Below are 135,613 nucleotides of genomic sequence, written 5' to 3'. Positions count from 1 at the left end.
TAGGCTGTGTGCTCACCAAGTGTTTCATCCTGAAATGATACTAAAATATTTCCTTTCAAATCAAAAGTGATCTTAAGAGCTGGTTTGCCACCTTCGGGAGAAACACAGACCATCAGCAAGGTTTGAAAATAAACAAATAAATCCTGTTATGTTGGGTAAGGTTGAGTGAAATAGGGGTGTCAACGGATAACACAAACATGCGTGCCCACACACACACACACACACACACACACACACACACACACACACACACACCACACACACACACACAAAACCCCGGCCTTGGCTTTGTTCTAAAGCTCTTTTTAGAGTTACACAGGCTCCATTTACTCCTGATTGCCTGTGACTGGTGACCTTTGAACCCAATCCACACAGGTACAGCGGGAGGACCCATCAATGCCTGGCAAGTGTTTTTTTCTTTCTTTTTTTTTTTTTTTTTAATACCTCCAGTCTGCTGGATAAATGATGCCCTTGCGGGACACGCAAGTGCAAAGTGAAACACAAACACAAGTACAAGCGCGCTCAAGAAACGACAAAAAGGACCAAATTCAATCATTTTTACAGCCCCATTTGACACGAATTGATTACACTTGTGAAATGATCTCGCTGCCTCGGTGTTTTCTACCAACTAACCACTGTAACCTGTACGCTTCCCTACACCACCCACGTTTTTTCTGATTGTATAATTTAGCAGGTCCATGGCACTTATTTTTGTACCTCCATAATTTCTAACATCTGTATCTATCATCTCTCTTTTTAATCATACAATAAGTCTTCCTCTGTCAGGAGGCTAAATGAGGTGTAACACATCCACTTCTACACTAATCGTAATTATATCAACAGCTTTTTGGTCCAAACAGTTTTTATGCCAAACTCGTGTACTGGAGCTAATTAGAATGTGTAAATGTACCTGTACACACATCCGTGCATATTCAGATATTTATTCAACATGAAGTAATCATGCTTAGAGTGTTAAAATTGGAATACGCTGTTCTTCCTCTAAACTTCTTCCTTCTATCCACCTCATGTCTTGTCGCAGATCCATCGGTTTAGTCGGGCCTCCGAGCACCTGGGACAGCACCGCCGGACTCCCTCACAAGCTCCCATCTCACATAAGTGTATTCAGCTCATCCTCTCCGGCCAGAGAGGTCACAGCCTTATCGTGTCCTGTGCTGTTGCTGTCAGCTCAGCAGCCACAAACCATAACTTAGAAGTGCTAGTCAAGGCGCAGAGCGGTCAGCGCACGAGAGAACGAGAGATTGGAGGGAAAGAGAAAGGGGAAGACAAAAAAAAGAGGATGTGTCCAGAGGAAGGAGGGGAAAGGTCAGCTACTGGGGTAAAAGGTAAAAATTGTGTGTGGAAAAAGAAGATGGCGGCGTGGGCTGAAAAGAACAAAGAAAGACCTTAATTCAGTCAAGAATCCACCATAATTTTTAACAACAAAACATCAGCATATTCTCCAGTTTCAGTAGATACAGCGCTACGTGGTTTTAAAATGTTTCATTTTTTTATATAAATAAAATATGAAGATGCAAAACAATACTGAGAGAAGTGGAACTATGAATTAAAATAAAGTGAAATGGTCAACAATCCTGAAAAACATAGTAAATATATAATACAATAAAGGAGACAGAAACAAAAAAAACGAAAACGAAGGTGTCAGCGCTGCTGCAACAGCCTGTGGACCTTGGGCCTCGTTTGAATTTCAGGGATTCCAATTCCTTGTTTCAATTCTCTTTACATACGATTCTTGATTACGATTCTTTCAAAAATTGTATATAGTTTATAACCACTTATCTTTCGCAGCTGCAGGACTCGGCATTGAAATTGGGAACCAAATTTCTTAGGGTACACCCTGAACTGTTTGCCAGCCAATCGCAGGGCACATGGAGACAGACAACAGTCACGCTCACAAACACAACTTGGGGCAATTTAGAGTGTCCAATTAATGTTGTGTGTCTTTGGGGTGTAGGAGAAAACCAGAGTGCCTGGAGAAAACCCACGCCATGCAAACTCCAAACAGGAGGATTTGATCCCCAGTCCTCAGAACTGTGAGGCCAACACTCTACAGGTGCCCCACCGTGCTGGTTGTTGTGCAATAACAATGTTTGAATCCTGTGCTTTGTGTGAAGCTGCTGTGCTGCTATGTTGCTAAGATAAGGTAACCTCCATTAGCAAGCGCTAACTTTTCCCCTAAAACTGGCAAAGTTTGTTCCAACATTAAAAATTTTTTTCATGAAGTACAAATAAAGCCCAAAACTTTCAGGATATAATAAATACATGATTTTGTATTCAATCAAAACTAACATAATAACGCTGACGGATTACTTCCAATTTTTTTTACCATATTATGCAGTTTCGTTTTTAGTGTGCAACTTGTAGTTTCTTGCAGTTGACACTAGATGTTACTAAAGTAACTATAATATGTAAAGTGAATAGAAACAAAGTATGTCCTTTTTGACCAGAAAATCACTAAACATGTGATAACAGATTAGATTTGCTGTTCTTCTGAAAGGAAACGAGCTTGTGTCAAGATGAAAAGGGGGGCCAAGATGAAGGCCTGCGAGGGGGTTGGCAATGTAACGCCGCCTCCTCCTGCCACGGGAAGTGTTTTACATTGCAACCATCACACGCTTCCACCAGAGTTCGGTTAATTAAGCACATCAGTTTCTTAATGTGACCACTTTTAATTAAAATGGAATTTAATCGGGAGTGGTAACAGGAGGCTCGTAGTGGTGACAGTCGAGGGAGGGAAGTGTGGAGGTCACGCCACGGCAGGCGTGCGTGTGTGTGTGTGTGTGTGTGTGTGTGTGTGCGTGCGCCTCAAGCTGCAGCAGACCGGTTTCCCTCACTTCAGATTTGTGGGTGCGTCTAATTAATATGGATGAAGCATTAAGCCTTTTGGACTCTGGCGCCTCTCATTTCATGACTATTAATGATTTTAATGAACTGGGCTAATAAGGCCGTTTTTCTTCGTCGAGTTCGAGAAGGGCTGTCCAACACACGCCAGGGTCACGAGGACAGGCTCTCCCCACCTTCACATGGGAAATTAAAACTGCACTCACAAAGCCATTAACGTCAGTGTGTCCCTGCGCTCATCGGCTGGGAGCGCCGTGTGATCGTGTTTATAATGGCGGTTATTTGAGGCCACTGGTCACGTGTGCTTTTGCATGGACTGAAGTAAACTTTTGAACACAAGTCTAAGGCCCCATCCAATACGACGTTTAGCAAAGCATGCTGCGGTTATTGATTTGTGTCAATAGGATAGGAGAGAGCAACATTTCCCAATGCTTCATTTTGAAGGGGAGACATCATGGAAAATTTACTTTTTTGTATACAAATATTTTGGTTTATGCGTCGGCTGGCCCATCAAGTGTGACATTAAACAACTGTGTAAATCTCTTGTTGTGTGCCTGTTTCTGAAAATGTTTCAGTGAGCAAAGTGTTCTGCAGTTCCCCGTCAAATGTTATGTAACAGTGTGGCAAATTTAGATAGCGGCAGGCCCTCACACGGAGTTTCTCCTCCGATGACATGAGGGGATAGGGTGGGCGAACATCCAGAGCCTCTTTCAAACGACAGCCAACCTGTGCCGGTTCACTGCATAAACAGTCAGTGCAGTGTTTGGACTGTTTCAAAAGGCTTTTATTGTCTTTATTTCTACATGTTTTTTTTTTTTTTCTGAGCTCTGCTCCCGGGAATAGAACTAAACAGCCAACTGTAGCACACGCTTGCTAGTGAAAAGGCAGCCAGTGCACTGAGTGACCTGGAAGAGGACACGGTCAAACATCTGCTGAAATGTGCGTAGTGATGCAGGAGTTCAAATTAAAATGCTGTGGAGGTTTGAAATCTGTCCAAAGGACAGTAAGATGTTTTTATCTTTATTGTTTCCAATACGGTTTTCTACTTAATTTAAATCAGGGGTGTCAAACTCATTTTTGGTGTGGGCCACAATGTAGTCATGGTTTCCCTTGAAGGGTTGTTATGGCTCTGGAATGTATAATCGCTTCATGTTATTACACAACAAATTGATGGATAACCTTCCATCCATCCGTTTACTTTTGCCGTTTATCCTCACGAGGGTCGCGGGGAGTTTCTGCAGCCTATCCCAGCTGTCAACGGGCAGAAGACGGGGGACACCCTGAACTGGTTGCCAGCCAATCGCAGGGCACATAGAGACATCAGTCGCAGTCACAATCACACCTAGGGGCAATTTACAGTATCCAATGAATGTTGCGTGTTTTTGAGATGTGGGAGGAAACTGGAGTGCCTGGAGAAAACGCACAAAGGCACGGGGAGATCATGCAAACTCCACACAGGTGGGGCCGGGATAGTACCCAGGTCCTCAGCACTGTGTGGCCAATGCTTTACCAGCTGAGCCACCATGCCGCCAGATGGATAACTAGTTTTGAAATAAAAAAAAAAAACAACAGTAAAAAAACACTTGTTTGAACTAACAATCTTTTATTGAAAAGGAGGCATTAGTACCAAAAAATGCTTGCAATACCTCAAAATTGTTAAAACCAAAGACAATTTAAACTCATGTTAATATAGTTTAGTGGTCGTTATATTCACAATTAAAGGTCAAGTGTCATCCCTATAAACATTCTAAAATAGATATTGTAATGAAAAATACATATAACATTATTAACTTCAATGTCAATGCAAAAAAATTAATGTGAGCGGAGAGCGCGTCATCCATGCGCAAAGTTGCAGAAGTGTCATTCTAGGACATTCAAGTGGTTGCCATATTGGTTGCATCCTCTGTCCGTGACGTCACCTGGACATTCGCCAGTGAAAGCACGCAGTCGACCTTAACTATGGGAAACGAACACTCCGCTTCTGACACAGAAGCTCTTTTCGAAAAGGAGAACACCATACAACCGAGTGAAGTTACCGGGGCAATATTACACTATTGTTTCACGGCCAAACTGCCTCCTGTCCCATGCACTTCCGCTATCGTGGCTCATCGCAGCCGGCCGGTGTGGCTTCTCACAGAGCCGAGCCGTGCTGCTTTAGGGGGTTGTTCATAGCCCTCGCAGTACGCAATGAACAACACCTTCGAGCCGGGGCACTTTAATGCGTTGTCATCGCACGCGGCTGAGTGAGGCAGAGCTGAGCTGTACTGCTTTAGGGGGTTATTCGTAGCCCCCGCAATACGTGATGAACAACACCGTCGAGTCAGGGTGCTTTACGCGGCTGAGTGAGGCAGAGCCGAGCCTTACTGCTTTAGGGGGTTGTTCGTAGCCGCCGCAGTACGAGATGAACAACACCGTCGAGCCGGGGCACTTTACTGAGTTGTCGTTGCACGCGGCTGAGTGCTGCATTCTGGCAGTGTTCTTCAGAGCCGTTGCCGTTCGCGAGCCCCAAGCGCAGCCTTCGCTGGCAAAGCGACTCAGCAGCCCGACGCCATCCGACATGCCCATTGACACATTTTGTATGCGAAGCTTTTGTTACGTTATGAGAGACCGATTACGTGGTCCGCCCCAAACTATTATTTTTTTAGTAGCTGTATACACACCTACCTGTCATTTGGAACCCAGGAAGCTCTCGTCCTCTGCACCCGTGCAATCAATTTTTTACGACGAACCGGGTCTCTTGCAAACTTATGAAGGGTAAATCCATCCTCCCGAGTGTTCATGTCCAGCAATGCCACGAGCCGGCTAACACAAAGAAACAACGAGCTACCTTCCCGGAGGTAAAACTAATGGAAACAAACGAGTCCACTTGAGGGCGGGTCTGTCTTACGTAGCTTCCTGCTTCTTCTCGAAAACAAATCCCTCAAGAGGATTGTCATGGCGGGAGTTACTAAAAGCTGTATACGTCAAAAACATGTTTTGTGGTGAAAAAACACATGGGTCCATGTCGGCTGCCGTTTTTTCATTAATAACATACTAAAAATCATGCATTTCATGACAGTGGCACTTTAAATAACTGAGCTGAGAGGCCACTTTGAAGGAACATTTCCAAAAAAAAAAAAAAAATTGGCCACCCTGACATGATAAGAATACCTTCCAAAGTGCAAAACTTATTAAAGTTCAGTGAAATTCCAATTGCATTTGTACTTGTGAATGTTTTGAAGTGAGCACAAGGGAAAGAACTTCCTATCTAAAATCTGAAGCTTCTGATAACAAATGAGGATGTCTCCAAGAAGTGCTAATAAGAAAACCAAGCAGGAATATTTTGGGAATGTTTTTGTTTTATGTGGCTTCATAGTGTGATGGTATCCTCTTCACTACTGTGTTTGTACGCTTAATTGTTGACTTTTACACCCATTTATCAAAGCCACATTCCCACTAAACAGCACAGTTCAGTTTGGTTCACCACAGTGGCACTCTTACTTATTATTACTCTTATTGTTGTGAATAGTAACACGGAGAGGAATATTCTCTGTTGACCAATAAACAAGCAGTTTCTTTAGCTTTACAAGTACTGAGACCGGTAGCGCAACCAGAGGGTGCTAAAAAAGTGGAATGGCAGTGGTCAGAGGATTGAAATAAATAAAAAAAAAAAGAAAACCTTAAAGTACAGGGCAGTTCTTTTTTCTTTTTCTTTTTTTAATCTACACTTCAAGTTTAGTGTTAGTGTTTTTTGGGGGGCGGTGAGTGAGCTTAAAAAGGCATTCTTCAAAAATATATTGATTATCATAGCGCGAGAGAAAAACATTTCGTATGTTGCTTGTTTTAGCCATGTGATCAACAAACAAATGGCTACAGAATAAAAACGGATTAGTTTCAAGAAAGTTGGGCATTGTTAAATGAGCAAGGGAGGTAAAAAAAAAAAAGTGTGGTTCCCTTTTCTGTGACTGAAGAGATATTGCCCTGGCTTGTAGGAAAGTGTTAACTTTAGGGCATGAAATCAACAATCACGATCAAGAGTAGGACTGCCACAAATACTGGGCCAGGACCTAAGAAAGTGGATCTAAAAATTAAGAATGTACTTCAGCTAATAATGGCGCTCTTCTTTTGTAATGTCAAACAAACTGACACGTGAGACTGTTGATGCTTTAACAGCTTTGCTTTGCTGAGCGTCATAGCACAAAAGTTTGTGTCAGCTTTGTTGCCATTTCGCACTGCAGGCAGCAGTAGTGAGGGGGTGTGGGGTGCATATGCCCACAGGGGCTCACGGATGCTCTGCTTCAGACATTGATCATGGCTACCGTGCAGCAACAAATAAGGCTGTTGAACCCTCGTCCACCAATCAGATCTAACCTGAAGTGAGTGCAGAGCATGCTAATCCTTGACTTCACTCTCACATCATCCCTCTCTCTGTTTTTCTGACTGTCTGGGTCACATCATAGCAGAGTTGCTGGCCTTGTGTGAGATTTACAGCACCGTGTCGCCATCTGTTATGTAGCAAGTGTATGACGTTCAGGCTCCTTCACCTTCTTCAGCGCATTGCTTTGTATTGTAAATGTGCCATTTGCATTCATGAAGGTATTTACATGCATTGGCTAGCTACCGACTATGTATGCTCTCCGCGTCACATTATAAAGTGCTGCACACTGCTTCGACTTTCTTTACGGCACAACTCTCCCCGAAATGCTCTTCCTTTTCTATATTCACGTTAAGTATTATTACGTCTTGTTGGCATGACACAGGAGCATTTCAAGGGGACGGAATAGAAGCTGCAGAAACAAGTTATTGTGACGTTTAGCAAATTCAGGTGACCCGGCTGCAACTGTAACTGGACAATCGTGGACAAATTACAGTTGGCGATTGACCCTGGCTCACCTACCGGCTCACTGCAACAACAAAAAAATGCAACCGCTGGTGTTGTTTTTGGGAAACAATGTTTTGAAACGCCACCAGTTATTTATAACAAGGCATGATTGCCTTGGAAAAAGCGGCTTGCCCTGGTCGCTGTTGCTAAAGGGTTCTTCTCTGCCAATGGAAAATACAAAGACAGGAAACGGGAGACAAGATGGGAAAGACGGAATAAAGCTCCACACACATTTTCAGGACATTTAAGTGCCATTTAGCAATTTTTGAAATGAATCAGAAATCAAACTTTAATTCCAATGAAGATGAGGCATTGCATAAAATGTTAACAAAACACAATAGTTTTCAAGTCATTTTCAACTTACGCGCATGGAATACCCATCAAAGACAATTTTTAATGTTTCTCTTGATGATTGTGTATTTTTTTTTTTTTTACAAAGATCTCTCATTTTGAATTTGATGCCTGCAACACAAAAAAACTAGGACAGGGCAACAAAAGACCAGGAATGTTGAGGAATGCTCAAAATACACTTGACGGTGGAACATTCCACAGGTGAACTGGTGAATTTGAAAGAGGTGAGTGTCATGATTAGATAAAAGGAGCATCCCTGAACGAAGGGCGGGGTTTATATGGATTAGGCTAATAACGTGTAAAAAGCGCTACTACTTGACTTTCAGAACGAATAAATTTCGTAAGTAGAGGTACCACTGTCTTCTTTATTTTCAACAAATGTATCTTTGTTCATCCTTCTATGGCAGTGGCATATAAAGACAGACAGAACATATAAAGGCTCTTTTATTAGACAGCAGAAAGTGTATAAGTGACTTGAGTATCCACTGTTTGTGGCATTGTTGTATGTTGATGTGCCGTGAGATCTTTCACCAGGTGTCAAAGTGACATTCACGCATCCTTTGCAAACGTTTTTGAAGTTCATTTGGTGGATCACTTTTATCTCCGGAAAAGGATTTTACATGACGCCAACATCTTTCCAACGATGACACTCAACAAACCTAAATATACTGTACATGATGTGAAAACTCAAGACCGATAATGTTTCTTTATTCAGCTATGTTGCTGGCTGCCATCAAATAGCGAAAGGCAAAATATTTAACGGTTTAAAAGATCTGTGTTGAAATTCACAGTCACTGATTTTGCACAGAGAAAACACATTTTGTGAGTGCATACATTGAGATGAGCGCAATATTAATATTTCAGTATAAATTACAGTAGTTACAGCAATTTGGTGGTGTTCCCTGAGATTTTCCTAATTGAAAACATGTGCCTTGAGTCAATAAAGATTGTGAAATAATATGTCATGGATGAATTAGAATAACTGTCTCATTCCAGTAACGGCTATTAGGCTAATTCAGGGGCTGGCAAGGGGCTGACAGACAGCAACGAGAAAAAATTCAGACACTTTTAAAACAACAGTATAAGAATTATGAAAAGACTTAATTTGATTTAATAATTATTATTTAATATGAAATATATATAAAACAATTAATAACAAATTGATAAACCTTTTGTCACTACTGGTTTGATCGGGTGTGCCTTGCTCACCTCACCTCATTGATTGTTGCATTTTGTATTTGTCCTTTTATTTTTTTTCCCCGTCCAATATCATGGCATTTTTTTTTACGAATGATCGGGACTAAGTAGCCTTATCTGAGCACGGCCTGTGCCTTATGTACAGCATGTCAGAGATGATTGTTTTCACATGGCAGGCAGATAGGCAGACGCTGCCCTGTGCCGACTCCTTGTCAATTCCCCGAGTGCCAGCATGCGTGTTCACTTTGTGTTATCAGCGGGGAGATTGATTTCTGTGTCCATCTTGTTTGCCCTTCCCTTTGTGCTCCAAAGCTCAATTTAGCGGGGCCTATGATGTATTGACGCGCACACTGCAAATTACCCCGCTAAAAGATGCACGCGCACAAAGCATCACGCCGAAATGGATAGCTTCTGTCCTCCCATTTCTGTGACGGCACACCGTTGCCGTTCAAGGCACGTCCTCGTCGTCAGGCGGCATGTGATGTGGTGCAGGGACGAGGCTAATGTTTGACAGTCAAACAGCAGCGGCCACGCGAAAATTGGATGTCAACGGTGAGTAATATGAAGAAACTATTTGCCTTGTGGTAAAGCTTTTTGTTTTCAGCTCTATTCATCTTGAAATGAGTCACAATAGACTAATGTCATCACTCTTTACAGCAGATCGCTGCCTTTCCTCACACATACACACTTTCTTCACAAGCTGATTCCTTTACTTTATTACCTCGGCGGGCTGTTTGTACATCGGAATCTAATTAACACTCTTACTTAATTTAAAAAGAAGCAATCAGTCTTTTACGAGTATAGAAAAATAATGTGTGTCACTGTGGAATCCAATAAAGTCCAAATAAAATACTTCTTCAGCGATGTAAAGAAAAAGTGCCACCATGGGGCAGTTCTGCTCCTGTTAGACCTGCAGACACCCGAGTTAACCACATATTACCCGGCGGTCAAAAGGACAAATTAGTTACTGTAATAAACGTGGCTGTAACAGCTAGCAGTCCTTTATTGGCTTGACTCCGCCACCCATCAAAAAGAAGAGCACAATATGAGTAGACAAAGGGCTCGAGGAGACCAGACATGTCTCCAGCATACAGAGGAGCTTGCCGCTAAATGCCAGCAGGCTGGACACGTTTAATGTTTCAGACCTGTTATTAAACTCATTCACTCACTGTGAAGTACAGAGCGGCGAGTTCAGCGGTGTCAGGTGCTTCCGATGCGCTAAAGTGTTGAGTTTTTGAAGCTGACTGCAAAACATTTGACCTCCCCGCTCCTCTAAAGCGGAGAAGACATTTCAATTGCCCTACAAAAAAAAAAGATGCAGCGACAAATAAATATTTAACACAACACCATTTTTAATTTCCCATAGATGCCATTGAAATCTTCACTAGATGTTGGGAACAACCCACGTAATTCACACATTCAAAGACAATAGAACAAAAAACATTGTAAATCAAATTGTGTTGAATAACAAAAAAGTATTAAACACAGGACAAATGGGAGGTGCAAAAGGGCATGGAAAAAGACAACTTATCAAACCTGAACGTTCCAGTGAGCACAGTTGTGGCAATAATAAAAATAATAAGCAATAAATTATAAATGGAAAGCCAATCATACCACCATAAATTTGCCTCAACTAGGTGTCTCTTGCAGCATTTCTGACAGTGGAGTACAAGGAATAATCAGACGTTATCCCAGAGCCAAGGGCCACCTCTGGAGATCATTAGAAAGACCCGGAATTAGCAGGTACTGCTCTCACAAGTTAAACAGTGAGGAATCCACTCCACCACCGTGGCTTCTATGCGCGCTCATTCCGCAAGACCTCATTGCTGGGGGGAAAAAAAAATACATGTCAAAGCTCATAATGCATAACAATAATACACATCAGGCTTGGAGAACACATATTACCTTAAAAAAAAACATACCAACAGTGAAGTTCTGAGATGGGAATGTTCAATATTCAATGCTTTTTCCCCGTCATTTCACATTATTACACACTCCCTAATTTCTCATCTTAATTGTTCTACTTTATTCATATGTATGGTTCACCTGGGTTGTTCTCAACATTTGGTGAAATTTTCACGTCAATAGCACCTTTGTATATATATATATATATATTTAATGAAAAAAATATAGTGACAAATACTTATTTCTGCCACTGTATTTCATTGGCTGATTTGGAATGGACTCTGATCTCAGTCAACTGGAATACTTGTGAACATAGCAAACGTCTTGTGGAAGGAGGATGTCAACATGTACCGCTTAATAGACTTTCGCTTGTCGACGGAAATACTCGATACTCTTTTGGGTGTGCTACGTTGCATTGGTCATATTGAGTCCACCTCACAGTGGAGACTTTTTTTTTCCACCTGACATCACACGTATTGCATGTGGCAAAAGCTCCTTTGGTGTTATTTAACCAAGGCAGAGGGCTAGAGAAAACAGCAAATAGCTTGAATGATGATTTTAGCCTTCTTCCCTACTGCTGTATGTTAAATGTATGAGCCTGCATTCCTGGACACCGCAGAGCATGAAAAATTAAATTGAAAAGAGAAATAGACTCCTGGAAGAGATCTGGGAAACTAAAAACTAACTTTTGGATTACAAATATTAACTATATCCAACGACAGCCTTTGATTCTGAACATTCTGTATGGCTCTGAAGCAGAAAGCCTGTACAGCCACTTTGCCTGTCTGTATTTATTTGACAATCACACATTCAATAGTCTGATGGCAAATATCTTATGGGGTCAGTTAAAATCATTTTGTATTGTTAATGTATTGTGTTTCCAGCAAGTTTTCAACCATAAATTGGCTAAATACCAGATTTCAATGAGTGCTCGGGACATTCCCGATACTGAGACAACCTGTGATGTAGTTACTCTGTGCACGGCCAGGATGGCGTAATATATGAATAATCACGCCATATTTAAGCCGATGGCTGCTTAACAACTGCACTCGTCAGACATTGAAAGTGGTCACTACTGGCTGCTGAAAAGGAGACACAATATCATATACAGTATTGGACTTTGTGTCGATCTTATCAGCTTGATTGGTATGGGCCGATTTTTAGCATTTGACGCAGATCGGCTGATCGCCTTTAATATCGATATTTGACGATCCAATCAAAGACATCACTGATTGGTCCCACTAAAGACATTTACAAGACATCATGTATAGCATATTTTAATCTAAAAGCCATTTGTGTGTGTGTGTGTATAATGGGAGTTTCTTTCTCTCTCTCGCTCTCAACCCCTGCATTCTCTCCTTCTGCGTCTCTCGTCCGCAAGTGGATACGTGGCCAAAGCTATTGTTGCTTTCTCTCTTTTAATTTAAAAAGAACCCGCAGTAAACAGTACACAGTATTGTGTAGAAACACAGTAACATTTGCACCTCACTACATGAATTTCTTCTTGAAACGTGTTATTTGTGCCAATCGATCTGCTCTCTAGTGAATCCTTCACATCAATCAACAACTGGCGCGTTCTGCAGAACTCTGCAAGTTCTCCAGGGATGTCAACAACTTCAAATTGCTTTAAACACCAGGCTTACGTGAATGCATTTTATTTTTGTGTGATGTCAATTTATAGCCTGTGCAGCTGTGGTGTTTTCCATCGTACGCTTACAGGTTGTAGTTGTTTCAAATACATAACATATTCATTTTGGTTCATGCAGTGGTTAGTTTTCAAGGAAACTCCAAACGCTTGTGAGAGTGTACAGTTTAAAACCTCTTTTTTTGTGGGGGAAATATTTACTAATTATATCGGCAGAACTCCTGCTTGTTGTCAAGTGAGGGGAGCGTCGTGCTGCCATTCAGCACACTTTTGTCAGTTTGGACCCAGTCAAACCAAAAACCCCAGTCGGGTCACTTGTTTCTCGAGACAAACACCACTGTACTTTCTGTGTTTGACCAAAACACGTTGGCTTGAAAGTTATGTTTATTTACAGCCATATATATGCAGCTCCACTGGTTATGTATTGTTTTTTTTTAATTGGTTGGAAAGCAGATGAAGCTCTTGCTATTGCCAGTGCTACTTGTACAGCCAACTGCCCCACAATTAAAAGAAACGTGAAATAGTAATATATGCAGCTATAAACAGAACAATGACATGCAAAAAAACAGCACTGTCATGGTTTGTATGAAACGGTTTTTGGACTGGACCCAAAAGCAGACAGAGGAGGAGGAAGGAGTCAGTAATGGTTCAGGAATTCCAAGCCGTGATGGTGGTCCATAAAAGGAGGGAGCGTTCAGAGGGCTGGTTGCGAGCAGGTGAGTTAACTTGGCAAGAGGGTGGACTGAGCGCTGTGGTGAAGGAAACACAGGAGGGCACTGAGGGAGGAGAAACTACTGGGGCTAAGTACAAGCACGCGTGTCAGCAAATCAATCTGTCGAGGAACAATACATAGACAGAAATTGCACAAGGTTTGAAGAAAGAAGTTAAAAACTAAATACACATTTAGGAGACAAATAACCTACACTCCAAAGAGACACTAATAACTAATTTTAACATAATTTATCTTTGCAAGGCATGCAGCGCCACAACACAAGGATGAGCCGCTGGTTGCACTACTCAGGTTTCTCTATTTACATACTGACAATTTATCCCAATGTAATTCAGTGACATGAGGTGAAATTCATGATTGGTGAGGCACCGACTACAGTGGAACCAGATAGACAGTAAAGACATAAAGCCAAAAAAGAAGATAAGCCCATGTTCCAATTTTGACCTTAATTGGAACAATTCAAATACTTCAATCAATTGCACACCTTTCAACAATATGATAGCGAGAAAAACAAAATATTCAATATCAAGTCTGGTGCTGTATAAGCAAATAAGTCAAATGACGTGTGGAGCTTGATGAAGCTCAACTCAACACTACCACATATACCAAACACCACTGTGCACTTTTAGTATCTTTTCTTGTCAATAAGGAAAACCAAATGTTACACATTTTCATTCTATATATTACGCAGTCTTTTAGATGTCACCAAGTGCAGTGCGTGTGTTATAAAACTTATATTATTGGTGATGCATTGAGGGAACAGCAATGTCTCTTGTGAAGCCACGGGCCAATCCAAGCCTTTCTGAATGGATGTGTGTGTTGTCTCTTGAAGCAACATGGAGGCGATAACTTCCACTTGAACAGTTTAATGATGAAACCATTGCCATTATTGGATTGAAAAAGAAAATCAAAGTAAAGCATGAAGCATCGAACTAAAATGGATCAAGTGAACATGTGTGTGTGTGTGTGTGTGTGTGTATATATATATATATATATATATATATATATATAATATATATATATATATATATATATTTTTCACATGCAGTGGAAAGGAAAAACCACCAGGGGACAGTGAGGCTCCGCTTCACTTGCCTACCTTGACCGCATGTCACTGATGTAACCTCAACGGAAGGAACAATATTGACTTATGCCTTGATGTCCATAAATTTAAGAAGGGCCATACAATTAAAGATTAAAAGCAAATTAAAGGGATGGTGCAAGAGGAACGACATGGCATCTTCCAAGTGTGTACACAGTGCTAGTTTAAACGAGGAGCTGATTGTCTATCCTCTCAGGTGTACGCTTCCTTGGTCCCTCCCCCTAGCTCAACGTGCCCCGGAGTGGGAACAAGAAGAATTGAAACCCTCTGTGTTTACTTTTTTACATACCCACTTGATTATCCTACTCACTTATCAGTTCAGTGGTACTCAGGTCCCCTTGAGTTATTACAGCTGTCATCATAATTTGACGTAAAATTCATATGCTCTTGGACGGATGAAAATGTCTTATTATTGATCAAACAATTTACATGATGCACCGCACTGCATGATGGATCTTGTTCCAGTGCTTTCTTTGCGTGTATGCATGATGATGATACTCTTGCGGATGGCAACAGCTTGACTCCTCACTTTCTGGAGAAAAGTGAAGCTAAAATTGGTGTTAGAAAGACAGCCGAGAGGCAATATTCTGTTGTTGCAAATGTGAGCCCAGCCCGTGAGCCACTATCGATCTGAGCCACATTAGTTCTGCACTAGAGGACGAAATACGAATGAAAGTGTTCTGCCATAGTCGTAAAACCAACTACAGATGAACATTTGACCGATGACCTCGGGCAAAAAGACTGCACAGAGAAGAGCATGGTTTTTTTTTTTAAAGACCAGATTTACATTGACATTTTGTTGTTGTTCTGCTGGATACTTTGATGGATGCCATTGTCCAAAATGGCAAAGGTTTCATGGGTGAGACCATCTGGCCATAAACCCTCACAACTCATTTTCTAAACATCTTTTTAGTTTGTATAATTGCAAAAGAGCGAGAGGAAGACCAAAGAAAAGGTTGATGGATGTTGTGAGGGAGGACATGGGGACAGTGGGTGTTAAAGAAGAAGATGCACGTCTTAGAAGATAGTCTTAGATGGAAAAACATGCAAGCCGAAAGGAAAAGAAGAAGAATTACAAATGTCAACACTATCTGTTCTTCTTCTGCAGTGATGCTACCAAGTGAGCTGGAGCCTGTACCAGCTGACTTTGAGTGATATACTATGGATTGATCATCATTCAAAAATGTATGTTTTTATTAAACTAGAACTTAAGTAGCAAACTAATTTTTTGTCACGGCCCTGTCACAGTCCTAAAAAATATACTGTATAATCACCTCGCCATGTTATGACATCTTCTCAACACATTTGCTTCCACATTTAAATGTTATGACGCATATTTTACCAAAAAATAAATCAAAAGTTATAGAAAATAGTGGCAACCAAATATTAAGTTTTACAACCACTAAATTGTTCAATTTATGCTAGAAACATAAAATAGACATACAATTTGCTCAAGGGGCTGCAAAATATGGTGGCAGGCTGGATCTGAAGCCTTGATTTAAAAGTCATGATATAAAGTCGGAGCAGTTGTAAAGCGTTGGCCTCACAGTTCTGAGGACACGGGTTCAATCCCGGCCCCGCCTGTGTGGAGTTTGTATGTTCTCCCCGTGCCTGCGTAGGTTTTCTCCGGGCACTCCGGTTTCCTCCCACATCCCAAAAACATGCAACATTAATTGGACACTCTAAATTGCCCCTAGGTGTGATTGTGAGTGTGACTGTTGTCCGTCTCCAAGTGCCCTGTAATTGGACGGCAACCAGTTCAAGGTGTCTCCAGCCTCCTGCCCTATGACAGCTGGGATAGGCTGCAGCACTCTCACAACCCTTGTGAGGATAAGGGGCTAAGAAAATGGATGGATGGATGGATGGATGGATAGTCTACTGGATATCCAACCTATTCTGCAAGAGGCCTAAAATTAATAGCAGCTCTTTGCTTAATACCATTCGATCTTGCAGGTTTACCGAATGTAGTTTCCAGTTAATTTGTAACATCTTTGAGATAGTCTTCTCATGTTCTTCCTTGGTGACAAGTCTTTGTCTCTATCGTGGCCAATATCTGTAAACCATATCATCAGTTTTGGACTTTGGACTATAAGGAGAGACGTTTCAGGTTGGCTGTTTGAACTGAGTTATTCAGGCTGGCTCGAGATGCCTCTCCGAGCCAGTGCCTGTCCCTGGAGACAGACCTGACAGAGAAAAGCCATAAGACAAGCTTCAAAGGACACACACAGATTGCCTGCCTCGTCTTCCTCATTCTCGCTCCTCCTCCCCCTTCCTCCATCCAGCACCACCACCACCACAAGCGCCAGACTATTCAGCTTCATTCATACATGAGATGGATGCGCAGCGTTGGTGAGGAGAGAAAGCGTATACATTTGCAAAACATTCCCTGGAGGAACTGTGAGATTGCCTTCATTTGGATGGACTGTAATTGGCCAGGGGGGCTCTCCTCTCCAGACAACGCCGGCACCGTGCACACATCTCTCTGATATTCCTCACCAGCTTCAGCCTGGGGGCCTCCACCCTCACTGTGTGCCATCTGTGCCCACAACAAGCACAGGCTGCACTTTTTTCTCTTTGAGTAAGCGCTTGCCCCAGCGCGTTTTGAGCAGCGTTGATACAGCGAGCCTGCCTGTGCAAGGTAGACACCCCTTAGATTTCCTGTCTAAAACTACACATGCCATCAACTTTTGGGAAATGGGCGCCATACAGTACATTTTTTATGCATGGTGCGATGTTATGCTTTTAATGACCTTCAAAGATCAGAGCAGCCAGACTTTGCTCACCCCTTATCTGGAGTCTTCTTTTCCATTATAAAACTAGAACAGGGGTCACCAATATGGCGGCTAAGTGTGTATCAAACCGGTAGGCAGGAGATCTTTGCGTTCGTCAGTGCCCAAGAAGTAGCTTTTGGGTAACTGGTGACCCTTCACCCACAATGTTGAATATCCCTGTATCGACAAGGCTCACGATGCCTACATAATTTCAGATATGGATATGGTCTGAAGATTTTGGCTTATAAACGCCTGATAAGTCAAATTTGTTCACATATTGTGTTCAACTTTTTTATTTTCAATGACGGACCCAATTTGTGTTTTTCTACTGAAGCAACACTGCTTGCTGTTCTTATCCATCCATTTAACATGTGTTTGGATTCAGGTTGTCTATGAGAAAGCAGCAACACCATGAACAGGTGCCTGAGCCACCTCCAATTTATTCTGAAGACTGAAAAACACAAACCGAATGGAAAAAGTGGTTATTAGTCGGGCATTCATCAGTTCTGATGCGTTTCCCCTTCCCCATGGTGAGTGGAATGACCATCTTGTGTATTCTTTGTATTCTGTCACGGGGAAGCGCGCAAGTGCCAAACTGATGTATTGACTCACTATCTCTATGTTCTTTGGTCCGTAGGACAGCCATGTGTAACCAGCACGTTCTCTCATCATGTTCATTGAGAGACGTACGAATGTGCAGCCAAATAAACGGGCCCATATTTACACACACCAACTTTACTTCCTCTTGTCTGCCTACTTGTCTCTCTAGTTCTCAACTCTCTTTCCAAGGAAGACTTAATGAATATTTCCCTTTGAGAGGGAGAGTGTAAAACAAACACAAGCCCGCGTCTCTTTTTCCCTCAGCCTGGTTCCTTGGAGGGAAGATGCAAGACACATGAAAGAGCTGAGAGACCAGAGAGCAAATACAGTATTTTGGCATCTGCGCCGCATGCTTTCCCTCCACAAAATCATCGCCAGTCCTCTGATCATCTCGCCCAATACAACAAGCAGCGATGCCATCAAGCAAGGATAATGTTTAAAAGGCGCATATAGTACAGATGCACTGGACAGCTCACAGCTTAGAGCCCTGAGTCCAGAGTCAAGAAAGGCTCAATTACTTTAAGACGTGATATAATCAATGTGAAACAGAAAATGAAATGGAACGAGAAAAAAAAAAGACACACCATGTCATTACATCAATTTCCTAATCACCAGCATTAGCATGCGCATGCCCCGGACACCATTTGTCTCGCTCCGCTATACCGTTCACCATATTAAATTGTGGCAGACAACCTTGCGCAGTCGCTAAGTGATTAGTGTGTAGCAGTGAGCAAAATCAGTGGAAATATGTGTCAAATCCAGCCAATTATGGAGAAAACCGCATCTTGGATTGGGATGTGAGCAGTAGTGCCCTTGCATCAATAAAGAGGGCACTGAACTCAAACAATAGGAATGGTAATCCATATCTTTGGAGAAAACCATTGCGGTCAATAAAAATCAATCAATCAATCAATCAATCAATCAATCTTTTTTATTCATTTGATGGTATGTGTATAATTTACCATCCATCCATTTTCAACAACACTTATCCTGGTTAGGCCTCACAGCTCTGAGGTCCCGGGTTCGATCCCGGCCCCGCCTGTGTAGAGTTTGTATGTTCTCCCTGTGCCTGCGTGGGTTTTCTCTGGGCACTCGGGTTTCCTCCCAATTCCCCAAAATATGGAACATTAATTGGACACTCTAAATTGCCCCGAGATGTGATTGAGCTGTTTGTCTTGATGTGCCCTGCGATTGGCTGGCAACCAGTTCAGGGTGTACCCTGCCTCCTGCTCGTTGACAGCTGGGATAGGCTCCAGCACTACCCGCGACCCTCGTGACGATAAGCACCTAAGAAAAGGGATGGATGGAAGTTATGAATGAAATAGAGTATTGAAAGTGCCACAGACATGTCTATATACATTTTAAAATAGATATTGTTATGAAAACTACATATATAATATTCATTTCAAAGTCTATACGAAAAAAAATGGGCAGAGAGTTGTCATTCATGCGCAAAGTTGTGGTAGTCCCATGCGACATCCCAGTGGTGGCCATATTGCCTGCAACGTCATTTACAGATGTCACACTCTGTCATGAGCAAGGCTGGACCACAGCCAAGCGGTTTCATCTCTGACACCTGTTGCCGGTCACAGCTGTGTCACATGAGGCCCTGTGATTAGACAATGTATTTAAGTTGGAGCTTTGCCACTGGTTTTTGCCAGTTCGTTGAGTATGCTTTACTGCATCCAGGGTTACTCTGCTACATTATAGTCCAGTCACGCTTTTGTTATGCTCTTTAGTTGTCTCATAGTTATCGGTCATTGTTTCTTGTTTTTTGGATCCTGCCTTCTTGGACTGTGTTTTCGTGCACAACTTATAATAAAACCCATTGAACAGCATGTCCTCATCTTGGAGTCCTGCATTTGGGTCCACCAGTGCACCATTGGTTCGTGACAGAACGAACTGGCCAGAACAGGACCCAGCAGGGAAGGTGTGGTGTTGCCGGGCACATCAAAGGGGACGTCGCCTGCCTGAGGATCAATGATGAGTCTCGAGGAGTTTGTTTCGCGGTCCTACGCTTCCCGCTTCTGTATGCCTTCGCCCAGTGAGTCCAAGTCCTCTTCCTCTAATCCTTTTTTTGGAACCCGTTTGGCCATCTATCCGGGCCCTCTGCGTGGCAGCCAGAGGAGACGCCCAAGCAGGGTGCCGCATGGTGTCTTCCGCGGCGCAGCGACCAAGACAACCAAGCCACAGCGGCATCCTGCTCCAGCGACGGTCGAGCCTCTGCCGACCTCCGTCGGTGCTTCGCCAACAATCAAGCCAAAGCGGCATCCCGCTTCTGCGTCAGTGACGGCCAGGATGCAGCCATCATCCATTCACATGTCTCCAGTGACGGCTGAGCCTCAGCTGACCTCTGACGGCGCTTCGCCGACAAACAAGCCACAGCAGCATCCTGCTTCTGCTCCAGCGACGGCCTTGTCTCCGGCGACTTCCCTGATGCTACGCCATCTCAGTTGTGGGTGTCAGTGGGCTCCAAGTCGTCCATCCTTGAAATTGTGGATCTAATGGACGGGATTCCAATTCAGCAATTGGACATTCTCGTCCCGGGATGGCCACATGGCTGTTTCGCGCCTGTGCCGCAGTGACGAGCGACCGGCTGCCGAGCCACGCCCACGTCGCGGTAGCCACCGATCCGCTACCGGGCCAAGCCCACGTGGCATTGGTGACAGACTTCCTGGTGAACCACGCCCATGTTGCTGTTGCCGCCAACGCTACCGAGCCAAGCCCATGTAGCGGTGGCGACTGACTTCCTGGCGAACCATGGTCATGCCGCGGTAGCAACTGACTCGCTACCGAGCCAAGCCCACGTCGCGGTAGCAACCGACACGCTACCGAGCCAAGCCCACGTCGCGGTAGCAACTGACTCGCTACCGAGCCAAGCGCAGGTTACGGTGGTGACAGACCCGCTACCGAGCCAACCCCACGTTGCGGTTGCGACAGATTTCCTGGCAAACCACGCCAACGCTGCGGTAGCCACCGATTCGCTACCGAGCCAAGCCCATGTTGGGGTGGCAACTGACCCACTGCCACGCTGCACCCACGTCGCGGTGGCAACAGACTTCCAAGTGAACCATGTTCCTTTGAACCACGTTCCTGTCCAGGCAGCGGCGAAGGCTTGTCGGCCGCTCCATGTTCCTGTCCAGGCGACGGCGAAGGCTTACTTCTTTGCGACTGCCTGCACGGTTTTGACTGCCAACAGCGCAACAAGACTTAACCATATTGACCCCAAAAAAGCTAAACCTAACGTATTCCAATTAAATTCAATGTTATTATGTTTCACAATGTCCATTTGTAAGGATGTCAAAGGATGTAAACTTTCACATGAAATAGGGGTCTTTGCGCGGTGTAGTTTTTATTCTACGTCATTGCTCAAGAGGATTTTCATGGCGAGAGATCCAGTAATCCATATACGAATACATCACGATGTGTGGGGAAAACATCGATTGGTCCATTCCGGCTGCCTTTTTTTCATTAAAAACATACTAAAAATCACGCTTTACGTGTCCGTGGCACATTAAGTTGAATGTTGCTCAAGATACCGAATTTGAAATAAATACTTCACACTCATTGAACTCACCTTTCCAAGAATTATGACATGTGAAGTAATTTGACGAGATTGTGTCATTTAAATGTTTGGTTCTTGAAAAACAAAATTGTGTCTCAATCACTAGAGACGTAAAATGCATTTCAACTGCGATATTACAATCCTTTTAGGGAACATATATATGGCTATATAATGACATGAGGAAACAATAAAATAAACATAAAATACGTCACACACACAGGAAATGCTGAAGGATGCAGCAGAACTTTTTTTTTTCCTCCATTCTGTGTCACACAGCAGTTGTTCACGTACATCCTGCTGAAAGTACCTAACCGCAAAAAATCCTTTTCCATGTTGAAAGAAGCCTCACAGAGTCGAGTTTTTCCTGGAAAAGGGCACCTGGAAAATGAATTTTTAATCGTGTCCGACGTCATATGCTCCTCAGTAAATCCATCTCATTATTATAATAAATATTAATGATGATAATTTGTAATCGTAGGTCAGAGCTTTTTGTTAGCGTTTAGGCAAGCAGAGAAAGCTGAGACGGCCTTTGGTGTTCACTGCTGGTCAGTACAAAGCAGAAACTTCAACCACAGCAAGAAGCTGAGTGAGAAAGATATCTCCCACTCAATCAAAGTGAGACTAAATTGTTTGGATTGTAATGATCTTATTGGATTCTGCTTGTGTTGTTAATGAAGTGCTAAGGATCAGGTAAGGGTTGATGTTGACACGTGTTTGCTGATTTCAGATCCGGTAAGTCAATGAGCTACAGCAAACACAAGGTTTCCAAATGAAGAGTTTGTTTTCAAAACGAGACAGAGGCATTTTTTTCAGATTTACCAAACTCGCACCAAAATTATCCAGCTCCGAATGGATAATTTTGGCGCGAGTTTGGTAAATCTGAAAAAAAAATGCCTATGTCTCGTTTTGAAAACATACTCTTCAAATGTTTCCACTTTTGATTGCAAAACGGACCATGCTGCATTTTTTTAACCCCGAACAGGTAAATAAAAGGCCTCTTTTGTGTTTTTTTTAACCCCCCCACCAAAATGATTCCCCATCCACAAGGACACAAGACGTTGACTGGAAGATCAATTTGTTTGGTTCTTTGGCAGTATAACAATGAAGATGCATTGCAAAGGTGATCTTTTGTCTTATCTGAGGTGACTGGAATGTTGCAGACCATAAAGCTGAGAGAACGGACGGCTCTCTACAACAGAAGATGTTGATTTCTGTTGATTCCTCCGATAAACTCAGACTGCCGTGACCCCCGAATGCCTCGGGAGACAGGCTGGTCGCCTCTGGGATTTGCTCATGATTCTGTTTCAGCCCTAAGCTGTCGTCCCCGTCCCTGAAATCCCTCCCACGTCATCCTTCAATCTTCATCCTCCTGCTCTGCCAGCATATCGATTTTCTATTTTCCCTTTTCTCCCCTCCCTTTTCTCCTTTGGCCTGCAGCTCGCTCCATCATCTCAAGCACAAGCACACTTCCTTCCTACAGTGTGACAGAATTCTTTCATCCCGTGGTTTTGCTCCTCTCACTCTCTCACTTTAATCCTTCCGCTCTCTGGTCAGAGTTTCTCCTCTTTGACAAGGTCGAGGCCCGAGCCATGCTTGGAGCTGCTTAAGGTTGGTTAATGGAGATGTAATGTAATAGAGTGGTGCGGTCATAGAATCTTTAAGGGCTGGGTCTGATCTTGTTAGAATGGGTTGGGCAAGACTGGCCATCTCGAGGCATCCAACGGCAAGGATGCCTGGCTTTGTTCAATACTGCAATGCTGAATTTCATCCAATTACCCACATTTGAGGATGGGAGGCCTTCCAATCGGATACACAAAGGGCCGTATGGACAGGAATGCAATCTACCAATGTTCACAAATATATGCATAAACGATACATTTAAATAACGGAACACACTTGGTAACATTTACACTGCATGACGCTATCCATTTGAAAGTTTCCATGTTGCGGTGTCTCACTGGGATTGACTGTAGTCTACTTCTTGACAACCTTGCTGTGAACACAGGTCACAAGTGAGCTCGACATCAGATGTACAGTAGGAAAAATCTGGATATGTGACACAAGACAGCTGTAAATATATGGCTTTCTGTAATTTCTCGAGTATAATGCGTCCTGAAGTATAATGCACACCCCGAAAGTTGACCTAAAAAAAAATCAGGAAAACCCTTCTACCAATGTACAATGCGCACCACCAATTTGCTGCTACCATATGCTTAAAATATTGGGAATTATCTGTATTTATATTTTGTTAGCTTTGCACTTGTATTGTTTTTCAAAAAACTGTCCCTACAACAATCATTAATAATAATCATTGTGTACGTGCTGATGTAGCCGTAATATAATCTTGGTACACGCCACAGAACACGGTTGTCCCAGTCCCTGTAATTGTCAGAATAGAATACCTCAACCGCCTAAAATAAATGCTCAATGATGACATAACATTTTATCAATACTGTTGATAACACACATTACTGCCTTAAATAAATATTTAACACTGTTTGACTTAAACATTTTTTGCATTCAATATTTGTGCATAAAACGTTTGTGCATAGTGCAGTTATCCGCTACATTACACATCCTTGGCCAAGACTTCAAAAGCAACACCTGGCTCAACTCCAATCTGAAAAATATCCTTCGTGGCTACCTTTGGTGACTTGGTACAGTTCTGGTGCCTCCTGAATTCATGAACAGTGATCCTATTTTGCTCCCACAGCATGGCATCCTCTGTGCCATTGATGGCGTTTGTGGGAAACATTTTTTTAACCCCAAGAGTTTTGGTTCCGCAGTGCAGCCTCTCGCCCACCTGACGCCATAACTCAAACTACATAGAAATGGGCACATTTTTTAAAAAAGCGACCATTTCAATTGTGTGCACTCTCCCGTTGTTTTTTTTTTGTTTTTTTTATAATGTGCCCATGACGCTCGTATTACGTAGTTTGAGCTCACATTGTTTTGATACCCACCTGAAGCCATTGAGGCGAGCTATTGTTGTTTCGGACCGCTGTGCTACTTCCAGGTTTGCGGCGTCATCGGCCTGAGAGATGACACATTTCTTTTAAAAGCAGCTGCACAACTAGCCTTTGTCATTGACATTTTTTGTCTTGGTTTGAGTTGAACCAAACTCACGGGCAGTCGTTTCTGATCTTTGGTGCAGTAGCAAAAAACTTCCTACGCTAACGATCGTAAAATGCGAAGCTCCCTGAGGAGCTCAGAGAGCTCAGTTTGGGGGCACACATTACCGTAAAAAATACAAATGTGTAACATAAGACATCGAATTTCATATTGAAATGTATAGCTTTTATTTACCACTCTATGTACCTGTATACAACTACACAATGTGATTGTATTTTTTATTTTCCATCCCTATTTAAATATAATGCACTCTATTAACTTTTTGAAAATATTTTGGGAAAAATCTGCGCATTATTTTCAAGAAATTACAGTACATTACGTATTTCAGTTCATTTCCCCTCAGAAATGTGGTTAACTGGGGGAAGAAAGTACAAAGATTTTATTTTGGACATATTTTATGCAGAAAGGCTGCGCACAATGTTTAAGCTCAAGGCTTGCATTGTGTTACTTTAAAAGTAAAGCTTGGTGTCTAACATAAATGAAAACTGTGATTACTTCCTGTTCCAGGCATTCCCAAACCCGTTAAGTCCGTGTCCCATTGCTGGATGGATCGCTGCTAGTTCCTTCGTCCCATCAGTGCTGACCTTCACAGGGCTTCTGATGCACTAGGATGTGTCACATAGCTTGACAGCACCAGACGGACCGCTGCAAAGGCAAGGACGCGAGTACCGCAAACAGATCACCCAACTAAATGGCCACTTCGTCTTGAGGTGCAATGGAAATACATCAAATACCAATGAAATTGCAGCTCATCTACTACAGTGACTCTTTGCCTGGGGACATTTGTTTTGAAAACATTTCTTATTAGGGTTAGGGTTAGGGTAACCTAAGTCACCTTCACGGCTTAATGGCGAAAAGGTTAAGGTTAGACATTGAGACACACCACAAGTGGGCGCCAGGACTCCTTTCAACTGTATAATGAGTCCACGTTAGGGGCCTCAAATCGCAGATGGACCAAGTGAATAAATTGGGAAGCTGCGCAAATTTTATCGAACAAAGATTCAAACAGTTTTTGTTAGTTTATGTTTTTGAGGCGGTTATGCATTTATATGGTTTGACGGTACTCTGAGGGAAACCAATGCTACAATGTTGCCTGCACCAAAAATCAGTTTCACACTGCTGATTTATGACAATCCAAAAGTGCTGACTATTCAAAATAGCTTAATTTCACTTACTTTCACAAATGTGTGAAATTTACTGTCAGTCAATTTTATTTCATCAACTTTATTAAGCATAGTAATTGGACACTCTAAATTGCCCCAGGTGTGATTGTGAGTGCGACTGTTGTCTGTCTCCGTGTGCCCTGCGATTGGCTGGCAACCAGTTGAGGGCGTACCCTGCCTCCTGCCCGACGCCAGCTGGGATTGGCTCCAGCACTCTCACGACCCTCGTGAGGATAAGCAACTAACAAAATGGATGGATGGACATTAAGCATAGTCATTACAACAGATATCGATTGAGGTTTTGAAATGTGTTTCTCGTGAGGTATTTAAACTTGAATTTCATTGGGATAATTGTTTGAAGTAGTTTTTCCTAATTAAAGATAAAGAAATGCCAGTTGGTCCGTCGGCAATAAGAGTCCGGTGTCTCGGACTAATTTTAGTCAGAGTGAGTCCTGGGGTCACTTTCGATGTAGCTTAATGTCGCTGTGTTGGGGGTTAATGTTGTCATGTTGTAGCGTTTGCATTTTCCATTTTTTGGTCTTTACGGCCACCGTAGTCCACAAACTATTTCCCCATTTGCATGACACAATGATGACTGTCAACCGAAGTGTATGAATTTTCAAGATCCCGCTGACGGGTGGATAAGGGAAACACTCGGGCTGGAGTTAGAAAGTACGGTAAATAACTAAGGAAATATAAGGCAGCCCCTCCCTCCCGACGCTCTCTCTGGCATGCCGAGTAATTACTTGCCCCGGCCTGCTGTAATAATTCCTATTACAAGCAGAACGGAAGAGTCAGTAACTCAACGCATGGGACAAGGTGAAGGCAAGGCCACGGAACTGTGGATCAATATTTCATTTACTCAACCTGCTTCACCATCCCGGGCCAGGATCAAATTCACCTACAGAAGTGGAATGAAAAAAAAAAAAACGAGAAAGAAAAAAAGATCCACAAAAAACAACGACACAAGCCCCCTAATTTCCTCTGGGTTTAGGGGGAAGGCTGGTTGGAAGCTCATGCTCTGGAGATGGGACTTGTGGAGGTCAAGTGTGTGTGTGTGTGTGGTGTGTGTGTGTGTGTGTGTGTGTGTGTGTGTGTGTGTGTGTGTGTGTGTGTGTGTGTGTGTGTGTGTGTGTGTGTGTGTGCAAGGGTGAGTACCCAGCGCATGATCAAGGTCATGAATGTGATGCATCATCATCAGAGAAAACAAACAAAGGAGGAAATAGTCTTTCATTAAGCACTTTTGTCCTTGTAACGCTTGAATATCTGAGCTTGATTCTTTTATCTCATTTAATTAAACAGTGGCCTCCAACTATATTCACATCCTCTTACTTTTTCTTTCAAACCTTGCATGGTATAGAATCTGCTACACAAAGGTCTTTGCCCATTAGCTTCTGTGTTTCAACAAACCTTTTCACAGCAGTAGTTTTGAAATAGTAAAGAAGTACATGACAGGAGAGACACAGGTCAACAACTGCATTAAAAATTACTCCATTCCTTTTAGATTTAAGAGGCACAGGTTCCTGTTATTGTGCTTGTGTTAAGGGATGTCATCCCAGCTTTTTCTACCTGCAGCGGTGCAGCATCAATAATACTGAGCATCTCCATGGCAGCCTATTTCCAGGCTTCAGTTCAGAGCGTTTTTTTCAGTACTGCTAGAGCAACTCATTGATTATTACTATGCAAAGGAGTGAGAGGTCATCGTAGACAAATCTTTATAATGTGGCAGTTTAACCTGCTGCTAAACCTGAAACAAACTGAAGCCAACGTCTAACAAAAGAAAGGCGCGGATAAGAATAGTTTTGACACAGCATTTTAAATTAGCACTAATAATTGGGGCAGCAGACCCTCTCTGTGAGGACTTGGGCTTTGGAGCCAGAGGGCTTGAGTCCATTGTGGACAAAAATGTAAAAAAAAAAAAAAAAAAAAAAAGCAAGCAGTTGTTGGGGATTTGGAAAACTAGTCTGCTTTCTGACTATGTTTAAGGTGTCCTTGAGCAAGGCTCTGTAGCACTGTTTGTGCAGCTCTTTCACTCCGAATCTCTCCTGCAGACCCGCATGTACGTGATCGAGTTCTCAGTTTGGTGTGCAACTCAAAGTTTACAGCAGAAGTGTAAGTTGAATTTCCCCTTGACAGCCATTCATTGAATTCATTCATTGGTGGCTCCAACTGAGTAGAAGTTGATTTCTGCTCTGCATGCTGAGTACCATCCTGCGTACCAATAGCAACAATTGCCTTTCATACCCAGCTGCAAAAACACTTGAAGAGATTTGCATGACTTGTCTGTGACTGCTTATCCTCATAGTGTTATCCATCCATTCTTTGTGGAAAGCAAATGTCTATATTTCATGTTAAAGAAGGCTGCTTCACCTGTAGATTTAACCGGTCTCACATTACTGATGTTTCCTGTCCTCATAACTCTCTGGAGTCAACTTGTCTGAGACTCTAGTCCAGGCAATCATCTTTGCTCCTGTTCGTGTCGACAACACCTGCCCAGCTCGAACACTGATTAGCTTTCAACTCAATTTGACTAACCCTCACCCAATCATCATCCTTTATGAAGTTCTCTCCTGAACCTCAAGAAGAGTTAAAAAAAAAAAAAAATTGGCAGTAACGGGAACATATTATGATGCTATCATAATTGAAAGAGTGATTAAATTATGCACGACGAAGGAGTAACACGTTAGTAACACTGTTACTTTTAATACCGTGCCACCCATCATTGGTGTTGACACAAAAATAAGAATGCGCCATCTTGGACCGATTTTTAAACAGACGAGACCTTTTTCAAGCAAATCACGGAGGTAAAAAGTCACTCCGATCCCACATCACACTGACGGAGAATTAGTAAGACAAATCTTTCAAAGTTCAATAATTGTGCCTCTCAAGAATTCCATTGGGTTGGGCCCAAACTCGGCTGAATTCTTGGTGTTTTTACAGGGCTAAAGATTTGTGAAACTTCATGGTTACAAATGTACTTCCCGAGGATCAGATGGAGTTTAAAGCTGAAGTTTAGGTCATTCAAAGGCTTTTCTAGGCTGCACTGTGATCAGATCTTCGCCGTTAATTGCAGTTTGAAAGCTCCACGTGCAGTTGTCACGCCGACAAGATTATAGCACACATGAAAACAAACACTGATACAGGAAATGTTTCAAAACCTCACTTGATGTACTGTAAGTGGCCAAGCGTTAACACAATTTGTCATTTGTCCTTTTCCGCAAACACAGCTTCTCATGGCGCTTTTATCAGGGCAACCCAGACAGGAGAGGATGCTTTGAGACTTAGGTTCAATACTCTGTAGTATGAAGATGGTCAAGCTGTGAAGTGACTCACATTTTCGTTCAAAAGCCAGGCCTGCATAGTTGACAAGTCTTAGATCAATAGATGAGCACATTTGCGACTTCCTCGGTCAATGGTTGCGGCCTGCTCAGAGCCACAGAGGTCACATCACGAGAAGAAGCAAAGCAGACACAGAGCGAATGATGTGCATTCAAGATTGACACAAGTTATGGGGTTTGGGACAAAGGAGAAGGAGTAAATTTAATGAATTGCAGTTTCTCCTCAAATCCACAGCATCAGGCTTTGTATTTAATTGCACAATATTGATTTTTTTTCCCCCCCTGCTGCTGCCTTTTCATTCTTGAGAATTGCTCTCATTTTGGAGCAATCAGGTTACCAAGGTGGGCCACAAAGTCAAATATTTTTCCTTGTCCTCCTCCTCATCCTCTTCCACCATCCCCGTCTTTTATTTTTTATGCCCCTCTCATCATCCTACCACCTCCTACTTTATGTGTTTGGTGTATTTTTTTTCTGGCTTCTAAACTCTCAAGGTTATCTTAACCTGACTTTGACTATTTCCTATCTGTCCGTCAAGGAGTTTGATCAATAGAAGCAATACAGTGCACGACAGTAAATTTTCCTTTTTTTTTTTTTTTTTTTTTTTTTTTTCCAAAAAAGCAGTTCATAGGTTTTAAATCTGTGAACATAAATTCACTTAATGGGGAAGTAAATCCAACATTTTCAATTTTTGTTATATTTCAAGTGAGCCTATCTTAACAACTGCTATTTTCTTAAATCTACGAGAAGAAAAAGTGTTTAAAGCACAGCATTTCCCTTTGTGTACTCACTTATGAGATATAAATTGTGAGATGATCACTTTTTGCGAAACTGTTTCACATCAAGAAGTTCCTTTATGTACAAAGCTTTTGGGGGGAGTGGGAATTTAGTTACCCTTTAACTCAAGATGCACTGTATGAAGCCCCTTATAATCCATCCATTCATTTTATGAGCAGTTTATCCTCAAGAGGCTCACGGGAGCGCTGGAGCTGATCTCAGATATCATTGGGCAGAAGGCAGGATACACTTTGAACCGGTTGCCAGCCATTCGTAGGGGAGCACCTTAAAATGCTGGGGAAAAAGAAACTTTCTTAAAAAAAAATCCACTTTTTAATTTACAAATGAAAGAAACAATCTATTGAAAATGGGAGCCTTCGCACAAATGGAAAAATAATAATTGACCTCAAGTAGGCTGTTTGGGTACGGTCGGCCATCGAGAATCAAGAACAGATTGGAACCAGGACATTCTGGTGCTCCTGGAATCGTTCGAAGTTTTAAATTTTTGTCCCAAGTTTCAATGCCTGCAGTCCGCCCACCCCGAAGAAGAAATATATAGAAAGAAGAAACATATGTGTTTGGCACAGTTTTACGCCGGATGCCCTTCCTGACGCAACCCTCTGCATTTATCCGAAATAGAAGCAGTCAACTAAACAAAGTCAGCACATGAGTAACACAATTCACAAACTCCCTAGTCTATGTTAAAGTTAAAGTTAAAAGGGTATGTGGATAAGAAGGTTCGAGTATAAAAAAATGTAAAGGATATGGGGATGAAAGAGATTCAAACCATGGCTCTCACTCCAGTAGTTGCAGGTTGAGTCGTTGTACAAGTTGTGTCGATAGAACAAGATTATGCCGTTTCTAATGTTCTATGCCTCTTCAACGTTAACGGTTTGATCACAAATGCGTCACGTTGTAAGCCAACTAAGCAAAGGAAGTTCGGGCCAAAAGACAAACTCAAGTCGTCCTACTAGTACTCACGGAGCTCGTTGTATATGATGCAAAGGTTTTGCAGGTTGTGTAGGTACTAGCGATTGACGTTTTCCTGCTCGGTAAATATTTGATTACTAATGCGTCTAATGCGAAATACGGCTCCAATTTGGGTACTAAGATTTGACAGAATGATGCTTAGTCTACTGAAGTCGTCACCAGGAGCGTCCCACGTCGAGTATTCACAGCATTCGGTCCAAATTCAGCAAGAATTATTTATTGTACGATCGAGTTTTCCGGAGCCTCCTTGTTTTCACTTCCACCAGGTCGGGAACCCGAAGCCTCCCGTTTGTTTTTGTCCTCAAACCAACAAAAGAGCTGACGACAGAGGGAAAAAAAAATACCTTTCTACATGGAATGAATGTACAAGCAGGTTAACCTTGAGCTAAAAACTTCACAAATGGTCAAAGGAGCAACTTTACATTAGAAAAATTGCCACACAATTTTTTTTACAAATTCATCACAGTATCACAACTACGAAACGTCTGTCTCACCAGTGGAAATTTGGATAAGTATATTCCTCTTCGACATCCTCAGCTGTGTCTGCCATGTTTAATAAAAGGTTGAGAAGAAAGATTTCGACGAGCATCTTTTGCTCCCAAGTGGGTCTTGCCTTAGAATTGGAGTGTAAATGAAGTAAAAGAATGTGTTTTCAGACACTGCAAGTTCACGTTAAATGTCACTGACAAACCAACAGTAGCTTAACCTCATCAGCTTCAAATCATATATGTCAACAGTGCCATCACATCACTCACAGGCTGGTCTCGGGACACAGGCGTATATTTTCAGTGAAAAAACAAAGTAATTTGGAGGGATCCTCCCCTTTAAATACCGAACTGACATTTCCTGCCATTATGAGCGCACTGTGCTCTGTTATAGAATGAATAGCAATTAGCCCACAGCAAAATGTCAGGTGAATTAAGAGCCCGCTGAGGTGTACTTAGCGATTTGGTCAACTCTTTGTCACATAATCTCATCCCAAACATCTGAAAATGTAAAGTTTTTGTCACAACAGTATTTTGTTGGACATTTTCACAACAAGAAAAAAAACACCAACAACCATAGTATGCACACTGTGTCTACTGTCGGGATTTAGTCTCCTTGAAAAACATGCAAAAACCAAAGGAATGAAAAAAAGGGGACCAAAAAACAACAACAACAACGACAACGACATTCACATCCATAAACTAATTAGATAATTGTAGGCACATTTCCTAATTAATACAAGTTGTACAAGTGGATCAGGTCTTATTGCTGGTATGATGTGTGGTTTACAAGAATGACAACAAGGACCACGTCCCAGAGCACTTCAATGCAAAAATACAAAAGGCCAGTGCAACAAATAGGACACCGGCTGATTTGATGAGCAAAACATTTGCATAAACGTAAGAGAAGCAAAAGCGGATGTCTGCTCCAGAGGCGGGTAGAGTAGCCAAAGATTGTCCTCAAGTAAGAGCAGGTACTTGACAATAATACAGCTCAAGGAAATAATTATTTGAGTGTGACTAAAAAGTGTACGGTCAACCAGATTTTTTTCAAGCACTGCATGAAAACCATGTCATAAAAAAAAAAAAATGTCAATGTGCAAATTTTTATGTTGCTGTGTGTATTGTATGCACAGTAGAAACTACAACTAAATATCAGAAATTTTCTCCATGGTCATGACACCCTACCCAACATGGCTGCCACGTAGGTGTGACAGTAAAGTGGTCTTATCCAGTCTCTTACCTATGCCCGAGACGTGAGGTCGTGTGACTTTTTGTGTCACTTGATTGGTGAACGAGACTTAAGATGTCACTACTGCTTTAATTGATTGGAGCAAACAATGCCAAATGCGGAAGTTGAAGTCGAAGTCTCACGGACAAAATGATAAATAGGCAATAATTATAAAATAAAAGTAGCGAGAGACATTTGGATAATGATGATGGTACAGGTATATGAAATGATCATCCATTCATTAATCTTCTTTACTGCTTATTCTCACAAGGGTTGCGGGGAGTGCTGGAGCCTACCCCAGCTGTCAACGGGCAGGAGGCGGGGTACACCCTGAACTGGTTGCCAGCCAGTCGCAGGGCACAGCGAGACAAACAGCCACACTCTCAATCACACCTAGGGGCAATTTAGAGTGTCCAATTAATGTTGCATGTTTTTGGGATGTGGGAAGAAACCGGAGTGCCCGGAGAAAACCTACGCAGGCACAGGGAGAACATACAAACTCCACACAGGCGGGGCCGGGATCGAACCGATGCCTCAGAACTGTGAGGCCAATCCTTTTACCAGCTGATCCACCGTGCCGCCTTTGAACTGATCAGGATTAATTTCAATCATTTAAATTCACTGTTTTCCAAATGCTCTGAGATGTAATTGATGAAAGGTTATCTGGACACTAAGGAATGGACTTTATTTCTTAATTGAAAAGTTTTATTTACCATCCCCTTAATGCTGCATGGTAAGAAAATAGATTAGGAGGAGAGGAGCCAGTTTTACTTTATGTTCATAAAAATCCCCTTTTTGTCCTATAAAATTACCAGTACTCATTGAAATGTTAAGGCTTTTGCAATTAGAAGATGATCGCAAGGTGTGCTTCTAAATAAAGTTTTCCAGCCTTAGCAACTCTAACCACTTGAAGCAGAGGATTGTGGAATGGCATTTCTTTCTGCTAGAGCCACTCTGATCGTCCTTCCGGTCCATCCTGTGTGCAGCAGCGTTTTTTTGTTCAACAATACAGATGACACTAGCTACATGATCATATACACAATAATGTGACCGTCTGTTAGTAAACACCTAGACTCTCTATCTTTAAAAACCAAAGACCAAGTCCAAAACCTTGGTGTTCTGATTGATTCCGACCTGACTTTCAACAATCATACCAAATCAATCACAAAAACTGCCTTCTACCATCTGAAGAACATAGATGTTGAGTGAAGTCTCGTATGTGTCAAGCAGACCAGGAAAAGCTCATCCATGCTTTTATCTCAAGTAGACTAGACTACTGTAATGGTCTTCTGACTGGACTCCCAAACAAGAGCATTAACAGCTGCAGCTCATTCAGAATGCTGCAGCTCATGTTCTGACCAAAACAAAGCGGTCAGAGCATGTAACTCCAATCTTAAAGTCCTTGCACTGGCTTCCAGTCAGCTTTAAAATAGATTTTAAAGTTCTGCTACTGGTCTATAAATTATTTCGGTCCTGTATACATGAAAGAAATGCTTACGGAATACAAACCCAGTAGAGCTCTGAGATCAATTGACTCAGGTCAAATAATGGAGCGCAGAGTCCAAAGCAAACATAGTGAATTAGCATTTAGCTATTATGCTGCACACAAATGGAATAAGTTGCCAACAGAGGTGTGGTCAGCCCCAAGTGTGAATGTTTTTAAATCCAGGTTGAAAATGCTTCTTTTTTCTCATGCTTTTTAGAATATACCCACTTTTTGATCATATTACTTGCACTGTATGCAGTTTTAATTGACTTTTTTTAATATTCTGTTTGTCATTTTTATTGTTTTTATGCCGTTTTAAATGTTTTATCTCTTTGTCTTCAAATCCCTTTAATCATGTAAAGCACAGTTAGTTGCCTCGTGTATGAATTGCACTATACAAATAAAATTGCTTTGCTTTAAAAAGAAGTAGAAGATCCAATGTTGTACACGCTTTCAATAACAAAAAACATTGGGCTTTTTCCTGCTATCCATTGTTGACATCCTCTTCAGGATGGTGATTGAATCGTAGCCCGGTTGACTTCAGATGAGAGGCCGGTTGCCAGTTAATGCCATTGCAGATACAAACAAACAACGATTCTTATTCACATTCAGCCCTATGGGAGAGTTACAGTTTTTCTAATAGTAAATGCCTTCATCCATGCCCTCTTGCCTAAATCCAACTCTCTAATCATCAATAACAGATTTCCAATCCAATCTCCCCAGGGTCACAACTCTTTAATTATCCAAACAGGTCAGAGGTCAGAGACACTTATCATGCGGCATGGGTCAAAGGCCACCCACTGAGGTCAATGTAGAAGCGGGGCATATGGGGAATCTGGTTGTAGAGTCTTCTGGTCGCTAGCCGTACATGATTAGTGATGGCCATTGGGGAGTTGCTCAAGACCAGACATGAGACCTGCAATGTCCGATGAGGAATTAATGGCAGGTGGTGTGTGGAAGGAGAAGTGAAATACAATCATTTTCCTCCATTCTTGGTAAATGTTTAAATTCACACATCTCATATGCATACAATGAATAATAATAACAGAATAATACTGTATGTCGTCATCTTTCCTTCTCTTCCCGTGATCCCCGTTTTTACATTGTCTCGTTCAGTACACCATTGCGGCTGTCTGGATTTTACATGAAAAAAATGTATCTCTCTTTTTAGGCTTTAGTTTGTTCCTTAGGCAGTTTAACCACATGCTGCAGTTCTTATGCTCCAAAATGAGAGTAAATAGAGGAAAAAGGAAAAAAAATGGGAGAAGTTCAACTTGAAGAGTCAAACACATGCATTTATCGTGATGGTTGGTATCACTCGAGTAAAATAACCACTCCGAACCACAACTGTGAGGGAGACGTACTAACCATGAGGCAGACATGCTGCCCCTCAATAAAGAGAGTCCAATGCAAAGATCTTTGACACCGTTAGCTTTGTTATTTAGATCCCCTTTTTCATAAAAAAAACAAACATTTTGACAAAAAGAAAAACACTAAATACTAAGACATCTTAGCAGCAAAATCGTGTAGAGTGGTGGGGCCTGGCCAAGGAAGGGACCATTCAAATCAAGGACAAAGTTGTGGAGAGTATAATTTATAGTCACCAGCTCAGGAATTTTGAGGTCCAGTTCTTTAGTCGTCAGTATAAAATTCATAAAAAGGTTACCACAGAATTTATACGGCACACAGTGTTTGCAATGTTTAGTAGTTACTCGTACTATTCATAACAATAATGTGGGGGCATGTTTCTACTGAAGGGAATGCAGGAGTTGCCTGCATAAACGTGCACTAAATAATGGCGCGACCTTGAGGGCTGCACACATAACAATAAGACATAATATGTACGAGTGTTTGTGCGCACGCGTGTGTGCATGTATGAAGCAAGGAAGATACTGAATGACTAGTACTGAATACTGAATGATTTTTATAGCTGCGCTTTGGTGTCAGTATTCATATTTTGTTTTTGCCACTGTTATATATTTAATGTTATTTTAGATATTCACTCGCACACACAATGACACCCCAAATAGACAACATTGGCACTTTCACATACTCGTTTGGAGTCAACATGGCCAAAGAGACTCAAATGTAATCAAGCAATTATTATTGTTTCTCTATTCCGCCTGCCATTCGAGAGATTATGCGAATAATGGAATTAATGAGAATCAGAGCAAAGATGGGGTCCTCATTACACAGGGGAGTCAAGCTATTCTACAAAGGCCACATCCTAGACAACACGACTATGTTAAACAGTCCCGCTGCTCAGATACCATTAAATGCTGTTAGTAATTATTACCGCTCCCAATGTCTGAGCCTGTGTGATATTCTGTCCTCGGGGGCTCAAGAATATGATGAAGCGATTGTCATCCATTGTTTTCTTTGGGAATTTAAAATAAATTGGATCAGATTTGTGTGAATCAAGTTAACAAAAAAAATCAAGTGTGGTCAACAAGTGGTTGCCACCTCCTGAAGTTAGGGATTCTAATCCAGGCTCCCTTAACAATTATTGTGCTTCTTTGTATTGGTGTGTCAAAAAAAAAAAAATAAAAGTCAATAAATTTGGCGATTATGGGGTCACAAAATATGAGCTGTTAAAAATCTTCGATTACTTTAGCAAGACACTGTACGTACCCTCTTCAAGGCATTTTGATGCGTGTGGCACATTTGGTAGTGGGTGGCTCTATGACCATCCATCCATTATCTGAGCTGCTTATCCTCACAAGTATTGCCTGAGGGCTGGAGCTTGTCCCAATTAACTTCAGGCGAAAGGCTGACTACCCTGAACTGGTCGCCAGTCAGTTGCAGGGCATGTATCGACACCTTCACTGAGCGGAATGCTGCCTACACCAAAGTTCTATAAAAAAAAAAGAGGTTTTAGGAACTTTTTACCTGCAACAACTTTGGACAAGACAGAAGGTTAGGAATGGATCGGATCAAATTTGTAGAATGTGTTCAAATGTGACATCTATGAAAGGCAGAAAATAAGTCAAGGTATGAAAATATGTAAATGTGAGATGGTGGACTTCCTCTTGGGTGTAGAGTATGGCTCCAAGCGACTTCTTCTAGGTGCTGGGGCTTGTTCATGTGCCTCCAAGTGTTGGTTGACCCATGTTAATCATCCAGCTCGGGCTTTTATGTTGAAAATTTTTAGGAGACAGTTCAGCCATTTATTTATGGCACAACAAATCTCTTAAATATTATATATTTTGTCAGGCTTTGTGTGCAAGCCGAGTTACATGAGTTTTTGTGCATGTTTAGACAGCCACAGCACCATACTTGAATTGACCATTACAAACACCATGGTCTTCATTATCTGTCATCCTTTTATTAATCACTTGAAAAAAATGAATTCATTCAGTACTATTAAGTTGAAGCAAAATGACAGAAACATCCTACTGCAACAAGACCCTTGCATTCTTGACATATCCATCTCTCAAAGCAAAGCACAGATATAATTGATGGGAGTTCTGCTGTCCAGTGCGATCCCAACTCTGCTGACTGAGCTGTCAGGGGCTCAGCAGCTGCATCCAGGCAGGCTAGCTCGCACCACATAGACAATTTATCTTTGACTTAGATTACCGTGGTACTTTCCTGATCTTTGATAGTGTTACAGTCTCACGATAAATCTTCCCTCCACAGCCCAGGGATGCCACAACAGGCAACTAAAGAGTCTCACGGGTAAAAATAAGAATGTCCTAATAAAGCTCAGCAGGATTTTGAATGATGAGTGAGTTGTTTTGAAAATAAAACAATTTGGATTGTATTTCAAATCTGTCTATGTGATTGAGCCTGCACTCTTAATTCTGAAGGCCCTTGGCAGATTACATTGACATGGCAACACGGAAGCTGCAGTCTAATTGGACAAAAAAAAAAAATGTCACATGCTGCTGAATGCAGCCAAAGCAAAATCTATGAAATAAAGATACTGTAGGAAGTAGATCAATAAAATTGCTTGGAAGTTTTAAGTGTAATTTAATTCTTCTGATAGTGGTTAGACAGCCAGAGAAGGCCTTCCTGGCCCTGTCAGGGAGAAACGTTGTCTGACAATGTAACTTTAATCCCAACAGACAATAACTATGCAAATTGGATCGGATTTGAAAGTGGTGTCATTTTCTTTTTTAAGTACAAAATGAAAATGGCATACAATACATAATGATAGAGATTCCTAGAGATTCTGGTAAGTTCTATGATCAGCCGTGTGTGAACTGTGGTTTCTCACCAAAATTTAATGGGAACATCAGAGAAATGACGACATGGTGTGTGAGGGGTCAGGACATATGCATCACAGTTCTGATGACCCGAATTCAAATCTGGCAGCGCCACTGGGGAGTTTGCACGTGCTCCCCGTGCCTGCGTGCGTTTTCACCTGGTACTCTGGTTTCTTCCTACATCCCCAAAACATTCATGGTTGGTTAATTAAAGACTAAATTGTCCTTCAGTGTCAATGTGTGTGCGTGCGGACGGTTGTTTGTTTCCATGTGCTGGGCGATTGGCTGGTGGCCACTACAGGGTATACCCCGCCTCTCACCCAAAGATAGTTGGCAAAGGCTCCAGCATGCCTGTGACCCTAGTGGGGATAAGCAGTGTGGAAAAAGATTTGACATCCTTGAAAGATTCCTGACCCATCATAAAAAAAAATCCAGGCTTCATGTCCTTTTCCCAATCCGCTTATCTTCACAAGGGTCACGGAAGTGCTGGAGCCTATCCCAGCTAACTACACCATGAACTGGTCGCCAGTCAGTCACGGGGCACATATCAACACCATCAATGAGTGGGAATGGATCCCACGCTGCCCGCACCAAAGTCAGGTTGATTGATTAAAAAAAAAAAACACATCCTGTGGTAAGGAAGTTTAACTCAGTTCATAAAATGGAAAATGTATTTTCACCCAGGTATGTAAATTATCAGGCATGTTAATTAAAGGAATACAGTATTATGTTTCTGTGACAATGATGTTAAAGAGTCTGCCATTTTGTTTAAAAAAAAAACAGTGTGCGTGTCCACAGTAGTACAATAACATCCAAATGTCAACGTATATTGATGAACTAATTACTCTTTGTGTTTGGCCTAGGTCAAAGGTCTGCAGTATAGTGAAATACACTTCAAATAGTTGCCACTTTACAATATATTGACATGTCTCAGTGACGTCATTTGACCTACCGCTGGCCCTTTGACCTGCTATGTTTTAGAGCTTTAATGAGTCATTGACCTCATCTCCTTCCACATCACCCTTTACACCCATTTTGACCCCTATAACCTCTGCAGTGAGTTCATAAGCCTCTTAAAATCCACCCACAGCTTTTTTTTTTTTCAAACAATATATCACATGGACTGTATGACTATCCTTTTCTAACATTATTGTTAGGACATACAAATCTCACATAAAGAAATACATTAAAGGGAACTTTATTGCCTCATATAAGCAAAGCAAATGTATTCATATAGCGTATTTCACCTACAAGGTAATGTGCTTTACATGATTTAAAGCTTTTGAGTGTAAAGAAATAAAACATTTAAAATGGGAAAAAAAATAATGCATATAATATAGACATACTGATCAAATTGGCGAAAGGAGGGACTAAAGAAAATGTTATATTGACAAATACAATAATACACCTATTAAAAAAAAAAAAAAACATTGGCTTTTCCTTGAAGATTGGCCCGGTTTATTAGGACCACTAAAATTAGGCTAATTACAAGACCAAGGACACTTTTTGAAAATAGATGTAGATCAGTGGATCTCTTGAGCGTCATGCACCCCTATAAGAGTGGTGGGAATTGCGGTGGAACTTGCAATAAGATATTTTGCTAACATGAATAAAGAAGGTTAACATATCGACAATACAATATTTACAGTAAGTGAAAAAGAGAAAAATATCTGCTTGTGAATATTCATCTATTTTCTAACACTAATCTGAGATCGGGTCGCGGGGGACGTAGCTTTAGCAGGGATGGCCTGACGTCCCTCTCCCCTGGCACTTCATCCAGCTCTTCCAAGGGGATCCCAAGGCATTCCCACGCAAGCCGAGAGCTGTTGTCTCTTCAGCATGTCTTTGACTGTCCTCGTGTGGGACGTGCCGGCAATACTTCACCAAAGAGCTGTCCAAGAGGCATCATAAACAGATACCCAAGCCACCTCATCTGGCTTGTCTAAATGTGGAGGAGCAGCAGTTCTACTCTGACCGAGCATCTCACCCAATCTCTAAGGGGGAGCCCGGACATCCCACGGAGCGTAAAATCGTTAAAGCGAAAGCTTGGCCATTCGGCCTAGGTCCTTGTTCACCATAATGGACTGATACAAAGTCAGCACAGGTGTGCATCACTGCAGATGCCTGTCAATCACCCGCTCCATTCTTCCCTTGCTCGTGAACAGGACCCCGAGATATTTGCAGTCTTCCACTTTGGGCAGAATCTCATCTCCGACACTGAGAGGGCATGCCCCCCTTTTCCGAATGAGGACCATAGTCTCATATTTAGAGATGCTTATTCTCATGCCAGCCGCTTCATACTCTGCTGTGAACCATTCCAGTGATAGTTGGAGATCACGGCTTGATGAAGCCAACAGAACCACATCACCTGCAAAAATCAAAGATGCAATACCAAGGCCACTAAATTGCACCTAGAAATTCCACTCATAAAAGTTATGGACAGAATCAGTGACAAAGGGCAGCCTTTATGGAGTCCAGTTCTCAGTGGAAACGAAGCCGTCTTACTGACAGCAATGTGGACTGAACTCTGACACTGTCATGATCCAGCGACACGGGGGCGGACCCAAATGCAGGAGTTCCAGGCAACGACATGATATTGACAGTGGCTTTATTCGGGAAACAGGTCAAAACTAGGTGCAGCTGTCCGACAAGGCTGAGGCACAAAAACGCTAGACTAAAGCGAGGATCCAAAAACATGAAACAAGGCCCAATAACTACGGAACAAACTAAGATTTGACAAGATAAATAAAAGGGCACAGACTCGCTGTGACAAGGATAGCGCTACACTAGACCGACTCTCAATAGCGGAGAATCCAACTTGAAGTAAATGCAACACAACCAACTGACAAATGCCAGTGACAAATTGTCTAGTCAATTAGTTTGCCAAATGCGAACAGCTGTGATAGGTGTCAGAGGTGGCACCGCCCAGCGCGGTGGCCTGACAACGCCCCCCATGGCAGTGGCCGCACGACTCACCCAAAACCTGCCTGGATAAACTCCCGCTCTAATAACCGCAAGCACAACAGAAAGTGGATAAAAAAAAATGTAAAGAAAACAAAAATATATAGTCATTCCATGCAATTACAATGGAAGTTACCATTGTTAATGCTTTTTGATAATACTTTGCACGGTGCTTTGAAAGCTCTGCTGTTTTAAACTGTATGGGCCCATTTGACATGAAGCCTTAATAGAGCAGGCATTAAGTTTGGGAATCAGAGACCTTGTGTTTGTGTATGTGTGTGCTGGAGCAGTGGGGTTGCTGGGCTACACTGTCACCTCTGCGGCTTTCGGTGAACACCCCACACAATGCGCCACCTTGAGGTAACAATGGCTCTATTGTTGATGCAGACAATGCTGTCTGAAGGCCAGGGTTAAGGGGGACGGAAGGGCTCAAGGGTTGAAGGAACAAGGGGGACAGCATGCCCTCGGCACCTGGTAACACTGTTTGGATGGAAGGTGGATGTGGGGGGAGGGCACGGTCACAGTTCATCAGTTAGCAATTGCATCTAACCACAGAGAAAAACATGGTCAGAACCACTGACATGAGACAGCTTTTCCATGGAGTCCAAGAACAAGGTGTTTTGGGGGTGTCCTTATTGCGTGGAGAAAAAAAGTTATAAAGACACAGTCTAAAATAACTGATGAGGCTCTTTCAACTCTCTTCAGTCCCTGATAAAGTCTGATATCTGGCAGTCAGACCTTGGAGTAGTTGTATTTTATTTTGGCTTCTTCTGTTTGAGCCCTGCTTCAAATGTCCATAATTACTGTGGCAGAGTTTTTTTTACACATTCCATCAAATGAAATGAACAGTACAGTGTATGTGTGTGACTCTCCTAATGCATCAAGACTGTGTTCACATTTTGAATATGGTTCTCTGTTTCTAACACGGCAAAAAAAATTAAATGATACATGACGCTTTTATAGCTCAAAGGCAGTGTTGGAGTCAACAGAGGCGGTCCTGGACTGCTTAGCACCCTGAGTGACAGCCATCAATTGTGACCCCCTTGGCCAATTGTCAGGGGGTGGGGGTGGGGTGTCATCTTACTTCCATCAAATGACGTTGGAACCAAGATTTTTGTTTTTGTTTTAAGGACTACTGTACATTGTAGGCAGCAAAATGGCGGGCTAAGTTTGAAGGCAGTCAACTCATGGATGATTGTACATGTGATAAGTACTTGGACAGGAAGTGAAGTGCCTTATGCAAATGTAGCAGAACATGCTCTCTCAGCAACCTAAGGTGTCACAGTGACTCCCCCACAACTTGATAAGCTGCTTTCTTCCAAGTGACCCTGCTGTGCGAAACAATCACCAGGAGATGCCTACTGGACCTTAACCTAATTAGAAGTTACCCCTCAAATCTGGATTCCCACCTTCAAAGACTCCTTTACTTCTTTTGAAGTTAGCGACTAAAAGGCGGGATTCTCTCTCCGAGAAGAGTGATCTGGAACAGCTTGACAGCAGAACGTAAATATAGTAATGAACTATTTGCTTGATATTCGAACATGCACGCAAGGTGGTAACCTACTAGCAACATTTGAGTGAACTGCTAGTAGTTTTCAACTGATGATAAAGATACTCTGCAGAAATATTTTAAATGTATGCCTTGATGTAGTGGAACAGTGGAACAACGTTAGAGCGTTGGCCTCACAGTTCTGAGGACCGGCTTTCAATTCTCGGCCCGCCTGTGTGGCTAAATATTTGACAGATGATGCATGAAACTATCACGTCGAGTATCTAGAAAAGTGCTAAATCTGTGTATTATTATTAACAATAATAAAAATAATACTTATTATCATTATTATCATATTATGCTATAATTATTAGTCATTATTATTATTGAACTTAAACCCACACAATTTGTGTTTGTAAGTAATGGATTGTTTTCACCCTCATGTGCATTGTAAGGACTTACTGTGTATCCTTGGTGTTGGATTGAGCGCAAATATTTTTCATCTCTTTATCCCAAGATGAAAAAAATGCATTTGTACACACAAAGTATCTCACATTCACTCAACAACAACAGCCTCTTTTTCCGGTGAACTCGAGCTTGGGTGCTTAAAAGCTCAGTCCAAACATAAACCCAAGGCCAAACAACAAGTGGTATTCCTCACTGGAGTTTCTATTATCACTTTTTGTTATGAAGAAAAAAAAATTCTGGCATTCTAGGTTTTTGCACTACTTTATCATTTGGTGGTGCCAAGGTAGGACGTGCGCGAATATGAGGATTACTGCAGATGTCAGGATCTCTCGCTCACTTTCCCTCTCTTCTTTCGTCTTGTCAGTGGACTTGTAAAAAAAGAAAAAGGAAAAGAAGCCCTTTGTTGTGCACTGCAGTATAAATCATTTACAGGCTTTGCATAAATTTGTGTAATCTCCTTCTTGGGGGCTGGGCAGCGTATCTGATTCAGTGGACACTAGGGAGGAAGAGTTGGCTGCTTATGCCAAATATACGGTGATGTTGTGTATGGGTGAGAGGAAACATGGATGAAGTTAATTACAGTATCACATGCTATATTTGTACTCTTTGTGCAGCAGACACAGCAGACCATACATGAAATATACCTTCCCGTGTAACAAGATTCACAATGTTTGAATTAACATATTTGAAAGTTTTCAGCATTTTAAATAAAATTTCAAGTCGGACAAGAACAGAGTTGATGTTTGTAATCCAATGATGCAATGTAAATGAATTGTAAGCAAATAGAGAGACTTAAATATCGCTGGTACGCATTGGGCTGAAACCTCAGATGCCCAAATTCAACTTTTGTTGAATTTGAACTTCTGTTTTTATTTTTTTATTTTTTGCTCCTTTATTCCTGTTTTTGTGGCCTAATTGGCTCAAATTCACAAAATTGTCACGGACGAGACTCGGGGGTGGACCCAAATGCACGACTCAGGTGAGAGGTAAGCAGTGCGGAATAAGCCTTTATTCGTTCCAATGTCGGTTACCAGGGAGTCAGTCCAAACAAGCAGCAAGATCAGTAATGGCAGGCTTACGGGGTAGGTCGGGAGACAGGCGTTGGTCGGTACACGGGAGGTAGACGTCAGGAGTACGGTAGTGCGGGAACGAGGCATGAGAGGCAACGATCTAGCAGAGTCTCTGTCGTCCCCCGGGTCCTATATGTACTGGGTCTAATCAGAGGTCATGAGGCGCAGGTGTGACCCTTCCGATTAGACGGCCACGCCCAGCCCTGGCTGGAATCCAGGATCATGACAGTACCCCCCCCTCAACGGCCGGCTCTGGACGGCCCAGGCGCATCAGGGTGAGCCGCGTGAAAGTCCCTGATGAGAGAGCGGTCCACGACGAAGCGGGAGGGGATCCAAGAGCGCTCCTCCGGGCCATATCCCTCCCAGTCCACCAGGTACTGGACCCCCCTCCCTCTGCGGCGGGAAGACAGCAACCAGCGCACGGTGTACACCAACCCACCGTCGACCATGCGGGTGGGCGGGGGGGACTTGAGCGGAGGAGCCAGCGACGACGTGCGATTCGGGCGAAGTCTGCTGACGTGGAACGTAGGGTGCACCCTCATCGACCTGGGCAGTTTCAACGAGACGGCGACCGTGTTAATAACCTTGGAAACAGGGAACGGGCCAACGAACCTGGGAGCAAGTTTGCGGGATTCCGTCCGCAGCGGGAGATCTTTGGTGGAGAGCCACACTCGCTGTCCCACTCTGAGCTCTGGTGCGGCCCTCCTCTTGCGGTCTGCTGCGGCCTTGTTGGCGCTGCTCATGCGCAGCAGTGTCCTCCGAGCTGCTTCCCAGGTCCGTTTGCAGCGTCGCACCACGGCCAGGGCCGACGGAACTGTGGATTCTGTGACCAGTGGAGGAAACAGGGACGGAGGATACCCATGCACGACATGGAGTGGAGCCATGCCTGTTGAAGCGGAGGGTAGGGAATTGTGGGCATACTCCACCCACTTGATGTGCTGGCTCCACGTGCTCTGGTCCCTGGATACCAGACATCGAAGACCGGTCTCTAATTCCAGGTTAATCCTCTCAGTCTGGCCATTAGACTCTGGGTGATGACCCGATGTCCGACTTGCTGAAGTGCCGATGAGGTTGCAGAACTCCTTCCAGAAACGGGCGCTGAATTGCGGACCCCTGTCCGAAACGATGTCCTGGGGTAGACCGTGGTAACGGACGACCTCGTCTAATACCAACTGGGCTGTCTGCTTGGCCGACGGGATCTTCGGAGCGGCACGAAGTGGACCATTTTGGAAAAACGGTCCACTATGGACAGCACCACTGTGTTCCCTTGTGAAGGCAGGCCGGTGACGAAGTCCAGCGCGATGTGTGACCACGGACGAAAGGGGATGGACAGGGGTTGCAACTCACCAACAGGCTGTAGGCGGGAAGTTTTATTGGCAGCACACACCGGGCAGGCGTTGACGAACTCCCTTACATCCTTGCTGAGGTTAGGCCACCAGAACCTTTGTTCGACCACTGACCGTGTCTTCGCCATACCCGGGTGGCAGACCGTCTTGTTGGTATGGGCCCAGTTGATGACGTCTCCCCGCAGAGATGGGATGACGAAAAGACGGCCCGACGGACAATCCGCGGGTGGCGGTGTCTCTTCCAGGGCCTCCTTCACCCGCGACTCGATCGACCAGGTGAACCCGGACACGAAGCACCCCGCTGGCAGGATAGTAGCGGCGTCTGAATCAGTGCGCCCTCCCTTGTGGATCCGCGAGAGTGCATCCGGCTTGCCGTTTTTGGAGCCTGGGCGGTAAAACACCTTAAAGTGGAAGCGGGTGAAAAATAGAGCCCACCTGGCCTGACGGGCGTTCAACCTCTTCGCGGACTTCAGGTATTCAAGGTTCTTATGGTACGTGAAGACAAGGAACGGTACTTGCGAGCCCTCCAGCCAGTGCCGCCACTCCTCCAACGCGCTCTTGACCGCCAGCAGTTCCTTATCTCCCACGTCGTAGTTCCTCTCTGCCGGGGTCAACATTCTAGACAGGAACGCGCACGGGTGAATCCTTCCATCCCTGGGACTCCTCTGCGACAAGACTGCTCTGATTCCTGAATTCGATGCATCCACCTCCACCACAAACTGGTTATCGGGATCCGGAATAATGAGAACGGGCGCAGTAGTGAAACTTGCCTTGAGCCTGCCGAAGGCCTCCTGGCAGGTCCCGGACCAGTCGAAGGTGGTATTTGGCGAAGTGAGCGAATGCAGAGGAGCGGCCATGGAACTGAAGTTCCTTATGAATTTCCTATAGAAATTGGCAAATCCCAAGAACCTCTGCACGTCCCTCCTGTTGGTGGGGGTAGGCCACCGCAGCACCGCGTCGACCTTCCCGGGATCCATCCGTATCTCTCCCTCAGCCAGGACGAAGCCCAGGAAGGACACGGATGCCTGATGGAACTCACACTTATCCATATCCACGTATAATTGGTGCTGCTGCAGACGCCGGAGCACCTCTCGGACTTGTTGAATGTGAGAGGCTAGTTCTCCTGAAAAGATGAGAATGTCATCCAGGTAAACAAAGACAGATCTGTTCAGGAACTCCCGGAGCACGTCATTAATGAAGTTCTGAAAGACAGCCGGAGCGTTTGTCAGTCCAAAGGGCATCACAAGATACTCATAGTGCCCTGTGGGTGTGTTGAACGCCGTCTTCCACTCATCCCCTTCCCGAATCCGCACCAGATGGTAAGCGCTGTGCAAGTCGAGCTTGGTGACGATCCGGGCTCCCTGGAGGAGTTCGAATGCTGTAGAGATAAGCGGCAAAGGATACCTGTTCTTGACTGTGATGTCGTTCAGTCCTCGGTAGTTGATGCAGGGTCGCAGCGTGGAGTCCTTCTTCTTGACAAAAAAAAACCCCGCACCGGCTGGTGAAGATGAGGGGCGAATGAGTCCGCCTGCCAGCAAGTCCTCGATGTAGTCCCTCATGGCTTGATGCTCTGGTCCTGTTAAAGGGAACAGTTTCCCTCTGGTAGGAAAGGTGCCTGGCAGGAGTTCAATCGCGCAGTCGTATGACCGATGTGGCGGTAGAGACTTTGCCTTAGATTCAGAGAAGACCTCCTGTAGGTCATGATAGCAGGAGGGCACTGCGGTCAGGTCCAGGGCGGTACCAGGTTCTGTTAGCCGAACCGGCGCGACTTGAATACCCCTGTCTCTCCGGACAGCGAAACAACGACTGAGACAGTCCTCACCCCAAGTCTTGATCTGACCCGTGGTCCAATCTATGTGCGGATTATGTTCTTTGAGCCACGGACTGCCCAAGATGATGTCGCTACTACGTGCATCGAAGACATGAAAGCTAATTCGCTCCGAGTGAGCGTCCGGAAAGCTCATACGTAGCGTCTGAGTACGATGTGTAACCCGACAAAGGAACTTGCCGTTGGCGGCATAGGCGTGACGAAACCGTTGCGTGGGGAAGGTTGCCGCCCCCAGCTCCTCGACCACGCGGGGATTTATCAGGTTTGCTTCCGACCCAGAATCTATGAAAGCCGTCACAGAGCATGAACGGGAGTCCGTTCCCAAGGTGAGGTGAAGAAGGGACCTCCCTGACCCCGTCGCGGTGTACCGCACACTCACCGGAGTAGCGATCCTGATGTCAGAATGCCCTGGTCGAGTCGGGCAACAGGCGATCAAGTGTCCCAAACGCCCGCAGTAAAAACAGCGTCCCTCTCGTCGCCGACGTAAGCGCTCCTCCGCTGAGCTGCCAAGCCCCTCCACTTGCATGGCTTCCGGTGAAGCTGACAACACGGGTGGCCGGGAAGCGGAAACAACCGGACTGCGACTCTCCCTCTCCTCCTCCCTCAGGCCCTCCATCTGTCTCTGCACGGTGAAGCGCTGGTCCACCTTGAGGGCCAATGCGATGAGGGAGTTAAGCGAAGGCGGAAGATCCATGGCCACGAGGTGACCACGGATCTGTGGGGACAGTCCCTCGTAAAACGCGTCATGGAGGGCCTCCTCATTCCAGCGGCTCTCGGCAGCCCGAATCCGGAACTCAATGGCGTAGTCGGACACGCGGCGACGCCCCTGGCGAATTGTCATGAGTGACGACGCCGCCTGGCGTTCCGGAGCCGCATACTGGAACACCTGGGTGAGCGCGCAGACGAAGCTCGCCCATGAGCGGCAGATCTCCGAGTTACGGCTCCACTCAGCGGTGGCCCATGCCTACGCCCTCCCTGTCATGTGGGAAATGACGAAGGCGATCCGGGAGCGGTCCGTGGGAAAAGCGGAAGCTTGCAGCTCAAAGTGGAGATCGCACTGCGCCAGGAAGGGCTTGACGTTACCGGAGTTGCCTGAGAACCGCTCTGGTCGAGAGAGCGGAGTGATGGTGGCACGGGGAGGCACAGGAGCGGCCGCGCTAGCTTGGGAGGCTAGCCACGGTTGCAGCTGGGTGCAGAGCTCCTGGATCTGGTGAGTCATACCCTTGAGAGCAGCCTCTTGCTCACCCAGGCGTTTGCCCTGCACTTGCAGCGCACGGCGAATGGCTTCAGAGTCGGCTGGGTCCATGTTCTTGGCTAGATCGTTCTGTCACGGACGAGACTCGGGGGTGGAACCAAATGCACGACTCAGGTGAGAGGTAAGCAGTGCGGAATAAGCCTTTATTCGTTCCAATGTCGGTTACCAGGGAGTCAGTCCAAACAAGCAGCAAGATCAGTAACGGCAGGCTTACGGGGTAGGTCGGGAGACAGGCCTTGGTCGGTACACGGGAGGTAGACGTCAGGAGTACGGTAGTGCGGGAACGAGGCATGAGAGGCAACGATCTAGCAGAGTCTCTGTCGTCCCCCGGGTCCTATATGTACTGGGTCTAATCCGAGGTCATGAGGCGCAGGTGTGACCCTTCCGATTAGACGGCCACGCCCAGCCCTGGCTGGAATCCAGGATCATGACAAAAATGTCTGGAAATAATTTCAAATAAAAATGGCACATAAGAATTCAGTTTGGAATCAACATTTTTATTTCCTAATTAAACTTAACTGTTTATTTCCTGATGAAACTAGCTTTTTTTTTCTGTTTACTGCATTTGGCTAATGGCCACTCTATGTTGTATCCCTCCTCTGGTACAAAAGTGAGCTGGGATAGGCTACTGCTCGCTCGCAACCTTTTCAGGACAATGGTACACACTCTTTGGTGCATCCTTCTATTTTCAATTATAATCATGCTATTTACTGTGATTCTGTATGAGACATATTTCCACATATGAAGCCTTTGTTAGATAGCATATGTTTGGTAGGCGGAGGGCCAAGCTCATATGACGGATGATAAAACATGGAGAGGCAGACGGATTCTCCTCTCTGAGTACCTCCACCAGCTCTCCTGCTTCATCTGAAAATATTCTGACGGTGATTATTCATATGACAAGCTCACCCGCTCCGTAGAGTTGACAATTTCATTTGCACACAAATCATCTCTTTTCATTAGATTTGCTTCAAGGAATGCAGGAATAGAAGAGGGTGTAGATTTTTGAAAAGGTCTAGAATGGAGAACCTTCTCACAGATCATCATCATTCAAAATGTGTTTTTTACTTCCAACAAGTGCAAAGCATGGAGCTGAGTGGTAGTTGGACATACATTCCATTTTAGTTCATACATTTAAGATTGATCTGGTTATAAAGAACCCCATCTCAAATGTTCATTTTAGTCTATTCTGCAGTGTTAGAAAATGAATGTCCATAATTTGGGCACACATTATTTAAACCATGCACACTTTTTTTGACCCAGCACCACAAAAAAAAATCCGAATCAAGAATCACTTAGGACCGGAATCAGGACCAGAATCGGTTAAATTAAATGATAACCAACCCTAGTCTTCATCAAATATGGACAAAGCAGACACAAAACCGGGTCAAACAGAAGCAATTGTAAGTCCTGTCTTTTATGGACACTTGTATGACAAAACCAAGGTGTTTTTCTTTTTGAATGAAATTGACATTTTTATACCAAGTCCATGTTAAATTCACTCTTTGGAGGTCTAAGCCTAAATATTGGACCTCTAACACCATCAGGTCTTATGAGAAAATTATTGAAACCATTACACCGCTATTATATTTTCAAATGGGTAAATTGTAATTGTTACCCATTATATTTCAAAGTAAGTACTCTACTTTATAAGTGCTGCACACAGAATTGACAACCTACATTTTCTCTATAAAATTCAGTTGTTGTAAATATGGGTGTCCAGTAATGCTTGGCTATGCAGTTTCCTGCTTGTGTCAAGAAATCTCAGAATTGGGTTTTCTTTGTACAACCATCTGGTGATCCCGTAATCATGAGCATATATTGTACCATTTGATAAAAATTCACCAAAAAAAGCCATCAAAATGTTTTCTTTATGACTCTCACATGAACAGACATTTTTCTGGTTTTTGGGTTACATTCCTTGCTCCCCCCGGACATGCACATCTTTGTCATGTCAGGTGGTTTGAAGAAAGTAAAGATCATGATAATATAATCAGACTATTTGAATAATCTGAATGTTTTGAAAGTTACAGTTTCTCACTTGTATTGACACCACTGGCACATTTCAACACGCTTCACCCTGATGAAAGTCCCAAAGAAGCAAAGGAATCGAAGCTGTGACCATTGAATTTTTAATAGGAATGTTTTCCCAGCCAAACTTTAACTTTGATTACTGCGTATACAAGATGACCATGAATATTTCATGGTAGAAAAACACTTAACATTCCAAAACAGGTTTTCAGACTCTTCCTGTCACGCAGGTTTTAGTTGAGTTATTTAGTTTTGTTTCATGTTTTCCTGTGTCCCATGTTGTACATGTGCTGTGTTGTGTGCTCATTCAATTCTGTCCACCAGTTCTCGGTAACCTTCAACCTTGTGTGAACAAATCAGTTCCCTCCCGCCACTCGTGCCTTGTCCAGGTGTTCCTCATTGTCTCTTCAATTTGTTTGTATTTAGTTTGCTACTTGCTTTCCGTCTGGGTTGCTTCATAATTGTCTGTTGTACTCTGTATCATCTGTTGTATGGTGTCTGTTGCTATAAACCATCCCAAGTCATTTTATGTTTTCTTCATGTGTCTATCCCGTCTTTCTTTGTTACGTTGAAACCTGCTTTTTTTTTAAATCTAGAATTTTATGCCTCTATAATCCTTGTTTTCCTTCGTGCTTGGAATTCAATATCATTATGAAATTCTTCCACTCCTGCCTTCCCTCCTGGCATCCCTGCACTTGGGTCCTCCACCTTATCGTCTCCAACACCGTGAAAACCTGCACCTTACAGATTGCAGCATTCGGAACTGCAATGGAAGCTGCTGGTCTGGCCTCCCAGTGCCATTACCCTGCCAACCAAACCAACCTTCCTCCAATAACCCCCGGTTATTCTTCTTTCTCCATCCTTTTCGCCAGTGTCCCACACTTATTGTCATTACTTACTAACCCTTGACAGTGCCCTTTCACTTATTTTTCTCCGATTCAGATTTAGATTTTTACAGTTCTTTGCTTTGTCATTTTTCCTATCCCAGTTATTTTTTTGGTCACGTTTTTCTGTTAACACCCTTGTCCTTTCCTTCCAACCTTTACGTGGACACCCGTTTGGCAAATTATCCCAGACCTCCAAGTGGTGACCAAACGAGATCCCCAAATAAAGGTCAAATTTCATTGTCCTGTTTTTCTGCCCCTGTTTCAAAGTCACAATTTTTCACTTAATTCTAGATCTCATCCCACATTTGTCCAATCCTGCTCCGAAGTCACCTCGTTCTGTGTGGATTTCTTCACCTCATTGAGTACCACCAGTGTTTGCTAGTTCATATTCCCGAGATCCTGTGCACTCTGCCCCTCTTCTTTCCTATGTTCCCAAACTTCGATGGCGCCAGGCTGAAGAAGCAACTGCAGACCCCATTCCTCCTTCCCACCAACCAATCAGCTTCCTCTACCCTTGCGTGTCTGGTCCAGGTATCCCTCATTCTCTTGTCAATTTATTTGTATTTTGTTCTCAGCTTCCACTCAGTCTGGGTTGCTGTATCTCGTCTGTTGTGGAAAGCAATTTTTCCCACGTAATGTTAATTTTTGATTTCATCCCTTGTTTCTTTATTACCTGGAACCTTTTGATTTTGGACTTTGTCAATTTAACATTTTATACTGCCATCCTTGTTTGCTTTGTTTTTTTTTTAAAAATCTAATACCATTTAGAGATTCGTGCACTCTTGCTTTGCCTCTCTGTACTTGGGTCCTCCCACTTTCTCGTCTCCAACACGGTGAAAACCTGGACTTAACACAATTCCTCTTCAAATCTTTTAGTTCTGTATTGTCTCTAACAATCAAATTGAATTGAGATGAATCAGATGATTTTAACTAAAACCAACCATTTATTTTGAAAAACGAAACAAAACAAAGTGGTCTAACTCATTGCCACATTTCTTCTTGACGACAATTTGTGTTATTTTCATTTCAATGAAAATACCCTTTATGCACCTCTCCTACGTATGAGAGGAAAGAGCGCTGTGGAAATTGGAAGATATTAAAATGGCTCACATTGCCATACTGAAATGGGTTTGAAGGCAGTTTCATGGCAAAACAAGAGCCAGCGTGAGATTGTGTCGCCTGGGTTTTCAATCAGAATAATTTCTTCCCTCACCTGTTCAAGCACTCATAACACACACCCAATAGACATGCAGTGCCAGATCACACAACTGATACGGCTTCTGTTTCACACACACTTGCAAATCACTTGACAGGATCGTTTTGCACGTCCTCTGTGGGAAAACCCATCTACTTTCACAGCAGGGAACACAATAAGGAAACATCTTAGATTGTAGTTCTGCCCTGCACACACGTACACACTCACACATTTTGATCGAGAGTGGGTTAGCATCGGCATATGCACTCCCAAGACACATACAACCCAAGCAGAGATGCAAGGTGGATAGGGCAAAGCATTCTACATCATTTCTTGTACCATTGCAGTCTCACATTATGATCAGTGGAGAGTATTATGCAGGCCGTGTAGGCTACTGTAGTATTTATTACCTTTTTTTTACTGCAATTGGATATCCATCCATCAATTTCTGAGCTACTTATCCACAGGAAGGTCACAGGATTGCTGAAGCCTATCCCAGCTGTCATCGGGCTGGAGGTGGGTCACACCCTGAACTGGTTGCCAGCCAATCGCAGGGCACATGGAGACAAACAGGCACACTCACAATCACACCTTGGGTGATTTAGTGTCCAATTAATGCTGCATGTTATTGGGATGTGGGAGGAAACCGGAGTGCCCGGGAAAAAAAAGCCACACAGTCACGGGGAGAACATCCAAACTCCACACAGGCAGGGCCAGGATCGAACTCGGGTCCTCAGAATTGTGAGGCCTAACCAGAATAAGTGTTGTTGAAAATGGATGGATGGTAAATTATACAAATACCATTAAATGAATAAAAGAGATTGATTGATTGATTGATTGATTGATTGATTGATTGATTGATTGATTGATTGATTGATTGATTGTTATTTTTAATCACTATGGTTTTCTCCAAAGATATGGATTACTATTCATTGTAGCATTATACATTTATACAGTCTTCTTTTGGTTGTGCACAGGAGTCATTTACAGTGGACCATTGGTACTGAGCATTCATCTGTCCATTATCTGACCTGCTCATCCACACAAGGGTTGCGGGTGTGCTGGTGTTTATCCTAGCTATCTTCAAGTGAGAGGCAGGTTACCATGTATGTTTTTGGATTTGGGAGGAAACCATGTGCCCTGCAATTGACTAACAACCAGTTCAGGGCATACCCCACCTCATGCCTGAAGATAGCTGGGATAGGCTCCAGCCCTCCCCACCACCCTTGTGTGGATGAGCAGCTCAGATAATGGACAGATGAATGTTCAGTACCAATGGTCCTCTGTAACTCCTGTGCACAACCAAAAGAAGAGTGAGTTTATTTTAAAATTGAAAATAAGATATTCAGTTTAGCATTTCACTTCTGCTGGGCCGTTTTTGTAGAAACAATTGATTTCCCCACACCAGTAGACGTACTGCATATTCTGATTTTCCCAGATTTCCAGAAGCCTTCTTACAGCATCCTTTGCACGTAGTTTCCCTCTGCGAAGAGTTGCTGTATTTGAGAGAGGCCCTTTTTTAAGAGCTAAAGTGACAAGCTGCTTAATTTTGTTGTCAACACTCTCAGTGACATCAAGTGTGCAGTTGTCAACAGTTTCCAATTTGGTAACAGAGTACCAGTTCAACACTTTGCATTCAGCAGATCAAATACAAAATTTAACTAATTCTAAATCAAAGTAATTGCTTGTTTTCAACATCCACTTTGCAGGTTTTTTTCAGCTATAAGAGAAATATTTTAAAGCCTGTCTTGCTTCTCAAAGTTTGTTGCAAATAGCAATGCAATCTCATTGCTTTTAGTGCAAGCCAGTAGATCCCTTGCGCACATGTGCAAGAACCTATAAATACTGTATACGGCAAGGCCTTTTGGTGAAACTTGTCATCATACGGGTTTTTGTATCACCGTGATTTTATTGATCATTATAAACACTCATGTTCCAACACCTAGCATCAAATTAAAATAATAAAGTCTGGCAGGTGATATTTAATAACATTTCAAAATAAACCAGTAGATGAATAGGCCTGGTTTATTATGTCAGATGTCATTCAAGAAATCCTTAGTTAAATATATTGTGGTGTTGAGAAAGTTGACACTGGAATTCCCAGCATGCCAAGGAGCTTTGTGTAAATAGTTTATATTGATTGACTTTATTGTTGATCTTGGGTCTTAATTATTCCCAAGTACTAGTAATAGCAGTAGTAGCATTTGGATAGTTGGCCGATGTTAACGTAAAGCTCTGTTTCCCGCCATCCACAAACTGAAGCTATAAAGTAAGAAAATGTACTTTAGTGTAAAATTCTCCATACAGGGACCCGATCCACATCATCGGTCAATACCTTACACAAGCAAACTGCCTGCAAAATAAAAAGGTGAATGGACTGCACTTATATAGCACGCTATCTACTCCATCACAGTTCCCAAAGAGCTTTACAAAGCCTCATATTCAAGCACCAAAGGCCAACTACTGACGTGTCCACTCAGAGAAAATTAGGAGTCACTGTCTTGACCGAGGACACTTTAATATGCAGACAGGCTTGGCTGGAATTTGAACTGGGACAACCCACTCTACCAACAGAGCCACACTTTAATAAAGTTAAAGTTAGTTGTCAGGAAGCTGCAGTATCCTTAAATCAGTCCTTTTTTAAAAAATTCAGGTTATTCTGGAGGAAACTGGAGCACACCACACCCAGGAATGGTCACCAATTACTCCAATAGCACATCTAGAAAACAATTCACATTGACATGCACGCCTACATACACTAAGTGGAAATGGGCCCACGGTGCCTACCACTATACTACCAGTGACATGGAAACAGTAGTCCTGAGAGAAAAGACAAATATGCATAAGAGAACATGCAAATTTACAGAAACCCAACAAGAGTCATTGAGGTCACAGGGAGGTAGATTTTGTCATCTTATTAATCACTGGCAATTATTTTGGATGACTCTGGATGAGAGGCAGGGTACAGCCAACCTTATCACCAGCAAATCACATGGATCATATGGAAAAATAATGCCCTGAGAAGGGTTGCGTCAGGAAGGGCATCCGGCGTAAAAATTGTGCCAAACATATATATGCGTTCATCTGAGATGACACGCTGTGGCGACCCCGAAAGGGACAAGCCGAAAGAAACACACACACAAGCCCACTCATGGGCATATTAGAATCGCCATTTAACCTACAAAGCATTTTTTTAAATTCCGGAAGAAACCAGAATACTCTGAAAAAACCTATGCAGGCACAAGAAGAACATGCAAAGTCCATCCTAGAAACTGTTTTAAGATGACTTTGAAATGTATGCACTTTGGTTTTCCTAAAATTGAAGTGAAACTATTCAATTTTTCTGTTCAATCCCGCACATCTATAACCAGAGACTTACATTTCCTTTCCACTGAGCGACTTTGCTGTCTCCATCCTCTTACTGGTCTTGTCCAATTCAATTCTTTTTATCCTACTGTGTCTGTGCCCTCTTTCTGTCACTCCATTTCCTGAATGCGTTTCAGTGTTTGGAAGTTCACTCCTTGCCACACTGCCAGCTGACCTGCTGACATGCTTTTGTGCCATTGTTTTTACTTGTCTATTGCTCTCAACCCCATCGGGCCGAGATAAGTATCAACACACGAACTGAATTACTACAACTAAATACAGTCTAAATGTAAGTATAACAAGCAACATTTTGGAAACTTTCAATTCAATATGAAGTATTGTGGTCTCTAGATTGCCTACAATGTACATTATTATCTATTCATGAAACATATTCATGAACCATGAATGTTTTGAGTATGTACAGTCTGTGATTCAAAGAAATCCTGCATTGAATCATACATTTAAATTAAAAGATACAAATGGAGGGTGTGGGGGGAGCTAGTGTCTGATGTGACCACCGTTACCTCACATAGTGCAACATAGAGTTCATCAGGTTTTTGAATGTGGCTAGTGGATTGTTGGTCCACTCGTTATCAAAGGCTGTGCAAAGCGGCTGGATATTTGCAGGAACTGGAACACGCTGTCATACAAACTGAGCCAGAGCATCCCAAACATGCACAGTGGGTGAGATGTCCAGCGAGTATGCTGGCCATGCAAGAATTGGGATGTTTTCAGTTTCTAGGAATTGTGTCCAGACACTTGCAATATGGGACTGTGCATTAGCATCAGAGCTTTGGTCAGCACAGGCAAATTATCCAAATGCCAGTGTATTTCAGCCGTGGCTAGTAACATTGCCTAGTCCACAAACCAGTTTGGCAAATTGATTTCGATGCAAATTATGGCAACTGTCGTGTAGGTGACCTACAGGCTCTGTCCTTTTGATGATGACATCCTTTACCTTTAATGGGCATGCATTACCCACTGGACTGCACAAATGAGTGAAAATGAGGCAGGTCAGTAATCATAAGGCCAAACTAATAATGCTTGAATAGATAAAACAACAGTTCGTGAACAACAAAAAGATAAACTGTGCAAATGAACACACAATGTTGAATATTGCTACTCCTGCGGAATAAATTAAATCTAACATAAACAATAAAGTCAATTAAAATTCAACTATTTACACAAACCCGTTCTGCATCCTAGGGATTCCAGCATCAACTTTCTCAACACTTACAAAAGATTTAATTCTAGTTTTTTTAAACAGCATCCAAACATAGTAAACTGGGCCTGTGTAACCTATGGGCCATTTGAAATTTGCTTCGATATGGTCCGCCAGACTTTACTATTTGAATTTGTTGTAATGTGTTTTTGCTGTGATTGAAAAATTTATGGCAATACAAAAATCCATGTCTAATGTTTTTGTCTATGTTGTCCTTGTGGACTTGCTGCTCTCTCATACTCAAAATACATACATATCTTTCCTGACTTTGTTGAGAATAGATTTCACTCCTGTCCTGTTTTTTTTTTTTCCAAAAACAACAAAAAAGTACTTCTCTGACCAAGTAGTGTACATAAGAAATAAAAGAAGCCAAAAGAATGCCTAATGAAAACTATAACTGGGTTGGGAATTATTGCCGTACATGAGTGATTAGTGGATTGGGCGGATTATGTTATTATGATTATGATTATATTATGATTATTACCTTACATACCCATGTGAGGTTAACTATGTACAGAACAAACTCCCATTTTTTTTTCCTTATGGGTTCTTCTGTGTTATAGTCATGCAGGTGTTAGAATAAATCTCTGTATTTGTGGGCATTCCAGGGCAGAAATGTATACACTGTACAAGTGTACAGTAATGCAGACAGTGGGGAGCGGGGAATAATTGTGCATTAAATATGCACGATGCTGTATATAACTCTAACCCTACTCATTTTTATATTTTGATTTCTGACAGACTACAGCAAGATTACCTGATTGTTTTAAAAGCAAAAAGGACATCTAAAAAACAAATAAAAAAAGATGAGGCAGCCGTCATGGCATTGGCAGAAGACAGTGGATTCATTATAAGCCTTTGTAGTGAAGTTGTCACTAGGAGTGAGGAGAAATTTTAACTGAGCAGCTGACAACTCAGTGCAATCCTGTGTTGTCCTCCTGTGAACTTCTGCTAATCAATTGATATGTTTTAATACACAGTCACCGCGCATGAAAACCAGATAGGCTCAGTGTTCTTCTAATTTATACAGTATTGATCGTTTCGCACAGATGCACAAAGCGAGAAGGAGCAAGGCCAGGCAGATTGTTTGCTATGTTTGAGGCAAAATCTCCATCTCTGGGGTAATAAGGTGGATATATTTTTGTATTTATACACCGCTCCAGTTAAAGCATGAGAGGGGAGTAAGAGTATCGGAGAGGGACTTGTCTCTTCTGAGCCTCGGTCTAGCCTTTGGCATAGAAAGTGAGCCTGCATATTAGTCTGTCTATCACAACACAGCAGGAGAATGGGAGGAGAAGTAATACTCTTGGCTATCAGTGTGCTTTCTCTCTCTTCGCTTTTCTTCTATTAAATACTTTTTTTTCTCCTTGGGCTCTACTGGACAAAAGCACTTTGTGTGCTAATAAAATTAACTTCTAAGCATAGTTTCTTTTTTTTTCACATTGCCCATTACATAGAGTATTGACTGATAAATTTTCAGCTCATTTCTTAGCCCACGTCTGGTGCCAGTGGTAGTTTGGTCTTTAGAGTGCTGCAAAGGCTCAGGGGTAAACATTTTAGCCTGTGTGCTTTGCAGTGAAATAAACACTATCTAGCTCAGCATACCTAGTGGCAATGTATAGCTGCCTCACATAAATCTGAATGCCATTAACATTTAAAAAGTCAAACTTCTGCCCATCTATGAATTGAGCTTTTCGACAGACAGGCCTACATTTCTATTTGTCTACACGGCAGATGGGGGAAAACATCAGCGACACAGATAGACATAAATCCGTGAGGGTTCGTGCTTCTAAATGACAAAGCGGGTAGGGTAAGTGAATATCACCCTCTGCCTGCTAAAAGTGCTCACCCTTCTATTTCCCGCTCCCATTAAATTTCATTTCACCTTATTGGGATGGAAAGTCATTTTACCCTCTTTTATAAGAAGGTCATAAAATAGTGTTTTTTTTTCCAACACTCAGCATAACATTTACATTTTGTATTGTATTAATGTGATCAAAGCGACATGGGACCGAATAAAACATTCATGGCAAAAGCCATTTCTTATGTGACATTTGGTCACCCTATCTATCATCAGTTTTCTATATGCAGGAGGGTGAGGGGAGCCGGTCAAATGTTTAAATGTAGCCCCGCTACATAAAATTTAAAGCCTGTTTTCACATTAACACCCGCTGGCTATTTGATGGAAATGCTTTTTTTGTGTGTGTGTGGAGATAAGAGAAAAGTCAAATGGAAATGACTAGCGGGGCTGTTGTGGCAGTGTCGAATGTTCAGATGGGCCTGAGAAATTGAAGCTTGTCAGTAAAATTATAAAAACGCAGCTCTGCTTGAACTGGCAGACATGTAAATTTGCCAGACCCCTGGGATGAGTCCATTATGCATTGTACTCTTTTCATGAAAAAAATCCCATCAGTGTATTAAAAAAAAAAAAAAAAGTATAGCCTCGGCAATGATAAATTAATTCTTTCATATTTTTTTTCTTGCTGATGTGAATCTGTTGAATTCTGTGATGACTACCGATTCAATTAAACTGTCCCCCAGAAGAAAATACACAAAAAAAGAGAACATCATTCCTTTTCACACTTAATTGTGATTTTGTATCAAATGTAATTATTTTTGCTCAATCGTCTTCACGGTCAGTTGAATAATAGATCGAACAAGTTACAACCTTGAAATATACAGCATTTGAGAGATTCTTTTATCACATAAAAGCAGCTATCGACAAACTGAGCATTGGGAAAGCAGCATTTAAAAGAAATTCGTCAATCCAACGAACAAAACAAAGCCAGATCTCGAAGACTTTATATATAATTGAATGAATTGATAATTAACCATTTAAACCCCCAGTACAGCCTGCTGTTTCTACCCCAATCCTAGTGGCAGTGTTCTGAGACAGAGTTGGCCCATTTCATGTTGTGTGAAGGACTCCCACAGGTGCTCATTAGTATTGTTTGCTTGTGAACCCAACGGAGCCATGTTCTTTTCTAATCATAGATCCGATAACTCTGTCTATGCTTTGGCAGAATTTTCCCACATAAAGTGTCTGTGCTCTCATGATGAAATCTTCTACGTCCACAATTGCACTGATTGGAATGTGCAGTCTCTCAGTGCCCACTTGTGGTTTACAAATAAACAATGTAAGGTAGCAGCTTGGTGCCCTGCTAATTTCCCTCAAGTTAAATTCTGAAACAGATTTTTAACACTACCTTGAATATAATATGTGCTTGTAAACTGTAGACTACAATAAAATTTAAAGGCATGTTTTTCACCTTAAATGATGGGCTCATCCAAAGAGTCCAACGTGTGATTTACAGATCATCCAAAACCAGGCTCCTCTCCTCCAGAACCATCTTTCAGATGTAGTCTGGGGACAGACACCCTCTCTCCATCCAAGAGAAGAATTTGTGCTATCATTTTGTAACACGTGTAACAGCTGTTCGTACCACAAATATGTATGTATGAAAATTGCAGTTCATCTTGTCAATATAGCCAGATTGACCATATTGTTTATAGTATTAGTGCACAATGTACACATTTTAAACAGAGCAGTTTATTCATTTTTTTGGTTAATTTTTTTAACTGTTATTTTATTATGGCACCAAAGGTCTGAGATAAATGTTATTTCAAGTATGTTGTATGTCATGTATACATAACACATCTACAGTAAAGCAATTTGAACTTGAACCTGGGAGTTGGTTCCGCCTGGTCTTTAATAATCCACGAGTAATGCTATCACAGGCCATAGACATCCAGAGGATTTCAAAAGCTGCATCAAAATTAATTCTCCTCTCACTACCTTTACAATTTAATAGACAGAGTACGGTTCTAAATAATAAAAAAAAAAAATCGTGCTATCATACTGTGCTCTGGAAACTCAATTGATCACCCTGTCATACATATGGTACATGTTGGCAAAATATTGTGACATTGTATCACAACTAATTGTGATTACCACACACACAGTCATGACATCACGTTGTTATGGAAATGAAAAATACATATGACATTATTCAGTTCAATGTCTATAAGAAAAAATAAATATGAGCGGAGAGCTCGTCATCCATGCGCAAAGTTGCGGACGCGTGATTTGACATCTAAGTTGGTCGCCATATTGGCTGCAATCTCTTTCCGTGACGTCATTTGCCATTGAAAACACGCTCTGGCCCCTACTGTTGGAGACAAACGGAAGACACGGAAGCTCTTTTCAAAGAGGAGAACATCTCACAACTGACCGAAGATACCGGGGCAATATTACCCTATTGTTTCGAGGCATATTTAGATGATATGCGGATCACGGCCAAACCACCTCCCCACCCGATTCACCATCACTCAGCGGTGATAAAAACAACACCAGCTGCGACCGACGATCACGCCGTGGCCAAACCGCCTCCCCATCCAATCCACTTCCGCGGTGGAGATGTCCCACCGCGGCCCAGCCGCGACAAGCTACCCCGGCCGAAAAGGCCGGTGGCTGGCTGGGCCTTATTGACACGGCCGGTGGCGATCCACAAGGCCTGCGTCCTTCAGCGGCTGCTGCACGGAAGCCTTCCGATGCGCACTTCGACACATTTAGCACCCCTGACTTACGGATTACGCCCCCCCCCCAAACTATTGGGTTTTTTTTACTAGCTGTATCCACACCTATCTGTCATTTGGAAACCACAAAGCTCTTGTCCTTTGCACCCATGCAATCCATTTTTCAGGACGAACTGGATCTTTTGGAAAAGTATGAAGCGTAAATTCATCCTCCCGAGTGTTCGAGCAATATCCAGCAACGCAACAAGCCGGCATTTTAGCTAACACGAAGGAACAGCAAGCTACCTTCCCGCAGGTAAAACTAATAGAAACAAATGAGTCTGCTTGAGCGCGCTACTGCCTCTAACGTCACTTCTTGCTTCTTGTGGAAAACAAATCCCTCGAGAGGATTGTCATAGCGGGAGTTACAAAAAGCCAAATACGGATGGGTCCATACCGGCTGCCATTTTTTCATTAATAACATACTAAAAATCATCCATTTCATGACAGTGGCACTTTAAATGTAGAATGAGTAATTTAGCAATATATGAATGTAACTGGTGGCAAGGTGGCTCAGCTGGTAAAGCGTTGGCCTCATATTTCTGAGGACCCGGGTTCAATCCTGGCCCTGCCTGTGTGGAGTTTGCATGTTCTCCCCGTGCCTGTGGGATTTTTCTCTGGTTTCCTCTCACATCCCTAAAACATATTTTAATTGGAAACTCTAAATTGCCCCGAGGTGTGATTGTGAGTGCGGTTGTCTTTGGCCAGCAACCAGTTCAGGGTGCACCTTGCCTCCTGCCTGTTGACAGCTGGGATAGGTTACAGCACTCCCTGCGACCCTTGCAAGGATAAGTGGCAAAGAAAATGGATTGATGAATGAAACTTAAAACTTTGGTTTTGGTGTCTTCACTGACCAGGGCGCCAAAAGAGACCTCTGTTGCTGCTAAGCACAAATGTGTTTAAGGAACTTAAAATAATTCAATACAGCACAAGATTAAATGTGATAAAAATCAATTGCCTGCTTAATAACCCATGTCATAAAGTTTTACAACCTTGAAGAGGACTATCACATTTAAACACCCCTTGTCAAGATTCAAAGAGTCTTGAGTTTTGACTGTGTTTTTGTCCTCAAGCCAGTGCCCTCTTTCACAGATTTACAGTATACCCCTATTGGCAGCTATGTGGAGTTGTAATGTGGTGTGAGACGAAAGCGCCCCAGGTCTGAGTCCCCCGACTGCTATTGTGATATGGGTCAGGGGAAGGAATGTCCCTTCTCCCCCTGGATATCCGCAATGTCACGACTGAGGCTTAGTTTTTTTATGGGGTGCTGAAAAAATGCTCATGGGTTGTTGTTGTTTTATTTTTTTGGGATGACAAATAGTAGGCACACATTGTTGCTGAGGTTTATTCATTCATTATTGGAGGTCACATTTTGTATAATTATTAAAAATGGGGTTTAATCTCTGGCTATATTTAATGCCGTTTTTAGTACTGGTGCCCTGTATTCCAGCATAGCCTGTTTGAGTTATTATATTTAGCGTCAATAGTGTCATGGTCTGTTCCTGCTGTTCCTTTTCTTGAACATGGGTGGTACTCGCTCTCTCCCCTTAAATCAGCACTAATCAGTATGAGCCAACATGTTCCCGATCAACAATCTCAACTGCGTGTATTTAAGATTGCCAGATCCAGGAACTCGGAACCATAGTATTAACATTCATCCACGGAACACAGGCTCTGTCTTGCATTCTTGCACTTGAGCTACTCCACTCCCCACGATCTTACTTACCATGCTGTTCTTTGTCCCAGTGCTACTTCCGTGTTCCCCGCCTCCTTCTCCATTCCACCCACGCTGCCAACTTCTTCCACCTGCTCAGGCAATGGCTTCCTCCACGTTCCTTATCCTGATGGTCCACCACCACACCTTGGAGATATTTACCCTGAACTACTATGAAATAATCGATTCTCATCTAATTCCCAAAACTGCGTCTGCTTTTGGGTGCAGTCAAATATCACAATCACCATTCATGACAAATAGCTTGGCAATATATTCCAGATTAACCATCCAAAATTGCCTTCTCGTGAATTTTACTGTACAATCAAACTAAGAGCTATTTCCTTGAAAAAAAAAAATTCTGACTGTAAATGCCCTCAAAATCCGCCCAAAGTCCTGTGCCCTGTTATTGGCTATTAGACACCAATGGACAGCGTGCCTGAAAGATTCCAGGACTTATTCGACATGCAGGCAAGGCGTCTGTGGGGTTGACGTCGAAGAAAGCATTGTGGTATACTTTTCAAGATGAAGCAGAGAAAAGGTGGAAGCCAGGTAACCTCTAATCAGATGAAAAGGCAGCAGTCCTAAAATTTGAGGGATTGAAAAAATCCTAATAATAAAAGATGTAATTTTTAAACAAACTAGAACAGTGTAAAATTGAGTAGCACGTAGTTAAAATTGAAGGAATTGAAATTGAAACTTTTATTCATGATCTAAACATTCCTCATTTAAACACAGAATTTAAAGACAGTCTTGATGCTCCTTTTACCAACATAAAAATACTTAATGCATTAAACAAATATATGCTATCAGGAAGAACGCCTGACCCGGATGGAATTTCGGTCGAATTCATGAAATATCTCTGGTCAATACAAGCGCTTCTATTTTCCAGAATAGTCAAGGAGATAAAAAATAAAGGTCAAATTAGGAGCCATATGGGCACAGCTACAATCAAATTACTATTAATACAGGATCAGGCAAAAAACCCACTCTCCCAGTTAATTATCAGTCCTTATCACTGATTAATGAAGATAAGATAATCTCAAAAGCCCTTGTGGTGAGACTTGAAAAGGTATTCTCATCAATAATTCACTATGACAAGACAGGTTTCATGAAAGGTAGGAGTTCCACAAATAATGCCAGACATCTGTTAAGTTCAATCAGCATGTCACAGCGTAAAAATCTAAGCAATTATTATGTCATCGAATGCAGAGAAAGCTTTCGGTAAAGTTAATTGATCTTAACTGGACTTCACAAATTTGGCTTTGGCGAGTCATTTATACATTGGATAGCAGCATTATGCAACTCGCCATAGGCAACAGTCACCATAAATCAAATCACAAAAGTCTATAAAGTGGAACTAGACAAGGGTGTCCACTTTCACCTATGGTCTTTGCGATATTCGTTGAACCACTTTTACTGATATACATCAGAGGGATAATCCATCAATTTTCTGAGCCACCTATCCTCACAAAGATCACTGGAGTGCTAGGGCCTATCCAAGCAAATTTTGAATATTCAGTTTACCTACCATGCATGTTTTTGGTATGTGGAAGAAAAATGGTGTGCCCAGAGATAGCATAACCAGGCACGGGGAGTACATGCAAACACCACACAGGCAGGGCCAGGATTTGAATCCCGGTCCTCAGAACTTTGAGGCAGATGCTGTAACCAGATGTCCACCATGAGGCCTGAAGTCAAATTATGTTCTGTAATGTTTTTGTCAACAGCAAATGATGGATCTGCCACCCTAATGAGAATCAGGGCTTTGGCGAAAGGATGGATGAAATGATGGGTTTGCCTAATTTTTTGACAACGCAGCGACCTTTTTGTCCATCAGGTTGTCCACACACCTTAAAAATGGTGGTTAGTTCTTGTGTTTAAGGCTGTAAACATATTTCCTAGGTGTGTGTACTGATTTAAAAGAACAGCCTAAAAAAAGAATCGACAAATCTAAACGTGAATTGGAATTTTTACCCAGTATTCTACTGTTTTAACATATGTCCAAAATGTTAAAGTGGCACTGACATCCCTATAAAGATTCTAAAATAGATATTGTAATAAAAAACACATTATTATATTATTATTATATAACATTATTCACTTCAATGCCTATATGAAAAATTATATATGAGAGGAGAGCATGTCATCCATGCGCAAAGTTGCAGAAGTCTCACTCAACATCCAAGTCTTAGCCATATTGCCTGCTACGTCATCTACAGCTTTCACACTGGGACATTTGTCATTGAGAAGACACTGTGCCACCTGCTATGGGAGACGAACAACAGAGATTTTTGGATTTTTTCAACGCCCCTTCTGACATGGAAGCTCTTTTTGAAGAAGAGAACATCTCACAATCAAGTGAAGTGACCAGGTCAATATTACCCTATCATTTCGAGCCATATTTAGATGATATGCGGATCACTTCTAACTAACAACAGACTCCCGATAGTATTTATGACAGTATGTAGTGTACTCAGCCACAAACGGTGACAATGCCATAAAGAGGCCTGGCTCGGTGCCGCGATGAGCCACAATATACACACACCTACCTGTAATCTGGAACCCACGAAGCTCTCATCCTTTGCACCTGTGCAATCCCTTTTTCATGACGAACCGGGTCTTTTGGAAAAGTATGAAAAGTGAATCCATCCTCCCAAGTGTTCAAGCAATATCCAGGAATACAACGAGCAGCATTTTGGCTAACACGAAGGAACAAAGAGCTACTTTTCCGCAGGAGAAACTGGTATTAACACACAAAGCCACTTGAGTGGGCATCTCCTGATAACATCACTTCCTGGTTCTTCTCCAAAACAAATCCCTCGAGTGGATTTTCATGGTAGGAGTTACAAAAAGTCATATACGTCAAAATCATGTTGTGTGGTGGAAAAATGGAGTGGTCCATTCTGGCTGCCTTTTAAAAAAAAAATTAAAACATACTAAAAATCATGCTTTTCATGTCAGTGGCCTTTTAAAAAGCAATTACTGTGTATTTCTTACCTGTTTGTAAAGTGTCTTGCCCATCTAATATCTTCATTCAAATCCTGTACATCTCCTGAGGGTTTAGTCCCTTATTCATAAAACCAAGAGACACCCCTGTTGTAAGTATTAAGTTAAACATTTAAACAAGCATATGTGGCACATTTTGTAACATCAACAGCCATGGACCTGTTTTTCAATTGTTTTTCTTTGTGTTGCAGTGTCTGGCTGAGCAATGGTGGGCGTTGATATCAGTGACACACCTGTCGTGAATTGTAATCATCAGCCTTTTTAGGGGCCACTGTGACAGTGTGCGGGTGTCAGAATATTCACCTACTTTTTCCCCCATGTTTGCCACTGTCGTTTTTCTTCTGTCTCAATTTAGTTACTTTACATGTATATTGTTTACCTCAGGGACTTGTCTTGTCCCCCTGTGTTTTCTGTCCGTTTTCTCTCTGGTTGTGAGTTCTTTAGCTTAGTACGGATCGCCATCACATCCTCTTTCATTGAATTAAAAAAGGTTTTGGGCCTTTTATATAGTCTATTTCTGGGATGTGCACTTATGGCACTGCCGTCCATAACATAATATTCCGACCAAATGGATCCCGCAGACTCGGACTCTTTTCATCACACAATGGCAAATCAAGGACAATTGGTGGGAAGACACGAGGAATCCTTAAACTAGCTCAGGGAGGTTATTACTGTGTTAACAACCCATCTCAGCTTTGATCAGGTGTGTGCACTTGGATGACCTTCGGTTCTGACAGAAAGCACTTCACATACATGGTGATCGTAGTGCCACCCACCAGGGAACCTTGTCTCCCAAATCATCCTTGAGGTGTGGGGCACAATTTATTTATCAATGTACTCTAGTATTTGACCAACAACCGGTCATGTACTGTATGTCCATGATAAGGCTAAGATTGCTTTTATGATTAGTCTACTTATGGGTGATGGTGGTCAGCAGCACTAACCCAGCGCTGTGTTCCTCCTTCGCAGCATTCAAATCTGAACCGAGGATAGCTTTTAATCATGGCCAAGGGCAAGGAGGCCGGTAGCCGGTTGTTGGCCCTTTCCCAGGCCAACTTCAACATCTAGGAAGCACTTTCGCAGATTTTGGGGTTTTGATAATTATTTTAGGGGGTTTATATGTGATTACAGCCTTAAGGTGGGAGCTCTGATTAGACTTACATCCCATAAAATACTATTTGCATGGACCCCTGAGGCTGAGGTGGCTTTTGCAAATATAAAACAATTACTTGTGAAGTCTCCTGTGTTAAATCATCCTAATCCTGACATTAATTTTGTTGTCGAGGTGGACGCATCTGATTTAGGAGTGGGGGCGGTCCTGTCCCAGAAGTTCCAAATCGACAGAAGCTTCACTCCTCCGCCTTCTCCTCTCGATGTCTCAGCCCAGCAGAGGGCGATTACAATGTGGGCAATAGCCAGCTGCTGGACATTGTCCTGGCACTGCAGGAGTGGAGGCACTGGTTGGAGGGTGCTAGGGAACCTTTGCAAGTTTTCACCGGCCATGATAACCTGTCTTATCTCTGGACTGCTAAGAGACTCAACTCCTGTCAAGCACATTGGGCCCTGTACCTTACTCGTTTTAATTTTCTCATTATTACTGCCCTGGGTTGTAGAACGGCAAACCCAAACCCTTGTCTTGGCTGCATAACCCATCTGCTGTACAGCCTTTTGAGGAGATAGTCCCACTTGGGTCCTGAGTGCTGCAGCGTTTCAGTTGAAAAGAAGATGGTGGATGCGGGGAGGGGATCCTGATGGCAAGTTGTTTGTTCCACTCGTTTTGGGTCCAGAGGTGTTGAAGTGGCATACAGTTATCAGCTGCCATTGTTCGCTTCTCAGAAGAGGGAGGTGGTTGTCGCATCTGTCCAGGTCCATCTCCAATGGGGGTCATTGGGTGTGGCGGGATACAAAGATGGCTTTATCCCATACTGTGGCCTCACGATCTGCGGCAGTTGGCCCATCGTGATCAGAAATCAGCTCCGCCCTACCGTCCTGGTCATAAAGTGTGGTTGTCCACATGAGATTTGTTTAAAGTCAGGGGTTCTAAGAAACCTGGTCATCGGTATATTCGCCCTTTTGAAATGAACTCTGTTGTTAACCCAGTGGCAGTTAAACGTATACTCCCTCCCTCCATCAAAGTTCACCCTGTATTCCATGTCTCCTTCATCAAGCCAGTTTCCTCCAGCCCACTGTGTCCTTTCGCGGTGCCTCCTCCTACTCCGTGGGTGGTCGATGGTGAGCCAGTGTACACAGAGGCTGAAATCTTGGATTGGAGGTGAGGGGGAAGGGGTGTGCAGTATTTGGTCGACTGAGAGGGTCACAGCCGTGAGGAGCATTTCTGGATTCCCCGCTCTTGAATCTTAAATCCTTCCCTGCCCCACCCAGAGAATCTGATTGGTCCGCCAAGAAGTATCCATTGAGAGGGGTGGGATGGGGGACGGGAATATTGTCATGGCCCTGCTATTTAATTGTTTTTCTTTTTGTTGCAGTGTGAGGAATGGTGGGCGTTGACATCGGTGACGCACCTGTTGGGAATTGTAATTGTCAGCCTTTTTAGGGGCCACTGTTACAGTGTGTGTGGGTCAAAATATTCACCCATTTTTGCCCCTTGTTCGCCGCCAAATTTTGTCCCCAACTTAGTAACTCTACAACAGGGGTGCCAAAAGTGTTGATCGCCAAGGCAGTTTTGGTCGATCGCATGACGGTGTTGTCCCCCCTCCCAAAAAAGGACGTCACCCTTCAAGGGTTTCGTCGCTTGATTCAAGTGCGGCCAATGTGTCGATCACGCTAACCAGTTGCTCCACTGTACCCCCCCCCCAGTCAATCCAATGATGTTTGAATAGGATTCGCTGAAGTAAACTGCTGCCTGAATATTGATAATGTGTGCCCCTGTGCTTGTGGTTTATAAAATGTTAACTTTTCTATATCTATACTATATAGGTGTCTGTGTGTCTGTGTATGTGTCTGTTTTGCGGGGAACGCACAAACATACAGAACACTGACCGCTACATTCTATCGGCGCAGCAGTTGAGTGAGCTTTTTAGCTCCAGCCCTTACCTAGCTAGCTCGCAGGCTAACGAATTAAATAAACAGTTAACCTCCCCTTTCTCCCACTTGTGTGCTTCTAGAGAGTCAGCGCTGTTCTGCAAGAGGCTTGTTATGTTGTGAGCGGTGCGGCGGGTGTTACCACATCAATGAAAATGTATCAAGTCCAGAAAAACTCCCGTCCATTCTGCGTAATGATAACCCATTCCACTCGGCCTCTAATTGGCTAATAACAAGAAATCATACTTTTGTTTCGGTGCGTGTGGAAGCTCTTTTCCATCACATGCACACATGTGTTTGCACGGACAAACACACACACACACACACACACACACACATATGTAGGACAGGTCTTAAATAATGACTCTACAGAGGCAGAATGAAAATGGTTCATGCGTCCCCGCTAATTTTTGTGCGTCACAAATGCGGAACGGACATCGAACAAGATCCCTAGACATGTACTGTAAAAATTGTGCCAAACATATATGTTCGTTCATCTGAGATGACACGCTGTGGCGACCCCGAAAGGGACAAGCTGAAGGAAACTTACTATGTTCATTGTGGGCAGCACGGTTCCTCAGCTGGCAAAGCCTTGGCTTCACAATTCTGAGGTACGACCCCGTCCCCTCCTGTGTGGAGTTTGTATGTTCTCCCCGTGCCTGTGGGGGTTATCTCAGGGCACTCCGTTTTTTTCCCACATCCCAAAAAACATGCAACATTAATTGGAGACTCTAAATTAAATAAATGTGATTGTGAGTGCAACTGTTGGATGTCTCTATGTCCCCTGTGATTGGCTGGCAACCAATTCAGAGTGTACCCTGCCTCCTGCCTGTTGACAGCTGGGATCGGCTCCAGGACTCCCCGCGACCCTCGTGAGGATAAGCGGCAAAAGAAAATGGATGGATGTTCATTGTGATCAGTGGTGACCACATATTCACATACTTTTTTTGCTTTTTAGTGAGCAGGTTTGACATTGATACTGATTATAAAGAATGGTAAGTCAAATGTTTATTTCAGTCTGTCTGTTATCTTAGTCTCTGCTAAGAAAATGGCTGTTCATTTTGTTGATTTTGACACCCTTTATTTAAAGCATGCAAACATTTTTGACCCAGTCCTGTAAAAGGATCAGAATCAATAATCGTTTGGAACCAAAAGCGCAGAAATTCAAACAATGCCCATTGCTATACACTACAGTCCGTTTGTCTCTTTTTTTTTTTTTTTTTTACCTCTTTGTGCATTCTGTGCTGTGTTCTTGCAGTCATCTTTCCATGAGTACCAATACTTGAAAGAGAAGCAACAGTGCTGAACCTTCTCCGTTTGGATTCAAATTGTTAAACTACAGACTGGTTAACATGAAGACCTTTAAAGATACTGCTAATTATTAATTATAGGTCTTCTGAGAGAGCTTCTAAGCGAGGCATGGCACACTTCATTGCTTTTCAACAGATGACAATTATAACGTGGTGTGTGTGTTCTCGTTGCCAGAGCAGCTTTAAGACACCTCCAATCTTGCCTCATTGATTGGACTCCAGATTGGCCCGCACTTGACTGATTAGCTCTTGGAGAATCCACAGCCAAGAGGTGCACTTTTTCTCCCCTGTCCAGTGAATGTTTAGAATTTTTCACTTCAAATCTGAAACCATAATTGTGTGGTATTTGTTTCAGTAGACTGTTTTGTCAATTGTTGTTAATTTAGATGATGAGCAGATCACATGTAATGGCCAATTTATGCAGACGTTGAGGAAATTCCAAGTTTTCCCCAACGATTTTTTATCTATCTATCTATCTATCTATCTATCTATCTATCTATCTATCTATCTATCTATCTATCTATCTATCTATCTATATCTATCTATCTATCTATCTATCTATCTATCTATCTATCTATCTATCTATCTATCTATCTATCTATCTATCTATCTATCTATCTATCTATCTATCTATCTATCTATCCGTCCGTCCGTCCGTCCGTCTAAGCCAGCTCGGGATGATCTTTCCCCGTGGTGTCTCCAATTTCCGACAGCTCGCGAAGGCAGCACGAGTGGAGCTCGCGACTTGCTCGAGCGCCCTCCTCCTCTCTCTCTCTCTCTCTCTCTCTCTCTCTCTCTCTCTCTCTCGCTCTCTCTCGCCTCCCGCCCGCCCGCCCGCCCCGCGCAACTCGGCGCGTGCGCCCGCCGGTGAGGGCGCGCGCACGTGGCTTGGGGGTTGTGCTCGCTTCTGCTCTCTGACCCCAGTGGCAACTCCGATTCACTACACTCTGCGCCGTCGGTGGGAAGCCGCTCTCTCTCACTCCCTCTCTCTCCCCTCCCGCTCGTCTGTCAGCGTGTCTCGTCCGCCTCCCCCTCCGCTCTCTTGTCTGGTTTCTTTGCACAGAAGCCAGCCGAGGTCCCACCGGGTCGAAGGTTCTGCCCTACCTGCACAGTTCGTCTGCCAGTACGGAGCGCCGCCGCGCATTACCCCGCCTGCTATCCTCTCGCTGCCGCATGGACCCTTGTCTCTCCGCCGCGTAGAGGGCGACCCCGACCCGACGCTCTTCCTCCGGCTTGACACAAAAAAAACGCACTAAAACCCGCAAGACGAAGGTAGAAGATCCTTTCCGCTCGCCTTTGAAAATCAAAGGAAGGGGGAGGAAGGGCACAAGAGGCAGAGGAACGACACAATTTGCTGTTAGCGTTACAATGCCTCGGTTTTGTGGCGGCTTGTGATTTCCGTGGAGGAACATGAGGTTAGCGCGGGGCTGTCTTGACACTGTGGCCACCTTTGGGTGCTTTTTAGGAGACCGGGGCCAGAGTTCAAGACTACACGGACCTTTCAGCTGGTGTCGCAGACGAGGCGCTAGTGTTGAGCCGCACATAGCGAGTGTGTAATGCGTCGTGCCTGACTACAAGAAAGGGTCAATTTATCCGCCGTCCGTCACCCCATTTTTGGCTTGACAGTGGTGATTTCCAACCGGAAAGTTGAAGCCAATGCGGTTTGCGGTGCTGGCTACACGGACAGATAATGTGTGCGCACCGGCGTCACGGCCAAACGGTTGGAGTGAGAAGCTGCGAGGCAGTCGGATTCAAATAAGAAGAAGAAGAAGAAAAAAAAAACAAATGAAAATAAAGGGACTGTCGGAGAAGGTTTAGCACGCTAGGCTAGAGGGCTAGTCGCTGCTACTGTAGCCATAATGTAGAGACAGAAAGATTGTGCAGCGAACGCGCGCGCACAGTGTATGAATCCTGGACTCTCGTTCAAGCACAATTGCTTGGCCTGTCTGCTAAAAAAAAAGAAGTCTTTTCTATTAGGTGTTATCTTGAAAGAATGTAAAACAAGGTGTTTGCACATAATTGTATTTTGATTAATTGAAATATTTGAGAGGCTTGGAAGGATGACGGAGAGAGAATTTTTTTGAACTTGCTCTCATCTCATAAACTGATGTAAAATAGCTAAGGTGCAGTGGACCACCTTTTCAGAGGATATTCTCTCAATTTTAAGAGATTCTCGTGCAGAATACTTCTAACAGTGCAGCCCCCACCCCCCAAAATAGCATTTTATTCAAAGGATGTTTTCGGTTTGAAAATTCTTGCACCATTTGTAAGAATAAAAACTCTGTTCTTGGCATTAAATTGAAAACATTGGTGTAAATGTTTGTTTGCTGCATTATCCAGAACTGAGTTTGCTTACCTTCCCTGATCTGCGGTAACTCAAATTCATAAAACACATCTTCGGCTAACCCAGAATTAATGAATGGCATTGTTTATTGTGGGCTTGGAACAGTATTTTGTTGTTGAAACTGAGATGTAGTTTGGTTGAACTAATTCACTCACTGCATGCATCCCTTAAATCAACCCTGGAGCTGTTGATTTCCCTCCAAAAACATGACAGGCTGTAAATTGAAGGAAATGTTCTTGTATATTTTCCCAACCCCTCTAATATTGATGTGTATAGATCAGGGGCTGTGGTATAAAACACGTGTCGAAAGCCTGCAGTGGACACTTTACGACCAGTCAGGGAGGTCAGACCGGATGGACGCTCAGGGTCCAAGCAGACACAACTGTTGTGGCGAATGAGTGCCGCAGATGCATGGGCACGCTTCTTTTAGCTGATTTTTCTTCATACACGTTAATAATTCATTTTGGGTTCGTCAAAAACAGTTACAGTTATGCAGGATAATTTGAGAGCTTTTCACGTGGGATTCAGTGCAACAGGATAATTTTAGATAGAAGGGTAAACAAAAGTAATATTTTTGTGTTCTTTGTGCAAATTCAGTTGTGGTGTGTGGATGCTCCTTGATTTTATTTTTAATTCACAGTAAGCTTTTGCAACCTCTGCACTAGACATAGTTGCTTAATGTTTTATTAAATGTCAACAGGCTGATGCCTCAATGTCCTTACACATATGGTCATTGGATTTAAAAGAAGCTCAATTATAGCCTACTGATAAGAAATGATGAGTTCTTTACTGAATCTTTGAATAATTATTTTCAGTTGCTTTTATTATTTGAAAGTCTGTTAGTAAAACGTGAATTTCAATACTGCATTTATAAAGTTATCGTTCAATGTAACTTTTGACCTTTTTAAATGGCAGTCTGAAACAACATGAAGCGTAAAAGATCTGTTAATTAATAGGAAACAATGGTGTGGATTCAGCTTCAGTATAAGAATTTTAATTGTGTATTTTTTTCCCCTGGCCTCTGATATGTCACTAAAGTTTTTTTTTATTTTTTGTGCAGAAGGCTGACTCGGTGAGACGGGAGTTTGCTGTCGCTGCTGCTGTAGGTGACTTCCTGGGCTTTTTCTGAGCCGCTCCAAAGGATGTCCGCTGCACGCATTGCTGCTGAATCCCGGTGAACGAACAGCATCTCATGTCCGCACGTCGGAAGAATGGCTCATGGCAAAGTGACCATCACGGTGGATGAGTACAGCTCCAATCCGACACAGGCCTTCACACACTACAACATAAACCAGAGCCGCTTCCAGCCACCTCATGTCCATATGTAAGTTCTCTTTTCTAAATACATACACACGGACATGCTTCCATTCACACCGTGTGACGCACTTGTCAGGAGATTGAAAATAAAACTTGCTCTAAATGTGTCAGCTTTTTGTTACTAAATGTATAGGGAAAACACTTAAACAGCACACATTCTGATTGGATTTTTTAGAATAACGGCTGTGTTATGCAAAAATTTACGAGTGTAAAAACTGCTAAGAGTTGTTAAACTAATCTTTAAACAGACTTTTTCTTAGTTAAAATGCATGGAGAATTAAAATTGAGCAGCTCTGCTAACACCAGTTTCTATTTTTCTTTAAAACATTTTACTGTTTTATTAAGCCATGCATTTGAGCAACACAATGTGCTCTTTGATAAACGTAAGATGCATTTTTTTCCCTTTGGTGTTCAGTAGTATTTTTGTTGCCAATTAGTTGTAGTTTTTATCTTTTTAGAGTGACACTATATTTGGGTTTAAGATTAAAATAATTAACATTAGAATTTTAAAGCATAAAAAAGGGGTCACATTGAAGCGGGTAGTTTAGCAAGATCAAGGTGATCAGATTTTAGGACCCAAAATAGGACAGTTGCCTTGTGTTTGGTGTTGGCAATGTTCACATACAGTTCCCACCTCATTGTTTTGGAATTCCTGTGAGCTGTGAGAAGGGCTGGGGGCATAGTGAGTGTTGCTCCTTACAATGTGGAAAAAGAGACAAGGTCACCTAGCAGTTTATGTTATGTCAGTGGATTTTAATGGTCGGCATAGGCAGCAATAAATCAGGCCAAGTATCTCAATTTGAATTAAGGGTAACCATGTTGGACAGCACAGGACACATTCAGTAGTGTGTTTGAGCTTTTTTGCTCGCGCAATTTATCTCTCTCTAGAATTTATTTTCATACCTGTGTGATTAAAGCTGACAGGTTTTGTCGCAATTTCTTTATAGTGTCGTGGTATGTTGCAGCTGAGCCTTTTAATGGCAGTGTTGCACTAATTGACCGTGTGTTTGGGTGGATTTGACTCGATGCAAAGGAAAATTGTATGGTGAATGGTAAAGACCCAAGCGGAAGCGAAAGTGTGGATAGTGACAAAGGGGAATACAATCTTATTTGTTGTGTCCCATCTCTATCTTTTCCCACTGTGACATTGTGACATGTTATTGAAACGTGGCTAAAACGAGCAACAATAATATTACATTACATTTACCGTTGTTTCTTTGCTTTATTTTGCAAAGGTGAAGCTTTCCGTTATAAAGGGATATGATGAGACGAGGGGGCCTCTCTCGAGATATGTTTGGATAAATGTGTTGGACTGTTTCCTGGCTTCCACAGAGCCAGCAGTGTTTTACGCTGTCATTCTAAAACGCAGAGTGGGAACCTGAGGATCCTTCATACACACATACACACAGCCTATCTCCCCCCACCCCCAATGCTTAAAGACTACGCACTTTGCTCTGGAGAAGTAAAGGCTTGTTTATATTTGAGAGATAATGATCCAACTTGGTTGAGGTTCCTTTCAGTGCATCCAAAGTATTTGTGGGTAAAGTTGTTGCTTCTCAAAAAGAAAAGAGGAGAAAGAACAAAAAAAAAATCAAGTGAGGCGGTTGCTTCTTATTTGAAATACAATCTCTTCTTATGGCCCCCACTCCTTTTCCTAGAGGGAGTATTTAGATTTTCTGATGGAGTACAGCAGTGCCTTTTGTGCAATACAGAAGGTGAACCACATATGAAAACATGCATGTCAGAGTGGTAGCGGAAATGATGCTTTGTAACGTGACCCTGAAGTCCATGGTCATTTCTGGCATCATGGGACGTCTGTCTGTACCTGGAAGTTAGCGACAGACTGCGTCCAGGTCTGGTTTATTTTTCTGTACAGACTCAATGTGTGAGTGTGTGTGTGTGTTTTCTTGCTTCAGCCCCCTCGCCACCGTCTCGTGAAATGAAATGCTCAACAACTTGGAACATATGCTTCGAGTTGGGACACTAATGGCTTCCAATCCAATTTGAGTAGAATGTGGACCAGACTGCAAGCCAAAAATACAAACAGACGCTCCCCAAAAAACCCTCAATGTCTGATGTTTTTTTTTTAAATTTATTTTTTAAAGATAATGAAAATTAAAGTTTACAAAAATCAAATACTGTAAATGCAAAAAAAATTACATTAGTCATAAATCAAAACTATGATAAGCCAACTGACACAGCTTGACTTTAAGCTTTCATACGTTTAATTGCCACAACATTTGGGACTACTAAAAAGGCGTGTGTGGAATCGGTGTACGAGCTCAAATTACAATTGTAAACATTGTTTTATTAAAAAAGATGTACATTATTTTCACAATTGTAAACTTATACAGGCGTTTCTATTTATAGGCGGGATTCCGTCTTTTCAAATTGCATTGATTGAAAAAAAAAAAATTCTCCATTTCTGCAATATTCCAACTGTAACTCGTGCCAGAATCCACACTCGTTCATTTTCCGGTCCGACTTTTGGAAGTGAGGTGGAGGATTAGGTACGCGTCAGTTGATTGGTTGAATGTGTTCCTCCTGACCAATGAAAACGCTTGTCATATACGAGCCAGTTCATAGGGCCATTTTCAAGTCAACACGATGCCGGTCCTCAAGAAGTGAAAGAAATTGATAGATATGTCAAAAATAAGTTCCGATGAGATTGGATGGAACGAGAAATTGTTGATACAGTTGGAAAGAAGGAAGTTACCACTCTGTTAAGCGACTTCATTCGCAAAATCGATCGACCTGGTAAAGCATTGTGCACATGGGGTCAGGATACTGTTGACTATGGATCAAGAGGTTTCAAGGCATTGGAAGTTCACGCGAAAGGACAAACAACTGGAAACAATGAAAACGAACTTTTCCATAGCTGGTACATTTGGATGTCAACCCAAGGCCAACAACCAACCACAGTTGCAGACGGTGAGAGTTCAGCTGCAGTTACTTGTAAAAATATTTGTATTATTTCCTTCTTCTTTCGGCTTGTCCCTTTCGGGGTTGCCACACCGTGTCATCTCAGATGAACGCACATATGTTTGGCACAATTTTTACGCCAGATGCCCTTCCTGACGCAACCCTTCTCAGGGAGTGGGGGCCCCAGTGGGATACAAACCCAAAACCCCTGGTTTTCCAAACCAGTGCTCTAACCACTGAGCTACGGGGCCTCAATTTCTATTATTTCCTTAACGTTAATAATTGTTGTCAAATTCATGCGTCTGAATCATTTACAAAAACAAGAAATTAATGCGATATAGACGCTATGAAAAGCACGCTTGCATGCCATGATGCCTGTCTGAATTCAAATTAGTAGTTAGTCGAATTTGTATTTGAAATTTTTGGGGGTAAAGGTATACACCTAAATAATGAACGATCATATTGTGTACATTTTGAAAACAGAATAGCATTTATTTACAGATGTGCTAAATATATTTCATTCATAATACAATTTATAAAACTTGCACATTAAAAGTGGTGATCATCCCTTTAGTCTTTTTTCATTGAGTCAAGTCACATGTCTGCTTATTACAGTTTAATAGCTTGTCTGTTACATGCTTTCATCCAAATAGGATCAGCAACTACAGCACAGTTTACACTACACTATTTTAGCCCTACAGAATGCATTCTATTCACGGGAGAGGTCCTGTCTCATGAAAATGTGTGACAGTTTTTCCTGCAATGCTAAGTACACCTTTAGTTACTGTGGTGATGGAGGACATAGCTCGGCGTTTGAACAAAGCAAGCTGCTACTCAACTTGCGGGAACGAAGTCCAGAGTGTAGCGAAAAAAGTAAGTGCCCTTAAAAACAACAAAAGAGTTGTCCCTCGTGAAGCCAGCTCTTCATACACTTGTTAACTAACTCGAAACGTTAATTTGTGCATCCAATATTCTCTGCTTACTTTTTGGTTTTGTCATATTATTGAACAAAATGTAGGGTACCTATGGATTAAAAGTGTCGTGAGAGTGTGAAAGTGATAAGTCATGGACAAAAAAAAATGTCTGGAGGTTTTATAATGTATGTCAGTTTGCTCACAGATACATTATCAGAAATGAGACAATAGTATAAGAGTTTCAAGTATTCTTATTTTCACACATTTTGATAGGCCATCCAGAGTTGCAAATACTTTTTTTTTTTGTTTTAAATGAGCAATTAAATTTAAATTGAAAATTGCCATTACATTTTCCATAATATTCCACAATATTCCATTTACTGTCTGTTGAAGTGACTAAACTGTCCTTCTAAAAATTTCTCATACAGCTTTTATGTTAGATTGTACGCCTGTCTCTAATATTGTGATCATTGAATTTTGATTCTACATCACCATGAAGGTATCTAGGTTTACAGACATATTACCCTGAGAACGCCCAATTTCGTCAGCTCTGGGAAGCTAAGCAGGGTCTGCTCTGTTTAGTACTGGGATGGGAGACAGTTTGGGAATACCAGGTGCTATAAGTTTGGCGGCTTGGTCACCGACTTGTTGGAGCTTTTGCCTCACAATTCTGAGGACTGGGGTTCAAATCCCAGCCCGCCGTCTGTGTTGAGTTTGCGTGTTCTCCCTTTGCCTCTGTGGGTTTTCTCTTGGAACTCCGGTTTCCTTCCACATTTCATCGTACGTTAACTGAAGACTAAATTTCCCGTGGGTGTTCATGTGAGTGCGAATAGTTGTTGGTTTCTATGTGCCCTTCGATTGGCTGGTAAGCAGTTCAGGGTACACCCTACCTCCTGCCCAAGATAGGCTTCAGCACTCCCGCGACCTTTGTGAGGATAAGCAGCTCAGATCATGGATGGATGACTGTCTCCTCGGTATTACAATAGCCAGCCAATATTTTCTTGACTCCTTTAGACAGTTTCACTACTGATTTGTTAATGAGAAAAATGTCCTCTGTGTGGGTCTTAATGATTTATAGTTTTTATATCGAAATTGTGATTTCAGACAAAATGATCATGTGATCGCCAAGGGTACGTTTTTTTTTTTTCTTTTACCCCTATGGGACCAGAATTTGTGTATCAAGCGTATTTTCCAGACTATAAGCCACTACTTTTTTCTCAGTCTGTGAACCCTGCGGCTTTTGTATCTGTCACGACCCATCGATACGGAGGTAGGACCCAAATGGAGGAGTCGGGAAACGCAGAGGTAATTCCGGAAAAATGTTTATTATTCCGAGGTCGGAGATCAGGGAGGCAGTCAGGAGCGGTAGTCGGGAGGTCAGGCGTGGAGAGTTGGTCCGCGGGCAGGCAGGGGTCGGTACACGGGAGATCGATCAAAGCAGGCAGGAGTATCAAAAGAGTCAGGCTTACGGGGTCGGTCGGAGAACGGTACACACGGGTTCACGATCAGGGATACGGGAGTGGTGGAACGGGGCATGAGTTGCAACGATCTGGCGCCGGACCAGTTGTCCCCATGGTCCTATATACACTGGGGCCAATCAGCCAGCATGAGGCGCAGGTGTGTACCTCCCAATCAGCGCGGCTGTGCGGGAACCCGCACAGCCACGGCTGGACCGACAAGACCATGACAGTGACGATGTTGCAAAAATATTCTTTTTTCGCTAGTGGCTATCTGTTTGAACGTACAATGATTCTTATTTGAACGAAATGTTTAAAACGTCCATATCCTGCAATGCACTTGGGTTTGGGCATGTACAGATGCTGTCACTATGTAGAAGAAAACTTAACATTCAGCGCACATAGAAGATGAATCTACCTGAAGTACGTGTAGAAGAAGACAACTCTACCAACAGCATGCTTAGAAGAAAATTGAGCAAATTTTTGGTGCCCTCAAAGCAAAACACAGTACAACATGCACAAATGCAACTATATATATATATATGTGTGTGTGTGTTTAAATTAATTATAAATTTAATTAGTCTAAAATCTTTCACAATAACACTTACATTTTCACAGACGGTAAGAAAGGTTTGGATTTTTTTGTGCCTTAATAAATTGAAATGTGATTTGAGAACTGGATCTTGTATTTCATTGGGTTGTCTCTGAGTGATATCAAAATTGGTTTAATGATTTGAAAAATTTGTGTGTGATAGATATCCAAAACAAATTTTAAAAATTGATTCAGGAGGGAACAAATATTTTTTCATAGCACTGTACATGAGAACAACACAACTTCAGCAGTAACTGTGTCTTGAATTGAAAATGACATTGATAGTGATGGAGACACTGAAATGTTTGAGACGGAGACGTTCTGAGGGTCTCCAACTCCGATCCTGAAGACGACGACTTTAGTGGTTTCACTGAACAGAAGGAGGATGAATAAAAACAATGACTTTTCTGTTATGTTTGAGCTGTCTTTCTGCTCCCAAAAAAAATGGCGTATCCTCTTCTCACAGATAGTACGTATAGGTGGGTATGGCACATCCTTTTGAGTTTATGTCGATGGTGACGCTAAGCTAGGGAGGTGAGAGTTGTTAGCATATTTGTGTGGGTGGACGGCAAGAAAACCAAAAAACACAAAATTTCCCAGCACCTTGTGCTACATATGGTTGAGAAATGACGAAGTTATGACTTAATTTCAATGTCCATGAATTACCTTTGATGGAAACTTGAGTAATTTTATTTGTGTTGTGTTGAACAATTTTGCGCTCTTAGCATGTTGAGGTTTATGTGTTTTGAGTTTTTCCACAGTATAAGAACCTGGAAATGTTTGGGAAAGACAGCAATTCACCCATGAGGTGGTAGGCCATGTCAACCGATGGGATTAATGCTAAGGAGCATAGTGCAAAGAGGCCGGCAACGTTTTGCCTAGTCATTTGCGACAGACCTCCAAAATTTACGTGATCTTCATATTAGTTTAATAACAGGGCAGAGGGAGCTTCATTGAATCGGTATCCATGGCCATGCAGCTGCATTAAACCCATTTGTATATGACCAAGTGTAATGCAATATGTCGGATACAGTTGTGTGTAGAGCGCCACCACTGGACTAGGGCAGTGGAGACATGCTCCTGGCGTAACAAATCACACATCATCTGTCAGTCTGATGTACGAGTCTGGGTTTAGCGGTTGCCCGGAGAACGTACTTGACTGACTGCATTTGCCAAGTGTAAAGTTTGGTGGAAGGAGGATTATTGTGTGGGTTTTTTTTTCTTTTTGGGAGCTGGGCTTTGAGCCTTAGTTCCAGTGAAAGGAATTCTGAATGGTTAAACATACCAAGAGATTGTGGACAATTCTATGCTCACAACTTTGTGGGAACAGTTTGGAGCTCACCCCTTCTTGTTCCAACATGATTGTGCAGAAGTGAGCAAAGCAAAGTCCATAAAGGCATGGATGACAAGTCTGATGTGGATGAACTTGACTGGCCCGAATAGCGTCCTGACCCAAGTAGTTCAAACACTTTTGCGATAAATTAGAATAGAGACTGTGAGCCAAGACTTCTCATCCAACATCAGTGTGTGACCTCAGAAATGCTCTTCTGGAAGAATGGTCAAAAATCTCCATAAACATACTTCTAAACCATGTGGACACCCTTCCCAGAAGAGTTGCTTTTATAGTTCTCATGGGTGGGCAGACGTCATATTGAAGCCTATGGCCTGGGAATGGGTTGTCATTTAAGTTCTTACAATATGTGATTAAAGGCATGTAAGAAAATACTTTTGGCAATATACCATATATGTATGATTGAAAGCGGTCAAATTTATATGGTAATTATTGCATCATTGAACTGATTTAAAAATCTCTAAATAGGACTGATTTATACAGCCTTGCATAATTAGAGGTATAGCTTTTAATTTTTTGATGGTATGAAGTCATTTTCTGACATTTTTGTAGATCATACTGTTCATAGTGAATATTGCATTGAAGCTTGATTCGAAGAAAATCGTGAATTGTTTCGAAATATTTCCCAGAAAGCTCACAATTTCTTTTTTTTCCATTCTGGCCAACCTCTGTGAATGTTTAACTGATGGATGATCTCTCCTCGCTCGTTTTGCCATTATCTACTAATTTTGCGGAAGAGAAAGTCAAAGTAGTCTCCCTGGAAGAGGTTAAGAACGCACTCATTTGGGCTGTTTTAAACAAAGTAGTGGACAAAGCAGAGATCTAACGGGGACAGATGCAGCAAATTAATTCAAACAGCCTATTCATGGCTCACACTCATATTAGTACAGTACAATACCAACACAAGCTTCACTGCACTGATCAGCCTGTTAAAATACTGCCACGTCAACCAACATCCTAACAGACACAAACATTTACCATGGTGCATGGTTGTATTCCTTCCTAACTAGTATCATCCGGGCAATGCATTACGACAGGTTTGATCCACTGCAGCTAGCATTTCTCTGTTTCTAATTCTCAAAGTTTTTACCTAATCTGTAAAAGTATAACACTGCACCAAGAGGTCAGCCTACAGTTGTATTCACATTGCACACATTTATCATGAATGGATGAAGTTAACATGATTCTATAAAATTTTGGCTTTGGGCAAGATGTAGGGTAGACCCTGTACTGGTTGCCAGCCAATCGCAGGGCATATATAAACAACCATTCACACTCACATACACATCTATGGGCAAATTCAATTACCCTACAATGCATGATTTTCCTCATGAAACATTAATGTGGAGTTTTCCCTATCCCTAAGTCTTTAAGCACACAACTTGTTAAAACAGAGACTAATTTCAAACAAAATGTAGAAGAAATATGGTACCTGTTATAGTGTGTGTACATCCATGTGTGTTTGCGAGGCGACGGCGAGTGGGGTCATGTGTGACGTTGGCAAGTCTGAGTGTGTGTAAATGCAGGTGATACATGTGATCTTTAAATGCTCCTCAACATCGCCAATGAAACAGTGCTTTGCAAATGGCTGTCTGGAGTTTCTGTGTTCTGATGCACATGAGCTGTCATGCGTTTTAAAGAGGTTTCATGACATGATGTGGATCACTGAAACGTCTTAAAAATCTGTATAAAAATTTCATCAGGTAAAATATTGGGCCAATCGACTCGGATATTTTTTTACATTACGGCGAATTGTTTTCTCTGGCATGTTGCTGCTTGTAGATTAGTGTGGAGGGTCTTGTGTAAGTGGAGAACCCTTGATTAAGTCACCTGACATGCTTCGGTAGCCCAGCAAAATGGTTGTGGAATTGGAGATTGTGGTGGGTTGGGTTAAGTGATGGTTGACATTGTACAGGCCTGTATTTTGTGAGAGTGAAAACCTTTTGGGTATTTTGGTTGGTGTATGGCATTACTGGGTACCTCTTCATATCAGCCCCTCCTTAAAATGCATTGGATTGGAGATAAAGTGGCCTGAGCCCACAAGATCTCCATATATTGTTGCTGTTGTTGTCATAGCTGTTAAGTGTTTTCCATTTAAGTGTTCATCATCTTTACTTGTTTATTGATCATTTTTAACAGTTGTTAAACATGGAAGACACTGTGCTACTTGCAGTTTGATAATTATTTGAAGGCTGCTGTGTATTTTAGCAGTGAGGCCAAAAATCAAGAATGTAAGACCTTGTATTCACGTCAGCAAGTGTAGAGCCTGACCGAATTTCTTTTTTATTGGATTAGGTTTAAAGAGAGAGCCTAGTTTGTCATATCACTGTTGTGCCACACTTGTGTCAAGTTGGCGATCATTTTTAGTTTTTATCTCTTTTTTTTTTTTCAGATAATGTGTAGGTTTTCTTTCTATATATTTCTCAAGTTTCTACATGCCAGTTTGAATCTTGGTGCTCAGATGTGCCGAGAAACATCATGCTTGTCTTCACAACATTCCTCTCATCAGCCCTCCAGCCACGCACGTTGTCATCAGCACAATTAAGGCCTGTGTCGTAACGAAAGAAGCATTAGCAGAAACAATTTCCCAACGTAGTGCCGGAAGGTTTTCCCAGTGCTCATTATCCAATGGGGAGCGCTTTGTGTGCTACACTTGTCCCATAATAGCAGGCATAACAGGAGGCATGAGGACAACTCATGCTGGCTGAACAAATGAAGAATAGAAAGCAGGCCTAAAGGCAGAGTGGAATCATATTCTCGTTTGTGTGTGGATTGTGCCATTTTTGGAATCACCCTGCATCTACTTTTTTCTTGTGCTTTTGCATTTCTTTGGTCCTTTTGGGTTTTCTTGTTTTGCTTGTCTTGTCCGCCACCTTTGCTACTCTCTACTCCGTTGTGAAGACCCACCCTGAGTTGCCATGCCGCTATCCGTTATTCCTGGGTTCATTTTGTTCCTCTGAAGTTTATTGAATTAGCTCAGACAGCTGAAACACAGAAGATAAGAGAGCCGCTCACTGTGCTTCCCTCTGAAAAATGGTATTGCTCTATGGTGAGTGAGCGGCATGTTTGGGGCTGTCTGTTGTGTTAGGTGGAGGGGAACTGATGCAGAGGTTATAGATGCAGGAAATAGGGAACACTGATGTGATGTTTCCACTGAACAAGTGATTAAGAAAGTCTGAGGTTAGTGTATCTACGCATATTATAAGCATGTAATTGTTATTATGATTTTGTAGAGAAACATTCTTTACTCGGTGGGAATGTATTACCGTACTGATTTTACATCAAATGTGTGCATTGACCAGAAATTCCTTTTTTCTTTCACTTGCTCATCCTCATCCTTTTTTTTTCTCATCCAAAATTTTTAGTTGCTTCTCCTCTTACACCATTGCCGGCAGAAATTTACAAATTTGGCAAAAGGTATATGCTACCATCGCCTAAAACGTCTGTATGCGAAATTGGTCATAACTCATTGACCAGTCACCGAATCATTATACAATTTTTATGAATATCTTCAAAAGGACATGTTAGAATCTTCTTAAAACCATTTAGATGCCAACCAAATCAGGATGCAAATTTGTCCTCAATTTACCCTATGTGTTGGCATAATCATTGGCCTAATCTGCTAAATCCAATAAAACATTTTTGGAGTGACATTGTTACCCGTTATCTGATTCGGCACAAGCAATACACAGGCATTGTGGATCTGTGAACGATGAGGAACAGACAGGTTAACTGGTGTGCCTTGGCGTGCTAGCTGCGTTGAACCCTTTCCGGACAGGGGTTGCAAATTTGTAACAGGTTTAATATAATCGAAAATGTTAAGTCCAGAGTATCATTTTCTGAAAGTATCAGATTTGTCTTTCTGCAAAACTTTATTTGGTCCAGAGAGGGTTAATTAACTCCGCATCATCAAAAATATTCATATAGCCAATAGGTATTACCAAAAGAATATGACACAGTCCAATAGACTTTTAATTCAGACGTCTCAAAAATACAGAAATCATTTAACTCAAAATCATCCAAAAATATTTGTTAGCAAAACGAAAATACAATACAGTGCCAAATAATAACTCTTATGTAGATGTGTGTGTGTGTGGTGTGTGTGTGTGTGTGTGTGTGTGTGTGTGAGTGCGTGTATGTGTGCAAACTTAATACAAAGTAAGCGTCTTTCTTCAAAAAAACAATACATTTCCCGAATCCAAACCATTGTACATTTGTATAATTCGTCATTAGAATTAGAGACTGTATGAAAGTAACGTCGACATATACGCTGTCATTCGCAAATGCATGCAACGTGCTTCCAAATACACATGCGTGGACCATGTGTACTCTCTGCTGTAACACAATTGAGAACTAGTGGCGTCCACCGTGTCTCAACTCACTGAAACAACAAAACTACTTACCTAAACGCGATCACTCAAAATGTCAAACATGTAACAAACAGTTCAATCAAAAATCTTTTAACATTTTATAGAAATGTTTAGCACTATTAGTTATTGTTACAAGGGAATGATGAGAAACGGAAACTTTAGCTGGTGTGCCTTGCTCTGCTACCATCGTTTTAACTGTGCATGCGTGGACAGAAGGTACAGTTTCCTCATGCTTCAATTCACAGTGGGCGCAGGAGCGCTATCTATCGACTACTTGGCCAAATAACTAAAATCACAATGAAAAGTGTCAGTCACTTTCAGAAAGTAGTTCTCATCATCTTAAAAAATGGGGAGTGTCTGTTTATTATAAACTTTCAACTAGAGGCGGTTTCTGAACCCTCTACAACATCAAAGATTTGCTCTGGCAAAACCAAGAAATGCAGAGGGATGATGGAATGTTGTCATCCTGACCAGGAATATCTGCTCACGGTTGCAGGACGTTGAAGAATTTCATGCAACACAAAAGTAAAAACTTCTCATTTTTCAGTTCTCCATTCTTAGGAATGTGAAATCCTTAAAATTTTTCAGTTCATGCAGTTTTATTAAATGGTTCAGTAATATTTTTTTATTTATTTTTTGGTATTGCCTTTAAAAAGTATATAGATTTTTCTTTGTTTTGATCCAAAACATAATCTGCAGTGTTCCCAATACATGGGTATTGAAAAAAATCCAAGGATTTTGAGCTTCCCTCACATTTTCAGTTATATTAAACTGTAGATACATTTGTTATTTCAGTCCATTCAATATATTCAATTGTATATGAAATGGGCATTCATTTAAGTACCAAGATCAAGTTGTTAGGATGTTAGGATTGCCTATGTTGAAACATGACAAATGAGAGTGAGATTCACATTGCTCTATGCTCTGTATCTGTGATGGCCTGTGAACCAGTCAGTGCACAAGTCTTGATCATACAGTATTTATCATGTATGAAAGGGTCACCTGTAGTTGATTAGCAGTCTATTTCCCATCTCGGCCCCACACTTTTCACCCCAGATCCTATAGGGGTCTGGTTGTCTTATTGATGAGAAATCATTAGCAGGATGACTCCATTAGCATGAGGAGACTGAGAGTCTGTAGATCGGTGGTGCAGGTGGTAAGTCTCATCGCAGTGAATGACTGCTTGTACAAATGGAAAGTTGGACTGAATGGTGATTGGGTGGTGCTCCTTTTTGAGACAAATTGGCAGTCTTTGGCAGTAGGTGGGCAGTAATTGACCTAGAGCTGCACGTTTATGGAGAAAATAAGAACCACAATTATTTTGATTAATATTGTAATCATGATTATTAATCACTATTATTCCTCATGTTAGGGAATTTTTTTCATCTATCTATTCTACTTTTAACCAAACCATGTAGTTTTCTATACAAAATACATTTTTAAATACGAATAAATGACAAATGGCTACTAAAAAAAAAGTACATAGGAAATGACAATTAGAAACGGATGAGTGATTAATAATACTCTTACTGCAACCACAAATTACAATTTAATGGAAGCAAATGCAGTTCTGCATAAAAGGCAATAACATTAACTGCAAGCACTGACTTTTCATTTGAAAATCCCTGTCAGTATAGTTGATTGCCAAGGATGGTACAGCTCCATTGTTCAGCCAAAATCGATGAATTGTGCAGGCCTAAATGGACACCATTAATCTAGACTGGAACAATGGGAAGTATTAATCATGTCAACAAAAAACAGGAGGCATTTTCAACATTCGAAATAGATTATAATGGACGGCTAAAATTTTCTCGAAATGTGGCAATAGCTAAATCTTTAAAATAGCAATGAATTTTAAAATGTGCTCTAATTTTGCTTTAAACAATTGCGTAGACTTCCTGTGGAATTTAAAGGGCAAATTATACCCAATTTTTGTCATATGACTTGTATTGAAGTTCCATTCCATTCCATTTTCCAAGCCGCGTATATATGTAGTCATTAAGCAACCAGCCAGAATATAGTCAGCTGCATAAAGACTGGAGACTTATCAGCAAAACTTGTGCACAGCAAAGCAGTGCAATAAATCATAGTTCTTATGTGGCTTCCGGAGTGAGCTCAGAGGTTGACAGAGATGGTGACCTCCTTATCTGCTGCCAGTTTAATGTCACATTTTAAGGAGCAAGCGGATGCTGATCTTTGACCTTGTTTGCTTGTGTATTTTTCGAAAAGGCCATGGAGGCAAGTGTGGCGATTCAAATTAAATCTCCTCCAACAGGCGGCTCTACTCCCGACCTCGCTTTACTTGGATATCTGCTTGTAATACTGGCTGATATACTGTATATAACCAAAACAATGGACCCTTTTCATTTCAGTTGTCTATGATTTTGTTGAGATATTTGTTGTACAGTTTTAAAATACCCTATTTTCTCATCTATAATTGCCGCCCCCCCCCCCCCCCCCCCACACACACACACACATAACAACTCATGAACAAGACCCCAAGATACCAGAATCACAATCAGAATCCGCTTTATTGCCCAAGTGTGCAACAACACAAAAAATTTGTCTCCGGCAGTCGGTACAGCCCTGGTACGACATTCAGAACAAAGAACAAACAAACTACAAAGAGCAAGGAACCAGAGACATTCAGTCAATAGGAACTATTCCTTATAAGAATCACAGATGTGCAAGATCCAGAGTCTTCTTTAGTTAAGTTATGTTCAGCTAGTACAGCGTGCCCTTACCCATTCGCGGTTCCCGTTATAGAGCTTGTGCACATGACATCACCATTTTCACGGCACCATGTTGCCGGTCAAAAAGAGCTGCTTGACAGTGTGGGGGACATTGAACCGGAGCAGAATATTCACAATGCCCGAGACTTGTTGTGGTGTTGGTTGTTACAACAGACGAGACAGATATTCAATGTGCTCGTTCTATAGAATACCATCTGAAAAGACCAGAAAAGATCGATGGATTTCAGGCAATTAAATGTGATTGATGGTGCCCAACCAAATACACACGACTGTGTAGTGATCACTTCATTTCAGATAGGAATTATTCTTCTCAATCTCAAATTATGAAGAAGTATTTATAATGCCAAATTGGCTCATTTAATAACAATGCGTATTTAAAAAAAACAACAACAGGGAGTCATCTCCAACGTTAACCTACGTAAACCTCTCTGCGACAGAGGGTTTATTTTCTTCTTCTTCTGAACTCATTTGAGAACAATGCATATTTAAAAAAGAAAAAAAAAGTCTGTCGGGGAGAGGTTTACCGAAGTTTAACGTGTGGCCGCAACATGCTTCCGTGTACGGGGTCTGAAACCTATCCCAGCAATTTATTTTCATTTTTTAAATACGCATTGGACTCATTTGAGAACAAGGCATATTTAAAAAAAAAAAAAAAACATCTGCCACGGATAGGTTTACCGAAGTTTAATGTGTGGCCACAATACGCTTCCGTGTACGGAGGATCCGACTCATTGTTTTTTTTTTTTTTTTCCAATCATATTTAATGAATGCGAGTTTGTGTAAAACCAGGGGTCATTTATTTAGACATTGGTATTTGTATTAAAAAATCTGAGTGGCTTCATCATTATTATTATTATTATTATTATTATTATTATTATTAGGCTGTGTCCCAACAACGGTACACGGGCTAAAATAATAGGTTCGCTGATCAAGAATTTGATTACTTAATTGCCAGAGGGAAAAAAGTGTTTGATTGCCTACTAGTTTTGACTTGCATTGATCAGTAGCACTTACCTGACGGAAGGAGGTGGAAGAGCTGATGGCCAGAATGTGGAGGGTCCGAAACGATCCTGCTTGCTCTGGACCTAGCTATATGGTTTATGCATATCAACACACACTATGATCACAGATGGTGGCTACAGAGTGCATGTTTAGTTTACAGTAGACGGTGGCCAGTTTGTCCTCTGTTGTACTACTATTAACATGACCGAGCAGATGACTGCTCTGTTGAAAAACAGAACACCAACAGATTTCAGGCAATACGTGATGCCCTTCAACGCTTTGTATTCTGCTCCACACACAAGAGGATCTCAGATTATACCCTTAGAAATAACTGCTGCCGCTTTCCTGCAAAAATTATTTTGTGGAAAAATGTTTGTTTTCCACCTCTGCTAAACACTTCTACTCCAGCTTTTTGATTCCATTAGCCACTGTTTCCAATTTCCATGCTATTTTTGTTCTCAAATGCATGTCAACTGCCCGTATGTGTGCAGAAGCGCTTGTCCGCTTGAAGATTGCAGCGTTGATTCTGTTGTTGTCAACTGCGTTACATCCCTTTTAATGAAATAATGGTCTAATGGCAGAGTATTCTGAATCTGGAGGATTGTATATTGTACACTCAATGTGATTTTCTTTTCATTTATAATGAAAAAAGTTTTTCCCCATTCTTTTTAAAGGATGTGCCCACGTTGGGGGAAAAAAAAGAATCGAATAAAAGCTTTTTTAACCCAGCCACACTTGTGGCTAAGTGGTTTTTTTTTCCCTTAGAAAATGGATAGAAAGGACATTAATGCACCAGCACTTTAGCAGCCCTACGACAAAGCAGCCTTGCCCTCCTTTTGTGCTCAAATCAACGCAATGTTTGGTTGTCTTCCAGGGCAAATGACATTTTTCACTGTTGTAAGGGCTCCTTTCTTTGAGATGTATTTTGCTTGGCTGCACGTATTATTCTGTGGGCAATGTATTATTTGTTTTATACACCAAATTCTTTTTGAAGCTTCTTGGTATTTATTCCTGCGGCATGGTGGATGATTGGTTAGCACATCTGCCTCGCAGCTCTGAGTAAAGGGGTTTAAATCCCGACCTTGTCTGTGTGGACTTTGCATGTTCTCCCCATGTCTGCGTGTTTTTTTTTTTTTTTTTTTTTTCAAGTACTCCAATTTCCTCCTCCTCTTTGTTTACATGTGCCATGCTTTTGGCTGGCAACCAGTGCAGGTTGTACCCCGCCTCTCGCCTGAAGATAGTTGGGAAAGGCTCCAGCACGCCCGCGACCCTAGTGCGATTAGTGGTCTGGAAAATAGATAGATGGTACTTATACCTATTGTATTGTATTTCAAACTACCATATGTTTCTATAAAAAGGTATACCTGTTAAATATTACAGATTGAAATGTTTTGCATCTTGCAAAAATTCTATCATAGTGGGACGCATAAGACTTTTTTTTTTTTTTTCAAAATTATGTATTAAATACAACTAACGGCATCGTGGCTGTAATTAGGTGATTAAACACCACCCATACAACCGGGCTGCATTGTATTTTCTTTCCCTCAAAGTTTTCTGGTTTGTTACGGGATCTTTTCAACTGCATTATTGAACAATCACAATTGTGTGTGCTTTCAGGGTGGATCCCATTCCCTATGACACTCCAAAACCAGCTGGCCACACCAGATTTGTCTGCGTATCAGACACACACTCTCGTACCGACGGCATCCAGATGCCCTACGGCGATGTGCTGCTGCACATGGGGGATTTCACAGAGCTGGGCCTGCCCTCTGAGGTCAAGAAGTTCAACGACTGGCTAGGTATTAAGCTGCATAAACACACTTATTCATAAGGAAATATGAATTGTTTTAGCCATGATTACCTGCTGACATGCAAAGGTTTTTATGGATTTTTTTTGTAGCTATCGAAACACTGTCGTAGCACAGACGTAAAACAAGACACAATTGCTGTGTTTAAGTGTGGAGTTTAACCTTTGCGACCTAACATCCTGAATCAATTCACATTTGACCTTTCCCCCAGACCACATGATGTGGATGGGAATGTTTTGAGAGTCCTGCGTAAGAGATCACGCACATGCTTGTTTACAACAAATTGAGAAATTAGCATTCACATACAAATTAGCATTCACGTACAATATTGTTTCTTTTGGTTTTATACACTTTACACATTTAAATGTGTTTTAAAATTGTATCAAGGATATAAATCTGCGGGCAAGTGGGGAAACTGGTTCATGTTGACCTCAGTTCTGAGGTCCAGGGTTCAAATCCCGGCCTCGCCTGTGTGAAGTTTGCATGTTTTCCCCGTGCCTGCGTGGGATTTCTCCAGGCAGTCTCGTTTCCTCCCACATCCCAAAAACATGCATTAATTGGAGACTAAATTTCCCCTAGGTGTGATTGTGAGTGCGACTCTTGTTCGTCTCTGTGTGCCCTGTGATTGGCTGGGGTCCAGTTCAGTGTGTACCCCGCCTCCTGCCCGATGATAGCTGGGATAGACTTTGGGGACTCGTGTGACTCTTGTGAGGATAAGCGACTCAGAAAATGGATGAATGAGGGGATGGATATATAGCTAATGCACTGCTGTCTCACTGGCTGTGTCAGTCAAAGTTCCCCACTGTCCCAGCAAGAAACATTAGAAAATTAAGGTTTTCAGTAACATAATTATATCTGTGTTTTAAAAAAACGTAATCTTATTTACAATTTTGATATTATACACTCAAGCACACGTTTTGTGGAATATTCTAAATGCTCATTACTACAGTATAAAAATATAAATATAAAAGCAATGGCAATTACCAAAATGGAAAACCTAATGAAAGTCATTTACAAAACCTTTGACCATGACTATACATTATAGATCCCCAAACAGCAATTTCCACCCCAAATAATAATGTGGCAGAACAAACCACACTTCTTCCCATACTTTGAGTTGTAATATTTCTTCATAAATCTTACAGTTTATGAGGGAAGAATAAATATTAAATCTACGTGTATTACTCTACTTGCTCTCAATAAAATGTATTATGCTAGCAATAAAAGCAGACCAAATTCCCAGTTGTGTTGGTGATTTCTTTGATGGTAATTATATTTCCCCACCTTTTACTGTAGTGGCTGGGGAATAATGGGAGGAGAGTTTATTTGCTGATTTGTTTGTGTATTTCTAAGTGGATGTGTGATCCACTTGGAGAGTTGGAAGATTATTGTCATATAGGTTTAGGCTCGAATTTATGATCCTCCTTTACATCCACTCACCATGCTTTGCGACACTAAGGACCTCCTTAGTGTCGCAAAGCATGCTGGGAGCATGTAAATAATGTTTGAAGTGCATGTTTTGTGTCAATTATTTCTTGAGTCTTTCTATTATTTGTTTATATTATTTGTTATATTATTTGCTAATTATGCTATTCTGTTTAGTATGGTATATCTGTGACTATTACTGCGCATATGTGCATGCGCGTTGAGTGAATATGACAACCGAAGTAAACAAAGCAATGCAGCTATTGTCAGAATAAATTATATACATTGATTGGTTTTCATCCAGATACAGAAATTATGATTCAGAATTCCATTTTTTTTCAAGCACTGTCTGCTGACTCTGCATGTTGTATTTTTTTTACTCTTAAAGATTATGGTCAGCAATTAATCCAGATTGTGCATGCAGAAGTTGGATCGCAGGGAAAATACTGTGCTGGTTACAGCATCATCCATAACATCAGTGACAACTTTTTATGGAGGTTGTGTTTTTGAGTACCACCTCCATCACAAGAAAAATGAAGCATCATAATTGAAGACAATTGCAGAAAGATAGAGTATATGCTGTTTTATCCATCCATCCATACAGACAACAGTCCCATTCTCAATTACACCTACTAGCAATTTAGACTCTCCAAATTATGGATGTTTTTGGGATGTGGGAGGAAACCGAAGTGCCCGGAGAAAACCCACAGGCCCAGGGAGAACATGCAAACTCCACACAGGCGGGGGATTTGAACCCCAGGACTGTGAGGCCAACGCTCTACAGCTGCATCACCATGTCTCCTGTCCTGTTTTACTGATGTTAAATAATACTTTAATCACCTAATCCACAACCAAACACCAAATAAGAGATAATGACAACTGCAGAATAAACTAGTTTCCATAGACTGAAATAATATTTTGTAAGCGTGCAATACAAAGTGCTGGACATAATACTTGATTCTAGGAATTTCTGTTCCTTCCGAGATGGATCATTTAAAAGGGAAATACAAAGATTCCAGAGCAAATATATAATAACATAATGAAATAATAATGTATTGTTATAGTTTTAAAATTATCCACCAAATTGTGTGATGATTTCTCGTACTTTTAATTCTGCCTCACTTTTTGCTTCATGTAAATCGCACACATGACATCTGTACATACTTACAAGTTAAAAAAGGGATGGAAGAAGAAAAAAGAGGCTGGTCAAAAAGAAATATACAGAGGGAGAACAGACGGGTGATAAAGGCCAGACCCTTTGGTTGAGTGCTCAATCGGCTAGAATAAAGTAGTAAGTTAGTTTTGTGCTGCCGAAAGGGAGCAGGGACAAATCACCCAGACAGAGAAGCATAAAAAGGTCACTGGAGACATTGAATGATGAGGGGTGAGAATAGTAATAGATGTTCATCGCTATGAAGTTCAGGTTCAGCCGTTTCCAGCCGCCGATTGTCTGCTGAGATGGATAGTGGTCTGCTGTGGTCAAGCAGAACTATCAGATGTGCTTGTAACCTCTATGACTCTGCAGAGAGCTATCAGGGAAAGACACAATTCACAAGGAAGTATTACACTCTGTGGGCTGCATTTCATATTAACTGTTAATTGCTTTTCTTTTCAATCTATAATTTTTTTTTGAACAATTTCCAGAATATTAATTCCTTTGGCGACATGGTAGTCGGCTGGTTAGCACACCTCCTCACTGCTTTGAGGACCTGGGTTCACATATCCCAGCTCCGGTTTTGTGGAGTTTGCATGTTCTCCCCGAACCTGCATGGGTTTCCTTTGGTTGGTCCGGTTTCCTCCCACATTCCACAAACGTGTGGTAGGTTGATCGAAGACTCAAAATTGCCTCTCGTTGTGAATGTGAGATCAAATAGTTTGTTTAATTGTACCCTACGACCAGTTCAGGGTGTACCCCATCTCTTGCCCAAAGATAGCTGGGACAGGCTTGAGCATCCCCACGACCCTAGTATGGGTAAGTGGCACAAAAAATTGAATAATTCCTCTTTAATTGGATCTAACATCCTTGAGCTATACAGCACCAGAAACTGTTTGGATGTGCCAATGCCCAAAATGCAGGTATTCACCAACAACAAGGTTTTCCTCGAAACAAATTCTGTGTTTATGTGATTCGCAGATGTTCTATTGGCCATTTGTATTTCTTTTGGGCAGTTTTGTTTTTAATTGAATTGTACAAAATGATGCTCATAAGCAGACTTTAGCTACACATTTTAAAATACGTTATATGACAACACACTTGTCTGAGATGTTCAAAGAATTATTTAAGATTTGGGGCTGTAGCTAACCAATTTCCTTGTTTGTTCTTGTCCCAGGTGGCCTTCCTTATGAGTTTAAGGTGGTAATCGCTGGGAACCACGAGTTAACCTTTGATAAGGACTTTATGGCTGAGCTGGTCAAGCAGGATTACTACCGTTTCCCCTCAGTGTCCAAACTCAAACCAGAGGACTTTGACAATGTCCAGTCGCTCCTCACAAACTGTGTGTACCTGCAGGACTCAGATGTCACCATAAAGGGATTCCGGATATACGGCACACCGTGGTAAGACCAAAGACTCAAAACCTTTTATTGGTGGCCCAAAGCCATCCTCACTAATTCATCCTTTCATTTTTGCTGAGTCACATTTACTTCCCTGTAGTGTTCTAAATCCCTGAAGTGGAGGGGGTGCCCTCTCCTCTGTCAGTGTTGGGCTGTGTTCCAAACCCCCTTCCTGCAGCTCAAGTCTGTACCCTCTGTCAGGGGCCTCACTTACATGCAAGATGCTATTCCCAGCTTTTGCATTCCTTTATGAGCAAAGGACCTTTGCCTGCACTCAGGGCTTACATTACACCTGTGTTTTGACACAGGGTTAAGTGATACACATGGTACTGGGACACATTGTCAATCGGCTCTCATGTGGAAAGAACTTGTGGAGGGCGGTGTGATTGGTGGGAGGCAGCATTGAACAGACAGAGGCTGTGATGTGTGTTAAAATAAGAGGTGTTTGTGAAGGCAAAGTGTTTACTATCCTGTTGAATGAGATCACTGCTACATTGAGCGAGGTAAAGGAATATAACCAAAATACAAGCAGAGCCTTTGCCCGGGTCACGTCAAATGTCATTGGGCTCATGCTCATCTGCTATTTTCACTGGTTGAAATCCGCTAAATTGTTCTCGTTCCTGCTCAGAATACCACAGTATTACAATACATTGTGTTTCTAAAATCACACAAAATGCAATACTAACTAAATATGGTTAAAAGCTTTCTGATTAACTCCAAAAAGATTTCATCTCCAAAACATAAGAGGGTTAACCTGGATAGACATTTTAGATATATGTTTATGCGTGAATTATAATGTGAACATAAAATGCTCTACAGAAAAAGCCCCCCCCCCCAGAAAAAAAAAATTAAAACCATCAATAAAAGATCCAGGTTGGGCTGTTGTTGTTTTTTTTTCTGAGTAAGACAGTCCTAGTACTGTGCAACCCCAAACTCCAAGGAATATTCAATGTTTGAACACACAGCTAAGTATGTGCTGAAGCTAACGTAACATTTTCTAGCTAATTTATTTAGCACAATTTGTAATTCAAAAAGTCAGAACTTACTGCGCTGGATAATAATAAAACGATGACAAATGCTTATCTTAAAATGGATTTTCCTTGAGAATTCCTTGAGCTATACAGCACCAGAAAGTTGATATGTGATTTTGGATTGATTGCATTTGACCATGTTTTGATAGTATGACTGGCCAATAACGCTTGTTGCACTGCTTTGAACCAATTATGTGGCATCTATGGAACTATGCCAATTGAATTTTTGGCGCATGTAGCAGATCAATCGGTGCTAATGTTTGTAGCCTGCTGCCACAGCTGTGAAAAACTACTCTTTCTTTAGACTTTACAAAACCGAAATGACTCCAGACTGCAGAACGTTTCAGGCTTTTATTGTCAATCATGTCATCCTGTCCTCCATTTTAGTTTAATTTGGCCTACTTTTTTTTAACAGAATCCCTTACCGTATTGTTGACCTGGTCTTTTTTGCACCAGTCTCACTGCCGTAGATTGTGTAAATCCACGCTTGCTGGCAGAGAACATTAACCAATCGTAAGCTACTAGCAATGATATGCTGTGATCAACTATGATATTTTCCGGACGACAGCACACACTGGATAGTAAGCCATGTCCACTCTGTGTACTCAGCACCAGAATGAAGTAGCGGGTTGTTGTCCGGAAAATATGTTAATGTTGCAGAACTTTCTCTTTTATGAATATTGGCACGCGTGCATTGCCGCAACTGCTGTGGAGAAAGCAAAAAAGAGAGCTTAAATAGGAGGCCCGCTTGCTAGAATGCGCCTTTGTGTGTGTGCAACCGACGTATCTGCTACACCTGAATCAAGATGAGATTGAGGATAGGCTGACGTCTTTTTTTTTTTTAATTTATTTTTTGTCACGCGATCAACCAATCGACATATTGAGCACCCCTGTTGTACGTGCTGTAAGTTTTGTTTTATTATTTTAAAAAATCCTTATCCGTACTATTTATTATTTCAGTGTGTACTTAAGGCATAAAAGAAAATCTTTATGAAACCCGATTGGATGTACAGAACTTTGTATTCAGAGAATAAGTAGTCATTGAACAGCTGTCTTTGCTATTCTTTGCTTATTTAACAAGCGGCCTATCAAATATCCAGTCTCTTTGCTTGTCGCCTCTCTTTTTATTAAATTATAACCACAGCGGCCAGGGCAATTAATCTCTTCATTGATGCATTATTCTGTGCAGTATGTTGCAGCAAGTTGTTAGGTGTGCGAGGGTCAGTCACCAACTGTAATTTGTGATTGTCCATTTTCATCTGGTTCAGCTGCGTCATAATGTTGATTTTTAGAGTTTAAATAAATAAATAAATAAAAAGTAAATGTTTAATTTGGAATTTTTTATTTATTTATTTTTTATTTTTAATTTTTTTTTTTTTTTCAGATGAAAGAAACTCCAATTTGCTCTTGCAGTGCTGCCATGTGTTGTATTGTGTTTAAGGCTTTGGCACTGTCTGCTCAATGGTTCTCACAAGTCTGGCCCAGGCTTAAAATAATCATGTAGGTCATCCTTTTGCAGTTATAATTAGCAGGGTTGGAGCCTTGCCTGAGAAATAATGGCGTATTTAGTTGAGGAGTGGGTCATATCCTAGTGTTTCCGTAACATCACAGCAAAAGGAAGAAGCGATTACTCCTCTTGTTCTGTCCATCCTTCCACCTTTTCTTCCTTGCATTTGAACGGCAGGATGCTCCCTTTCCTCCCTGGTGGGTGTTTAGTGTGAGGACTGGTAAGTGTCTGTTGTGACAGCTGGGGGTCTCTTGAGAGGCGGAGTGGACAGCTTGGCCACCCCCTCCTTACCCCTCCTCGCCTTCCACACCTTCACACCCATATGCCACCGTGGCCAGAGGTCTGGCCTGCTTGTCCGGTGTGAGGTCTCACTTAGCCATGTAGTGACCCTTCACTTCATCAGCAGCTCACCATATCATCGCCTGGGTGGCCAAGCACCACCATGCCCTCTGAGGTCCTGTGGTGTCAGCCAAGCTAATGCACCATTTCTCGGGAAGTCTAGTGTATATCCAGCCCTTGTTGATGGCTGTCAACTCAGCTGCTGCTACATATTTGTTAATTTATTTATTTATAATTGCTTATTTATTATCAGTGGTGGATGGGAGCCTACATTTTTTTGTTGAATACAATTGCACTGAGCACACACCCAATACAGTGCGCCTGTTTCCAGGGTATGGTTCTGTACGTGTGATTTGATGAGGATCATGGTGTGGAGTCTGACGGTCATGTGTAATAGTACGTGATCTGCGTGTAATGCCCTGTTAAGTTTGAATAGGTGGGAGTGGGAAGGCTTCTCTTTTTGGACACTTTGTGTGCAGTATTTGAACCCATGTATCATAAATACGAGTGTATAAAGGTTCATAGAACAGTAATATTGTATAGATAGAGTTTGCGATTGTAGACATTGAAGTGAGTACTTATTGTGCCTTGGTTTTTCCTCAGAAAATAGATGGACTGATGTAGAAGCAGTCGACCATGAAAGACACGTACACACTTTTAATGACAGATGCTTAACAGACCAAATACCTCAACCTCCTTTCCCAAGGCTTCCTCACTTCAGCGCACACACACATGCGCATGTTCACACACCTATCACGCATGCACACACAATAGATGAGCAGGTCTCTGCACCTTGCAGAGGTGGGTAGTAAATATATAGAATTATATATATTACTGTATTTTATATTTACTCAAGTAACATTTTGGATGTATTTTACTTATTTTTACTTTTTTTTCTATATTTCTGTGAAGACTTGTTAAATTTAGTCTGTTCCAATGCTTGACATGCCACTCGTTACTTTTATTCATGCATTATTTTATTTGTAGGATTCATTTTTGACTTCCGCATAAGGAGTGATCCAATGTGATCACTAGTATCATTTGACCGAAATACACCAATCAGGTGGCACAAAGCAGTCAGATGGCCACGCACAAAGCAATTGTGGGCCCATCAAAATGAGGGGGGTGCATTGGAACGGCCCTACGAATATTTGCGTTACAGACTCTGGAAAAACAAAGCTTTTTGTCTTGCCTCTGGCCAAACGTGGATAATTCAACCCACTTCTAAATTGAGAAAACACCTTGTGGTACGTTGCCGATGTTTATGTTGTTTTCTAGCTGTGTTTTATGGTCATAAATCACTGTAAAACATGCTTCTTGGAGATAGGTATCACGCTGGAATCTTTATCTCGCTCTCTCTCTCACTCACTCTCTGCACACACCCAAACACACAAACGCATCTAAATAAATCTGTCCAGCAAACAGCTTCTTCATTCAGTCATTTAATCCATGGATCAGACTATAAGACAAATTTGGTCTTTCCCGATTGTACAGCAGTATGTTATACTACTCCAGTAAAATCTTACCGTTTCTCAGTCAGACAGTGGGAACACTACACGACATGTATTCCAATACCATCAGATCCCGTCTTTTGCAATCGCTGCGTTTTATCTTGTCAAATCAAACATTGTTGGAGAGGTGGAACCAGAAAACGCGTCACCGGTCAACGTGACCGGAATACTCTGGTTTCCATGGCGATGACAACAGTGCGCTGCGCCAATGTATCGTGTGGGTCGAGGGTGGACACAATAACAAAAATATGTGGTGGTCCTCACCGGTGCGCAGGAGAGGATCGCTTTTTATGTGTTCATGATAGGGCTCGCAAGCAGGCAACAAAATGTTATGTAGCCTAGCAAGCAAGTGCTAGCGCTAACCGTTGTCTGTGAACATGCTGGTGTTCTGTTGAGTTATGTTGTAAAGTTTCGGTAAACATTTGCTTGCACGTTTAAATAAATGAATCTCTATCACTTTCGGAAAATGTCGTGCTTAACAAAGCAGAGGAGTTGGAAAAGTGCGTATTCAGAAGAAACGGATAATCAACACTTTGTTTTGGTTTTGAGCCATTCAAAAGCAAGTTTATATAAACTGGGGTACAGTCATTTTTCCTCTCAAAATTGGATCTTATTGCACCCTTCTTTCTTAGAACACAATAAACACCTCACTTATGAAAAATATGAGAAACGGTGGAAAATGCAGTTCTTGATAAGCCTAATTAGTAACCCTCAACTCATGATAATTATCCAATGCAGTTCGGTCTGATGTTTAAACTCAGGTAATCACCGTGCCCCAGGTTCAAAGTCAAGTGCACCTACCACTGAGCTATTCCGAGAAATGACGTGTGACACCGTGCAAGTTGTAATCAGTTATTCTCGTTTGCGCTCATGACTGTCCAAGTGTAAATGCTATAAAAACTCCAAACTCTCGCAGCCTCGACAAACTATAAAATCTTTAACCAACCTTTGAGATGACTCTGATTCTTATTTAAAAAAAAAAAAAAAAAAAAAAAGTTACTGGGACGAGCCGTACAGCGTGGCTTCCGACAACATAACTTCAGGCTCTTCTAAATGAAGCAAGACTTCTAACACGCTTCGGGGAAAGCAGACCTTCATCACCTCACACACTTTTTGAAGATGCAGTAAGAGAAACACCATAAGAGGTGGGCGGATGACATTTGCTATAAAAATTACAATATTTGGATAGTTTTGACTAATCTGCAAACAGATTTCAATATTACTGTTATTAGCATCATCAGAAAGTTATTTTTGTGGCATCGCTGGCAGTATTTCCACCTAGTACTTGTACTCTTTGTATTACGTACCAAAAAAGAAAGATTGGAACTTATGAAATCGTTTTAAAAATGGTCGACAGTGCGTGTGTGTGCGCGTGTGTTTGCATGTGTGTCCCAAAGGTAGCAGATTACATCCAACTGCCCTCATTTGTTCTCTGAAGCTAACCTTGGGGGATACTGGAGGGCCAAATGCAGATTTGTCATTTGCAGATTTTAGTGTTATTCATGTATTCATTTTTGCTGTAAAGGTCAGCTGTGTGTGTGTGGGGGGGGTGCGTGTGTGTGTGTGTGCGTGTACCCGCATGTGCATAAAAATGTGGAAATCCAGACAAATCGTTCTGGAAGTGAAATTCTTTAGGTTGGAAGGTCAAGCTTGGCCATAAATACTATTTTACTAATAACTGGCATAACTTAATTCTGTGTTTACGTTTTCTGTCCTGGCTACCTCGTTTTCGTTTAGAAATTCACCCTGACGAGAATTTTCATTTTGGTGTATCACTAACAGATGTGGAATGGTTCACAACATCCACGGTTTGGTTTGTATCTCACTTTTGTGGTCACGGTTTTAGGTTTGGTTTTGTACTCTTTGACTCTTACGAAAATCAAAGATGTCTTGTTCAGTTATGTTCAAAATGAAATCTATGTTCATGAGTACAAAAGTACATGTATGTTTATCAAATTGTTTGATACAGTGGTGACACACGAAATGAACACACATTATTATATATCAAGGTTTGTTAATGAGGAGCTGTGCTAAATTACTCGTTATGCCTTATTGTTAAGCGCAGGTCCACTACGTCGCTACTCTCTCATTCATTCCAACCAAGGAAAGGCGCATTTGGAAATTCACCCTGACACTCTATTCTCAGTGTACTGTCCCGAGTGCCGCAGAGCAACACTGGAGGATATTTGCGAATGCACCCCAAGCTCTTGAGACAGACGGTAACACGCTGTTGCAACATGGCTAGTTCCATGCACCCATCCTCATATCAAAAAGCCGCCACCCTAGTTCAAATCTGATATGTGGAAGTGCTTTGGATTTAAGGCTTCTTTGTTTGGGGTATTTATTATTATTATTATTCTATTGAACATTGAATGGTAAAGTTCCAGTAGCAGTTTTTACCTTTCTTTCCAGAACAAGGAACACAGTAACAACAATGGCGACTGTGGAACAGTGTTTGCTAGAACAAATAGCCCTAGATGACCAAATGATGTTTAATTATGCTCCAAAATTGATCGAGAACACAGTGGTGTTTTGTGGAACCAAGGGGCATGCTGAGCACGTCATCAGAGCATGCAACTAAAACGGACCAATCATGAGAGATAACCTGCGTGGCATTCTATGCAGAGCAACAATTTTTGGCATGTACAGGTCAAGTGACACATAGGGGCCGCCTAGCCCAATGCGTCGAGCACGTGATGCTATGCGGACAATGTCAGCCACGCGAGCTTGGGAGTTTAAAGAGGCCTTTAGTGTTAAGTACCTGTATGTCTCAGATGGGAAGGGTGTCTTAGACAAAAGTACAACGGTATGTCAATAGTCTCACAGAATGCTTAAAACTACGTTGGTGGAAATACAACAAACACCACATCACATTTACACCTACATCACCCTAGTGAGTAAGTCTCAGACAAAAACAAATGGCACGCAGCCAACAAACTCTCCCTCCGATGTATTTAGACAACATGATTCAAACAGAACAAAATAACTTCACCATGCTATTGCGACATTTATTGCTGTCTACATGCGACCCTTTTCTAACTTGGGGCGATGCCGGATTTCACAACATGCTGTAGAGTGCACACTTGAGCTGAACATTTCATTGCGAACATCACTGTTGCTCTGACCTCAGACAGCTGGATGTCGAGAGCCATGTAGAACTACTTGACATGTTCTGGCACTAGATTACTGTGGAATGAGAGATGAAAAGCAACATTCTTCATACTCGCCTCCTCGACACTCATGCTTTTGCAGATTTGAGCAAAGATCTGACAGGAGATGTGGAGGTTAGTTCGACCAAGATGTAGAGGTAGATCTCAATAAACTACAATATGGTGGAAAACTCACTTTATTTCATTATTTATATTTTATGTAGATTGATTAAACAATTGAGAAAATACTTTTCAGAAGGCAAATTCCTCCCCAATTTCTACGTTAAACATTTTGATTGGTTCTTGATGGTTATGTACTATTCTAGTTTCTAGAGATGGTGAATTTTAGGTTTTCATTTGCTGTAAAAACTATAATTGTCAAAATTATACATTCGTTCATCTTCTGTTCCACTTATCTTCACTTGGGTTACCGGCATGTAGTATTTCACTGTGCATTTGAATAATGAGTTTCACTTTTTAAATTGAACTACCTAATTAAAGTGCCACCGACATGTCTATATACATTTTAAAACAGATATTGTTGTGAAAACTACATATAATATTATTCACTTCAATGTGTACACAAAAATGGGCGGAGTGTTGTCATTCATGCACAAAGTCTCACTCGACATCCCAGTGTCATATCATCATCATCATCATCACCTATCATCCCATATCGCCTGCTACGTCATTAACAGATGTCACACTGGGACAGTCACCGTTGAGAAGACGCTCTGCCACCTGCTATGGGAGAGGAACAACACAGATTTTTGGATTTCTCTGACGCCCCATCTGACACAGAAGCTCTTTTCAAAGAAAACATCATCTCACAATCGCGTGAAGTGACTGGGGCAATATTACCGTATCATTTCGAGCCATATTAAGATGATATCCGGATCACTTCTAAATAACAACAAACGGATAAGGAACCAGATGAAATATTCAAAATGACAGCCTATAATTGTCGATTTCCTAACTCTCCTAAGTCCACAAAATATAAATACACAAGACTCCTAAGTCTTGTGTATGTAGCATACTTAGGAGGACACATGCCGGGCGAAGTAACTACGTCAGGGGTGCCCAAACACTAGTGGCCCTGGGCAGGGGAGAGCTCCTTTCTCCTCCCCGCCCGATGCACCTCCGCGTCAGGGATAACGCCGGCGAGCAACAACAACGCCGTGGCCGCGCACATCGACATATTTAGCAGCCCTGACGTACGTAGTTTTGATGCGGCTCTTTTATTACGTTCTGAGATGAAGGATTACTGTACGTTGTCAGATGCAGACAGAGCTTTTTATGATTGCTGCTTTCGGAGAAGTTCTTCGAGTTTGGTGATTATACGCTTAGGTAGCTAGCTAGCTTGTGGTACATGCTACTAAACTGTCTTTGTTCTTCTATTTTATAGTTTTGTGTTGTATTGTGTGTGAGATTAAATTGTAAAGTGCTCTGTTATATGTTGCCGGTTTGACCAAGGGGATTTATTCTAAATTCACATGTAACATAAGTTGTAAACTGTGAGACAAATTAGTCCCCCCCAATTATTATTTTTTTAGCTCTATACACGCCTACCTGTCATTTAGAACCCACAAAGCTGGCGTCCGTTGCAACTGTGCAATCCATTTTTCTTGACGAACCGGGTCTTTTGGAAAAGTGTGAAGAGTGTATCCATCCTCCCAAGTGTTCGAGCAATATCCAGCAATACAACAAGACAGCATTTTGGCTAACACGCAAGAAAAAAAAACGCTACTTTCCTGCCGGTAAAACTGGTGTAAAAACATTAACCTGCCAGTGAGGGCGCCTGGGAAAAAACATCAGTTCCTGCTTCTTCTCCAAAACGAATGCCTCAAGAGGATTTTCATGGCGGGAGATACAAAAATCCATATACGACGTCATGACGTGCGGTGAAAAAAAGGATGGGTTAACTCTGGCTGCCTTTTTTTCATTAAAAATATACTGAAAATTATGCTTTACATGTCAATGGCACTTTAAGCTCGGCGTGCGGAGTCATTGCATGGGTTTTTTCACATACTCTGGTTTCTTTCCACATCCCCAAAACATGCATGTTAGCTTCAGCGAAAACTCTAAATTGCATAAAGTGTCAATTTGACAACAAATGTTTTTGTTTTTGTTTTTTTTAATTTGCCCTGCAATTGGCTGGCAAGCAGTTCAGAGCGTACACTGCCTCCTGCCTGACGATAGCTGGGATTGGCTCCAGCACTCCCGTGACCTTTGTGAGGATAAACGGCTCCGAAAATATATTTATTGTCAACATTAACAATTTTGCCATGCCACAGAGACATATTTTGTCAACTTTGTGTAGGTTTTCGAGAAAGCTGGGGCCAAAAAGAGACATTTATTGTAGACATTATGACAGTATCCCTACAAGAGAAATACACTGCTCTGCTCCAGGCACAGTACTGTCGCTGCAGTTTCCTGAACTTTTCTGAAATTAATTTTCCATTGACAGCACTGTCCGATTAATTGCAGTAGTATCTCAGAACTAATGAACTAATGATTTATTGACATTGAATATGAATTTATATTTAATGGGGTATAAAATGAAACGACTGTTGACAAGGATTGATTGTGGTGGAAGTTGCTGCTGCTGTATCATGGTAGGATGCTTCTTTCTCTTTTTTGCTATTCACCAATGTGTGCCGGTTCCCTTACAGTGAGGTTGGGAGCAGAAGCAGCATTAAACATGGGAAAGCCACTTCTGCAGTTTTTGTGTGTGAGTCAGTGAGTGAAAGAGAGAGAGAGGTTTTTCACCTGTGTGTCAGCGGAAAGGGTTAAATGATGGATTTTTGTGATGGCGCCTTCAGTTTTTGCAGTATGACGACTTTAAGCATTCCCTGTTGAATGACTCACCCTACACCCAGAGCTGCACTTACAAAAGCCGACCTGTTTCTCACTTGGCTGTAGTGCCCTGTACGGCCTGTTTCACACCCCACTGAGTGCTCACTGAATGCCCCACCCCCCACACCAAGGTAAGTCCCAAATATGTCAAAGGGAGAGTGATGAGTCCTCAGCACCGCCTAATAAAGCTCTCTTCAGTGGCCTTGTGCACATCAGTCACCAGACAGCGAAGCAGAGGTCTGCCTCACGACACAGATGACAGCTCCATCACATATTTGAGCGTGAAAAAGGGCTGACACAGTCTTCTGATTGTAGGCCTTAAAAAGGGGTGAATAAAGTATTTTCTATAATGCACATGCAGGAAGTTGAAAATACATTTGCTGTTTGACCCTCAACAGTATTAATATATAATTAAATTATGTCAACTTTAATATTATTTGTACTTGTGCAGACAGCAACTGCGCTGACTCCATTGCAGCTATCCTGCTTGTAGTTTGACCATACTCAAGTGCAACCTACGCAAGCTGTTAAAAATGTGCTGTAGCTCTCCTCCAAGTCGAAGGTGTCACTATGTTTGGGATTAGCTAGGACACCACAAGGTGGAGTTTCCTCTGTATTTTCTGGCCCATTCCAGTAGCCGTTTTTACTTTCCGGAACAAGGAACAAAGCAACACCATTGGCGACCATGGAACGGTGCCTGCTACAACAAATTGACCTATACGACCAGGCAATGAGTTTAAATATATTGTAAAATTGACAACAGCAAGTTGGTGGTGTAGGTGGTATGTGCGGCCACAAAATGAAAGTCCGAACAGTGGCATTGAGGAACTGAGCAGAAAGCTGAGTATGTCATCATACCATGTGACTAGAATGGACCAATCATAAAAGATGATCTTTGCAGCATTCTGCACGCAGCGACAATTTGTACCGTGTGCACATTAAGTGACCAGTAGGGGCCGCAGGGCCAAACGTGGCAGTCCCGTGAGGCCTTCAGGTGACAGCTCCTTTGAGTTTTCCAGTAGTCTCTAAAAAAACTCATTTAGTCATGTACAGGTCATGGTATGAAACAACTGCAAATAATAGAATTTCTACTGCCTGGTTGTGTAGCAGACTGCTTGCACTGATCTCAGGTGAGATTGTTTTTTTTTTTTTCACCTTATACCACTGAATGACTTTCACTTCTGTTGTCATGAACAGCCATCTGTGGCAGTGACACACTCAGCAGCCATCTCAAAATGCAGGACATCACATCCTCGGCTTATTTAAAATTAGATGCTGATGTGAATTTGTGGTTTTCAATTAATGTCATGAGTCGTGTTCTTGCGAGAAGATTTCCAGTCTAATAACAAATGTAATTGGTTTGACCCTTGAGTTCCTTAGTTATATAAAATACAAGTGTTTGCCAATGTATTTGGTTGAACAAACATGTTTGTATTTTGTTGAATTAAGTTTCAGCAATTAGTATATGAGCAATTTACACAGTTTTCGTTAAAATAATAGCACAGAGACTTTAAGAAATCTTTGTAGTTTAAAGTGAGTAGGTGTGTAATAATCTGAGACAGTGTCAGTTGTACAAAGGTTTGTTCTATTGTGCTTGGAATTACATTGTCAATGTACACATCGTTCATATCTGTATGAAACACACATTGTTATTTTGTATTCTGCATTTGCTTAAATCTAGTCACGCAGAGAAACAATGACCCCGCACCCTCTCCCCAGTGGAGTTCAGACAGGGTAATGTTGAGAAAATAAACATGGAAAATTGACCTCTGCTGCCTTGTCTGACCTGTGGGGTCAGTGTGTTGCAGTTTGACCTTCATGACATTTGTATGAAAGCATGTTTCCGTTTTACTTAACCAGATACGTCAGCCGTGGTTGTAATGAATGGCTTTATTCAGTGCAGCTTTTCCCTGTAGCTCCAAACCATCATCTTTGGCGACCTACTGCAACCATTTTAAAAGTGCACCTTGCTTTAAAAGAACAGACAAACAAAGGTCAATGATGTTCCTTTTGTCCTGATGAACAGCAGCTCTTTCAGACTGTCATATGCAACAGGAACTTCACGTCTCAGACTCCAGTATTTATATGTTCCTGTGTCACATTTGACCTCTCACTGGCCTAAACCTTCACAGTGTCAACACGACTTTGTCGCAGTGCTCAAAGGTCTCTGAAGTGTGAGCTTTCTGTAAATGATGTGGTTCCAGGCTGTCTTGTGACCCACAATGTTTTGTGGCTAAATCTGATAAAGCATTTAAATTCTTGAAAAGATTCATTCAAATTGAAGGCGATGAATGGACCACAATCTCTTGTTCGTCTGCACATTATTTAATGGTGTTCCTGCAGAAACTCAAACGTGGTCAAGTAAGCACAAGGGAGGACTGATAAATGTTCAAAGATTTAGATCGAAGACCTCTGTAAAATTAGGCAAACAGCATTTTTCAATTTGATTGTAGTGACTTATTAATTGGCCTGTAGATCCCCCGTTTGATATGCAATCTTCCTGTCAGAACTCAAAGTAGATAGCTTTGCCCTAATTAAATTTTATATTTGTTTGTATTTCTTTATGGGCAAGCAACACATACCCAGTAAAATCCCTGCAATGTTAAGTGGAATAGTCTGAGTTTAATAGGGCTTTTTTCCTTGGGAAAAAAAAATCTTGCTTGCTCTTCAAAGTCCTCTGAATTTGCTGGGAAGGATTGATTTGATTATTGCTGCTTGAATAGTTTTGTGTTATCCTGCTATCAGTAATTGTTTTAGTAGTAGAACATTGGGTTTAAAGTGGAATACAAGAACTTGCACCTTTAAGAGCCTTTGGAAGAGAGACTGCAACAAGGTGTTCTAAGGCACCTAATGAAAGCAAAGAACTGATGAGAAAATTGAAAAGGAGACAGAGTAAGCGGCTTGTGTGGGGAAAAGAAGAAACCAGGATAATACATTACAAAACAAATTTCTAGATGCTTGGATTTTTGACCAATAAATTGCTATTTGGTCATTTCATCAATATATTTTCTATGTATTACTTTGGCTCTGCGTGTTTCAGCTATTTCTTTATCTTTCATTTATTTTGCTGTTGAATTTCAACAATTTCTAGCACCACTGGTGACTTTCTTTGTTCAAAGCAAATGTGGAATGAAGCCGTAAAAGCTATTAACTACTTCCAATTATTGCAAAACGCACAATATAAGAATATTTGGCTTAGTCTGAATTCAGAAAAACAATGCTCTTCAAATGTGCAGTTTTACTTAAATGTGTCAACAATCTTTCACACTTGCCATCTATCTTGGAATTGGATGAAAAATAATGTTGGTGGTTGGTGCGCCATGTGAATTAAAAGTGTGCCGCAGACGTGAAACTGCAGCAGCAATTCTTTTAATTAAAGCAGGAAATAATTGTTGTCAAGCAAATGCACCGAGACATGTGAGAGGGAGGCTGAGCAAGAGACGAGAAGAGAAAGCCAGCAGGAGGAATACAGTGGGGGATTAAAGACAGTGAGCGAGTGTTACGGACTCCTGGCCAGCTTGCTGCTGTAATGAACATTAGGGCTGCGGCATAAATTTAATGACCTGTGAAACAAACAGCGTGGCTCAGACCTGCCTCTGAATGCTAAGTGACTGTGTCATTAATACTAGTTCAGAGATGACACTGTGTAAACACTCTGTAAGTCTCTTTACTGTAAGCCTGGAAAACAAAAGGTAGGTATTTCATGATGATGCGCTACCGCTGCAGCTCTTTGTTAAAGGGTCTTGCCTCCTCATGTGCCTGCACAATTTATACTTTGCTGGTTATTACCTGCACTAACTAAAAGGAAATTGATCGCTTTACTACTAACAAAGAGGCAGGTTAGACATCCTTATAATGACTAATTTAGTGGTTTGGAACGTCAAACTTTATCAAACTAACTTGAAAATCTGAAATTTTGACCCTTTCAGAAAAGCAAAAAAGTTTGTCATCTTTATTTCACTTTACCAGTAAATGGTGTAGAGTGCCATGTACCACTTAATTCAGAGTTGGTACATTTTTGCCTTCTCAAATAGCATGCAAAGACCTTTCATTATAATGCTGTGCAAACGCTGTATACTATAAATTTGCAAACAAAACACACAATTGTGCTGTATGTATTTTCAATTAATTGCTTGCTGGCAGCATCTGTCAAAACTTAGGTGGATCTCAATCAGTGTGTCTTAGTGTTAAACAATATGATGTTTTTTTTGGTGTTCTTATCAATGCCTGACTCACTTTACACAATGCAGACACTTGCGCTTTAGGGTTCATTTAAATCAGATGGTCAAAACAAACCTAATAATGCTTTCTTCTTAACAATCAAAAAATTTCACCCCTACTCTCACATTTTAACTATTGTTTCCCCATTTTGTTTACGGTATGCATGTATTCTAGGTTTGGAAGGAGAGCTCTGGTTGTGATTATGAGAAATGGAGGGTTAATCAAAATATTTAGCACTGTAGGGAGCGGGGGGGGGGGGGGGGGGGGGGGGCTTTGTAGGGAACCACAGTAGCCCAGAGCTAGTCAGATGTCTTCAACATGAGGAGGGATACATGGCGTAGACAGACTGCTTCAGGCGATAAAATGCAATCACAGTCCCCTGGAAGTGAGCCCAAGACAGCTCAGCCAGGTAGTATATGGCAATCAGTCCCAGTTCCCACCCAGAACCCGACCTGAGGCGAGCAACTCATTCCAGTGAGAAGATGCTAAAAACTGTCTAAGCAGCAGTAGGGTCCTCCACCATCGATATGTGGTTAAAGGAGTGGCAGTTGTCAGTGGATATGCGCGAATCTGTCCATCTGTTTGGTCATGATGTGCTCTGGCAAATTCTGGGCTCAATAGGGTGCCATCTTGTTTGATATCCCACACTGCGTCTCCTGCTTTGAGTGGATAAATATTTGAACAGCAGAGAAACCCCTGTGCCTCTTCCTGTTGTGGCCTGAGATTTGGTAGCCTTCCATTATCGTTAATTGTTTTGACTTTTTTTCTGTGCTGAAAGACAAGTTTGACGTTGAGTGGTGTCTCACTGTATAGAGCATTATTCTTTTTGTAGCTGGTGTCAAAGGTTACCAAACTCGTGCTGGCACCTACTATTTTTCTGCAAGAGTGAAAGGCCCTGATGAATAAGTAATGCATTCACACAGCCATAAAATTCCACATACAGTACATTAAATAATGGAAGGTTTTTAAAACAGAGAGGGGAGTTTGATTTCATATTTTTAAAAAATGGAGAACATTGTTTGAGAGAGAAAAGTGAAAAGGCTCTGAATTGCAATTTATTTCGCTGACTTAATGCAGCCAGTTCACTACTGTGTGCATTATATTTTTGTGGGCAAGGATACGCTCTTCTTGGTATTACTTTATTATAAAATTTAGATCATTTGAATCAGAACCATTTTTATTTACCAAGTATGTCAAAAACACACAAGGAATTTGCCTCTCATAGGGGAGCCACTCTCGTACAACTGTATCCAGTCATTGACAAAGAATACTGACAGAGACTGTCAGACTGATTGACAGAGAACAGAGACATAAAGGCAGAGAAAACACACTCAGTGAGCAATAAAAGGTTACCAGTAATATGGAAATTCGGGTACAATCTTTTATGTATTCATTTGACATATGTATTCAATTTTGACAATTCTGTCAAATGATACAAAGTCTGGTGCAATGACCATTGTGCGAAAGAGGCAGAGACATAAAAAAATTGTTTACAGTGACTACTAGTGCAATAATGTGGAACAGTTTGAATTGTGCAAATTGTACTCAAGCACTTAAGTACCCAGTTTTGGTCAACAGCAGATATGCAAATAGTGCAAAGTGGCAAGACTACCGCACAGGTAATTTATAATTGGCCCGTCAGAGATCTGAGAACAATGTACAGACAAAATTGGCAGCGTTGTACAATGGAATAGTTAAACTGTTTAAGAAGTTAATGGCAAGAAGGTGTTGGAATGTGTGCTTGTTTTAGTTTGCATTGTTCGATAGTGCCTATTTTACCAAAGGAATTGAAAGAGGTGATGACCAGGATGTGTAGAGTAGTCTAGGATTTTGCATGCCCTCGTCCTACTTCTGGCAACGTGCAAGTCCTCAAGGGTGGGTAGGGGGGTACCGACAATCTTTTCAGCAGTTTTGATTGTCCGTTGCAGTTAGTTTGTCTTTTTTTTTGTAGTAGCACCAAATCAGACTGTGATGGAAGAACAGATGACTGCTGTGTAGAACTGCCTTAACGGCTCCTGTAGCAGGCCATGCTTCCACAGAAGCTGCAGGAAGTACATCTTCTGCTGGGCCTTTTTGAGGATGGAATTGATGTTCATCTCCCAGCGGGAAGGTCATGGATTTATAGTTATCATCTTGGGGTGATGGTCCCTTCTAATGAGTTAAAGTTTGTAATGCATGCCATTCTGATTTGTATTCGTTAGTAGACTACACCAATTTTATCAACCTGATCAGTATCAGCCGATATTTAGCATTTCATGCTAATCGGCTTTAATTTCATAATTCAGAAATCCGATCAATGACGTCACAGATCGTCTCCTCAAAAGACATTTACGCTGCGTCGCCATCATGCACAGTACGTGAGAATCCAAAAAGTAGTTTGTTTTTAGCTTTGTCGCATGTCTTTAGACGTATTACTGGAAATATCTGACGGCCACTAAAATTGTTTTTTAAAAAAAAAAACATATAGGGTGTGTGGAACAGGCAACACTTAATACCTTGATCAGACTACAAAGTTACACATTCATGATTGCACTATGTCAGACTACTGCAAGAAAATCTTATATTCTGATATCGCATGTTTTGTGTAATCATTGGGCTTTATCTTGTCAACACAAACACACCTCGATACACTCGTTACAATGGCAACGACAACATGAGTGGATCACGCATGACAAAATGGAGAAAAACCTGCTGGGGGTCCTCTGGAGAGGATATTCATTTGAGGCTTGCTTGAAGTATGTTTCTTTACCTTGGTACTTTAAGTACATTAATTACAATAAAGTAATTAGCCCATTATTTTTGTCATCTTGTAATATTGGTTTGACCTGACAAGAATATATGACCTGACTAGAAGAGTGATTTCCTACCTTTATGTAACCAAGGAACATATTTTACAATTGAAAGATCTTGTAGTACACCAACAAACCAAAATGTCACAAAAACTTGATGCCTTAATTACTGTATGTTTTCTGCCATCTAGTAGACGATTAAATTGTTATGTCACTGTCTCACTGGCAAGCATAGATGAACAAAGATACATTATTTTATGTGTCTGTAGATATATATATTTGAGAAATTAAGTACACAAGTGTATACAGTAAATTAACGTCATTTTTAATAGACACATTGCTCCATGTAGTGATACGATCAGTAATCAGTTATCGTTTTTGTTTTAAACCCGCTCATCGGCGATCGCCCCATAAATCCTGATTGTGGAAAGAAAAGTCATTAGCAGTAAACTGTTTTTTAACTTTAGCACAGATTTTCTCTTTCCAATATTAATTTCTTGAATCAGCTCGTTTCTAGCCTAATTATCTAGGGCTCTATCCCCACATCAATATGGGTCTTCTTTAGCTTGGTGAAGTTGCTTAAATTTGTCAGTGAACCACGGCTTGTTGTTATTGAACAGGGAAAATAACTTTGTTGGTGGACACATCTCTTGACAAAAATTGATATAGAATGTGACAGTGTCTGCGTATTCATCCAGTTGAATTGTCAGACACTCCAGTCTGTGCAGTCTAAACAGATTTGAAGTTCTATCTTTGCTTTGTTGGTCCACTTCTTGTTTTCACCGGAGGCTTCGCGCATTTAAGTTTTTATATGTACAGTATGGTGGTAATAATTTTATTAAGCAGTGATCAGACGAGCCCAGAGCTGCATGAGATAAATCATGGTCTGCATTGTTTAGTGTAGTATAGTAGTGGTCTAAAATGTTATTTTTCCTGGTAGGACATTTGATGTGCTACTTCTATTTAGAGAGTTCTGGTTGATCTTAACTTTGTTTATATCTTTAAGAATAAAGAGGGGTGACTGTAGGTGGGGTTTTTTTCCCCCATTTTTACTTGTTCAGCGAGTGTTAGCAGCACGGCATTTGTCTTAGCTTGAGGAGGAATATAAATATCGGCGAGAATGAAAGATGCATACTCACACGGAGAGAAGAATGGATTACAGTTCAAAAACACTGACTTCAAGTCCAGGCTGCTGTGTGTGGTGAGCTTTGTGACTTCACACACCAATATCCTACCATCTTTTGTTTTCCCCAGTAACTCTGTGACATGGTCTACTGGTGTAGCTGCAAGACTGTCAGCTTTACGGCGCCATCGGGGATGCATTCACAAAGCCATGTCTTCTTGATGTACAAGGCGACAGAACGTCCAAAATGTTTTTATAAGTATTTGTCAGATGAAGCTCGTTCGTTTTGTTGGGTTGGTAGTGTACATTTGTGAGGTGGATTGACCAGAGCGCCAATCTGTATTGTCCCTTTTGGAGTTTCACTTGGATGGTGACGCACTTTCCCAAGTTCATCACTTTTGCCCTTAAGCGCAGCCACCCCACCTGTGAGTAACTCGGTGGAAAAAACTGAGCAGATTTACACAAGTTGGCTTTTGAGAAATTAATGGTTTTTAGGTGCGGCTTATAGTGCGGAAAATACGGTACTCCAACTTTCTTACCTGGCAATCAGCCATCCTTCTATTTTGACAATACTATCCATGCAGTGCAAGTTAAGTTGTGAGATAGTATTGAGGAACCTTACTCTCCAGTGTCCAAAAAGGTTGTCCACCAAGATAGGGGCACAGTTCAGAGGTCAATGCTATCAACTTTCAACCTGTGACACAGCGGAAAGGATGGTTTGAGCCCTGGTGTCCCATATTGCCATGACTCAAATTTTGTATAAGGCTTGGGGAATTGATTGTGACAGGAGCTGGCTAGGCTGTGGACTCGTACGTTTAGAAACCTCGCTCTCGGGTCCTTGAAAGAGGGTGCTGGCTGCAGAGTTAGCAGCCCAGGGCTTTTAGTTCAGTCATCAGTGCACTCAGCTTCCAATCAGAGACATAGTGTCAGCACAGGTTTGTTGCTAGATGACACAGGATCACCACTGTCAAAAGAGCAAGTATTCTAATATCCCAACATTGTTGCAAATCCATGTTGTAAATAGAATAGTTGCTTAAAGTACACTTTGTCCCCAGTGACTATTTGTGGCCAGAAAGGTAGATGTGAATTGTGTGTAGGGAGCTATCAATCATTTCAGGAACGACAGCTTCATAAAGAGAGTGGCAGTCGACCTACGGCTTTCTGCTCAGTTGTGATAGCATTCACATCATCCTGCTGCACTTCCCTTCCTTCCTGATGATCCCTCCACAGCTCTATGTGGCAAGAACAGGACACTGCTTATCTCAATTTGGTTCGTTTTGGACCACCAGCATGGATGGCAGCCACAGTGAGGTGTCAGTGTCAAGATAATATGCCAAATTATTGACCCCACTTATTGACCTGTGAGTCAGCAAGTCAAAATAATTCTGCTTTGGATTTTTGAATCCATTTGCAAAACTATTGCTTTTCAAAGAAATACAAAAAAATTCATGCCATTGTCATTGTGACTTGTGATGGGTTTTATTCCTTTATTGGGCAATGTACTTATCATTTCATCCCTGAGTAGAAATAATAGATCCATGCTATTCATGGTGTGTAGGGATCTGACCACAAACATACGCTTTCTGCAAATAATTGGTACTCCTGTATAAGTGAATACAATTGTATCTTTTTATTAGTTTAAACCATGTACCCACAAACTATGATCAACAGTGCTTTATTTTTAAAGCTTTACACACTGTTGAAATATCGTTCTAACCTTAAAAACACAGCACACTACCCACCTTAAAGCTAAGCATGCTGATACACAATGTACAATACCCGCATGTGCACATCAAGTATGATTTTGATGGTGGTGAAGAAGAAAAATTACTGAAGCGATGCAGTCCAATACAAAACAATGAAGAAAACATTCGACTGCACACTAAAAGCCTGTTGCAGTGAGTTACGTCAAAAGTGCCAACTCTGCTGGGGCAGCCTGTGCTGGTGGGAAATTCTTTCATTGCCTAAAGTTATGTAGAATGGTTGAGGCTTTTCTCTTTATCGACTCAAAACCAATGGATGCACATAATGACCACATGGACCCGCGGTCATAGGTTGAGTCAAGGTCTGATGAGCTATTCAGATATTACGCTGGTACCTCCACTTACGAAATTAATTTGTTCCAGAAATCGCTTCGTAATGTAAATGTTTCGTAAGTGGAAGCGCTTTTTACATGTCTATAGCCTAATCCGTTCCAAGATCCCCCACCCTCCTAAAAAAAATATTCAAAGTACATAATGTAAAGAATACTAAAAATTATGTTCATATGCCTTTGGTGTTGGCTGACTATGCAAAAAAAAAAAAAAAAAAGGCTGAGTGACAAGCAAAAGGCATCGTGAGGGGCGGAGGAAGAGGCAAACGTTTGACAGCTGAGAGAAAACATGTACGAATGTATGCATGCAACTTAATTCCACTAAAGTTTATTGGGGCCCACGGTGAAGAAAGATGAATAAACTTCCACAAACACAAATAAAAAAACTCGTGAAAAAGTTGTACTTTACTATTGACAAAGCATGTGAAAGAAATAGCGTGTGATTCGGTGATGCTCGAGTGACAAAAACGCTTCACGGATAAAAATTGACATCCAACAGGATGCCGAGAAGATGCTACGGTGATAGCCAATGGGAGAGCAGCTGTATCATGCCACACAAACCAAGATACAGGATGTTTACGTTTGCTGAAATTTAAGGGCTGCGAATCCAGTGCCTATTTTTGCCTTTCGTATCCTGAATGTTCCTTCGTAACAAGAGACAACATTTTTCCGAACAGGTGTCCCGTAACCTCAATTTTCACTAGAGACATTCGTAAGTAGAGGTACGACTGTATTCTTCTCATTATTGGTCATATTACACATACATCAATGCAAATGTTGGGACACAGAAAAACTTACCTGGACTACTCTACCTTATGTAATTTTAAGTTCAATCTCAATTGTAGTTCATCCAAAAGACATTTGAGATTGGTGTGGTTGAGGTCACCGTTCAGAGGTTCTTCCACACTAGATTGCTGCGTCTGTACTAAGGCCCAGCCATGCTGGAACCAAAAGGGTTCTTCCACAAACTGTTTCCATTTGAGAGTAGACTTGTACCATGTATTGTCAAGACCAGCCCTCAATATTCATGGAAAACTAAGAGGTCTAGTCCAACTTGAGTAATTAGCTGGTATTATATGTCACATTAATGTCTTTGTCATTTATTAGTATCTGCACTCTCCTTTAGTTCGTGCTGCTGTGTGTAGTCTGAATTCCAGCCTGTTGTATACAAACCCTGGAGACCAACAATACCAGTTTGTGTGCTTTCCTGCGCCTATTGTTGCTCAGTGCCCTCGCTAACATCCACTCGTTGTGAGGTCAAGACAATAGATGCAGACAGAGTGGCATGTATCTGCAGTGCTTTGACCCAGCAGCCCTTCCTGTTGCCTTTAACACCCCCTTTCAGTCTGCACACCCTCAATCTTTGACCTCTATAGCATAGATTGTCAGCCTGTTATGCTGGTACCAGGCAGTGTGTGCTCTCATCACTTTGAGAGGTCCCTGGGAAAACCTGCAGCTTTCTTCCTCAGGAAGAAATGTGTGCAAAATACAAAGCAAAAAAAAAAAGATAAAAACTTACAGATGCAAAATTACACTAGCTTCTTTTGTCCTTGACAGAAGACTGAAGGCTTTTAGAAACAAGACTACAGAGGTAACAGAGGGTGTAGGTTTTGTTGGGTTTTGTTCCAAATCTGCTTTTCATTTTTCTAAATTTGATGTCTGATGCACACCTCATGGAAATAGTCATCCCCTCAAATTACATAGAAGTCCAACTGTCTATTAGTATTACTTGAAAATGTAAGGCTGTGTTTGCAAAGTTCAAACCATTCGAGTAGTTTTCTTGTTCTGTATCGTATAAGATTAATCCAATGAAGGTACACATCTTTCTTGCACTGAAAGATTATGAAAAAGGGGCAGACTTTGTAACGGTGGCATACTGATATTAGAAACTAGCAGGTCTATAATTGACCTTCATCGTGGAGCTTTGTTTGACACATACAATCAACTGAATCTTCCTTTAAGTTGTTGCAAACCTGCTGAGGAGGAAATGTAAGGAAATACTTACAGTACCAGTACATTACAGATCTGGATTGATTGGCTAATCTAAATTATATGCCTAATTATTTTTATCTAAGATTATGTCTTTGATCACACTCGTTGATGATGTAGTTTGATGAAGAAAAGCGCCTTAAAGATATGTTGAAATCATTAAGTTGAACAAAGTGTTTGCTTTGTTGATACAGTTAATTGGAGGTTACAGTTGAACATTAAATGTAGAATGATTGGAATTTTTTTTTGTTTTGTTTTTCTCCATCAACATTTCCTCTGGGTCAAGTATACATGCAATCATGTGCTGCAGCCCAGCCTCCTGCTAATTTAAATTCACATTATTTCAGTCAGTCTTTCAAACATTCATTCATTCATTTTCCAAGGCTCTTATAGAGCTCATGAACGTGACGTCACCATTTTCATGGCGCCATATTGCCGGTCAAACAGAGCTGCTCGACATTGTGGGAGACATTGAACCGGAGGAGAATATTTACAATACCCAACTACTTGTTGTGTTGTTTGTTGTCATAACAGACGAGACAGATATTCAAAGAGATCATTCTATAGAATACCAGCTGAAAAGACTAAAAAATATCGATGGATTTCGGCAATTAAACATGATGGATGGTGCCCAACAAAAAAACACACGCGCCTATGTAGCGATCGCTTCATTTCAGGTAGGAATTATTCTTCTCAATCTCAAATTACCAAAAAGTATTTATAATGACAAGTTGGCTCATTTGAGAACAATGCGTGGTAAAAAAAAAAAATGAAAAACCCTCTGTCGCAGAGGTTTATGGAGGTGTGACCGCAATCGCTTCCATGTACGATCCATGGAGATGACTCTGTCCTCTTTTTTTTCAATCATAGTTAATGAATGCGAGTTTGTGTAAAACCAGGGGTCATTTATTTAAATATTGGTATTTGTATTGAATACTAGCTTTTAAGATCGATGGATTCCGGCAAAGATTAACGTGTCGTCGAACACACTTCTGCGTTCACAATCTGTCAAAACTGTTACTATGTGGGATTTATTCCTGATGAGAGCAGATCCAGCAACAAAGTATTCGTATGCGTCCAGACTTTTATACGCTGTCAAACTTTTCCGTGTAAATCTCGATGACTTACTCACCAGATCCGTGTGTCTATCCAGTTGTCCAAGACAAGCGGAAACGAATTAACAGTCCAATTTCTTATCGGTGAAAACATTGATTTCGGCATTAAATACAGGTCCTCTATGCTGGGTTTATCTAATTTTTCCACGTACCGTCGTTTATTTTCACCCTCTAAATGTCTGACAGTATCGGACAAGACTCTGGGCATCGTACTACAAGAGATATTTCCGTGTCGTCTCCAACCAAGTTAGCATTAAGCAATGCTTAGCTTGACCAGCAATATGGCGAGGTAAACAAAGGTCACGTGATTTCATGACGTAGGTGCAAAAGCTCTATCCTCATGAGGATCGCGGGATTGCTGCAGGCAATCCCAGCTGTCATCGGGCAAGAGGCGGGATACACACTGAACTGGTTGCCAGCCAGTCACAGGTCTTTCAAACAAATATATTTCTCTCATTTAAACACTCTGAGTTCAAACCTTTGTCGATTGGGGGGAAAAAAATACAGTATTTTAGAATGAAAGCAAAGATCAAAACCTGTTTGAGGTCAAAAAGTTTGACAAATTAATAAACAAACGTTCTTCCATCCATTTTCTCCCGCTTTATAAGTGGTTTCCTATTAAAAGAAAGTTTTTAGAAATAATAATGATAAAAATAAATTATTGTTCGTGCTAAATCTATGAGGTTGAACACAAGAAATTATTAATAGTGACTCAGGTGTATTTTACAGTTCCTTTGGCCGTCTTTTTTCCGCTGAAGCACCTTGGTGTAAGTGAAAAACGCATATGGGTCGTTGTTGGGGCTCTTTTTTCTTCTGGGCAAGATTATTCCCATAAACAGACATGCCACCTTCAATTAGGTTTGAGAACTGAAACCGCGACAAAACACCACGGGACCCGCTGGCCAGTGTCGGTACATGGGGGAAATACACAATAAGTTGATAAAAACAACCTGTTTTGGTTCAAGATTTGTACTACTTTTCAAAGGTCTGTGGCGTTTGTCACCATGTTTAAATGGCTACATTTATTACAATAGTAACTGTATACTTTACACTGGATGCTGTCACATTTGGATTTCCATTTTTAAGGCAAATGGTTCCATAATTGCAAGCGGATGTGTTTTTCTTTGTTCCCAACTGTAAGAAACTGGGTGGGATGATTGTATTTTGGTGGGCCCCCAGGGTCAGCTGGTAACACGTTGGCCTCACAGTTCTGAGGACTCGGGTTCAATAACGGCCCCGCCTATGTGAAGTTTGCATGTTCTTCCCATTCCTGTGTGGGTTTTTTCCAGGCATTCCGGTTTCCTCCCACATCCCAAAACATGCACCATTAATTGGACACTCTAAATTCCCCCTGGGTGTGATTGTGAGTGCGGCTGTTTGTCTCTATGTGCCCTGTGATTGACTGGCAACCAGTTCAGGGTGTACGCCGCCTCCTGCCGATTGAGAGCTGGGATAGGCTGCAGCACTCCCGCGACCCTTGTGAGGATAAGTGGCTAAGAAAACGGATGGATAGATCATTGTGTTTATTGTGGATTTTGTTGAGGTTTAAATTTTTCAGAGAACAGGTCTTTGTTGCGACTTCATCCAAATTTGACTCATCAGCTTATTGGTGTGAAAAGGATGTCTTCGTTCATCAGGCTTCAATCCAAAATGTTCCTTCATCATCGTTGTGGCATTAGGCTTTGGAAGTAATTCCATTAATGCCACTCAATTTTCTATGACTGTGCAGCTACCGGATCAGCATTTCAAACGTAGTTTAGTGTACGCGAGCATCTGTATTTCAAATGCGCGCATGTAAGCAATCAGACGAAGGGTCCTTCCCTGCCCTTCACTATCTCTGCATGGTTTAGAGACCATGATGGGTTTCATGCGGGCTTTCACATTGCGGATTTTTTTTTTTTTCCTGCGATCGCTTGCATTTAGCAGTGGGACCGCACCGCAGCACAACGAGGGATATACCAAAACGCTGCAGGGCCGGCAGGCCCCCTCACAGCAGCCTGGTACTTAGGGTGGTTTACAATGGTCTATAGCAGGGGTGCCCAGACTTTTTTACCCCAAGATCTACTTTTCAAGCAGCCAGCCTCTTGCGAGCTACCGGCGACAGGGGGGTGATGATGCTCCCAAACCTTGTTAATGTTATATTGCCTCCTATATTTAAAATACAGAATTAGCTTGTTGTGCACTGTATTGTCTGTGCTTTCATCCTGGATCAGGCTGTGCCAAGGTGGAATTTTAAAATTACACACCATCTCATCCTGCACTTTCTACTTTGGCTTCAGATCAGACCTTTCCACACTAGTTTAACCACTTTTTCTTTGATTATTGACATACTCCGACAGTCATTGCATCTTAAAAAAACAGCATTTCTTTTTTAACTTTCTCCATTAATATCGAAAGTAAACATAAGCAGCATATCTAGCTCGTCTTTGCTCTACGTTCCACAGACTGTGTTGCTACTAAAGCAGTGGTGGTGGACGCTGTCATTATAAAACACATTGATGGGCTGCGTAAGTACTGTAACATTTGTAATTATGAGTGTACGTCTTTAGGAGCGGGGGCGGAGGGTGTGTGTGTAAGGTAAACTAGGAAAAAGAGGAGTGCGGCGGAGCAGCGGTCATTGTTAGAGAATGTTCCGTGTGCTGCCTAGCTCTATGTTATACTTTCAATTTGCATTGGATTATTCTTTTTTTTGTGCACAACTTAAAATATCTGCGAAGAGACTGCATCAGCGGTGCACAATTGCGTACGCATGCAGTTTAGAGGGAACATTGGCTGACGTTTTGTTTTGTTTTGTTTTGTTTTTTGGCACGCTGTCCCGCGATCGACCAAGACTGCCTCACAATTGACCAGTCGATCGCGATCGAAGCATTGAGCAACCCTGGTTTATAGTCCCTTAACTATTGGGATGCAGCACATGATGCGTGGCTTCCCTTAGCAAATCAGGATACAGAACACTATCCGCATTGATACACTAATGCATGTATTTTCTTAGCCTGCTACACTGTAAAAAATTACACCTGAACACAAAAAACTAAATCTGTGTAGTAGCGAGGCCGCGTAAACTGAACTACATTGTAACTGTGTACATTTATGAATAGATACAATTTTTTTTCCTACACAGGTGTAAAGCATCACGTCGTGTTCAACTTTGGTAGAAAATATTACAATCAAGAGGTTAAGAGTAACATGGAGGATAAAAATAAAAAAGTGATTTGTGACATATCTTGATTTGCATATCAACTGATGTGGAAAAAAAAATAGCATGATAAGATTTCTTCCCACCCCCACCAATGCATTTTTGCAATGTTAGTGTTGAAGGAATATTTTCATTTTGAAATGTATTTGTTTGTATTTGTTCTTTGAAACTTTAGTATTAATTTATGCAAAGGCAATTAAAGCCTAAAATGTTATTTTATAACCAAATAATTTCTTAGTGTTTCACTTTTCAGCCTTGGTTCCTAATTAATGTTTTTTGTTTTTCAAGAATTTTCATAGCACCACTTAAACAAATGTATCCAGCAAGTGGGCGTAGTTTTAAATTTCATGCATGCCATTTTTTTTTAATTCGTTCTGAGAAAAGGCTTTGCAGTTCTTTGAGGCGAGCTAGGAATAAAATGTGGCCTGTCGGTTTTTGTCACCAAATTTTCCTGCTCCGTCATTTCCCAGATATATTATCCTCTCTGCCTCTCCTTCACTCCACTTGCCTCCGCGACCCTCCCCTGTTCTGCATTGTTCTCGTGGATCAAGTTCACGGCAGTCGGAGCTGGAGAAGGGTAATGGGACCCATGGCCCTGTGTCTCAGGGCAGGTTGAATAGGTCTCTGCCCCTGCCCCCCGAGCCCCCGTACGGGCTCCATGAATAGGCCCCAGATTCCTTCTCTTTTTATGAGTCTGGTTTCTAGTTTCCGTGGACCTGGCCAACCTCCTAAACGTCCATGTTCATATCAGTGTTCCCACAACACCTCACTGCTCTTCCTGAGCTCCACCTGCCACATTCACAAGCAGATACAGTACACACTACACTGTTGTCCATACGCACCGATTTTATTAGCTCATTCTGCTCACAAGCCACCAGACACAAATATTTCACATAAATAGTTTTCTGCCATCAGTGAGTCTTCTGCTGAACACGCTGTTAGTTCCTTCTATATTTTATAGCAACACAGCTTTCTGTTATCAGTTCTACTGGGCCGTTTGATTGCAGCACAATTCACTACATGATTTTCTTTGTCTCGCTAGCTTTCCATCACATATTTTTATGTTGTTGTTGTCAATCAACATAGCGAGGAGGAAATGGTATTATAATAGCATCCCATTAAGTTTACCAGCTCTTTGTTGTATTGTCTGACAAAGTCATCACAAATCAGACTTAACAGGAGATTTATGGCTATCATTTTAACTGTCATGAGATGCAAGCAAATGTTTTAAATTAGCCAGATGGCGTAGTTGTAGATTTAACGACAGCTGGGAAATAATTCCTATGTTAAAATGCTATTTTTATATCCACCCTTTCATAAATGACCTAATGTGCAAGAAAACAAAAAACTGAAATTTTAAGGGTCTGTGTTCCCACAAACGTTGGCCCAATGCTCTTTTATCGTGGATAGAGTGCTGGTACATACTGTAGATATGATGCATCGTTCTGGATTTGGTTTTGGTTTTGATTGACCAGGATTTCTAATGGTAGGCGGAATGTTGCCTGCGCACTCACTGACCGATTATTGTACAGATGCCCCCCCCCCCCCCGAACACCAGTCTGGTGGCCACCCAGACAACCAAGCGCAAGGCGTCCGGGTGGACAGGTCAGGAGGACGATCCGGACGCCAAGCACCAGGGTCCCCACGGAGCGATTCGGGCGGACGACCTCTGTGAAGAACCAAACGACGAAGCAGGAACCAGGCCGAGGCAGGCAACTGCTCTGGACGAAAACCTCCCACGCCGTGGTTGCGAGACGACCATGGACTGGTCGCCACCAAGGCTTGGTCAGGAGGCAGCCGTGGATTGGTCACCAACGAGGCCAGGTCATGAAGCGGCTGGGGGCCCTCAGGAGCGAAGAGGATGATGGAGAGCAGGACCAGAGCCATGACCGCCACCATCACAGCCATCCCGTAGTCTCTCCAGCTCCAGGGTGGCTCCACAGAACTACCCAGCTCCTCCTGGACAGCAACGTGAGAAGGCGGCGACACCATCGCCTCCTCCTGGACAGCAACGTGAGAAGGCGGCGACACCATCGCCTCCTCCTGGACAGCAACGTGAGAAGGCGGCGACACCATCGCCACCTCCTGGACAGCAACGTGAGAAGGCGGCGACACCATCGCCACCTCCTGGACAGCAACGTGAGGCGGCTGGGGAACTGTCGCCACCTCCTGGACAGGAACGTGAGAAAGCGGAGGCAGCATCACCAACTCCACCTCCTCCTGGGCGGGAACGTGAGGCGGCTGGGGAACCGTCGCCACCTCCTGGACAGGAACGTGAGAAGGCGGAGGCAGCATCACCAACTCCACCTCCTCCTGGGTGGGAACGTGAGGCGGCTGGGGAACCGTCGCCACCTCCTGGACAGGAACGTGAGAAGGCAGCGGGGGAACGTATGGGCGTGCCCGTTGCCGACAGAGCAGGAACAGGGAGCGACCGCGGGCCGGTCGCCACTGGTACTCCAGAGCACGGACGAGAAGCAGCTGTGGAGACGTCGCCACCTTCTGGACAGCAACGTGAGGCGGCATCGAGTCGGTCCCCACTGCCACGTGACCTTGCAGTGCATCCGTTGAAACAGCAACGTGGGCGTGGCGCAGTGGCGAATCCGTTTCCAGGGCAACGTGAACGAGAGTCGGCAGAGAGTCAGTCGAAACTGACACGCGGGCGTGTCTCGGGAGCGGGTCAGTTCCAACTGCTGCGTGAACTCTGCTCGGAACAGCCAAAACCTCGGCGTGGGAATGGCGAGGAGGTGGGTCAGTTTCCACTGCGACGTGCACTTGGCAAGGTGGCGAGTCCGTTCCCACGGCAACGTGAACGAGAGTAGGCAGGGAGTCAGTCGAAACTGACACGTGGGCGTGTCTCGGGAGCGGGTCAGTTCCAACTCCCACGTGAACCTGCGTCATTGATGTATTTGTATCCACCGGGCGAAGACGTTCGGGTGCTGGGAACGCGGGGAGGTGGAGCAAACTGACTGGGATGAAAAGCCGGGCAAAATCAAAGTTATCGGAGTCGTACTCAGGCAGTTGGTCATACAAATCACGGTCCTCCTCATATTCCGAAAAGTCAGAGTCCAAAAGAATATGAGGAGCCGGACGGGTCGTGTTCGGGACGTATTCATACCTCGCTGGCGGAGCGTAAGACACTGAAGCGGAGGACGTCAGGGAGCCTACCCGGATTGGACAGGCTTGATCCTCCGGCAGACGGTCTACCTTGCGTCGGTCCCGGCGACGCCGGGTCTTTCCTGCTGGGTCCTGTTGTGGCCAGTTCATTCTGTCACGTCCCATCGGAACGAGAGTAGGACCCAAATGCAGGAACTCGGAAGACGCAAGGTAGTTCAAGAAGAGACACGTTTATTGTAGGCAGAGGTCGGGGATCGAGCAGGCAGTCCGGTGCAGCAGCGGGAGTTGTGACGTCGGGCGAAGACAACAGATGAGCGGACAGGCAGGAGTCGGTACACGGGGAACCAATCAACGCAGGCAGGAGTGTCAAGGAGTCAGGCTTACAGGGTTGGTCGGAGAACGGAAGAAGGTCGGTACACACAGGTTCGATCGGGGAAACAAGAGTGCTGGAACGGGACATGAAGGTCAACGAACTGGCGGGGACCAATCGTCATCGGGGTGATATAAATACACAGACTAATCAGCCCGCATGAGACGCAGGTGTGCGCCCCAATCAGCGCACCCGCGCAGGCACCCGCACAGCTCGTGCTGGAGCGGCAGGATCATGACAGTAAGATTGAAATAATGCTGTCTCAATGTACTCAAAAATGTACTTACTTTCTGAAATTCAAGCATGTTGCATGGAACTAACAACTTTTTCTGCTGCAGTCATGGCAACAGGTGGATGCACAGGTATATCATATCTTATGCATTGTAATTGGGAAGCCTTTAATTGTTCAATATATTTGTCATTAAAAATAATTTTCTGACAGATTTGTGCAGTGTATTGAAATTGGATAATTACCAACAGCACCCCTGATATTCATGGTACCCTGATTGGGAATCACTGCCTTAGATCATTCAGAAGTTGAAAATTTGCAATGCTGAATAGATATGTTGCAATAATAGTTGTGATTTTATGATCGAAAAAGTTTCGCCCACTTCAACGGATTTTGCCTGCACAAAGATGCCACTGATTTTCACCTGCCTATGAGATGTGCTATTAAAAGACGCAAAATCAGCCGTCACAATTCGTCTCGGTTTTGATGCACCCCATTGCACACGTTTGATGTTCAAATAATTTGCATATACTTTTCCCAGAATGCACAAAATGAAGTCTGCAGCAATTTTGTGCATTTGGCTGTCATATTGGGTCCGCCCAGTTGGTTAATCAACTTGAAATTGGACCTTGATTATGCATGGACAACCCTTGAGTAAATCAGGCCCTTTTGTTGTAGATTCTTGTACAGTCTTCCACAAAAACAGTTTCACACAGTCATAAAAGATGATTGTATCATAAGTGTTAATACCTTGTGTGCATCTGTACATGCATAAATGTTTTTTTTTTTTTCCATTCCCTGTTACAACATTGGACACACACACAGACACTGCCAGGTCAGTGAGAGCAGCTGTGTTTGCTACGAAGCATCTGCTGGCTCTGACAGCGGTTGTTTTACGTTGCTGGTCTGCAGGTCAAACTGCAGCTGGCTCCATCTCAGCGTGGAGACAAACCCTGGGGATGTGCTCGTGTATCTGTAGACGTGTGCGCGCCAACATGTCCCTGTGGTTATAGCCTTAGCTAAGCAGACTTAAGTCTGGTGGTCAACCCTTAGCATCCTGGTTTTGGCAGCATGACTGCAGCAAGATTAATCCATTCCACACTCCATCAGTCACTAGGCACAGGTTATTAGCGCTGCGACAGACCACTAACACACACACACGCGCGCGCACACACAAATACACACCCTTCAGCCCTGTGACTTCACTTTCCACCCTGTCCCCAAAGTTTGCAAAGGTGGCCTTGGTGTTGAGAGGCCATTTGTCAAAAGGCTCCATTTGGCTCCTTTTAATAAGGCTACCTGGTCTCTGGGATTACACACAGACAGAGATTCACACACGTCGCACTGCTTTGCACATACTCATACAACTGAGTGTCAGGTAGTGCACCCCGTGAGGCTTATAAAAGTCCCATTAACATGACCCTCCTCATTGGTTGTGACAGGTTGATCAATTAGACCCCACCCTTCTCTGACCTCAGGGCCTCTCTGACTCAAGAGGCCAGACAGGATGGATCGCTGATCCTACAGTCTCGCACACGCACACACAAGAACTCGCCTCTCCCTGATCACAGTGGAGCTTGTTTGTGCCATCATGTGTCCAGCAGGCCTCTGGCTTTTAAAGGTTGTGGATCAGGGCGGATCTCGTTCATTTTATCTGTTTTGACCCAAGCACATGGACACTCCTGTTTCTTCCTGTGAGGTTTTGTCTCAGAGTGTGTGAGAGAGCGCAACTAAAACAAACATATTCATGGAGTCACCGTTTTTGTTGGTGTAGGATTAGGCAGCATACAGGTTTCTCGCTCAGCAGACTCCGTTTCGAATCGGAGTTGAGTGTACTAATCGTCAGACATTCATCAAGGGGCTTCTCTGTGTAGACACACTTTGACTGTGCTTGGTCTCAAATACCGCAAAGAAAAGCTGAGGTATAAAATGTGTAAATGTGTAATGGTTCCCTGGAGGTCTGGCCAGGCTTTTTTCCATTAGTTCCACAAGGTTCACGGTCATTCGTTCTTAAAGTGTTCTATGTATCTGGAATACATACAGTAGGACAGGTACATTGGTGATACAAATTCAAAAGCTTTTTAGAAAATGACCAAAATGTCTAGTAATAATACGCCTCAAAAACTTACACAAAAGTTGGATCTCAGTCTGTCATCAAACATGGCACCTGATGTTTTTATGTTGTTGTTTTTTTTGACTGCTAACTTTAGCAGCTAGATTTAGTGAGCCACCGACTGGCTTGCACCGTCACTTGTCATAAAGGTCGGATTGTCTTCATGTTACATTGAACATTATATTAGCGATTGACTTCATTTCAAAGTTGAAACAGTTATTCTTGTAACAAAAATGAATAAAAATGTTCAAAACACCTGCAAGGCAAAAACGCCCTACTTTTATTACTTTTGCAGTAGTTAACGCCTGTATTGTTTTTGAAGCATGTTGCTTAAATCATTTGCCTTTACAATTAATTGTTTTGTGACTAATATAGTTTGACCTGAAATGAAATAATCCGTTTCCCATCCTTCTTTTCCCTAACGAATCGGATGTCCACCAGTATCTTGTAAAAGATTGTTCATTACCTATGAGGTTACACTCACAATTTTGTTTGTTGATGAAATACCAAAATATTTTTTTTCTAATTTGTTTCAACTTGTAAGTTCCGTGAATTCTCCATATTCTCATTGAACACATTTATCACTTTGAAAAAAAAAAAGTTTCCTAACCTTGCTTTGCAGCTTGATGCTGTGAACCAAGCCTGTTGTTGGGATTTCCTAACTCTGATATTCCTTTCTCCAACTTTTTCATGGTACCTCAGACAGTTAAACGTTGTTGTTGTGGTTGTTGGTTAGTTACTAGCCCAGTCATCTTGGGCTCATGTTGTTGAATGTATGTGAAATGTATCCAGAGGTACAAGGGCACAGCAGGGAAACTTTCAAGCCCAATCTGGCCACCCTAGGTAAGACTGTAAAGAAAAAGTGAATGGAGGTCCTCTTGGTAGCAGCTAGACTTTTTTATCCATCCATCCATCCATCCATTTTCTTAGCCGCTTATCCTCACAAGGGTCGCGGGAGGGCTAGAGCATACCCCAGCTGTCAACGGGGTACCGAGGCGAGGTACACCCTGAACTGGCTGCCAGCCAATCGCAGAGCACATCGAGACAAACAGCCGCTTTAACAATCACACCTAGGGGCAATTTAGAGTGTCCAATTAATGTTGCATGTTTTTGGGATGTGGGAGCACACCGGAGTTCCCGAAGAAAACCCACGCAGGCACGCAGAGAACATGCGAACTCCACACAGGCGGGTCCGGGATCGAACCCGGGACCTTAGAACTGTGAGGCCAACGCTTTCCAGCTGCTCTACCAAGCCACCGGCTTTTTTATCATTATTGTTATGATGGTTTTCAATTACAATTCTTTGTGGCCTCGTACTCTCATTTTGGTAAAACAATAAGGTGCTCTAGTGCCAAGTGTTGAGAGTTATTTTTGCCTGCCTCGGGACTCCCAAAGAGGTTAACGACAGAGTCGTGCCCTGAGAGACAGACGACATCCTAATGATGTCCAACAGCTTAATTGAATATTGGCGTTCTGCGCACAAGGGCTAAATTGGTTCTGTCTGCACCACCTCTGCTGCAGGCTGATTTTTAACCTATTTCCACCATTTGATTCCCTGGGGGATCATTAAATGTGCCTGTTACCACGGTTACCCGCCTTTGTGCTTGTGATGCTTTGTGTGTCTCCGACCCAAATGTTGTTATTTGAGTTATTAAAGAGCCTTCTTTCTTCGTCTGCTACTTTAACTTGTTCTTTTTTTTGGGGGGGGGGGGTTGATGTAGTTTGCATCACGAGCCTGCTTTGTTTCCATGGCAACAAGCTACAGATGGCAAGTGTCAATAAGACATGACAGGGGTCTAAATATTGTCCCTCTCCGACATATACTGACTTCATTGTATTATGATGTAGTATACTGTACTATGGTATTATTCTTCATACCTGTACACAGTATTGGAATATACAATTTAACGATTCTAACATCCCACAAAGGATCATACAAATTTCACGCTACACAAATGCACTCACCGCACACACACTCAAGCAGCAGTGCATATATGATAAAGGCTGTGTCCGTGCTGCACAGGAAACCATCTCCCCTTTATTTGACTACGATGCCATTAATCTTGGTGGGGGTTAACAAATGCACTCGCATGGAGGGTAAATTTCACATGCAGACATCTGACAATGGGGCCATTGTGGCGGCGGCTGCAGCGCCCTGTTCTGCATTCAGTCAGGACCTTTGGCTTGGCTCCGGATCCACGGCTCATGTCAGGGGTTTATGTTTCATCTCCCAGATGAATGCGTTTATGCAGCACAGAGCATGTGAAAGACCCAGCAAAACCCCCGCTCCTTATGTGTTTTTCCTAGACCATAGCATTTTTTTTCCCAACTGGGGAGGGTAAATAAATGTTTCGGCATTTTTCAAAGTTTGGTCTTGTTGCTATTAGTCAGACAAATGTTGCGCTAGTGACTTGCGTGTGTAACCAAGCAAGCAGGCCAGCTCACCTCTGATTCACGGCTTTCGAAAATTCTTCAAGCCGCCACGGCAGCCACCCTATTTCCCTCGCAGAAGTGCTTAAGTCCTCCCAGTAATCCATTACACTTCCATTAGGTCTGATTTGTGTGATTAGTTCTAATTAATCAGTTGAGTCTGTGGCCTTCGCTCCCCTTGCTCCTCAAGTTTAATTTTTAACCTCATTTCTCAGCACTCGCCACGGAGGGAGCCAATCGAAGCGTGAGCTCCGAAGCTGTCTTTGTCTCCCAGTGCACGCGTGCTTCTTCCAATCCGCAGCTGTGACATGCTCCTTTCTTAACCACCTAGAAAAGGTCTAAATAATTAAGTACTTTCTTTTAAATTTAGGAGCCGCATTGATGCACTGATGTACCGTTTGACAACATTTAGTTGGTCTGATTGGAGCCACTCTTTGCTGTAGTAAGTATTGATCAGCCTGGTTACCCAACCCTCATTGTAACAGGGCTTATTGATGATTTCAGAGCCCTTAAGTCCTTCTTGTGCTCGTGCTAAACAAAGAAACATCTTTAAGTGGTTGTCCCAGACAAGTCAAAGAATAGCAGAGACCAAATAATGTCTTCTTGAGCAAATATCTACTTCTCGTTCATGGTTTTGGTCCAGGTTTTGTATTTTTTTTCTCAGTAGGATTGTATGATGATTATTTTCCTTACCCCCTCTTGTCAACCCTCTACGTATTGCTATTATGACTATTAGAATGAATGAAAGCTCAATTCATCAAGCACCATCTTCTCAATTTCTCTCTGTCCCCCTGCACGTGCGTAGAACCTTTGTTTTAGTTCTTCAGTTCGATCCGTCCATCCCACCTTCCCGCTCATCCACATGTAGGCTTTCTTTGTGACTGCCAGGGAAGACCCAGCTTGTCACCCCGGAGCTTGCACACTCTGATCCAAGCTGCCGGAGGTGGCCCGGCTGCTGTCAATCAATCTGGGACCGGGTTGCTGCAGGGCTGAGGAGGGTGTGATGTTGACACATAGCAAGAGCCCCCACTGTTTAGATATTCACTCTTTATTTTTAGAATGCGGCTGTGTGTCCTTGACTTGCGAGTATGCGCTTATACAGTCTGCTCAAATATAATCATCATTAGAATGCTTCTTGTTATCATGCATGTTACACCGTTGAATGTATTTGCACTCAAGTGTGTACTGGCATGCAAAGATCAAGTGAAAATGAATAAGGTATTAGCCCTAATGATGCTGATGCGAGCTCTCACCATGCACCTCTCGCAGGTCTCCGTGGTTCAATGGCTGGGGCTTCAATCTGCCTCGGGGTCAGTCTCTGCTGGATAAATGGAACCTCGTCCCAGAAGGCATTGACATCCTGATGACCCATGGCCCTCCGCTGGGTGAGTCCAATTAACCAATCACAGTACCCCCCCCCCCCCCCCCCAAAACAGCGTATCTAATGGGTTTGTACAAGTTTTCAATGCTGGATGCTGAAGGTGCCGCAGCTGGTGAAACTGTAGCAGAGTGAACCTTAAAACACTTCATGATTAAATATTTGCTTGACTTTATGAAAGGAGCAAACATGTAGTGTTGATTTTATCACCACAGACTGATTGCATTTTCTCTCTTGGGTGTTTAGGGTCCCCCCCCCCTTCCCATTTTCTTTGTTGTGTTCTCCATCTGGTTTTATTGAGTGATTTCCTTCCCCCTCGCCTACGGAAGGGTTTCTTCTGCTGCTGCGGCTGCTTCTGGGTTAGATTGCATGGAAACTCAATTTTATACCACAGTGAGAGATGCCACAAACAAGCACAACAATCACATTTCGGTTGGAGGGTGTCTAAACAACGAAAACCTCGATACTATACGCTGGGTGTCCGAAGCCAATATTTTAATGATAAATACAAGTACTAGTAGTTAAAATGGTATTTGCTGTACTTTTGCCCGTTTGACTAAACTTAATTGATGAACCTTAGGGGTAAGTTAATGATCACTAAATCGATTGCTGCCACTTACATACATTTCAAAACATATTGCATTTTGCGAATGCCATCAGTAACAATCAGTACTTCTCTAATGAGAGACATCTAATGAAGAATCAACACGAAAGAGCAAGATAGTAATACTGAAGGCGAGAGGAATATGTGATGCCTTGTCTTGTTGCTTACGTTTAAACGCATTGCAACTGGTGTGACAGCAATAATAAAAGAGGAAATGACTGCATTAAATATAACATGGGTTACTGGGAGAGTCATGTTGTCGAAGTTGACATTGTGTGGCATTCATTGCCATCTTCTGTCTCACTCTTGTCAGCGTTGCAGAAACTGCAATTTGCTTGGACAGGATTAGCAGCATGACCCTTTGTCAAGAGCAAAAATTGGTGAACAGTGGAGTATATTAAAAAAATAATAATAAAAAAAAGGGGATTGTCTGAATTGGTTTCTGTGCGTGCAGGTTTCCGGGACTGGGTTCCTAAGGAGCTGCAGAGGGTTGGCTGCGTGGAGCTGCTCAACACGGTCCAGAAGAGGGTGCGACCCAAACTCCATGCCTTTGGAGGCATACATGAAGGTAGGCTGTCGTTTTGGTTTTCACATATCTCTGACGGATCGAGTTTTAAGACATTTTATATCGATTTCACTGATTACATGATGTGGCATTGGTGCGTTCTGTGTCGCAGGCTACGGCATCATGACGGACGGTTACACAACATTCATTAACGCGTCGACCTGCACCGTCAGCTTCCAGCCCACCAACCCTCCCATTGTGTTTGACCTGCCCAACCCTTCCAGCTCCTGAGAGCAGAGGAAAGCGGGACGGGTGGCACTTGGAAAGAAGTAAACAATTTTCTACAAATGTTGATTTAAAAAAAAAAAAAATAATAATAAGAATGTGTTTTTTTTTTTTTGCAAACTGTTGGTCCTCTCCTAGATCTTGAATATTTGGAGACGTGTCGGGATAGATTGGGCAACGTAGACTTAAAGGAGAATATCAGTGTTCTTATATTTCATTATTCTGATATATTCTGTGATTGTGTTTGCCACACACAATCAACGTTTGGCAGATTTTTTGGAAAGGCTTTTCCTTTCAGTTATTTTGCCAATTATGAGCCGTTGTTTTTTTTTTTCCAGCCCAACATCAACGTACTGACTTCAATTTAATCTCCAAGCTGCAGTTTGTTGCTTTTTATCACAGGGAGACAAAACCATTAACCACACCAGAATGCAGAAAGAATTTTGGGAGGCGGACGTTGGTATTCTCCTTTTCCAGGGGGATTTTGTGATTAAACAATCTTTCTCTTGATATAAATATTGTCCACATCTGTAAGATAAATGATGCTTTGTGAATTTGTACAATTTCTTTGTTCGGTCTATGTCGACCGGACAATGAATGCCATCTATGTTTTACTGTTGTATCATCTATTTTTGGTTTAGTTTTCATATTTTCATTTTTGTTCAGCTTTTTTCCTATTGGCTAACAGAGACGCTGCCTTAAACTAGCTTTAATGTTCTCGGCAAGAGCTCCACTCTCTCTCTGTGAGATCAGAGAGAGGAAAAAAAAAGTCCTTATTTATTGTCAAACCTCCACGCTAGACAACACCTGGCAGGCGCGGGGACCGAAAGCTTTTGAATTACAGCCCAAATGTTTACTTTACAGTCAGTTCCATTCAATGACTCCTGATCTAATTTGGAAATGTTATGTATAAAAAATATATGATATAGTCATGTTGTAAAACCTATGTACTGAAAGTTATTTGAAAGAGGGCGAGCTTTTTTTTATATATATATATTTTCCTTGACAGAAAATGTAACGTGTTTTTAATTGTGATCATTTTGGATGAGAGGAAAAGTAAAATTTTCAGTCACAATCCATCAGGTGCTCTTTATTCCCACCAATGCGCCTGCCTAAATATTCCCAAATTGTCCTTTCAAGTGTCAAATCAGAGTTTTTTTTTTTTTTTTTTTCCTGATTTATTGCTTTTTCTTTCTAATTTTGCACTGTGTAAATGCAATCTTGCTAGCACAAAAAAAAAAACATTGCCAATAGTAGTTTTGACTTTGCTGCTGTAAATGCTCTTTTCGCGCTCTCGCTCTCTCTCTCTCGCTCTGATTGTATGGAAATGTTAGTTCTCTCTTTTCGGTTCATTGTGATATATTTAGCTGCCTTTATATGCAAATAAAATTGCAGATTTTTACTTATGAAACTGTCGTGACTTTTAATGGTAAGGAGCCTTTCTTTAAAATGTCCGTTAACATCGAGTAATGGCGTCATTAAGGACCCAAAGAAAATATTTCTAAATGCCACTCACATTGTATTGTGGAGAGCATCCGTACTTGAAAGTCACTTTGCAAAGTAAAAGGTTTGAAGAGTTTCTTTTGCGAAATGCCAAATTTTTGTTTTTATTGTGTTTGATTTTAATAACATTTATCTATCACCTTATCGTGGCTCCTGTGATATAAAACATAAATGCGCCGAGGTTCCCCTTACCCGGA

The 135,613-nt window shown here is 42.1% G+C and overlaps 1 protein-coding gene and 1 non-coding gene across 7 annotated transcripts; one reads left to right on the top strand and one right to left on the bottom strand.

Moving 5' to 3' along the window:
• Window positions 1–71,333: 71,333 nt before the first annotated feature.
• mpped2a (metallophosphoesterase domain containing 2a) lies at window positions 71,334–135,315 on the top strand. 6 transcript variants are annotated; one of them, XM_061814931.1, is made up of 8 exons: window positions 71,334–71,430; window positions 72,223–72,431; window positions 74,564–74,827; window positions 91,799–91,980; window positions 95,745–95,970; window positions 132,411–132,526; window positions 133,578–133,691; window positions 133,801–134,256. In XM_061814931.1, exons 3-8 carry the CDS (start codon window positions 74,715–74,717, stop codon window positions 133,917–133,919), a joined length of 870 nt encoding a protein of 289 aa, XP_061670915.1. In that variant the 5' UTR covers window positions 71,334–71,430; window positions 72,223–72,431; window positions 74,564–74,714; the 3' UTR covers window positions 133,920–134,256. The 6 variants fall into 6 exon arrangements, with proteins under 6 accessions (XP_061670915.1, XP_061670914.1, XP_061670913.1 ...); XM_061814930.1 differs by lacking the exon at window positions 71,334–71,430 and adding an exon at window positions 71,976–72,117; XM_061814929.1 differs by lacking the exon at window positions 71,334–71,430 and having other exon boundaries at window positions 72,006–72,431; window positions 133,801–133,957; window positions 134,252–135,315.
• On the bottom strand, window positions 77,921–77,993 carry trnas-gga (transfer RNA serine (anticodon GGA)). Its single transcript has one exon. It is a non-coding gene; the product is annotated as a tRNA-Ser (tRNA).
• Window positions 135,316–135,613: the final 298 nt, after the last annotated feature.

This window comes from Syngnathoides biaculeatus, chromosome 3 (assembly GCF_019802595.1).
Source record: "Syngnathoides biaculeatus isolate LvHL_M chromosome 3, ASM1980259v1, whole genome shotgun sequence".
NCBI lineage: Eukaryota > Metazoa > Chordata > Actinopteri > Syngnathiformes > Syngnathidae > Syngnathoides > Syngnathoides biaculeatus.
This window is presented reverse-complemented; position numbering and strand designations above follow the sequence as displayed.

Bases quoted from the DNA above. Each gene is read 5' to 3' on its own strand.
- mpped2a (XM_061814929.1), top strand. From the start codon at position 74,715: ATGGCTCATGGCAAAGTGACCATCACGGTGGATGAGTACAGCTCCAAT. The intron at 74,828-91,798 runs GTAAGTTCTCTT...GTGTGCTTTCAG, and splicing joins CAGCCACCTCATGTCCATAT to GGTGGATCCCATTCCCTATG. The intron at 95,971-132,410 runs GTAAGACCAAAG...CACCTCTCGCAG, and splicing joins CGGATATACGGCACACCGTG to GTCTCCGTGGTTCAATGGCT.